Genomic DNA, 144179 nt, shown 5'->3' on the forward strand with positions numbered 1-144179 from the left:
AGAGTGATCTTTAGGAGTCAGCATGTAAGAAGCTTCTTACTCCTATGATTGTCTAACCAAACACTTCTCAAAGTGTCTCGAAAAGATAGGGAGAGATGGTTCTTTTGTTATGAGGATTTTACTAACCATCAGTTAATACTCTTTAAAGACATATTTTGACCACATTTTCTCTTCAAGTGGTTTCCTTCAGAAATATTCTGAAATATGCTGAAACAATTATCCAATGTTACAAGGTGATGAAGAGGAACTTAAAAAATACCCCACTGCAAGTCAGGTAAACAGCTAAATGGTCCTTTGTCTTTTCCAGATAAGTCTCAGTTAAAGACAGCCTTACCTTACCCCTCAGGAATGTTCTGATTGAAGCAGCCCTAGCTAATCCATGAGTCATTGTGGAACAATTTACAGTTTATGCTACACTCATTCCACACCACAGTACGGGACAGATGTGTGTGGATATTTGTTTCTTTCTGATGACTCTTACACAGTCCTAATGATGCAGGTACAAATTAAATCTTCAGCTGCATCACTTAGTGAACAATCGCTTTAGGCTCTCCTGGGGAAAAAAAAAAAAAGTACTCACAAATGTTTTTTTCTCCCAGGGCTGCAAGAAACATAGGACAGAACATCCCGAGCCTTGCGGTTTTCAGTATACTGGTATTTAAATTGAGCCAATTGCTGTGGAACTCACTGCTGTCGGGAACTTTTGCAGTGAGAACTATAGGCTTTTGATTGCATATTGAGTCTATCCTGCCCAGATATTTTCAAAGCTACTATACTTTTTCCAAGATTCAGACATATACATTACAGTCCTTAGTGATGTTTCTGTTGGAATTGAATTTGAAAATCTCTGACTGCTGCACATTAATTTTATTTAATTGAAAACAAGTTTATTTTTCCCCGGGCTGAACTGGAACCGAAAAGATTTGGCCCTTGGTATTTGCTACCAAAATCTTTTACAGGTAGTTTAATGGCAACGTTGTGATAGAGCCAAGCTTTTCTTTAACACTTCTTCCTGCAGTTTCGTAGAGTTAGGGCCAGACTTCCAATTGCAGAATTCTACCGAATCAAAGCGATTAGCAGCAGCTGACGATCTGGCCAGTAGTCAAAAATAAATCCTAGGATTTTTGTGGCTGGTTAGATATCACTTCGCTTAGATCAGTGGAGATCCAAGTCGTTCTTGCTCTTTGAACTACCACTGCACTTAGGACACCTACCAATAGCTTCAGTTCCGTGTGTGCTAAGCAGCGCCTGGTCACAGACTCAAAACACAGCCCCTGCGTGAGGGGGCTTACAGCCACAGGCATACTGTGGATGAGTACAGAGAAGGGGAATATAGATATGTCAAAAATTAATGCCTTAGCATTTTTTAGTGGAATTGGGATTCTGTGGTAGGATAAAATATGTAAATATGCATAAGTGAAACCAGAGGTTCCTGGAAGAGTGAGAAAAGTTGAATACATGGTTTAGAGGAATAATAGGTAGAAATGTTATGTGCCAGGAGGATGTATTCTCTTGTCTGGGTTCTCTTGTCTGAGGGACTTCTGGCTCCAGTGATCTTGTTACAGTGGTGCCAAGTCTAGTGTGGGTTCTGGTATTGAAATACCTCGGAGAAATGTCAGTGCACCTTAGGTTTTCCTGTTAAATGCTCTGAGATGTCTAGATAAAGAGCCATATGAAAGTGAGATTTACAATAATGATAAAAATAACAAAGTTGTCATCGTTTTGAAAAAAAGGAAATTACAGTTAATTATTCACTGTGACAAAGGTGATTGTTAAAACAACCCAGAGTTTGAGGCAGGTAGGCAGCATGGGATTTTTTCCGTTGAGTACTTGTAGCTTTGCAAGGTTGTAAGTTATTGCGAAGAAGGTCTTACAGTGAAGTCTTAGGAAAACTTAAAAACTGTGCCTACCCATAAAATCTTTTTTTCAGTAGGTTTTTTTTGCTCCTCAGTATCTTTGTTGTTGACTTACTGTTGTTGTATGAGTTACACACTAAGGGAAAAATATACTTCTGGATCTAGCTTTTATTTTTGGGGCTACCTTTGTGCCATTACTAGGTTTAAACAGTGTCGGTTCCATTTATGATCACCTGTACTGTTCATCTTGTCAGCATAAAATGTTAAGAGCAGATGAAAGGCAAGAAGCCTGTACGTGAAGAGTAGCCTGGGCCTATGTGTAACTGCCTTGTCATTGTGCTTGAAAATATAAAGGGAGAGTGAAGCTGCTGCAGAAGCAGTTATAGTAAGCGTGCATGGACCACGTGCGTCATATACCTGCCATCCCTGGAATGGTGTTTGCACTTCGCATATGCGAGTGTTCGCAGCAGTGGGTATGAGGAAGATTGCATACAGTTACAATTAGTGTAATATATGAATTGCGGCTTTTGTAGATGATTTCTGGCTGTTCTCCCAGTTCTGGGATTGAAAGTCCTGGTCTAAGTCCCACTGAAATAATTAAAACTTTCATTTACTTCTTCAGGGCGGGGCCACATCTCTCCATTAATTCAACCACACTTCCAGTTAGGACCCAGACTCACTGCTGAAGTAAGCGCCAACCTCTTCCTGCCTTTAGCAACGTATGCCTTGGCATAGTGTTAAGTTATGAGATGTTAAGTGTTTTAACAACTGAAGCGTCTGTGTCCTGTTGAGCTCTGAGATGGCATCCAAAAGGGTCACAAGATACCGCTCTGATTACGTTCCTCACGTTGGTATGACAATGGTCTCTCCACATATTGTTTCCGTCATTATTGCAGTCATATCACCAGAGTGTCTTAATACTCCGCCAATTTATATTCTTGAGACATTTTTGTCACAAGAATAGATTTTTTTTCCACACTTTTAATTAGTTTTCCTGAGTTAATATCCCACTTGGGGCCAAATTTGGAAAATTTAGCTCAAGGACTCTGATTTGTTTTCTCATTTGCATTTATTTATTCTCTAATTCATGCAAGTGAAAGATGCCAAATGAATTTGTGAACAGGATAGTCTAAAACTGTTAATGTACAGGAGCGCTTTTGCTTTGTATTGCCTTTTGTCTTGGGAAAAGTCATCTTCTCTGCTTCAGTCTTCTCTTGCGCTGTAAAATGAGAACAGTAATGCTTTTGTATTTCCCTAACCGAAGTGTTTTCATGATCTCATTGAACCAGACATTCCCACTGATGAGCACTTTCATGCATGAATGCCTTTGTTGCGGTCAGTGAAATTGCTGGTTTGGGTTGGGGTTCAAAATCTCTCCTTGAGTCTCCTCCAGTTTCTGATGAGCAGTGAGGTGAGCACTTACGAGAGGAAATAAGAGAATTTAGGCCACGTGACTCTTCCTCATATCAGTGAAACAAACACCTAAACCCTCACACTTCAGTATTTGGAGTACTTTACCTTTTGACAGCTTGACAACTTTCTAACATTATCATGTTACAGCTATAAGTCCAAATCCCCTAGACCTCCACTCAGTCTTTATGCAGGCAAATCTATTCAGAACAGAGGTTTAATAGAGGAATGTACTTCGGTAAGGTCTGGACCGTTACAGAAAAAGGAAAACAAAGGACTGATTGGCAATTTACTTCATGAAAGGTAAAGTCAAGAGCAGCACAGGTCACAGTTGAGTTTTACTAGAGGCAAATGGATGTTTGTTTTTACAATGAGCATTTTAACCATAAGCAATAAAATTTGATCTGTCAGTGTGAAAATACAAAAGTTGTTGTGTGATTGTTGTTTACTAGTTTTTGACAGGTACTCAAATGAAAGGCCAGGATAACACGGGAGGGGTGATCTTCTGTAACTGCCAGATGAAAGATGGTCTACAGGCGTATCTTCTGTTATTTATTTATAGGTGGATCGTTTGCTGTGAAATTCACTCACGAGACCAGTTTAAGCATCAGGTTACATGCTACAGTTCAGCAATTTCACATTGCAAGTATCTGAAGAACTGTCAAAGTAATACGATCTGGATCTGTAATTTTGCTACTATTTATTCTCTTTTTTCTTTTTTCTTTTTATTTTTTTTTTTTCCCTAGACCTTCTCTTCCTGTCTCCTCTGTTTGTGATAATTCTGGAGATAGCCTCCGAGTTGGGAGGCTCAGCCTGTGTGGTTTGCCCAAGCCCTACCACACACCTGATCTTCACGTGGGACAGCTGAAAATCACGGTAAGTGAAAAACTGCTCTGTGCTCCTTTTCTTGCTGAAGCATGTGAGAGATCATGTCAACACTCCGGAGTACTGTGAGTGATAGATGTAGAGGAATTTCTTTAAAGGACTTGAAGGGTGTTTATTGCCTGTCCTGAAATGTTTTAATGTTTGCAGGCTGTAGCCATTGCTCTGGCATGGCACCACTGGCATCTTTCCCCAAAAATTCCTGTTCCTGCAGTATAATCCTAACTGTGGTGCAAGGTGTTCTGAAAGGTTGCGGTCGTATAAGCTCTGTAGATGAATAATTACACAGGATACCTTTATTTCTGTATGTTTAAGAATAACTTATAGTTTAATTTATGTTAATAATTTTATATGCAGCAAACAGCTTTAATCAGTTCTTTCCATTCCATATAGGTCATATCTGGTTGCTGTAATAGTACTACATTATATGGTGCAAAAGTTGTGCTTTATTTGGTGCTATTGTTTATTAGTATTATTTCATTTATTTATTAAGTGCCGAGAGTGTACTCACCAGGACCAGATTTTCAGTGTTACCTTCTAACATCCGCCTGTTGTCTTTCTGAAAATGATTGATGTTCTTGTAGAGGTATTACTGTGGTTGAGGTAGGTGATGATTGAGAAGTTTTTTTGAGTTAGAGCTTGTAACTGTGACACTGCGTCATTAATAATGCGTAAGTTAACAAGCACTAGATGTAAGGAGTTGGGAGGGGAATCAGAAAGCTAAAGAAACTGTTGTATTTTAATGCAACCTTAGTTCCTACAGCGCCGCTGAGTTTTGTCTGTGTGTGTCTAAACATGAGCATGACTCTGTTAGATACCTGAAAGCGGCCGTACAGCAAGAGACATGTTCAATCACTTTAGTGTTAGCTGCTTTAGCTCCTCTTTCAGATGTGTGCCATCTTTGTTAAAGCTGTAGGTGAGCTTACTTGCAGCCTTACAGCCATTTCTCTGAAAAGCAAAACTGTGGGGCATCCATTTTTATGTGTATTCCATGCTTCTTTAGAGTAAATTGTGCAGGCAAATTCCACCATTAATGGTGTGTAACCTCATTAGTGTTTTAGTCCAGAAGCATCTTAAATTGTGCTTGCATTCTTCAGGATAATTTAAAGCATTCATACAAGTTGTTGCTGTTTGAATATGTCCCTAAAGCGTATGATAAATGCATTAACAGATTTTTGGACCCAAAGACTTAAAATAAAAAGGAGATGGAGGAGAGGGGGTCATGGGGAGAAAACAACTACTTCTAAACCGTGAAGTGATAATGAGAAGTAGACTAGCCAACATATTGATATTTCCTTCAGGAGACTCAGGAAGCTATTTTTTTGGCTTTTGTATTTTACAAAGCCCTACCTCTAATCTGTTTTTTTTTGGTGTGGTTTTTTGTTGTTGTTGTTGTTTTGGTGGTTTTTTTACTGCAATGTAATATTCCAGTTTTATTTCTTCCCACTGCTCTGGGGATCTTTTTTCCTACTAGTATATGTTGTCTAAAGTAAAGACAACTCTCTCCTATAGATGAAATCTGAACTGTCAAAATATATGTGTTAGTTCTCTCTCCTGTAAAAAGAGCCAACACCTGGAAGGCAAGTTTTAAATAGTATTAATTACATCCCTTGATTTTCCCTTTTGTATGAGGAGCCTGAATGTTATGTGAAACTGTATATGTTGTTACTAGAACTAACAATGATGAGGTTAGCTTCTGGTTTTTATCAGGGTTTTTTCCTAGCATTTATATGCCAAATTGTTGCTTGTAATTTCCAGCCATTTCTTTTCTTTGAAAAGGTTAACAGAATAGGCAGCAGAAGAGTAACAGAATCATTCTTCTGCTGGTCAAGGGCCTGATCTTGTCTTTGAACTACGATGATGAGGACAAGTTGCGGAATAAATCCCAAATTATGGAGTATTGAAAGATACAAGTGGATTCTGGATGAATCTAGGGATCTTGTGTCAATATAACATAGATGAGCAGGATCCTTAGGAAATTCCCAGAAGTGATTTGGTTTTAGCCCCTGAAACCAAGACTAGGAAGAAAATCCAGTTTAACTTGCACTTTTCTGTTCTATTTAAAAAAATTTATTAAGCCTTGAAAAACTTCTCAGTCTGACACATAGCAGTGGAAATTCCTTTATGAAAAAAATTTTTTTTTTCTTAGAAAGGGTGTGAAAAATGATGTAAAAAAAGTCACAAGAACTCTTTTCTTTTACAAATAAAGCTCCAAGGCTCCAAAATGTTTGAGCACTTCCATTTCTGTAGGTGCAGGGGAATTCTACCCTATATATAAAAATACATAAGCACATGCTTAACTTTTAGCAGGTATTAAGTTCCATTCATTACATTAGGACTTAAGCATAGACGTACATCTTTGGGAAGTGAGGCCTGCCTCACGTTAACTTCCAAGCTGAAAGCTTCATAAGGTGTTGAAGGTGGTCCAGTGTTCACTGACCAACAGTACCATATGCTTCCAATGCACCAAGCCAGATAAAGACCTGGTTTAATGGGATTCTGAATTACAATAAGTAAATTATAAGAAACCCTGTTGACAGAAGCCTCTGGGCCGGGTCCAGGCCTGAAGCCAGACTGAAATTTCTCATGTAGCAGGTCATCAGTAAGATGAGAAACCAGCTGTAAGGGAAGGGCCTCTTTTATGAAACAAGAAGGGACTCTGAGAGCCAAGTCTTATCCTGGTAACCTTTTCAGTAACACAGAGGCAATTGGTGGTCTTCATTGTCTGGACTTCAAAGGAGTTGAATTAATTGGAGCGAAAGCTGGTTATGTTGTTGGAGTGGGCCACCCCATTGGTCATGTGTGTGAAGAGTGGGTCATTAGATCTACCCGTTACTTTTCTAAACATTTCAGTTGTAAGCAAAGCCCATAAGTAATTTCGAATGAAGGTTAATTGGTTATAGGGGGAAAGGATTACTAGACTGGCATTATCCCCTTCACAGCATTTAAACTGAGCAATGTGATGACATTTCAAAACCATCTGGGACTTTTTCTTTTCATGATAGACTCTAGAATGACCCTTTTTACTTAAAAAAACAATTAAGCTGGTGTTTCCTTTGTGATAATGTTTATAAAGCAGTTGTCTCTAGGGTTTGGTGCCGGTTTTGACAAGTAGCACAGCATACCCAGTCACCGGATTGATTGATGAGCGTAGGTGATTGTATCTGTCCGCCTGGCATTTACCCTTTCTTTTAGGGAGGTCTTTCCCAAATCATACTAGAAGTGTCTGAGTACTTGTAGAAGGTTTAGAACGGTTTGAATGTAACTTGAGTAGATTTTGTAAAATTACACGATGATTTGTGGTGTATATCTGGATTGATGTTTCCAATTAGTTTTCTTGGTGACATAGAGCAAGAGAGTGGAGCTCACGGTGTCTTTTTGTAGAAGGCGACGTTCCCGAGTTCTTGCTCCTCGCCTGACAGCTGTAGCATCCAGTCGTGATGTTGGGACTGAGGTCAGCTGTCATCTTCCTGAAAGATAATGGCTTTCTTAGTAGTAGCTTGTTCACGTGGAAAAGCGGGAGTAACCGTATCAAATCAGGGGAAAAAGCTAATTCAGTGCAGCTTACCATGGCGTGGGTAGTAGCAGTAAAAGGAGCTGGCTTAGCCAGCAGCAAGGTCTGGTGGGATCTGTTGTACCTCCCAGAGTAGCCTGTCGGGCAGGCAACACAGCTGTGGAAACAGCCTGGGAACCTGCAAAGCAGAGCTCCAGAGTGGACTGCCTTCAGTGCAGACCCGCTTCAGAGAGGGTCGACACAGTGTCCCTAACAGAGCTGCTCACAGGCACCAAAGTCCATCAAAGCAAACCTGGCCCAAAGGGGAAAAGGATTATGTGGAGCAGCTAGAGTTCCCCCTTATTCCACAAAACTTAACTTTTTCGAAACATCCTACTATATGTATTTCTCCATTCCAACTCCCTTTCCTTCCCTTGCCTTCCCTCACAGATTAATTTGGGATTCCTACAAAACTGTGGAAATAGGAATCATTTAACTTACTTCAATTTTGAGTCTTAAAGTTTATAATCCAGCCTAAGTCAGTAAGAGAAAGGTACTCCATTGGAGAGCCATTCATCTACCCTGCCTGCATCTTTCATGTTCTTTATACGCTGAACCAAGTGACAAACTTAGATGAGTTCTTGCCTGTTTTTTCATAATCTTAAATTTGCTGAGGTGGATCCTATTTTTGCAGAATCTTCCCCAGTGAATGCAGGAGAAGGTTAATTGTAGAATTTTCAGGATTTGAGGTCTGGATTTTGCAAGTGCAACACTTCTTCTGATGGTGATTTTTAGAACTGAACTTCCTAGCTTTTAGAAAGAATCAAATAATAGTAATTAACAATGTTTGTTTCATAAGCAAACAAACAAAAAAAAAATCCTCTGAAAATTAGCCAAATTCTCTTCTGGTTTGTAGATTTTTTTGCTTTTGGTCTCCATAGTAAATACGATGATTTGGTTATAAACTCTAGTGTGGAGGAGAGGTTGGGGTCCAAAAATGTGGACCCTTCTGTGCAGCAAATAACTGTTGGGAACTGGAAATTCTGGAAAACACATGCTGAAAAGAAGCATGGCAGTCATGGCCATATTAGATACATGAGCTTATCTTACAGTCCTGCTGGTTTCTCCTGAGCAGCCTTTCAAGTGCTTCTGTAATAAAATTGAGTGGCTGCTGTTTATCTATTTCTGGCAAAGGCAAGTAAGTACAGTTGAGTGAAATTGCTTCTTTTATAATGGGTGTGTGAAAGAAAATTGATTTTCGTGACCAAACAGAATTTCCACTGAAAGTCTGCCTTCTGTGAAAATGTTTGATCTTTTTGCTTGAGTTGAGTGCCCCATCACACAACCTTTCCCTTGGGTTTCTAACTGGAAAGTCGTCATTTTCTGGGCTTGCAGCACTGTAGATAAATAATAATAATAATTAGTAAGAATAAAAATACTTGCCAGATCTTTTTATGAGTGCTTCTTCCATAGTACTGAAACTATAATTAGTGGAAAGGGTTGGATTACAGCTCAAGGTCATCTCCAACTCCCAGTTTGATGCACTGGTCTGAGATGAGAGTGAATAGTAGCACCTTCTGCTGTATTTCTTGGTAGGAAGTTGTTGTTCATGCAACTCACAGGCTGTCCAGTGCAGCCCAGTTCCATCCCTGTTTGTTTTGGCATGTCAGGGACTAATGGGAGCTGCAGCTTGTTCTTAGAAAATTGTCCGTGAGAACTTTCTAGTAGCTAGCCCTTAAGAAGCTCTGATGAATATGTCTTAAGCCTGAACTGATGTATTAAAATTTCGGTGGATTTTCAGGCAGGAACTTGAGAGTCCACTACTCATCTTGGCCTATAAATTAAATTTCTTCTTCACAGCATAATAATACTGCATCTCTTCAAAAAGCCGTTGGGGAAGAGAATAACTCTGGACAAGTTATTTCTCAAAAATTTCACTGGTCTATCCTAAACGTCTGAGTCTAAAATAACTGGCATGGAATATATCAGACTGAAATATCCATTTTGAGAGACTCACGAGCAACCGAAAGCATAGCAGATAAAGGGAATTCTTTGGCAGCCATAACTGCAGATATAGCTACCACTTAAAGCACAAATGTTTCCAAACGGTAAGTGCTTATATCACAGAGATTACCATATCATCACAGGCTGTCATTTGTCCTCTTATCAATGCAGCGTGAAATCCCTGTGAATGTAAATACAGATTAATCTTCAAGATAGTTGGCATACCAGCTCTGTAGAGTACTTCTTCAGTACTGTCAGGAAACACACTCGGCTCAGCCACCACATGGCCTCACCGGGGCTTTTAAATGACTGTGGGGTCAGTGTCCAACTCTTGGCCTTCTCCAGTCACAAACATTTCAGCACTCGCTGAGCAATGGATTTGTCTCCGTTATGTTTTGAATAACAACACTCCCTTGTGCAGGAAACAATAATCCAAGAATAATTTTCTACTGCTATTACTAACCTTCCAATAAGAGCTCATACGTGGTAATTAGGCCCCTCAAATATATTTTGGAGAGTGTATTTATTTTTTTTTTCTAGCCAGTTTTCTTTTTTTCTCGTTTGGTAACTCCTGAAAATATTTTGCTGCTTAAAAGAGCAGTTTTTGAAACCAAATCCTTTGTGATTAGTAACGTACAACTAAAGACATTTTGAGCATTAAACACCCCTGTATGTGAAATCCCTGGAGTTTTCTACAGTATGGCTCTAAAATTACAGTGAAATTACAGAGCTGGAAGAAGAATCATGACTGTATAGAAGAAAGCTAATACAGTTCTTTACATGTCTGTTTAATAAAGAATACTTCAGTTCTCAGTTAAAAAAAAAAAAAAGGAAAAGTTCATTAAACTTGTTGCCATAATACATACTACATTTATTGAAGAAAAACACTTAAGTCAATACCCAAGGCTGCAGCATGTTCAGAAAGCAAAATAATTAAATTGATATTGTTTCCTTTTTTGACAGGGTCTCCCATGGGAAGGGATATTACTTGGCTGCACCAGTAGTGGCTCTCTATCTATGCAAAGAACTATTATGTTAAATTAAAACCTCTCTCTATTTATCAAACAGCCAAAACTAATAAACAGAACTGGGGCATTAAGAGTAAACTGCTACTAGACTATTACTTCCTGCATCGGAGCATTATTTATAATTCAATTTAGACAAAGCGTCAGCTCCTCAGGGAATGCTGCGATGTGGTATTGCCACGAGAGCTCTTTAGTGTTTGGACACGGGAATCAAATTATTTTGCAGTGCCTGTGGTTGGAAACAGTTTCTACCAGAAAAACAACCACACCAAAATCCCTTCAGAAGTTTTTAAGAAATCCGTTATTAAAAGGAATGCCTGAAGTATTGTTTGTAACAAGTAATGCTAACTGGAAGTCAGTAATACATCTATAAAATAAAGGAGTTTTAAAAAGAAAAAGAAAATGAAGAAAAATAATAAAAACCAACATAAAAACACCAACAACTTTTGCCCTTGTAATTTTATTTCTTTCTTTTTATAATAATTAAAAGACTAATGTTGGTTTTTTGGCTGCTAGAGTTTTTTTGCATTAGAAACTTGGTATGTTTTTCAGTATGGTATTTTGCTTAGTGCACACGAGATTCTCCAGTTTGGAATTTATAAGTAAATCCCTCAAATCAGTGTACCTGTAGTCTATGGAGGCTACATGGTAGGCAGAGAGAAATACAAGGCTCTGTTCAAAAATCATGCAACAGGTTACGTGATGTGAATACTCTAAAGTAGACCAAAATTTGAATTTGCAACCATTTTGAAACATCAAATAGCGTATTTTAAAAACACCTGTCATTAAGTTAAGGCAAGTTCTCTGGAGCAGACATCCCAGTAATGCCTATGTGTAATACACCCATGCATAAGAAAAACAAGGAGAAGAAAATCTGATCTATCAACCACTGCCAGCCAGTAATGACCAGTGGAATTCAGCTGACGTAGACAATTTAATTTTAATGCCTAGTGGGAATTTGATTAAAGCAATTAGGGAAAATTCTGAACACAGTCCAAATCATGCACGTCTCTATTTCATTTTATTTTCCTTAAGAGCTGTCAGCGTTCTTGGCCTCTGAAAATATACGTAGTAAGTCTCCTGAAAACTTTTAAGCAGTGTTACAACTTTGTTCGCATAATGGGGACATTGATGTGAGTGAGGCTACTTGCAAAAGGGAAATTATATATGTGTTTAAGTGTTTGCAGGGTTTCACGCTAAGTGCTTGGAACAGAAAGCTCTTCCACAGCCTGCCGAAACCCTAACCCTAAACGCAGCGTTTCCCACAAAGCACCTAGTCAAAGGCTGATCAGCCTCAAGAGACAGAGACATTCAGGGGCGCAGTCGCAGGCCCCCGGGTTCAGGGTGGGGTAGGTGGGGGCTGAGAGACTCCAGTCACCAGGGAAGTTCAGTGATTCCTTGGAAACAGGCTGCTTGGAGCATCTGATTGTTATTACGATATAGGTGGAAATTAAGGGGAATAAACCTTTCATAAACGTATATGGAGCTGCAGCCGTGGCTGTGACGTCACTGGCAGCCAATCGGGTAACGAACTCCATTTTGGTCCATCAACTTCTACAGCCATTTAAAAAATTTTATTATTCTACCACATGAATCTGGACTGCAGCCACTCACCATAAGACAGACTGGACTAATAAATCTTTGGCACATGTAACCACCGTGTTTAATATGAAACAACCCATACACTTTTTTTTTAATATGATTTATAAAACAGAACATGAAGCTACCTACATGATCTTTTCTAGCTACGGCAGATACTGTTATTTATCGCACATTTAATTACTAACAGCAATTCAGTCATGCTACCTGACCTTAAGGCCTCGTGATTACCTGATCCAACGTATTTCACATGATAAAAATGTCAAGCTCACAGAAAACCCACCAGTCTGGCTTTCTGTGAAATCTAATTATAAGCAGCAATGTTAAAAAAAAAAAGGTTAACAGTTTAAATAGTCAAGGCAGTTATTCACTCTAAGTGTTTGTTTTGATTGAAACGATAGCCGAAAGGGCACCGTGCAGCCTGGTACGCTATGAATAGTGCAGCTTCATCTTGCCCACCTTCATTTTGGCTGCTCAGCTGGGCCTCTGGGAGCAGCTCTCCACAGCGCCGTGGGATGTGTACGTCCCTCTCCCTCTGCAGCCTCCGTACCCAGCCTGCGTTGGTGCATAATGGGGAAGGGAAGTCAGTGAATCCCTTCATGGGAAAGGGCTCAGCCCTGCCCTAAACGCATGGCTCCAAGATCATGGTGCTTTGAAATGCACTGTTAAGTTGTAGATGCTGAGTTTGAAGTTACCGTGAGCTGTGTTGTAAACTGACAAGGTGGGATCTTGGCCCACTGCAGGTAAAATACTCACTGATACCCCGAGTTTAGGAATTTGTCCCAGACTAGCCATTTCTGAATGCTTTGCTGTGCCTTGCACCTTTGTCTTACTCCGTGTGTGTATTTCACTCAAGGCAGAAAGGCTAATGAGCAGGGGGAATGAAAGGAAGGAGCATCTGCTTTGGGAAACTTTCCTACACTGCCAGTTACAATAATAATGACGGTGGCAACAATAATAATAATAACCAGTGGTGACTAAGAGCTTTAGCTGGAAAGTTAGCTGGATGACACTGTGCCTGTACAAGGCAGGTCTTGGACAAACAAAATTAAAAGATAAGCATTGTCCTCAAGAATGTTGATTCAAGATACGTGATATAGTGCCTTAGAAAGAAGATGAGAAATGCATTTTAGTATATGCATTCTATGACTTTTCCTTAAAAAAAATAAATTGTTTTTGCTGCCTGTTAAGTTGCATAAAATTGGAAAGAATAATCACATAATTTGACGTGTGTTAATTCTATAGTTGTAAGTCAGTACATTACAATTTTTCTTGTGGGAAATGAGTAAATAAGGTTTTTTTATATAGATTATAATATACCACACATTATTTCTCTAAGTATGTTCTACTTACAGTACATTCTGTAGTACACTTAGATCTTCCCATTCCTCCTTTTTTGTGGGATAGCAGATGAACCGAGATGACCTCATGCTACGCCTTTGCTTCTCTGGAAAAATGAAACTGTCAACAAGGAAATAGGAAAAGACTCATAACCACAGGAAACAAAATGTTCACAGGAGCTGGACTAAGACTGTGGAACTTGTTGCCAGACAAAATAAGAATGACCAGCATGGGTGCCACGCTAAGTACTTAGTGCAAGAACCTGGTTATTCAGCCCAGCTTCCCCATGGTAGTCCTTTCAGGCGTCCTTAGACTTTGTTTTAGTACTATGAAAAGCTCAAAAAAGTTCAGAGCTTACAAAAACCAGCAAGCTCATGCATAATTTTCCTGGAAAACGGCAAAATGTTACAGCGACCATCTGATGCAATCCTGGATGAATAGAGTGAGTTACTAAAAAGAATAAAGCAAATAATCTCCTCCTGTCTGTAGGAGTGGCAGCGTTTTGAAACGTATCTAAAACCCTGTAAGATCTCACAAGCCCAGCAGTACAGTCCATTTATACTTATTATTGTTTCGTATCCACTCTGCAAAAAATATCAATCGAATCATTGGGAGCAGCAGTCTCCTGTCTGCAGGGACTTCTAGTGTCACGTGTTCCTCCTGAAAAATGCTATAATGGAGTGTACAAATATAGAGCAAGCACCTGCAGTTGGTGCTCTCCTATGCCTTTAATTTTTTCAGTCTCTTGTGTGGTTCTGTCGAAAACCTCACTGTACCAATTAATGGCGTTTAAACTATAATAACTTAATTGATGTTAGTAACCAAAGCAATATTTTCACGGTATTTTGTGCCTCATGCCAATCTTCAGTAAAATTGACTAAAGCACTGGCTTATGATGAAGACGGTCCCTCAAAAAGTTGCTGAAATAAACCATCAGTTTAAACGATGCTTTTCCGTTTGCCAGACTCTCTTGCGGAAACAGCTACTCAAGGTATTCAGAAAAAGTGTTGTCACTGTCATTGTGTGCTTGAAATGAGAAAGTGGAATGGGGCTAAACCTTCCCAAGAGAATACCAGTGCTTTTGCCTGAAATCATCTGCACACAGAAGTGTCTGATTTCAGTCATTCCATCTAGTGTGAAAGACAGATGCACGTGCTGCAAGACGTGTATGGTATTTGGGTGTTAGCGTGGCATTGGCCGAACTCTTCTTTTTTCTGAGTCTCAGACCAAAACCTTCATGTGACCAAAAGCCGTAGAAGATACTTACCATCTAGGGAGGAGAACGGGAGGTGCTGCAGTGATTCACACACAGTAGCTGACAACAGTTCCCAGAGGACCTGTTAATTTCTGGTGGAGCAGCTCTTGCTCATGCCAACCATGTTCCTGGATCCCTGAGCAGCCCACTGATTTTGGCTTGAGCAGCTGCTGCTGGCTCATTTCCTCCCGTGGCCAGACGTTTGAATTCCTCATCCTTTTTTTTTTTTGCCAGCACAGTCTTCTGACTGGCCATGTGGTTCAGCTGTCAACTTGGGCCAGTGCTTAACCGCTTGCGCAGGGCCCTGCGTTGGTGCGTAAGCGGTTGGAGAACGGTGTAGGCTGCTGCTGTGCAGCTGGTGAACCTGTTGGGAACCCAGGTGGGGTTCTGCAGCCAACAGAATGGTGATGTACTTCAGCCTGCGAGGGGAAAATAAGTATTCCTTTCCTATAAACGAACAAATGGGGCTTTTTGTTTTGGCCTTGCAAGAGCATAACTGGCGTTGCCCAGATCGATTTTCTTAAGACCGAAGGAAGCCATCTCTCATGTTTGCAAAGCTGGACGAGCCCCAGCACCTGAAGTACTTGAAGGTGAATGGTACATAAATCTACAGTAGTCTAGACCTAGGGAGGAAGAAGGAGTTGAAGTAGAAAAAAATGAACTTGTGACAGAAAACAGTGTAAAGGCCTAACGTTAAAATAAGTAATGTCTCAGTTTTTTTGCTTATGTAGAATTTCATACATTTATGTTTATATCTTTGTCTCCATATGAATATACACACGCATATATTCATGTTCATATAAATAGAGACAGAAACCTAAAGTACCTTTGAGGACTGAAAAATTCCTCAGCGGTGGTAGAATTGGACAGGCAGTCCCCACCTGACTCTACTTGAATTAAGAAATCTTCAAAAGCTATATTGAAGCGAGGCAGTACAAAACATCGACAGAAACACAGAAGCAGGTGAGCAGGCGTGATATATTTTCCAGTTTGCTGGACAGCAGCATACCTGAAGACAGATCCCTCGTGAAAGGGTCCTTAAGTGTTTCGCTTGCCTGCTCCTTTCAGAAGCAGTCCAGGTGCCCAGGCTTTCTTCACAAGCAAATGGAGCTTGAAACAGTTCATCTCATCCGCCTCCTGACCTGCATTTTTCCTGCCTTCAGGAACTAACACAGAAGAGTACAAGTGAGCTGGAGCTTGAAATTTGGAGACCCTTAGGCGCTGGATAAGCATGGGACAAATGACTGCTAATGGCACAGTGATCACTCCCAGTCACAGAAGATAATCCTTTCCTCAGCTTTTAAAAGCCGATGCTGCCTGTTGCTCAAAAACAAAAGGAAAAAACCCTCAATCCATCGGTTCAGACCCGTGTTATGAAAACTCTAGTGTGGTTTATTCTTACAGAATAAAGCTAGTGAAGTAAAGAAGACTTATTTAATAGCTGGGGACAAGCTTTCAGCTCATAAGACTCCCTGTGGTAGCAGCCAGCCCAGAGGAGAGTGAGTGGTTTTTGACAACAGCAATTTCTGAAACATCTTGTGCAAACCAGAAGCACATAAAGAGAGCCTACGATAAAGAGAATAGAGACATCACACACAGCTGCACACCAAAAAGAAGTGTTTCTAGCTGTTTCAGATGTGGAAATGAAATACTTTGTCTCTAAAGGTTCAAAACGCACAGTGAAGCAAAAAGGAAATGTGAGGCAAAATTAAAGGAAAGGGAGAAGCTTTCTTGAGCATTAGCAATATACTCTGTGTTCTCTTCAAATCTTTCGTTATTACCAGACTGCAAGCAGCTACTTTTTAGAGTTGATTCAAAGCTGAAATCATTAAAAAAATATAATTAAAATAATAATTTTAAAATAAACACATTTAAGACACTGAATCTCAGTGTTATCTATCAATGTGTGAAGTACAGGCTTTTTGTTTGAATGGCATTTTAGATTAATGGGCCTCTGATAAGTCAATGGCAGAGATCTGTAGAACTCTGATAGCGCTAAGAGTTCTTCTGTAAGAACAAGGTGATGCAGATTTCTAGTCAGATTCAGGAGTGCTAAATTGATGTGACAATTTAACATTCAAAGCTTTTCACTCTGCCTGTTCTAGGTCCTATTTACCCTACTTTGAAAGGTGTAATTGCAGAAAAGAGATGTAAAGAGCCTGTTCTGCCATGGGCATTGTGCCAACAGCAGAGAAGCTGGCACAGATAGCCTCAGTGTCTGAAGTCACACTTTGCCACATAATGGGTTTCGAATGGGCAGGTTTGTCCTGGCTTTACTGTTACTGGCACTCATGCCAGTTGGGTTAAAACTCAGTTATATTGGTTCTGTCCACAGGCGCTAGAATGATGCCTTTGCTTGCAGCGTAGTAGTATATTTGAGATGAGGACAAGCCATTTCTCTCTGCTATGCATACACACATAGGTGGGAATTAGCATCTGTTTCTGTAGTGCACAGCGGGTATAATGTACATGGCACTGTTTCTTCATTAGATGTCAGTTTGTAAATAGATTTCCTTGCATTATACCAATTAAAATAAAAAAACCAAACCAAAACCAACCAAAACCCAAACAAACCATAAAAAAGCAGGATAGTGATTGAAACCGATAGAAGTGGTGAATCTGCTGTTATATGCTTACTATTTAGCCTTCGATTTTTGGGGAGGGCAACCATTATCAGCTACAGTAGAGCTTTATTTAAAGACTTTTAACTCAGATTTCTGGAAAGCGGGTGATATATAAAGCTGATGGTTGGAATCCTTCTCAATGATTTATTGTAACGTTACATTTGCTGTAATAAACTATGCCCTCAATTAGACCCCAGCAACTCCATTAACTTTAATTATATCATCGTTGTAACCGAGAGTATAATTTGGCCCTCTGGGAATAGAATACACAATTAAAACTCCACAGGGTAGCACAGGCAGAATAAATTTGCCCTTCAGCTGGATCTGTCAGAGAAATTACAGGTTGTTTTAGTTATTCTCTCCAACCTTAACAAATCCTATTAATGACGTAGTCGTAGTCTGTTGTTGCCAGTATATGGTAGACAAGTCCTGTTGATGCTTTTGCTCTTGCTATCTTGCAGGTGAACAGAGATCAGCAATTAAAGCTCTTGGGCACTGACTTTTTGCTCAGGAAATAGAAGAGCAGAAGCTGAGTAAACAAGATGAGTGCCTTTGCAGCAGCCGGCTCTGTGCTCTACAGAAATTGGCAGTCGCAGTTCAGGACCAAGCCCAGGCAGAGGATGTGAAGAGCTTGGAATCGAGGAACTAAGGAGTAATATTTGCTTATTTGACATAATACCATAGCAACAAGCTGTTATGTTGCAGAAGGTAAAGCAAACAAAGAGCTGTGGGCAGATCCCTGCGATAAGGATCAACTAGTTTTTCATCTCAACTGCTGTAGTAGAAAGCAAAGTGTTATTAAGCTCTATTGACAGCCCATTTAACTCCTTTAAACATGTGTCTGAGAAAAATTAGATTAGATCATAACAATGAGAAAGAAGAATTTCTTCTTGCATTTTTTATTTGCAAAGAGAGATGTCAGAGGGAACTTTTACCTGGTATGCAGCATTATTTTCATGCTTGCTTTTGGTTCATCTTCCTGAGATAAATGGGTTGGTTTGTCAGTATTCACATCTTGAAGTGCTTGGAATCACTGAAAGACAAACTGTGAGGGCATTGGAAGTTGAAGTTCCCATGGAAAGGCTGCAGGACAGTCAAGGACCATCAGCTAAAACAAGCCACTAAGCACTTGGGCTGTGTTAAACCCCAAAAGGGTATGCCCAGGAGACACCAGAGGCCGTGGTGTTCTTAAGGTTTGGCCCTTGAGTTTCATAATGCCTTCCCTGGCAACCTGAGCTCAGTCTCAGTCCAAGTGCCCCCAAGCTCCAGAGTTTTTTGCATCAGAAAATTCCTCAAGGAAGGATCTTGGTGACGTGTCTGATTTTCGATGCCTGACACTGCCAGCAGGGGCAGGTCCACGCAGTTGCCCTCATTGCTTTATGTGCACACTCCATGCCCAGATCCCACTGCCATGCACGTACAAAGAAGCACGATAAAGAATTCCCCTCTGTCCCCCAACACAACGGTCTGCATACTTTAGGAGCAAAATGTTTTCAGTGTTGGTAACTAACTCCTGTACTGAAAGCTATTAAGTTTCCATACCGGTGCAGTTTGTGTGTACCTATTACCCTGGAGTTTTAGGCTCTCCTCAAATTAGTTCCAAGTTTAGCTGAAGCCCTGCTAAAATGAGTAGCAAAGTTCAGCTCCCCGTGCCATCCGGTTTTCAGTCTTTTCTGGCTCAGGCAAACGTATCGCACCACTTGTATTTAAAACACGGACTTGTGGGTTTCTGAAGGGCCAGATGGGCTCATAAGCATATTTAGATCTGAGTCTAAGACATGAGAGGAAGCCTAAAATGATGAGGAGGCTGAAGAAAGCAATATCTAAGTTAAAGAAAAAAGCTTGCAAAACCATCTAAAACATGAATAACTCCACTATATTGAAAACGTATGTGATATTGGAAGCAATAGGATAAAAGATTTATTTAGGAGCAGAACTTCCACCTGTTGGTTTAAATTACAGGGTGGAAAGGAAACAAAGGGAAAGAGAAAATTTTGATGAGAAAGAGAAAAACTTTTTCAAATTGATGAGTATATGGAAACCTTTCAGTCATTATGTTTAACAGAATTGGCCTGGAAAACTGCAATGAAAAAGACCGTTTGTAAAATTTGAAATGATCTGTGGAAATAGCACTGTGCTAAATAAACACCTAAATAAATCCAAAACACCCAAATAAATCTAAACCACCACAATATACCAGCTACTAGGAAGAAAATTAACTCTATCCCAGCCAAAACCAGGATAGTAATCCAAGGTGGTTTTTGTCAGAATAGGACCCAATTTATTTCTCTTTTCCTTCCATTCTTCCTCCAATTTTTTTAAAAAAACTTAATGCATAAAGAAGAGGTACAAAAGGCATAGTCAACATCTTTGCCTGTTTAACTGAGTGAATTATTCCCTGCAACACATGTGCATTTTTTAGATTCTTACTCGAAATTTTGAACAAGTAACTTGTCATTATCAACTTTCTCGATTTTCTTATAATTTAGTTACTATTAGCTATCTAACTGGAATAGGAAATACATTTGTACTTCTCGTAACTTTGTCCCAGCTGCTTCTTTAGGCCATTTTACTCTTATAAGCAACTTTTGCTTCTGAATTTTTTATGCTTTCATTCTTATACTCCTTTGAGACAATGGCAAATACCCACTCATTTCAGAAGACCGGTTATTTAAACACTTCGCTTTCTCCTATTTTTGGTACTTGGTATCATATTGTGAAATTGTGCTTCCTAATTCTGCAGCTGGTTTCACAAGGATGGTTGTCTGTGTCATTCCCTTAGGTGGGGGACACAGCACTGCAGCCCGTGGTGAGGACTGGCGTAGCGTAGCTGTGCGCTGCTGGAGACCGAGAGAAGTGGAGAATGGTTTGAGTAGGCCTCCTTCTAACGCAGTTGGTACTCTCTAGTTCATGTGTTGAAAGGGACAGGGGCTTCTTTATGCTACTTGTAATTTTGTGAGGTGAGTGACTGCACCAGCCTGAGGTGGAAAACTGAAGAAACCCACAAACCTCACAAACATGCTTAATAGCACTTTGTGGGTGGGGGTCGCCACCATCTTTTACTTGCCGAGTGTGTAAAATGCAGTGAAAACAGAAGGGGTTGTATTCCTTGGTGTAAATGGCTGTCCAAGCTGAAAACATTGGCTATTTGCATCCTGCAACACCACTTGCGTCGTGCTGGGAGCACTGGGGACACAGGAGCCTTTCCCCAACCTTGCAGGAGACAGACGCACCACGGCCAAAATGAGCAAATGCTGGATGCTGCTTGCACAGCGCCGCTTGTGAAAGAATAATGTTTAAGGACAAGAGTAGGCAAGTGGATGTAATATCTGTATTATTTTAAAGATGCTTTCTTACGCTGGACACAGCCTTACAGAGCCAGGTCGAGGAATGTTGGACAGAAGGAACGTCCCCATCAATGTCATGTGGCCTTAGGATTCTTGCTGTCTTTATTGTGACCTTTGCTGATTTTAAAGTCCCTTGCTAGATGTTCAATAGCTACTGCTAGCCTGCTTATCTGTAAATTTTTGGGAAAGAGAATCATTATACAGTTATATATTATATATATATATGTATTTTATATATTTTTATATATACATATGTATGTTTGAGTTTTATATATATACATATATAAACCAACCAGAATCCAGAAAACCAAAACTGAACCCTTTGCTTCCTAAAAATAAAGTGTTGAATGTGATCTTTTCAAACAGCATTAGCAATAGTTTCTCCTGCTAGATGTTCAAAAATGTCACTATTTTAAAATACATATGAGATAAGCTCCCATGAAAGTGAATACTGTTTCTTTTCCTTGGAAAATTATTTTTTTTTTCTTTTTTTTTTGTAATGACATTTTGTCTAGGTTAATGGTATCCTTGCAAGAGAGTAGTGTGCATATTCCTCAACATGGGTGGGGAGTCAGATAGCCAATTATTTAAATGCAACAACGGTTGAATTAGTAGGTTAGATGAAAACCAGATTATCATAATATATAAATTACATGACCACATCAGAGTGCGTGACGCTGAATAGCTGTTTGGATTTGCTATCAGGTTCTGAGACGTTTTTTTTTGTAAAAGGCTGATTTCTGCTTGGCTGCTTACCGCAATGCTTGCGTAAAGGGCAAGGAGAGGAACACCGAGTCCTCCCCTGTTCCGAGCACCACGTTTCTAGTTTTGTGGTCTTTTCTTGGATGTGACACCTAGAGTAGGGCAGATTACGTTACCAGTTAATGATCTGCAGAATGATATGCAGTGCTCTTTTGGCCGCTCTCCTTTCTGATGCTTTAACAACTCTCTCTCCAAAACTGGGACAAGAGTTTAACCTACTCTTTGCCATCCATCAAAACACCGTGCCGTGCATTTGTTGAGGGGAGGAAGATTTGACAAGGGAAAAAAAGGAAGTGGTGGTAATTGTAGACAAGCCAGGTGCAAGCTGGCTGCCTAAATGCGTGCAGCTCATGCCTCAGCGGGCATACGAGCTTCTCCACAGGCATATTGGGTGGTCAGATCCTCACCCCAATTATATGCCTTGGACTCAGAAATACCTCCGCTTTCTTCCCTGAATTTCCTCCAGATTCGTGCAAGTGTAGCTGAGATAAAATAATTAATGGTAGACTGTCAGGATCTTTTTTTTTTCACTGCAGCCAGGAGCCAAGATGTAGATTGGCCCATGTTGGGTAAATGAGACCGTGCTAATAGCCCGTGCTGGTTAATAGCAATGAAAGGGCTCTGTGCTTGTGCAATTAACTGGCTCTTGTCTCAGAGAGCTGTTTCAATGGTGTGGCTGTACCTAGTAACATAGTTTGGTTTCCCCGTGCCTCCTTCAAGCTGCCACTTACGGCATTTTTTTCCTTCTAACAAAAACTTTATTGTTGCATGGCGTATGTGAGTTTGCTGCCTTGCTGCTCGCTGGTATTTAGCCTGTCACAGGAAGGTGGCGTTTGCCAAACTGTTACAGCTTAAAGGCTCTGTCTAGGTGGAGGGACAACTGTGATCTGTATGAAGCCTTGAGACAAGGTTTGCTAATCGTTTTTTCCCTTGGAAATCATGTTGACAGGCAGATGGCATGTGCTCGTCTCTCACCCTGACATGGATCCCGGACACAGCTGAGTCGGGATACATCTGGGACCGGGAGACGGTGAGTGATGCCAGGTCCTGTGCTTCAGACAGTCTTAGACCTTCAGGGACTTCAGATGCTAGCATCTGGCTCGTGATACTGCTTTTGGCCTACAAAGTCTTTTTTTGCCTTTGCCCTGCTCAGCAGTTCTCCACTAGTCCCCTGTCCTCCTTACATGCTATAATTCTTTTGACTTGCTAATTCAGACCAGCTGATAAAGAGGAATTTTTTGAGCATATCCTTGTCACTGTAGGGGTATCAGCTACTATTCGTGTATTCAATTTCATCTCTATGGATACTCATTTGATTTTAATTCTCTTGTAACATGTAAAAGCAGAAGAAAGTCCTTGTTGGATCAGATCGGTGGCCCTCTAGCGCTCTGACAGTGGAGAAAGAGATGCTGTTTGGGAAGGTCATATGAGCCTGATCTCTCTCTGCAGACCGTTCCTCTCCCGTCAGTGTTCACAGTTGTTGGATTAGGAGTGCTAGGGGGTACATCCCTGCCTATTTCTCACAGTATCTGTTTGTGGACCTGTTGTCCCTCAATTTGTTTACTCCCCTTTTGAACGCCCTGGTACTATTTGCCTTCACAACCTTCACTGTCAGCAAATCCTAGAAATTCACTACCCGCTCTATAAAAACTATTTCTTTCGTTTAGTTACGAAATGACCTCTTGCTCGCTTTAGTGGGTGACCACCTACTGCAAGGACTGCAGGATTTGGTTAATAACAATTTTACATCCAATTTATCTCTGGTGAACTTGCAGAAGTCGATCATGTTGCCTTTCAACCCTCTTCTCCCCAAACTGAGACATAGTCTTTCTAGTTTCTCATAAAGTGACTGCTCCATACCCTTCTTCACTTTAGTACCTCTTTTCTGCACTGCCTTTAACTCCACTGTGCCCTTGAGATGCAGTTACTCAAAAGGTGGAGGCAGTGCCCTTTTACATAGCAGCTAAACAGCATATCCATTCCATTGTGCTGATGTTTCTCATTGTATTTGGTAGCATAAGTTACCACGTTACTGTTATTTGCTAACAAAAGTATCTTGTCTTTTTTATTTCTTCCTACGACAGAATATTTTAATTATAGTTTGACTGTAGAGGTGTCACAGTAAGTGCAGATGGTGTTTGAACTATGCCCCTCCAGTCTTAAATTCTATGCAATTTAGCCTCTTGATTTTGTGTAATAACTGCATTTCAACAATTTATTTGGGGTCTGAGCACTCATGAAATATCTCATACTCAGTTATAGTCCACTGTTAGCAAAACTGCAATTGAGCTGCACTGTTGGCACTGTCTAGCAACTGTGCCTTTCCCATCTCGTTTGTAGCAACATAAAGACCTTTCTTTAGTTTTATCAGCTGTATGGTCATTTCTCTTTACAGAATGAGCTGTTGGCTCCCCTGAAAGGTTTGGGAAGAGGGGAAAGAGGTTGTTTGGAAATTCAGGTCCCTGAAATGATGAGTGTCCAGAGCCTGTATAAAGTTCTTCTCTGTGGTGTTTTGCTTGTCTGTTTGTGACAGTTGTGTCTTTCTGCAGAAGCATCTCTAAATGGGCCTCTGCAGTGTGTTTCATACACATCAGGTTTGGTTTGTCTGTAGTACTGGCTCGTCATGTTTCTTTTTAGGAGGGCTGGAAACTTCAGGTAGACTTACTGCCATATGTACACAGTCTGGTTTGTCCAAGCTTCTTTCTTATCCTTCAGGCCTGCGGCTTTGTACTCCTCTCTAAGCAGCGATGTGCTTGATTATTTAGTCAGATGAGGCATTTGCTTTATTATGGTTTCTTCTTTTGGACCAGAGGCAGCCTGAAGCAGCAAGGCAAAACAGCTTGTTACAATTTGACTATGTTATCTCCCAAAGGAAGAAAGTGTGCTTCATCTTTAAAAATAACAGTACTGGGTTTCTTCCAAACCAAAATGTAGCAGTGCTCGTGAATTAATGTTGAGAAAGGGTAACAGAAGGAGTTTTTGTAGGAGCACTTGTAGTGTCACAGGCAAAATTTGGTACCATGGACATGAGAGAGATTAAAACCGGGATGTGCTTCAAAACGGTGTGCAGAGGCATTTAGTGCAGCAGTTGTTAAGACACGTGTAATGAATGGTTCACAGGGCACCAGCCTTGTGAGAAAAGAGAAGAAGCACTAGTGCATTAGACTGTCTCAGGAGGTAAATCTTGATAAAAAGCCTCTAGCTAAGGTACAGGAATAAAGGCTGAGGAATAAAGAACAAAGCCAAATAAAATCCAGAAAGGGGAGAGTGAAGGAAGGAAGGTATAAGAAGGTAGACGGAGTCTGACAGGATTGGAAGACCTGGAATTCAGCACTAAAACTGGCAGTCTGGGTCTAAAGGAGGAAGAAAGAAAAAATACTAAGAGAGAACATTTGTGAAATAGAAGTAAAAACTTGGACTGTTGCAGGAGGGTCAGAGGGAGTGATAAGTATTTGAAAGCATCTGTATGAATGCAAGATGCGTGATGAAGAAAACAAAGAGACTAGAAATACACAGAGAATATTGGCATTGTTAATCTAACTGGAACAGAGAGAGGAAGTAACAATCTGTTTGGGATAAATAGCGTAAGATAATATATAGATCATGTAGAAGGGAACAGATGGGAGAGAAGGTTTGGAAATAAATAAGACTGAGGATTATGGGAAAGCACATAAATTGGTTGGAAAAATGCGTGCATGCTTAGAAACTCCGCTCAACTTCAGCTCCCACCATCTCTAAGAGTGGTTTTCCAGGTCTCAGGTGGGTTTCTGGTACATCTAAGTAGGATAGTCTGGAGAATGCTTTTCTCTGTAAGAAAAGTATCTTGAAAAAGCTATAACCATCCTCACAAGGGCAGTGGTATTTCTAATCTGGCAGTCCTGTCCTTTGTGTCTGCTGAGCTGCCCAGGCAGTTGTGGCACCCCTGGTTTATCAGAGGGCAGGTGAATGTCTCATGAACAGGAGACCACTGACTCTGCTGAAGTTCCTGGTGAGGAACACACACACACAGGAAGAACCTGTGGGCCATCATCATGTGTCATGAGAGCTGAAGTCTAGCTGAGGCGTTTAAAAGGAAAAAAGGGACATGGAGGGTTTTACTGTGGTGCTTCTATGGTGTTTTTTTCAGTATCCTGGTATCATACTTCTGTAATAATATTTCAGAATGAAAGTAGTTTGTTTCTCAAGTAGTTCATTTTTAGAAAATACTGAAGCAAGCATTCAAAAAAGCATTGAAAATTGCTTGGAAAGAAATATGACTCCATCTATGAAAATGCAGTCACATCTAATTGTAAGGAATTTTCTCTTTTTAAAAGGAAGTTTAAAGTTGATTAAATATACCTGAGTGACTGCTGAGCTGCCTTGAAGCCTCCCCATTTCAAGGTAAAGTAACTCGGGTTAAAAATTTTCGTTGAATCAGATATTTAAAGAAGAAAGGGGTGAAAGTTCCAGAAAATGTTTGAAGAGCTGGACCTGCCACTGCAGGACTCATTCGTTTGGGTGGAGTGCAGTGTAAATACATTTCTAGAGACAATTATAAGTCTGAACTCTCCACCTGGTCCGTAGCAATCTGTTCCAACTGTAACGCCCCCTGATCCTGCCCCTTACCCAGACTTGGAGGAATTGCTCCCCTACGCGTTCGTGGTGCAGCCGGGCTCATCCCAGTTGCGCAGGAGGAGTGGGACTAGCAGCATCGCCGCTGGGAGGGCCGTGATGCCGCCTGCCCTGGGGGGCTCCTGCTGGCAGAGCTGGTCCCTTGACCCCTTTCCCATGCCTGGCAGACCTCCCCAGCAGCCCCAGAGGAACGGCAGCGTGAGGCCAAGCGTGGGCTGCAGGTGCCCAGGGTGCAGCAGGAGAAGACTTTAGCATTTGCTGACTGAAAGGTTCAAGCAGAGCCTTAGTACACAGCGCCAGTAGGTCAGCGTGGGTCAGGAAGGGCACGCTGGGGTTGTACTGGTCTCAGAGGGCTTATCTTCGTGGGTCACCACTGTTATACAGACCTTCCCACCCCTTATTCCCCCTCTCCCCACTCCCGTTGTGGCCTTGCTTTGTCTTCCCACCCAGTTTCGTAGTGCTTGCAGTTCTGCTGGTTCTGAATTGTTCCCCCTCACTTGCTTCATCTGATTTAATAACTGAAAGTTGACTTGGTGTTTTTTTTTTTTTTTTTCATTTTCTTCTTTCATGCCTGTGGCTTTGCATCCTTAGGCAGTGCAGTTTTACTCTGGGTCTGCAGTTGTGAATGTTTCTACCAGGCCAGAGGTTAATGCAATGCTTGGTATTTATGTGGTATTTTTCTCAGTGTATTGAGGAATGAGCGTACATAACACAAATCTTTTTAAAAAATCCAACATTCTCTGTATCGCCAAGGCTGCAACAATCCTTGTAGTGCTTACCACTTTTTATTTTTAGTAATGAAATGGGCATGGTTGTGGTAAATGCTGTGTCCTCATGCCAAGATAAATGACAGTGTTCTCATCTTTTTCTCTCTCTCTCTCTTTTTTAACCTTCCGAGAAGCTGTATTTAGCAAATTGTTTGAGTATTACAACTCAAATAAGGTTTTACTTTTTATAGGCTTTAGCTTGTCTAGTTAGGCATACTGTTTTCTGGGGGATTTCAGCTGCTAGAGAATGTTTCAGACTCGAAACATAACAAAAGAAAGACATATTTTCTATATCTTGAGAATACTGTAGCTCTCCAGCAATCTTAAAATAATTGTTACACCTCATATTTTCAAGTAACTGGCAGGAACAGTAATCTTCTACAGCTTAGTACACTCTATTAAAAATGAGTAATATACATATTGATCATAATGCTTCTCTTAGCTGATGAGGCATCTCTTGGGATGAAACCACAGTACCATATGGCTTTAATGTACTCAATATAGTTCTCCAAATAACCACTATAAATTATATTTCAGAATTATGCTGGACAGCAATAGAGTTAGTCTTCCAAAGTGTCAATAATATATCATGACTGTAGGTAAGAAATTGATTATGCACAGGATGCAGTATTTAAATAATTAACAGCTAACCAATCCGTTTTGTAGCTGTGGTTTGTGACACTTTGAATTGCACTAATTTTAGCTTTAACATCCCATGATAAAGTGGGTGAGTAATGCACCCAGCTAATTGAAACTGATACAGGAAGCAGAATGCACCATTTCTCTAGCAATGTAGCTAATGTAATGCAATACAGTTTCCCCAGAAAGAATGAGATCCAGCATCCTATTGCCATTTTGAAAGTAAATTTTAAATGGAAACATTCTTCTGAATATGAAAGAAGTTTACTGCCCAATTCTGGCAAAGGGTAATGTAATAAATAACTGAATTTGAGTTTAAGGCAAAGCTAAAGGCATGGTTTGGTTTGCCAGGATTATATTATATATTTTTCCCTCAAATGTTTATTTGTCAACAAGTTAAATCATTAACACAAATCAATTTCAATCCCAGTCTGGAACAAAACCCACTTCACGGAATGAGCAGTATTACCTGATAAACACCATCAGCAATATTGTTGTTTCTGACATTACCAGCTGGCAGAAATCATGATGGCCTTTTAAAAATCTAAACCTGGAGGGAATAATTCAAGACCTAGTCATCAAGTTTGGAATATGTACAATATCTGGACCCAAAGATCAGTTTCTGGCAACGCTGACTCTGCCCTTCCTCCTTCAAAAGGTAAGGAAACTGCGTAACATGCAAACATCTTCTTTTCTCTGCCTCATGATTAAAGATCCCATGGCATTTTCTTATGGTAGAAGTTCAGCATTTTGATGAACATACCTCTAGCCAAAATCCTCTCTCCTTCCACCTTTTTAACAGTCCTCCTTGTGCAGATTTGCAACGTGGCTGGCGCCGATATTGCATAGATGCATTCCAGGGCTGGCCCGACAACAAAAATTCTGGGTAGGGGATAAAAAAAAAAAACATAAAGAAAAAAGATGGGGCTTATGCAAAAGAATTTTTTTCCACTTCCAGGAATGTCACGGAGACCTTTGCAGTTGTTCACAGGAAGGGAGAGAGCACTGGTTTAGCATCATCACTAGCCCAAATGATGAATACCAGAAAAGGTGCTTGTCGCTGGGTTTTCACAAGGGAGGTAGCTACTGCAGTATGCAGTCAGCTGTGCTCGGCTTTCCTCTTCAGACGCTTTTTTGTTTAAATAACTATTTCAAGGATCAGAGAGAGAAAGTGCAACCAGTAGAGTTATGTTTCAGATGTTCTAATTGTCAGCTTCTTGTAGGTGTAAGAGTCAACTGTGGCTGCTGTCAGGAAGGTGCGCCTCAAAGATTTGCTGAGCTCATCCAAATCACAAGGTGTCCAAGGTCTCAGTACGCTGACGAGGAGATTTAATTACATATAGATTTAAGAAATAGAACAAGACACAATCAATTGACAGGGGGATAATCGCTATGTCTTGACAGGGATTTTATTTGGAGCGGTAGATGATGGACGAGAAGAACTATGAGTCGCTGCCCTAAGTGTTTGAGCAGAAGGTGATTGGGGGTTTTCCTCTCCCGGCCGGTCCCTCCTCTTAGTGGAATTTGCAAAGACGCAAGCCATACCACCAAATGCAGGAATTTAAAGATGAATGTCCTGCTTGTGCTTTTCGGATGTTTTCACAAGTACAGTACACGACTCTTGCGTGAGGCCTTTGTGTTAGCGAAGAACTACAAAGTAATGCCTGACCCTCGCTGAACTCAGGTGTAAAGGGAAAGTTGTCCTCCTCCCTTCTCACTGCCATCCTGTTGCAACTGTGTTTTCTACAGTATGTTCAGTGCCATAGTGGTGAGGAGTACAAGCTGTCTAATGGCACTGTCAGTGACTTCATTGGTTCTTTCTGAAGGCTGTCGATTTCTGGTGTATTGAGACAGAGGTATTGACAGCCCATTAATATTCTGGAATAAATTTTGGAATTGCACCTTGGGGTGGAGAAGAAAACTTGATCCAGTGAATCCATGAAGGGAATACAAGTTTTCCCCACCCCCAATACGTTTTATACTCCTAACATGATGTAAAACAAACATACATCTATTCCTTTTCTGGCTCTTGCTTGTAGCAGCTATTTAAAATATTAGATAATGTTTTAAACATCCATATGTGTGTGTGTTGGGTGGTAGAATTGCATTAGAACAGAAATACAATGCTAAAAATAAATTATCCTCATTCTACACATGGTCACAATCAGTATTCTCCAACTTTGCCCTCTCTAATGTTACAATACTTGTTGTAGCATGGAATTTAAAGTGAGTTTATAGTGTATAAATGTCATGCATTTGATGCTGTGATCTGCGCTAGCTACCCTCATGGATAGTTTACTGCATCTCCCTCCTGATATATCAAACAGATCGTGGAAGATTTGAAGCATTCAAGACTTGCTTGGCAAAACCCTGGGAAATTGCAAGTTTTACTAGTTTAATGGTGTACAGACCTCTGTCTCCTCACCGAAAGAACAATATTTTACAACGTCCAGGATTCATGAGATCACACGTATTTTCCCAAAAGCTGATGAATTACAGGTTACCTCTTTTGAGGTGGAGACCAGAAGCGAAGAACAGAACCGGATCCAAATGGCACAAAAGGTAAGAAGTAGTAAGCGTTGGCAGTCATCGCTGTTTCGTAGGCGTAACGGTCAGCTGTGGCTGCTGTCAGGAAGCTGTGCCTCAAGGATATACTGAGCTCATTCAAGTAACACTTCAAGGTCTCAGCAAGTTGAGATGTAATTGCATAGATGTGAGGAAGCAGAGGAAGAATCAGGTACGTTCCCTTGAGTCAATTTGGATTAAAGCACACTTTTGTTGCTGCTCCGTGTTCTGTGTTAGTGGGAAGTGCCTGGCTACTTGTGTGAGCCATGCTGTTCCCTGCCACATGCTGGGAATATCTTACTCTCACTCATTTCCATTCACTTTCCTTGCTAGGCCACATGATCAGTAAGGTTATCAGAATCCCAGTCCTGACAGAATCTGTGTATGGGCCAGTGCTGTTTGTAGACTGCCATGCTGTCCTTGCCTCCCGTCACCCACAGTCCTTCTGACCTGCAGTTCTCCATTTTCTTTCCACGGCAGCCAGGACAGTGAGGTCAGGGAGATGATGCACCATAAGTTTTCCCCTAGTATGAAGTCAGAAAATACTTTTGGCTAGATATTAATCACCATACGTTTGTCAGAGCCAAGGGAATCATCCTTTTCTCACTCAAAGTACTCCTAAAACGTTGCTTTTGTCCCACAGTAACAGCAATTTGAAGGACTATTAAGCAGCAAACGCATGGCAACCGAGCACAAAACCAGTGTGAACGATCCCATCCTGCAGATTCCTGGTGCGTTCTGGCTCCTCCAAGTCTGACTGATCGAGCTGATAGTCCAGATTGTCTCTGTGCTTTTGCAGCGAGGAGCGCACTTTTAGGACTAATAAAGGATGAGCAGATGAAGAATCCACGTAGTATCCATATAAAGGGCAAATATACTGAGTGTGTCATCTCAATAGTATTTGGTATGCGAATCCAAATTCTCTCCCACCTTTTTCTCTTCATATATCTGGGGGTTTCTTGCCGGAGTTACTGCTCATTGCCTGTTCTATGCAGGACTATCTACTTATCTAATAAAATCTGCTGGTAATGGGCATTGCACTTAGCACCACAAATATGAAGGTACTTAACGCCCATGTTACGGGCAATTACCTGCAGTTTTCAGAAGAATGTCAAAAGGCTCATTTGCTATTCTTGACATTATGACCATGCTACAAAGTTTTGCTGTTTTCTGTGTTTTCTTCACCTCTCGCTCTCCTTAATTTATTTGTACATTTCATCAGATTCATCCAAGTGAACATTCTGAGCTACTGACATTAATGATAATTATTGTTACACTGAGTTAATCTGTGGATACACAAAATCTTTAAAGTGTGAAAAAAACGGGGCAAGGCTCGAATAGGGGTTTGCCGAATGGTATAGCACAGGATTTTTCCAAAAAAAAAGTAAAGACCAAAAGATTTCTCCCTAGCTGTTGTTTTTTTCACAACACGTATCATATTCGGAGTATGGTTTGTGCCTGTAAGTTACAAAGAAGCCCTGGGCACCCAGATGTAACATTGACATCAGCTGTAGCTTGAGCTAGGTTGGACTACGTGAGTTCCTGAGGTCCTTTCCAGTCTAAATTGCTCTGTGAGTATAAGAATCACAAGTTATTCAGTTAGCTTCATGCAGTGCAAAGACAGAGGCCACCGAAGAGATTTGCTCAATAAGCTATTTGTCAGTGAGAAACAAATCAAAGAAAAGTTGTAAAATGGGAATTAAAAAAAAAATGCATTTCAACTTGTGATTCCAGCACAGTATGCTATAATCTGTTCGTAACACTAGAACATGAGTGAAATCACCTCTTGAGTAGAACTTTGCAACTCCTTACAATAATGCTTCTTGAAAGTTGATGGGGAAGTGAAAGAAAACACTCTGTCTGCTTCAAACTGCCAGGATATTTGTTGTATTATAATTATCTGGTATGAAATTTGGCTACGTGAACATCATTACTTTTCCAAAAACTGCTGAGGGATTTTTAATGACCACTAGGAGCTAGGATTCAAAGATTTGAATTTCTTCTACCGTCTCAGTCCTGTGCTGTTGGCATCATGCAAGAGCCTTAGTTCAGTAGTAACTCAGACAGACAAGGGCTACCAATACTATTTCCTTCAGCACATGCACTCAGTTTTCCTTGGAGGTTCTCCTATTTAAATTCAGTCTTGGCTCAGCACTGCTTAACTTGGGAGGTCTGACTGGCTCGTAGCGCAAAATGATGTGGCTACAAGCCACTATACTCATTTGGTCTCCATACATTTGGATTCACCTTCTGTTAATCACATATATTTGATTATGATTCATCAGGCACTTCAAGAACATCGTCTGACAGAGAAGTCATTTGAGAGCTTTCTTTACTAATACGTTGCCTACGAACTCTCTTGTCTTCCTCCACCTCCTCCCAAAAGTCATGAGTGTTCTTGAGTGGGTCCTAAACGATTTCAGAGAGCCAGACTGCCTGCAGGAAGGGTGTTACATGCACACTTTTTGAAGACTGTGGTGGAGCTGTGCCTGCTGAAGTGCTCCCCAAACAATTCCTCTGGTGACATGGCTCCGTATGAGTTCTGACATGCATAAATGTCAGTTTCTTATATTAACCAACGAAGCAGGCAACACGCTGTAAATTGTTGCTCCTTCCTGTCAAGCACACGAGTATGCTGGCTGCTTGAAATGAGATTTTTGCCCAGCAAGAAAAGTATTTAAAATTGGTCCTTCTCTGAGCAGTTTCATGATGCTCCACCTTCTGAAAGTTCCTGCCAAAGAGATGCCTTTTAGGCCGTGGAGCATGTGTGCTCCATTAGCGTCTGCACATGCAGAATAGGTTAAGTACACCTAGAATTACCTGGGTGGGTGTCAAATAAGATTAACGTGATAATAATACGTAGAGATCAGTGTGAATTTAGATTTTACTCACTTGAAAAAAAAAAAAAAAGGTAAAGCATAATCAGAAAGAACCCTTGGACATTTAAACGTAGAAGACCAAAGAGAACCAGGAAGTCTCTAGGATCTTCAGGAGGTTGGTTTGTGATTGTAATTTTTCCCTGATACCCAGGAAAATGATAGCCTGAAGTCCAAAGATGGCAGTGATCCTCTTCATCTCATTTGATGCAAACTTTGGCTGGGGCTTCAGGCGCTTGCTCTGGGGCAGATGCTGCGATGTTGTTGGGAAGTGACGCTTTTCCAGGAAATGCATGAAAAAGTTGACTGGTCTGTCTTAAGGAAAGCTGTTCCGACATATGTTTCCTGAACCTTTAGGAGGAGTTAGCAGGAAAATGCGATAGGAACAATCTTTCTGTTTCTGAAAAGGAGGTTATGGCTGAAGACCGTGCTCACACATGTTACATAATTTCTGGTTGGCTTTTCTTTCCTGTGGTTTTGTGCAAGACTGCTTTGGCTGTAGGAAAAGCCTCTTGCTTCTTAAAATCCACTGTGACATTAATGATGGATAGTAAAGACCACTGCGCTGCACTTTGCACGCTAATCAGTCTTTGTGTTGCTTTATATCTTGTACCATATGTACACTGTGACTTGGCTGGGATGAAAACCCGTAACTGGCAACACTTACTCTGATTGTTCTTATAATGATCAAACGGTAACACAGTTTGACAGAAATGTTATAAACCATCATGTTGTAAAACAAAACCAGCATAAACCAGCTTGAGCGAAGAAGGTGTGTTTAAAACGAAAAAAAGTTAATGAAAAGCACGTGAAACTGCCCATCTGGGCAACTGTTGTACTTTTTCAGTATGTGAAGGCAAATAAATACTGTGAACCTTTTGGACAGTCAATTTAAAGGTATTAAAAGAAGCTTTTTTGAAAGTTAAGCAGCGAACTATAGCAAGTGCGCTATAATTCACACTGTGAATCCAAGTCAGGGAAGGCTTTGTCAGGCGATATTTACCTAGCCCTTTCTTCTTTTGTATTGCTAAGAGCTACCTCTTACATATCCTCAGCCTCTGCCTGTTTGCTTTATGTTTGGAACCTTATACGTCAACACATGTGAGCTACAACATGAAAAAAGAGAGTTTTACAAACTCAGGGGACCAGGTGATGAGATGCTTGTCACCGTTTCGCGCTGAAGACGACGACAGGGTGTCATATTGGAAATGTTTTATTTGTAAAATGAATACAGCAATTTCCCAGTCTCATCCTTAAGAAGTATTTATCCACATCATGAAAAAATATAAATCACCAGAACCAGACAGTCACAAGAGATGCAAGAAAGCGTATTTTAGCAAAACGAGAGTTGCTAACTTAGAGGCCACAGAAGGAAACCAAGGAAAAAAGGAAACTGGGAGAGAGTACAAACATTCTGTCAAACAAGCCTGACCCACAAAAGTGATAGGAAGAACAAGTGATTGTCAATAAATCAGGGTCCTTATAACCTGATAATCCAAAAGGAATCATGAAAAAGTATAAACAAATACAAGACAAGCTTATAGGGGCAAAATCAGAGGTCCTAATATAAGCCATCAATTAGTCAGGAAAACGTACATAAAAGGCATTAAGTAATGGTTCTATTAATATATCAGTAGTTAAAGTAAGAAAAAGAAAAAAGGAAGCTTAATATTTATTGCAGATACTTATTGAAGAAAGTAATATGGGATATGAAGTAGGGTGATAGGTCTTTTTTCTTTATAAAAAAGATTATTGTGACTCTATGGTTATTGCAGTAATATTAATGAGGAACAAGAGGGGAAGAGCCAAAATGTCAGGTTAGAAAAAAGATAATTCAGGTGTGCTGTGTGAGGAAATTGAAAATCATCTGTGAATGCTTACAGTGCACTCTGGGTTATTGGTGGTTGCCTTCTGGAACCCTCTGGGAATAGAGGGGATCCCACATGCTGTAATGTGATGCAATGTAGCTCCCACCTGGATTTCTACCCACTGCACTGCCCCCCTGAAAAAAAAGTTCTGGGGGGAAATAGCAAATATGACACAAAGGGCAGTTGGTATTAGCTTTACCATAGTAAAAGTCTCTGGTTCCAGTAAGTTCAAGGCCACATTGATGTGAAAGTCAAGGTTTTGCTAAGGCTTTCCTAGTCTCAGTGCAATTTAATCCTTCTGGTTATAGCTCGGGGGATAACTTACAGAATATACGTATAAAATGTGCATAAGGCTCATAGATAGGAGAATAAATTTGAAAGTGGACTTGAGAACTGGAGAAATGCTTTGCAGTCAACAACATAAAATTCAATGAAGGGCTCCATGACCCTTTGAAATAGAACAATTAAGGATTGACTTGGTCTCCAGAAAAAGAGCATTAGTTTGGACAACTATACGTATAATTAAGCATTTGAAGAAGCCGTAATGAGAGACTGTAGGATTTCACCCACTGGAGATTTTTTCAAAAGATGAGTATGTGTGAAGGATGACCTAGATACACCTCCCATTATTTCTGAGCTAAGGAAAGGACGGGATGTGTCCTTGACGTTTCTGTGAATCCATGACAATGAAGGATCATTTGGCACTTGCAAGTTTTATGCTTATGGTTGCCAAATTATACGTGCAGTTCATGTTGTGTACATGTTGTTTATTTTTCCTACTAATGTCTACAGCAAATGCAGATTGACCTGTAATCTCAATGACATTTTGACTGCACAGTCACAGATGTATTGGCCTGTAGGTAACCACATTATAAAATACTGTCAGTGCTGTGAGCGAAACAGGCAACCGTAGTTCATCACCGTGTCATAAATTACCGTGCCATGAAAGTCAAACAAAAGCTGCAGGAGGTCTGCTTTGAAAACTGAGATCATACTTACACTTTAAAATGAGTAGAAAATTCATTCTCTCTTGCCTTCATATGGAGTCTTTTGTGCTTGATAATGTGTCAAGTTGTCTTTTAAATTTAGGTAGGTCAGTGGCTACACCTGGTGACATTAATTCACATTTTCCAACTCACATTTTCACTGAGGTCTAAAGTCCCAAATCTTGACTGGACCTCCCTTGGCATATGCTTATCAATTGTTTACACACCTTATTTATGAACGCTTTTCCTGTGTGCAAGTGTTTTATTTGTGTCTTTCCACTGGGCTTGCACACTAGTTTCTTGCTTACATCCGTATAGTGAAATCAATTAATTAATTTCAAGGTTTTTCTCAAATAATTCAAATAAATTTGCCCTCTCAAAACAGTTAAGGAACAACCAAATAGTTGCCATCAATGTAATCTGCTATTTTTTAAATTGATCTGAGTACCTGTTGGTGTTTGTTTTCTCTAGCGTAATTGTTGAAGCTGTATCTGTTATACCATTTATTCTGGCTAAATACATTGACTCAGGGCCTTCAGAATATAGTACTGACATGTAGAAAGCTAAGGGCAAGGTCTAATCTCAAAACTGTAAATAAGCAGAACAGAATAATCCTTAAATAGTTTTATCTGAGGTCTCTTGAGGGAGGAGAAAGAGGCATTGATGTTAGAGAAGGCAGAGTAGGAGGCAGAGATGCTGAAAGGGTCACTGGAAGAAAGTTATTTAAGCCAGTCTTCAAAACTGTGTTATTGAAGATCCTGAGTCATGAGAAGGAGCAGGAAGGACAGCAAAGGATGAGCAGGGAGGGTTATTGTAGAGAAAATACAGATGTTATAAAATATGGTCAGTCTTTTGCTTATCTGGCATTCTTAGCCTTGAATATTATGATTTGGTCACGCGTTACTCCCCAAATTAGTCATTGATATGTGCGTGCGTAATTGAAGAGGTTGGAAAACAATTTTTCACGTTGTATGTTTTGAGCGACAGTCTGTAAACACAAACTCAGTGCAGGGTTGTCGATACAGCAGGGATTTATGGGAACAGGAACGTGTTGAGGCAATGTGGACACAAATGGCAACAGGAAGGTCGTAACTAGTAAAAGCTAAAAGGGTTGAGGGTTAGATAAAGAGAAGAGCAAGTATACTTTGGTTGCCATTATACATATATATATATCCTGCTAGTTTTATAGTTTATTAACTGAAATTTACCTCAGTGCTGCTCATCTTGAGTTCCTGTGCAGAATTTACAAACAGGAACACAGTGTGTTAACTTTGTCACAGTCCTTCCAGCCCGTGGCGGCATAAATGGTCATTGCAATCCTGTATGAGTTTCATGGCTTTTGTTTGTTGCCGCGAGTATTCGATACATACACCACAAAGAGGCATACTGAAACAAAGCAATGCGAAAAAGCCCCGTGGAAATTCATGTGAACTTTGGGGAGAAACACAAATTCGAGCTAAACCAAATGTTTCGGTTTGCTCTGCCTCAAATAAATAAAATAACCCAGTGGGACTTACATCCCTGTAGCGAGACACAAACTTTACCTGCCAGTGATTTGAGGCAGATGTAGACTCAGCTGGCTTGGCTGCAGTACGATGTGAAAGAAACACAAGCTTTTCAGGGTTTTATAGCTGGAGTTTTGCTGAGTGCAGCTGCTCCCTCAGCATATTATTAACTCAAAAACATGCTCATTTAAAAACAAAAAAAAAAAAAAAGAAGAAGAAGAAGAAAAAGATTCCTGGCTCTTCTTTATCATGCAGGGGATCTCTTGGACTATTCTAAGGGGATGTATTTGAAAATTGCTGTGGAGGATGTGATGCACTAAGATAGTACAGACAAAATGAAATCTAAAGAATAGCAGTAAGGGCAAATAGAAGACAAAATGGGAAATATTAGAGTTGTATCCCTCTGGAGCTTTCCTTAATAGGTAGCCAGGACCCTAGCAGGGACTTTCTTTCAGATCAATCACAAGAAACTTATTAAAAACTCATCGCCCCTCTTCTCCCTCTGTTATATTTCTATGGTGGCTGCGTGGTTTCTAAAGAGATGAATAATATTATGATGGCAATAGTTTTGTAGAATCACCGCATAACTGAATTTGAGGCTGGAAAGTGCTCCTGAGATCTTTCCTGCCCCAGTGGGAGAATCAGCTATGCCTGCATCTCTTAACACATTTGCCTTAAGGGCTTCTAGTGATGGAGGGTCCACCGTCTCCCTGGGCCCGCCAGATAACTTTATTAGCTTTCCCCAGTGCGTAACTTATCTTTGCTGTTGAAGTTTAAGCCCATAGCTTCATGGCTGTTTGCTGTCCTAACTCTAAATAGTTTAATAGCGGGTCTCTCTTCACTTTACTTCATTGGTTTGAACACCACTTTCACCTTCGTCCTGTCTTGTCTTGATTAAGTAGCTTCAGTTTCAGCCTTTCCTTTCTCCTTCCTCGCTCTCCCCCTCCCCTGTGTCCTCGTCCCCTTCACCTTGATTCTTCACCCTTTTTCCTTCTTGTCATCCCTTTTCAGACTCACTCTAAATGGTGAACCTCCTTCTCAGTTTGGGGTTTCCAGGGCAAGCCTCCAGATGCTTCCTGGTACAGTCACAGGAAGGGCTCCTTCTTCAGTCTTTCACAGGCAACATCGTAAAATACATCCTGACGTGATGCCTGCCTCTTTCCACAGAGCAAAGCTTTGATTTATGCTCAGCTAGCGATCCCTGGCCCTCCTTAAAATCTCGTCATAGCTGCTGCTTAATCATTCCTCATTCTGGTTTTGTGCATACAAGTTTTCTGATCTAAGCTAAGTATTTTGCATCTGACTTTATTTGATCCCAAGCCACTTCTGTAATTGCCTAAGAGCATCCTGAAGTTTTACCCTGTCCGAACAGGCTATCGCTTCCTCCCAATTTTCTGAATACTGTAAGGTTTCTGGGACAGCGTGCCCTGATTTACTGGAGGTACAGGTATCCTTCCACTGAGGTTATACTAAATGCATTATTGGAAACTAACTGTCATGGACTGGAAAATGTTGGGAAAATGCTATTTGAGGATGATTCTTGGGGGTTAGCTCAAAAGTTTGCTTTCTGGGTGGAGTAGGGACAAATTCTTTTGGAGGAAGGTGCTAATATCGGTGGGCATGGTTTAGGCATTGGCTTTGCCTCAAGAATCATATGCCAGACTGCTTTGTTATAAAGTTTTCTTGGGGAAAAGGAACACACGCGTGCACTCTGTCTTAAGAGATCTGTGATGTGAAAACTAGGTTTGTGTGCCGCCTACTTGTTCTGCGTGTATTTATTTAACGCTGAATACAATGGGCTCTGGCCTTATTCCATGGCAATATGTAAGCATGTAATGAGGTGAGAATTTGAAAAAGTGTGATTTTACTGAGTCAATAACTCTGCTGAGTGAACACTGAGCATTGTGGTACACTACAGCAAATCACAGCACGTAGTGCCTTTCAGGGTTGCATAAATTATTATATGTTGTCAGAGAGCAAACCTGTTTTCTCCACTACTTCTAACATTTTTTGTAAAAAACAGTCTGGCGTATTTTAATAATTTTAAAAAACATTTAAAAAGACTCCAGGGCAGATCTTCTGATAGCTCTTTACATATCACGTGTTTTAATGAAGACGATTGATTGATTGACTTGAGTTGGTGAAGGAATCTTGGTGTAATGTGTGTGTTTTGCAGCATGTCCTGTGGCAGTTTTGTATGCATCTGCTGGTGAACTGTATATGACTTGGAAAAAGCAGTTGTGTCTGGAGTGCCCTTACGCTCCGCCATGCACTGGTCAGGAAAGATGAGGGCTTGGGCTTCACTTTCTATTAATTTTTCTAAGCAAGCTTGTCTTCCTTTTGCCCTGTCCATCATTTTTCTTCTATGGCAGTTCGATTATATATTTTTCTGTCTTAAACCAGAACATATCCTAAACATAAGTACTGAGCTGTCTGTGATGTTTCCTGACAGCACTTGACTAGTCTACTTATATAAACACTTATACATTTATATATTACTGGTGTACTGCATTAAAACATACCAAATATTACACACATGTTGACGCATTTTGCATAAGCTACACGTAGAAGGGTGTTTTACTGAATACTTGCATGAATGGGTGGTGATAGTAAAGGTAGAACAAACGTCATACTGCTTTGGAGATTTACAGGATAAATTCAGCTGATTTCATTCAGTCTGGAATAACCCACACCATTCCCTCACATGAAACACCTGTTTAGTGCTAGAATCCACACACCTACTTTCAAAACCAGCTTCATTCACTGTTTGATTTATTGATCCATTAAGTGAGTTTTCAGACCTAACAAGTAGCCCCAGATAATCATTTCACTCCCACTTTTCCTCTGGGACAGCAAGGGTCAGTTTCTGTTGTAAGCTCTTAACTCCAATTTAGAATTAGCTGGAAGTCATTAACACTCAATATAAATTCAGCAGCAAGCTTGAAATGAGCTGGTAGTCTGACTGCGCTCTCTATCCTTAAAGCGGAGGTAGCTCTTTTTTTTGGTGTCAGAATTATCTAATGATATTGTTGCTGCTGTAACTTAGAGATACACATATAAAATTGAGACTAGTGGTTGCTTTCAGGGCTCAAAAAAAAATGAAGTAGCATTGCCCCATGAAAGGCCCGTGGTGCAGTTTTACAGGTGCAGTACTTTTCAGAGCAGCCTGTTGACGTATTGGGATCCCTTGCAAGCAGTGGTCATGTCGTACTTTGTAAAATAGATCCGTGGTGCCGTTCAACCGAAAGGGCCAAAACAAAAGGAAGATGAAATGGCATGTCTTGTTCACAGATACCTGCACCCAATCTGCATGCGTAAATCAGGTGTTGCGGCATAAACGTGACCTGGTAGGCAGCTAGACGGCCAGGTACCTGTGGGGTTTTATTTACTTTACGTGCCCATATAAACACCAGTTGTGCTTATGCTTTGGAGGTGAATGATGAACTGGGAGCTTTACCTTTCAAGCTATTAGGTGTGTTAGCATAACAATCCACTAAAGCGATGAATAAAGTGTCAGATCCTCAGTAATTTACCATTCATCTTAGTGACTCAGAAAAGGCTCTTGGCTTTTCCTAGTTCCATTCCCTTCCAGTTCTTTTTTTTTTTTTCTTGTTAGCAAGTGATACATATTCATCTAATCTTTCTTCCTGTTGTAGTCCTGTGCTTATTTAATGTAGTCCTGTTTTACGTGGAATACTCGCTTCTTGTTGGTCATCAATGCTTTAAAAAGCATTATTAGAACAAATATCATAAAGATGATGTAAATGTAAAAAAGAATTTTTTTAAAAAAATCTATAGCTGAAACTAAGTTTCCTTAAAACCTGAGGGACCTAGCAGGCCTCTGTAATTTTTGGTCTTAAAGGAAATGAGACTCTGTTTTAAAACTGTAGTAGCTGCCACCCAAAACACAGGAACTCCTCGCAGCACACAGGAAAGGCTCACTCAAGGCCATTGGAAGCAATAACAGTTCTCCCAGCCGCTGGTGGGTTTTTTTTTGGATTGTTTGTACGTCTGTGGGAGAGACGAGAAAAAGATGAAAGAATCTGAGGTAGGAGCTGGTAAGGAGATGGGAGACGCAGCTTAGTCTAACACAGAGAATGTGTCCCCAGGGAAAGGGCTGGTGGGAGAGCATTTTGGCTAGCAGACGTTTGGAAAAGTGAGCGAGGAAGCTGTCTCTTGTTATTTGATTTCCCTTGTGCTCAGGAAGAGAGCACCTTATAAATATCTGTAAATAAATAAGGCAGCATCAGAGAACGCCGAGCTCCCCACCCCATTTCCCTTCATAAAGGAAACAGCCTGCAAGACTTACACTTTTTTGCTCATCGTTCCGGTGAAAAATGGGCAATGCTTTTCGTAGAGTTTTGCATACGGTACACAGTACATTTGCTGTACTTCACTGTTCCTGTAGCGTAAGGGATTGCTATCATAAACTCAGGGTTGCTGTGAAAGTAAATCTTACGCCAGGCAGACGTTTGCTGTTGAAAGGTGAAACCTTACATTATAGCAGTGATTTTACTTTGCTGACCTGAAAATAAGTTGCTCAGAGCATGGCTTAACCTTTTCTGATTAGGGGGAGGGGGAAAGACAGCTCATACGTTATGCTACAGAGGCAAAAACCTTAGGTTTTTCGCTGAAACTTCCGGAGACTTACAGAAGTTTCCACATACCATTCGTGATGCCCAGTGTCACCTTCTATTTTTTGTAAAAGTTCCCTTTTCCTTTGACTAAAGGCGGCTTTTTCAGAATGCCAGCACCTCAAGTGAGGTGTAGCACTAGTAAATGATTATTCGCTGTTTGTCATCATAATATTATTATAAATTTTTTGAGGGTCTTAAGATTTCTTCTTATGCATTTGAAAATGGCTCGTGGAAATCGGAATGGGCAGGGCTTAATTTTAAACTCAGAGGTGGTCTTGGCCTGCAGTTTGTATCAATTTAATTGCAGGATTTCTCTATAGATGATAATCTGCAGCCTATTCCTCAGATGTAATGAAATAAGAATAAGTAAGAATAATCTAATCTTTGAAGGCTCAATGTGAATCTTTTATTTTAGGACAGTGCTATTCTGTTTAATAGGAAAAGGTAAGCTGAATAGGGTTTGTCTTTTTTTTTTTTTTCCAGGACAATGAAAATAAATGTTTCCTCTATAGTGTCTGTTGATTTAGGGGCATTTCAAATACTGAAGAATTTTAGCCGAAATCTCTTGTTTGGCTACAATTTATGAGAGGATTCCTTAAGAGAATTGTTTGTGCCACACATACTGGCATACATGTACTGACCCTTTAATCTGCCATATTTTGGCCTTCAGAGAAGAGTGGCAATACCTTGTGATGGTTCCTAGTAACGTATTTTGTTGTTAGGTAAGAACACAATCCTTGGGAATGCAAACCAACCAACTTAGCTTGCGTGGGACACTAGGAACGGTTCTCTGGAAAGAAAATGATGTTGGGGTATAGGTGGGGTTTGCGGGTTTTTTTAAGCAACCCAACATTTTCTGTGGAAAGACGGCACTGAGCGCTAACATTCTTTTATGTGAGACTTGTGGTTTTATTCATAAATAATGGGAAATATCGTAAATGCTTGGCAATGACAGTCCTTAGAGGTAACTCTATGCAACTTCATAACCTGTTTTGGAGTGTGTGAGTTAGCTGTGAATTAAAAGAGAAATGGTGATAGGAGTAGGAATATAATGTCCAAACAACTGATTTTAATTCCACTTTTTTTTCAATTCCTAATGATAATTTCACAAAGAAAAGCAGCATGAGATGTGTCTTCAGAGCGATCCTTCTTCAAAGGATCTCCAGTTTCACAGATACATCCTCAGTTCAGAAACTCTGCTCATTTTACAGGACATAACAAATACCTAGTGATTTAAACCAGTAATATATTTGTATATGTATACGACAGTCATGGGAACTGGTTAATTGGTTAAACGAGGAGTGTGCTCGTACATGAAAACAATGTTTTCTTCCTGTAAAGATTCAGCAAATATGATGAAGTTTCCATACTGCCTGTCTGGTAAGAAAGAATATGAAAGGGAGATTGTTTTGCTGGCTTAGGTCCTACACATGAACAATTTCTTTGTAATCCTCCTTGAGAAACAACATGGGCCCAGACTATTTATTTCATCATAGATGAGCATGAACCTGAAAGCAGTGCAGTCCAAAAAAGCGTAGTCCTCTAAAGTCTGTTCTCTCACAATTGAATGAGAGCACTGAGCTTTCATGAATCCTGAGAAGCGTAACTGGGAGTAGAATAAAGTAAAATGTAATGAAGTTCTCTTTTGTGTGTGGGAAAGTTTGCGAAACAGGGAACATAACCCAAAAGAGATCCTTAAAAAATGAGTGGAATTTATGTATGGTTTGCAATATTCTGTAGAAAGGAATCAGATGGGGAAAAAGCTTGAGACAATGCCTGTAAGTATTATTGATCGAAGATATACTTTAGATCTGTTTAACTTGAATTATATTAAAATCATTCTTAGATATCATGTCTCATTAAGATAACTGATTTTTGAAATTTAATCATTGTGAAACTTGGAAGCAGAAAATATAGCAAGACTACTTGATTACAACTCTGATAATGTATTTTAAGTTTCACGTATATAGATATATTTCGTAGCGTCTCAGAAATGTGTCCTGCAAATGTTCAAGATGCTGAGATTACTGTAATTTTACGAACTTCACATCAGAAGGGTCCTTCAGTATTAATTAACCCAACTTGTCATAATTATATGGATAAACACTTCAAAAACACTTTGTGAGAGTGGCAAAAAAAAGTCTTCCCCTCTATCACTGCTTATTGGACATGCCAAAATATTAGTGTGACACTTGAACAGTCCCCCAGTCTGCTTGGTCAAGTTGCTGATATGTAAAAGAAATAACCTGAGGGGGATTTAATGAAAGCAAATGGAATGATTAGTGTTCCCATCTGTTTATTTGATTTACTCGGCATGTAAATCATTCAGACCCAGCTGCTCAGATTTAATATTGAGCAACAGTAGCAACTCTACAGGTTTTTTTCTTTTTTTTTTTTCACTTAAGCAAATGTTGCCGAACACATATTCTGAGTTTACATTCCTCCTTCACTCAGTGATTCTTTAGCAATACTTTAAATTGTAAATACAAATTAGATTACTTATTACTATGCATAGTCATGATTTAAAATGTGATTGTATTCCAGAGGCTAACCTTTGGAATAACAGATAGGAAAGGCATGTATTTTTGAGCTTGTTTTAATTTTGTTTTATCTTTTATAGGTAAAAGGAGTGTTTTAAGAAATTTTTTAGCAGCTCTCAGAAAGGTCCATCTGCTTTCCCACTTCCCTCCGCCCCTTTCTCTCTTTGCCCCTTCCCTTCCCTTTTCCCCTTCCTCCTTATGCTTATCCCTGTAGTTTTGGTTTGTTGGTTGGTTCATGTGCTGGGCTGACCCTGGCTGGATGCCGGGTGCCCACCAAAGCCGCTCTGTCACTCCCCTCCTCAGCTGGACAGGGGAGAGAAAATACAATGACAGGCTGGTGGGTCGAGATAAGGACAAGGAGATCACCCAGCAATTACCATCATGGGCAAGACAGACCCAACTTGTGGAAATCAGTTTAATTTATGACCGATCAAAATCAGAGTAGGATAATGAGAAAATAAAATGAAATCTTCACACCTTCCCCCCCCCCCACCCCTCCCTTCTTGCCTGTCTTAACTTTGCTCCCGATTTCTCTGCCTTCTCCCATCCAGCGGCACAGGAGGACAGGGAATGGGTGCTGTGGTCAGTTCATCACCCATTGTCTCTGCCGCTCCTTCCTCCTCGGGGGGAGGACTCCTCACCCTTCCCCTGCACCAGTGGGGTCCCTTCCAAGTGAGACAGTTCTCCATGAACTTCTCCAAAGTAAGTCCTTCACATGGGCTGCAGTCCTTAATGAAGTGCTCCAGCTGGCACCCACTGCCCCTTGTCCTGTCGCTGGCCGTCACCGAGAAGAGCCCGGCTCCATCCTCCTGACACTCGCCCTTTATGTGTTTGTAACCATCAGTGAGGTCACCCCTCAGTCTCCTCCAAGCTCAAGAGACCCAGCTCCCTCAGCCTTTCATCCTGAGGGAGATGTTCCACCCCCTTAACCGTCTTTGTGGCTCTGAGCTGGGCTCTTTCCAGCAGTTCCCTGTCCTTCTGGAACTGAGGGGCCCAGAACTGGACACACTATTCCATATGAGGTCTCACCAGGGCAGAGCAGAGAGGGAGGAGAACCTCTCTCGACCTACTGACCACCCCCCTTCTGATACACCCCAGAATGCCACTGGTGTCTGCAGAGTTGTTTCTCTCACATATTCTCACTCCTCTCTCCAGCTGCAGTTGTGCAGTTTTCTCTTTCCCCTTCTTAAATACGTTATTACGAAGCCACAACCACTGTCACTGATGGGCTCAGCCTTGGCCAGCGGTGGGTCTGTCTTGGAGCCGGCTGACATTGGCTCTGTCGGAGTAGGGGAAGCTTCTAGCAGCTTCTCACAGAAGCCACCCCTGTAGCCTCCCCGCTATCAAACCCTTGCCACACAAACCCAATGCAGTTGGTTTCTATTATCTGCGTTTGGGAAAGGAGGGAAGGAGAGGACATTGCTTTTGTGTTCTAGTTTTGGTTTGGTTTTTTTTTTTTTCTCTAGGGTGATTCAGACTAGGGTGTTTTTTTTTCTGATCCTATGTGCTGGGACTTTTCTTTTAGATAAGGTATGTTGTAACTGTATCTGCAAAATGACAAAAGTTATGTGTTCTTCAGTTGCACCTTAATTAGGCTTTAAAAATGCTACAGTTGCTCTGTGATGAACTCTCAGGAAAGGTAGTTTCCAGACTGAGCTGAAAGAAAGAAAAAGGTTTTAAGTAGAAAAATTGTGTATAGCTGAGTAGGAGAAACACAAAGAACTGGTGGATTCTACTTTTTTAGACAGAGAAGATCTATGCTTTGAATAGAAGGTCACTAATTTTTACAGTTTATCAAGCAGTATCTGCAATCAAACCTGGAATTTTGTGACATTTTCCTTAGGTGTCATGACATACATGCTAGAGTGGCGGTGCGGAGAAGCACTATGTATGGAAATGGGACTCAATCGTATGTGAAGATGTACAAATGAAACTTGCATCAGGTTTTCTAACATTCCAAGAGGTCGCAGAGCAAGGCTGTTTCCTAAAAGCCTGTCTTGCTTCCTGAAAACATTACCGTGCCTTGGACAAATCCATTCAGTTGTATTTGTATCGTTAAGCACGAACCAGAGAGGAGCTGCTAGTCCCAGAGTCAAGGAGCAGCGACTCCTTGCGTCCACATTGCTTTCGGTTTAAAATCCTCTCTTCCACGTTTGTCTTGAAGAGAGGTGGCTGTCAGGGTCCAAACTGGAGCCAGGGAGTGAACTAGAAATTATCATGGACAATCAGAAGGTTCGATACTCAAATGAGACTTCTGGTACTCTTTTCTGAAGCAGTAAGGGTAAGATAGTGATTTGTTAAGCAGCAAAGGTACGTGTTTGATTCCTAGGCAAAGATGTCAGAGGAGACTGGGATGAAGAAGTGCATTGCTGTGACGTGAAGTGATCTGTCTGGCACGAAGCGCCGTCCCAAGCAGCCAAGGAAAAGGTGGATCCCTCTAAACGTACAGTTGACACTCCCTGCAAAGTGAGGCTCAAATTTAACTTTCTCTGTGTGTACTGTTTTTAGCTTGAATGAAATTAGTCCGTCCATTTACTAGGATTTTTAAAAAGAGCCTTTCTAAAAAAAAAAAAAGTACTGTTTTCTGTTTTATTTGAGTGTACATTCATCCAGTCTTCATTTTTTCTCATTTTAAACTAAAACTAATTACATATTTTTCCAATATATAAAAGAAACATGTGCATTTTATTATATTTTCATATGGATGAGGTGTTCTTTCTTCACAATATACTAAGGGGTGAAAGAAGAGAACAGTGGATGCTCTTTAGAGCCATAGCCATCTTTATGAATCCCTATTTATTAATTTCCTTCTCTTCTTTTCTCCAGAGAACCTTGAAGGTGGCCAGGGTCATCGCAGCAGACTGAAGACTGATTTGAAGCCTCAGAGGAATTAATAATACTTTCTCATTCCTCCCTTGTTTAATCTTGACAAACTAGCTATAACTCTCTGCAGATTAGTAACGTGCAATCTGGCATGGTAGGACAAACGAGGTTTACAGTGTATCCTTAAACTTCATTAAGGGTCTGCCTTGTGATTAGAAAGATTTTTGTTTGGATCTGAGCAGCAGTAAAATCTGGGTCATTGGGTTAATGGACAATAAGAAACAATTAATCTATAACTCTATTAAGTGATGATAATGATGCGGAATAGATTTTTAAGTCTGTAAGGATTTAGAGGATGCTCTTTTCCCTTTTTGTCTCTTGTTAAGGTAGAATACGCTTTGTTCGTGCCAGTTTAGGAGACATTTTAACTCTCTAAATAACCAGCGATGCTTTCATGTGCCCATGTTACGTATTTTATTCTTAGTTAATTGTGTAAATCCTCTAGCTTCATGGTGAGTATTTGTGAGCATAAGCAGTAAACCTCCCTCTGAAAGCGAGCGACCGATTTTATGAGTGTTGAACGGGTAACCAAAACAATAATGTTTCTTTTCCACTTCACAAGAGCGAACAGAGGTTTCGCGTTCAAGACGTTTTAATCATATCACTATCATACTGCGCCCTTCATCTAGAACTAAATATCAGCCAAAGTTTACTTGAAAATGAGCCTAGGTTTTGCTCAAGCTAATGAACCTCTGTGAACTTTCAAGACTGGGCTGGATTTCAGCTTTGGAACAATACTGGAAGCCAGGTGAGTTTTACTGTAAATATTTCCAGCGTGGTTCCAGCAACAGTCTGATCTTGTTTAACTAGTTTAACTAAATGCTTGTGTAACATTGAGGTCTGGATGACAGACTTTTTTACCAAAAAAAATAAAAATTGAGAAGTAAAAACCGTGATAATATGCTACTGTTGAAACTGTGTGCTAAATTTCTAAATATGCAGACTGAGATAGGGTTACATATAAATATTCTGTTTCTTCGTCTATACATGTTCATATATAGATACCAAAAGGAAGCAAATGCCCTAAAAATTTAAAGGACTCCTCAAATTTAGTGGTATACTAACAAAAATACTCAGTGGGCTTTCTATGTGTATACAGATCTGTAAAATCTAAGACAAAATGAACGTTACTCGTTACACCTTCTGACTCAAGAATTGCTAATCTCAGCGGTTATAAAACTCTTTTTAAAGGGTTTGAACTTAAACTTAGCTCCTTAAAAAAGGGAAAGAGAATACATGGGGAAATTCAGCGAGAGAACTAGAGGTTCAAGAGACTAAATAGCACCTCATAACCAATAGCAAATTGCATGCTTCTGGGAAATAGACAGGAGGATAGAAATCTGTGCCTGTCCATAAATCCCCTTTTGCCTCTTCCACCGACCCCAAAACCCAGTCCAAAACACTGCTTGGTCTTATAAGCAGATGGAGCTAGCATAGAGATGCCTTCACATAGAAATGCAATTGCTTCAAGATGGACCACAGTGGTTGATAAAAACAAATGAAGAATAAATAATAGTATACGCTGTGCTCTTGACTAGCCTAAGACATAGGGATTTATAGAGATCACCCACCATTTTTCTGAAGAGTATTTGAAATCTGTTCCAAATAGCGAAAATGTAGTAAATACACATAACCAATTCCCTAATTGAAGGTTTGCAGTTCCATAGGCAAAGGACCAGATCGGTGTGCACGCTGTGAGTGGGTGTAATCCAGGTAAGCACACTTACACTGAGGCAAAAGAGGTGCGACTAGATGAAGAGGCAGGCAGTTGAGCAGAGTAAGGCAAGCGTCCACCTGAAGCTTCTATTACGTGGTGGTATTGTAGTGTTCTAAGAGTTAATGTTTTGTAAGCTTCTTTTAATTGGAAGTAAAGATTGTGTAAAAGTTTTCTTTTTATAGCATTAATCTGTAGATTAATGTTTCCTGTGTTTTAATGACATGTTCCCCAGCAGCAGATGAGTAGTATAAAAATGTTTAATTGAGTCAGTCATAGCCTGCTGGCAAGCAGTGACCTTACCTTCAACTCAACATACTGGCTAAAGAACTTGCAGTCTTTTTTTGTTCTTTAACGTAAGTTTTAAGCCTAAAAGGCATAAAGTGTATTTTTTTTGCATACCCCACTGAATGTTGACCGTAATAACAATACAGCAATATCTGTTTCTTTAAGGCATTTTCTTTATGTCTTGGTTGGAATTTACTGAGGGGGGGTGTGTGCGAAAAGGGAGACACAGACACAGAGGGCTGAAAGTTCAGCAAATTTTTCTGAGTTTTCAACTGCAGCTTCTGTTTTGTTGCCTGTACCTAAAAGAGAACATTAGCGAGTCTAGGCTGATTTTAATGTAACCACTGCACTTAAGCAAGGCTTCCACTCACCACCAACTATTCCCTAAGGCATTTATTAGTTCAGGCTTGTATTCTATAAATTATACAGAGGGCATGACACTATGTTTCAGTGATCATCTAGATGTGTGTGCGCTGTAATTTATTCTGTTGTACAATGGAAGTTAGATTTTTTGCTCCCTTTACCTTGTGTTCTCGTTTCTCCTATGAAAGATTCCTCTCATGCTGCAGCACAGAAGGGAAGAAAAATCTGTCTACCATTATATGCTGATGGATTTGAATGCACGAGCTGGCTAGCATTTACATGGCTTGGCTGCAAGTCAGGAAGGTACCCATAAAAAAAAATTGAAAAAAAAAAAATATCTGTGTGCATGCATTCATGTATGCCTATGTATAAAATATAACTGGGACCTGCCAATTATTTTTCTCCTGGTTTTAAAATGGATTCCACTCTCTTATCACTGCCAAAATAAAATAAAATAAACCAAGTGTTTCTTTCAATACATCTTGCAGTCTTTATCAGCTCCATAAACATACCCTGGAAAACCAAAGAGAAACTATTGGTGTTCTTTAGCGGGGAGAGTGAAACAAAACCAGACATTCTGAGAGTTTATGAGAGCATGTAAAAAGATCATTTCCTGAAAAAGTCCCTAGCTATAACTGGAAGATCAAAATGCCCTGATTGGGAGATTGTGTTAGTCACAAAATATGATATACACGTTGCGTTTTGGAACTATCGTCTACTTAACACTTACTGTTGCTGGACTGGGAAAAAATAACACATATGTTGCTACCTTATTGAGTGTAGCAATAGTAATGAAAAGCGTAGAGGAGGTGGAGGGGAGAAGAAAGTAGATGCTAGAAGGAGCCAGCATTGTGCTGAGAGGACACGCTGCAGTGTGAGTGAGATTCCCTTCCAGTAACCTCTGGATCGACTTAGCCCCGCTACCTATGAACTTCTGGCTCCCTGACAGAAGAATAAGCCCTGCAACATTCTACTTACATAAAAAATAAAACCAGCTCAGCCCCTGTCAGTACATACTGTTTCACTCTGCTGCCCTGATGCATCAAATGCTTTTATTTTCCAGTTACTAAACTTGGACACGAAGCCTGGCCCAGCTCCCCAGTTCTTTGCCAGGGCTGTCAGAACTATCTTGCAGATGCTCAAGATGCAGTTATGTATTTCGGTGTATATATGATGAACCCAGGTATAATATCACCTCCTCAGCACACATGGAAATACTAAGTGCATAATACTGAGTAGGACAGGTTGAAAATTATATATCAAAGCTGGTTGGGGTTTTTTTGACATAAAACTGTCCAAATCACGTTTTACTTGGAAATTCAATTAGCAATGGAAAGGTACCGTAATGAAAGTCCGTCTGAAAGTGTGTGGTGACTGGTGAAAACTCCATTAGATGTTTCATACACCCCCATTCCTCCGTGGGCAGGGCCCAGCCATCTCTTGTGAAGCACCACAGGGTTCAACTAGAGAAAGTATTGTAAGGCATCGACAGAGAGGTTGCTTGGTCAAGGATCCTGATCTAGAGAGGATAATATAGTGATAAGGCATCTGTTCCACAACTGTGGTAATACTTTTTCGGTTCAATTTTTTTTCAACAAATTTAATGCTTTTAATTTTGAATGAAATCAAAAGTTTCACTAAGAAACGTGGATGGAAACATCTTACTTTTATAAAAAAAATCCCAGAAAAAAATATTTCCTGACATAATAGTAGCCAACAAAGCAGAACTTGATTTGTGTAACAGTTTTAACTGGAAATACTGTTGTTTCTGCTCTGGTGCATATGAATGTGATGGATTCATACTGTGAGGAAGAGGGAAACTAGAGAGAATATAGGAGCTGCCACAATAAATCAGACCCAAAGTCTGTCATCTACAGCTGCTGGTGTTTGGTGGTAGTCCACAAAGAAATGTATAATACTGAGTAAGCAAAAGAATCATGAGCTACATCAAGTGTGATGCTGATAAAAGCCAAACATTTTTAACGTTGATTTCAACTGTATATTTTTGATGTTCATGTTTCTTGCATGACTTTTGATTTTCAGTTTTTTCCTCCACTGCTTCCTGTGGCATTAAGGTCTACAGTTACATCTTGAAGGTGGAAATCTTTTTGAGTTTGGTTTTCCCTAATATTTTTTATTTCAATTGCTGTCTCAAATTTTTCATACTTGTATTGTTGCTGTTTCATATAATCCATCACTCTTTCTTATGACAGTTTCTCAGGGGCCATCACGACCTTGGATGATATTTCCTAAATCTTTCTATGCATCAATTTGTGATAAAATCTTCCTTTCTTTATAAAGAAGAGAGCGGGGGGGGGGGTGAGAGTGGGAGGGTGAGAAGAGAGTGCAACTCAGCCAAATGCACTCTGTCATCTTAGGACATAAAGGGCAACATATAAGATTGCCAGCACTAAAGGAAGCTGCGACTGGCTGGCAAAGGCTGTGGCAGTTTTCCTCGGCCAGCCCTGGTAGAAGCATCCTTGTCCCATCTTGTTCTGCCTTTAGGCTGGGTTTGCCTTCCCATTTTTACGTGGAAGGCAGAAATCTACTGAATTACAGGAGCCATGAAAATTATTTTGTCAGAGATGCATCCATATATACTGCTTCCTTGCTTGTAATTTTGAGAGGACAGCAGAAGTGCTGATGTTTTATCCTTGTGTGATCTCAATCTGACCTTTAAGGAGGACGTCAGCATTAAGGAGCAGAACAGAGGTTACAAAAAGGTTGGTTTTAACGTAAAAAACATCTTGGGAAATGTTCTTAGCGATCTATTGCTCACTCAGTTACTCAAAGTGCAATTCTAAATAGCAGAGTATATCTTCTTTTCTTTACTTGTGTTCGGTACATTTTCACTTTCATGCCTTGTTTCCATTAATTCGACTGAGATGCTCATTAATCTGGTATTCCTATTATCAGTATACTTTGAAAGAGACCAGATTTCCACCAGAAATCCTGACATATGTGTAAATCTTCTCCCAGTTAGGAAAAGAAAAAAACCTAAAACACTTTGGTGTCTATAGGTCAACTGCGCGTTCTTAAAACAAGGTTTTGTGTAGTCGAGACGAAAGAAAAAGAGATTTTCGTTAATCCATTTAAAAGATTGTGGGTGTTTTAATCAACATCCTTTTGAATCAGATCTATGGCTTAATGCCTTTCTTGAAGTTTTAGCACTAAGGCAGGCAGTATATCTCTGTGCTCACCAAGGAGTGGCTGCAGGCTGCTTCAGAGGTGACTTGTCTTCATCACCGAATGTCCACGTCTGCTTGCAGCATCGTACCCTTGGTGGGAGGAGGGCAGAAAAAGCTGCTTAATACTGGATCTTCTGCTCCTATATTATTTCAGAATTTCTTCATTGTAGAAAGTACAGAATAAGAGTTAGGTTTGTGGGGCTCCGGGATGATATTACAGATCTACCCGTCACTTCCCAGTTGTCCTCCAGAGCCCGTTCTGCTCCCTCTCTGCCAGCGCCTGTGGGACCCTGGGGTCAGGGTGGCTGTGGTGATGGCATTGTCACAGAGACCTGTGTATTTGCTCCTGAGCATCAGCTGCTCCCCAAGTCCTGGTGGTAGAGTCTGGGGTACTGGTGCTGGATTTGCTCCAGTTTACTGCCAGAGGTGCAGATGCAATCAGCAAAGATGGGTTTTGATGTGCTTCCTTGGGAGTAATGTTGTGAAAACGTTGTAATGGTTTAAATTTAGTAGAGATTTTTTAAAGCTGCCTAACGTGGGGCTAAACTCAACGCAGTGTCTTCACATCTCTGTGTGGGACATTGTTTTCCATGCCACGTAAAAATGCTAGTAATTGACAAAAAAGAAGTCCCGTTCTCCATAAAGCCTGACCCATAAACTTGCAAGGTGGCTTTCTAGTAGAGGAAGAGTGCCCTCCGCTCAGCGGGATGTTGCTGAGATGTTGCAATAACGTTGGTGTCTGGCAGTTTTGGCATTGGTTGGTAGAGTGCATCTTTAGAATTACAGTCCAGGGGGGAAATAATAACTCCACATGCTCCATGGCGCCTGTGCACAGTGCTTATAGTGTCAGTTGCTCTTAAGCAAAGTGCCTGCGCCTTTGCTCTGTCCACACAATGAAGAAGAAAGTTAAAGGCAAGACGTAGCTTTCTCTGTGCTCTGTCCCTTAATTCTGAGGAGACTTTACCAACTTAGTTGGTAAATATATATTCTAATATTTTCTAATATTAGAATATATTCTAATATTTTCTTATATATTCTAATATTTTATCTGTAGCTGCACATTTAAGGGCCTTGAGTGTGGCTGATAAGGGGCTTGTAGGAACCTTTGCATGCTGGAACACATAGAGGGCCTGCAATATTGAGCTACTGTAAAAGAATAATGTTGTCATACTTTGAAAACCAGACAGTATTTTCTGCAAATATTGAATTCCTTTATGTTTTCAAATGTCAAAAGTCATTTTTTAAATATATCATGGTAGTCGATATTTTTGTAGAGGTTTTCCACGTAATTATGCATTTCTTATTTTAAAATCCAGGAGTTTTGTAAAACAAGTCCTATTGAACCTTATTTTTTACTCTGCTTACTTCTGTCTTTGTTCAGAGCGTAGCGCACTGACAACATTTGGCACCTGCACAGCGTATACACCCGTATGATTATACCTTTGGTACACTTGTCATACACATCCACAGTGTTAGTGTTCAAAATGTCTTGCGCACTTCCCGGTGGGTAATGCCAAAAGAAAATTATACCATCATCATACTAGAAGGGTATTAAAATACTGTCGTTCACTATCAACAAAGAATGTGTTCAATCCAGGTGCTTTTACTGGAGGAAGGTCTTTTAAAATGGAAATATTTGAGATGAAGTTGTTTCTTTTGGGGGGAAACGTTTTGTTTTCCATAAAGTGATTGGAAACTAAGGACTAGTATTATTATTGCTTTTATTTTGCTCCCTTGCGATGCCTGGGAGTCAGGAACCTCGCCTGCAGCGATGTAAGTGTTGAAATTGCAAGCGCTGTTTACCGTCAGAGCTTCCTTCGTTAGAGCCCTCCAACCTGACGGGGCAGCCAGTCTGATTGGCTGACATGCTGAAAACTGAGCATCCTCAAAACTGTTAAAATTCCTCTTCAGTCAGCCAAGTGGATGTATATTCCCCGCTTCCTCCACACCCCAAATTTCCCTCTCTTTTTCCGGGACATCAGAAACTGGTCTGTCAGCAGCACAGCCCAGCCACATCTGCACAGAAAAACTATTCAAATTAATAATAAAACACACCTCAGCTGAGGTTTTCTCCCTAGTACAGCATTTTCTAGCACAGTGTTTCTCTTTAGCAGCTCATTTGACACTGGACGCCTGACCTCTGCTACCATAATAGCTGTTAATGGAAACTTCACCTCATGCAACGATAAGATGGATTTTTGGCAGCTGGGAGAGATTATGAAGAGTAAGAACAATCTTAGCTGGAATCAGAAGAAAAGAAAGCATCTGTACCTTGAGAAACACTCAGCTGGTTTTCATTACACACCAAGCTTATATTTATTACAAAGACTAGCCAAGAGACAGAAATTGATAGGTCTCTGCACTCGGAGCAAGGAGGCTAGTGTCGGCTTGATAAATTTTTCCTTTCTTCTCAGTTGTATGAGCACAAGTGACCAGAGCTGTTCAGACTACTGGGGGTCTGTCTCGCAGACCATCTTCCAAGAGTGCTCTTCATCATGGTTTTCTTTGAGTGTTGCTCCCTTGTCTCTAGCTGTCTTTCCCTTCTAAAATGGAAAGCAAAGGAGGCGAGGCGAGGCGAAATGAGAGGGAAAAAAGTTTCTTGTTTCTTTTTACAGCAGTTTTACTACATCAGACATAAATAAATTACTCATTTCTTTAAAGTCTTTATCACTAGAAACCTTTTTCCTAAGTACGTGTAAATGATGAGAAACATCTCAGGCCACGGAGAAGAGCAATTAAAATTCAGAGTTTGAAAACTCAGTCAGTAAAAGTGAAAACCAGAAAACCTCTTTTGAAAAGAGCCTTCCGTAAAAAAATGAGGAAAAAAGTCAATGTGAATGAGGAAAAAAAAGTTATTTTCTGTCTTCTGTCCAAGCGTGGAAAATGCCAGAGATGGAGCTGAGCTGTCACTGAAGATTAGGAGACAACAGCTACCAACCACAAAACGTTTGGATGTGTCACTAAAGGCACTGTAAAGGGAGCCAAGTGAGTCAAGTAAACAGAATGCTGTGGCAGAAAACTTTGATTTAGTTATAACTGAGTAAACATGGGAATATACTGCTGTAAACAAGCGTGGAGTTTGGCCATAAGTCCTTTACATCTGAAGTGAAAATTAAATTACACAAAGACAGATGGGAAGGCCCTTCAGAATCCTTTTCTCCATGAAATTAACTTGTAAATTTGAAGGGTGGGAGACAGGAGTTGTCTTTTTAGCCCTTCCAAAAAGGATGGGGCTTGGGAGAGTGTTTGAGAGGCTTGTGCTGTACTTGTTTGGTCTGTTGCAGCTGCTCCTGGAGAGGCTCATCCCCTTGGGACAGTGGGAGACACTCTAGTAGTCGTTTCTACGCTCCTCTTCAATAACCTGTAAAGAAAGCCTGGCACACAACGTGCCTGCCACCATACGGCCCTCTAATTGTTTGACTGTCTGCTGAGGTTTTTGAACTGTATGCTGTAGTAGGGTGGGATTTAAATTGTTTAGAAATCAGTAGCGCAATCGCTGCTGGAGGTGCCAAAATTCGATTCAAAACTTCAGTGGGGATTTAAGACGAGCGTGCTCTTCAAGTGCTGTGATGGTGAGTTAGATATAGAACCTTGTCCGCAGGAAACAACGCAGTGTGTGTGAGCGGGATATAAGGCAGGGGCAGGCTGGGGCAGAATTTTCTCTGCTACAACAGTTGAGTTCCTCTCTCCTTTCTAGGCCTATTTATATACAGGGAGTATTAACTCCTGAGCTGAATTAATTCCACCTGCCTCCTACCTGCTTAATGCTGTGAGCAGCTACCAAAGTTGAGAAATTTAGCCTTGTGTTCATATACAAGAATCTAAACCTGAAAACTTTATTTGGTGAATGGATCCATGCTAAAAACATCGCAAATCACTGAACCAGATTTAATAGGTTATTTTAGTCGTGCTCCACAAAGGTTTTTGCATAACATGAGCACTGAGTGTGGTAAAAGGTGACTCCAAATAGGCAGTTTTCAAATCATTGTGATGGTTTTCCTTTAATTTTTTTTTGACTTTTTCACAGGCAGTGGTTACTATAAATGATAAACAATTTAGACACAGATCTGCAAAAGCACCCAATTTCTATTAAGATGTCTTACTCCCTCTGATCCATCTTTGAGGATCTGGACCCTTGGCTCCTGAGGTTTTCTGGCAGCAGCCTCATCAGACTTTTTAGGCAGAGATATATGGAGGAAGTTACATCTACTGGAACTGGAGCTACTTCAGAGAAGTAGCTGTACAAGGGATGACTGCTGGCACTGCGTTTAAAATCTCTAAAAAGAAGGAAATTCTTCACAGACTTCAAAGATACGTGTTTTTTTTAAACGGGACTCCGTTTTGCTCTTTTGCACCCTTCTAAATTGTGGTTGGAATTTGAAGGGAGTACTTTTGTTTTCCGGTCTGTGAAAGCAGTCGCTGTATTTTTAGCATACAAGATAAAAAGCTTTACTGGGGTTTTTAAAGAAGTGTGTCCCGCTGGATCAGCTGTGGAGTAAAACTGTTGCACTGCAATTGGACTGAAATAATTTATGGAATAGTCATTATTCCATCGGTAAAAGGAACCTTACGTTTTATGTCAAAAAGCATCTCTCCATTCTATAAATTCTGCTGGAAAACTTTGTTGAGCAGTTATTTGTATACCACAATGTAAGAAGTGGTGTAGTGTGGGGTTGTAGCATAAGAAAAAATTACCACCCAGGAAATGCAGCCCTTACTAAATCCTCAAACGTTAAGGTGTAAATGGGATTTAAGAGCTGTATTTGCTTCGTAATGATGAATCTTATCCTGCAAGTAGAAAGCCATAGTATTGCTTTGGTTTGTGGTGTATTTCACATATTTTTAATCACCTAAACTGGGATATTTTGTCTAAGATATTTATTTACTCTTTACAAACAGGCGCCTTTTAGAGGCTGTATTGTCTTCGCTTTGAAAACATTTTTGAAAAGGGATGAACTGCCATTGGAGGTTCCTCTTCCCATCTTGCCTTCCCCCAACCTTCCCCAAAAAGTCCAGACCTAGAAGCAGTCAAAAAGATAAACCCATCCTGAAATACAGAGGTAGGGGGCCTCGTTTCTGTGCTTTCTCACGTGTGCAAGAATGTATCGGGCAAAAAACCCAAACTGACTCATCTCTTTGCATGATGAGTTCTTTATCTCTGGATAAATCTTTATGAACCTTTTATGTATGCTTAAGAATCCCTGATGGCCTATGGGTCTAATTTTTAGTCTGATTTGAATTGTCAGGGTCTGAGATCAAGTGTAACGAAAGCCACAGAGTGGTCCATTATTTGTTATTTTCGTCTGCTAGTGATGAAGATTTCTCTAAGCAGGTCTGTGTCATGGTATGGCAATCCGTGTGTCAATGTCTTGAAGAGAATCTAGGAACAAGACCAAACACCTCTGTACTGCAATTATTTCGGTATAGATTGGCTTTTACTTTTTCTTTCTTTCTTTCTTTCAAATGCAGCTGCAAGTTTTTGTCCCAGCTAAGATCTGGTGAAACCTAGAGACATTAAATTAAAAAAACCCAACAGGATACTTTCCAAGGAACAGAAGCAGTTGGGTTATACAAATGAGACATTCCACTAAATGAAAGCAGGAGATGTCTAAAATCAAACTTTCTATTTAGCAAGAGCAGTGTAATTGTAGACATGATTAAAAAAAAAAAAAAAAATCCATTAAGTAGCTTTGGAAATGGCTGTAAAGAGCTTTTGGAAAGGGGAGGGGTGTCATTTGGCAGGGAGGATGCTCTTAATAAGGGGATTGCTACAATACTGTATACATTCTCCTGCTCCTGTCTTCCCATTTCCTGTTGTACTGCAGTTCAAGCTTGGGCAATAGAGCTCGCAAGCAGAGTGTTGTTTTTCTTGAGCTTGAAGCTTTTATTTAACTACAGCTGAAGCTTATCAATGGAAGCAAAGGGTGCCAGGAAAGGTGAGAAGTCATGGAAGTCGGCGTAAATGAGCTCTCAATAATGCCTTCTGTGTGTTATGAACATTATATTTGGGGGTGTCTCTACTGGGGCCAGTGTAGTATCTTCTGAAGTAACAGCCCTGTGCATTGTTCTAAAGAGGTAATGTCTAACCCATGTCTTTCCTTCATCTTTTGTTCATTAATGAAAAGCTCAGCAGAGACCAAGGCTGTTGGTGCATATCCTGGACCTGGGTCACAATAAGACCACCCCCAGCCCTTCACGGCACCCTTCACAACCGTCCTGAGGAGAAAACCCGGGGGAGGGAGCTGTGGCGAGGTTGCACAAGGTCCCTGACCCGAGTAATCGTTGGTCCAAGGTGGCAGGGACCAGCTGAACATGGCGCATTGCCTCCCAGAGCCTTGTCCCGCCACAGGAATTCCGTAAAGGAGATGGTGGGTGTAGCTCTTCGTGTGATAGAGCGCCGCGCTCTGAGCGCCCCACCAACTCTTGCCAGCTGGCTTCCTGCTCTCCCCTTATTTACCCGTGGTCCGCGTTATCGTGTCTCGTTCCGTTTCAGAGGCACAGTTCTCGCACCGCTGTGGGCATCCTTCTACTGCCCTGCTTCAGCAAGTCACCTGGCGTGCCAGCGTGACGGTCCTGTGAGTTACCCCCTGCAAATCGCAATGCAGACAAGGGGAGAATTGCACCATGTGTGTTTACTGGTGCTGTGTGCTGGTGTAAAAGTACCGACAAGAAAAGTTGCAGGTCTCACGTGCTAGGCTATGTTATATACAAGTATGTGGTATCCATAAGAAACCACTGTGTTCCAGTAGTGAAGAAGCAGTGACAGCGACTGTGGCGTTCCTTGTGGAAATATGCTTGTGTCCTGTGTTATTACTGGCTATACAAATGGAGGAATTTGTAAAAAAAGTGTCTAGATCATTCTCCTTAGATATCTAATCTATAGTAACTATTTGTAGCTGCAAGTTTGCGTTCTTTGAATATGCAGCATGCTCCTTATTGTGAATATTAGATGCTAAGAGCTTTGTAAAAGAATGTAACTTTGTATTTAAAGCCTTCTCAACTAGGAACAAGCATACTTCACCTTATGTATGATTTCCAAGATTTCTTGCACGTCAAATGAGTTCTTTGCACTCAGGTTTTTAATCCATTCTTTTGATGTAACACGAGCCCATTATTTAATGCTAAATAACATAAATCACCATTCACTTTGTAAAAGAGTTACATTCTAAACCAGCTGTTCAGCAGTAAAAGGAGCTTTAGTTGAATTTATAAAGTGGTAATAGTTGTGGTGGGGCAAAGGGGAACTAATTGTTTGAAGAGCTTGTTATCAACCAGCACTGACTTCGATAAGCTGGGTATTGTAAGGATAAAACCCCTACAACTTTTTTCCCAAGAATGCCTCTGTATTTAAACAGCAGAAGTAAGTGTATATAGAACGGAAATAAAACAAACCTAGATTAGATTACTAGTTTAGTAATCTTCCTAAACAAAAATACAGAATTAGAAGAATATTTAAGAAGGATCACAGTAACAGATGCAAGAAACAAATAGGACATGAATTAACGATGCAGAGTCAGCTGCTCACAGATAATAAATATCTGTTTAGGAAACAGAAAACCACACAGATTTCTGATAACGAATGCCTTTTGTAATATCCGCCAAAATATCTGTCTGGCAAGGTTGTCTCAAGGCAATGTACTAATTGAGCTAGATCTTGAGCATCATTCGAATGGGCTAAGTAAAAACATGATGTCTTTTTATGAGACTTGAAATACTTTCACAATTCGAGTGACAGAGAGTGTGTCGGGAAAACGAGAGGAGCCATGAAGAAGGCACGTCTTCGGCTGTGTAAGTAGATGTGGCTTCCTGACGCTTCAGTAGATCTGCTTTCAATCATACTTGCTGAAAATCTGACCCCTAGCCCGTTCAAGTTTTCTTGCAGAGAGTTATTTGCGTAGAAAGCGGAGTTAATGATTGTGAAGTGTTTGAAGAGATCGAGGGGAAAAAAATTGTGTGGCTAATAAATCTCACGCGCAATGCAGGCTTAGAGCAGCACTGTCACAACAGGGCTGCACATCAAGGATGATTCCCCCAGCCTCAGTGGGACTGAGTTACCTCAGGGTAAAAGAAAAAAGAGATACTGATATGTTATGGATGTGAATTTTATTAAGCTATGTAAACAACACTAGCCCACTGGGCCATGGTATGCTGATTGCTTTTGGTTTCTATTTTCTTTCTTCTTAAATAGAATAAGAAAATCCTTCTCCAAGTTGAGTAACTAATTGCTTTGTGGAAGACAGAGATCCTTACAGTTGCCTCCACCACATCATTGCTGTCAAGAGGATTACTGAGGATTAAAAACTTGCAAGCAGCTTTCAAAAAGAAATACAAATAGTGATTTAGAACAGTGGCAACCAAGTAAAAGTTTGAAGTAGTATCTCTGAATGTGCATTACTTATTAGAACAAATGCAAGATGAAGAAAAAAAAAAATCTTCCATTTTAAAAACCCCACGAACCTAATATACCGAGTGTTCTATTTGCAATACCTATAATATCTGCATTTTTGAAAGAAATTCGTTTTGATAATGGTGAAGGTGAAAATAGATTACAATATGATGAGCGTAGAGTAGTGGGAAAGATAATCTGAGATTTTATATACATGTTTGCTTTCACAAAAGGGCTTGTACAGTATTATTTCTAGCAGATAAGTCTCTAATTTTTGTGCTTTGGTGAACTACTGGAGCGAGCACTACAGAGAGAGTGCTGCCTGTGTGTGACCGAATGTAGCCATGGGTTTTTTTTAAAAGGGTAGTGTGGATTTAACTGAATAATAAAGCTGTGTTTTGTCTGCTTTGGGGCCATAATAGTGCAATTACCTGAGCCTTGCAGCTGGCAGACATTTCCCATGCAAATTTGAAGAACTCTTATGGTGCTTAATGAAGATTTTGTGCTCTGATCAATTATCTTCAGGAAAGAGCCACGCTGGAATTGGCAGCCTAAAAGGGAGGTAATTAGGAAGATCTTTGTGGGACAGCAAGCCTCCTTGGTGGGCGAAGTTGAGGCAGTGGCGTATTTTCTTTGAAGAGCACCGTTACAAATTTGCTCGCACCTTATACCATTTTTAACATGAGAAATAACATGAAAATACACATATGAAAAAGAATAAATTACATGTGACCACGTTTTTAGCCTGGAAAATGTGTAATTATTCCGTTATGTGAGGAGCAGGCAGAATCCTCTCAAATCCATGATGCTGGACATGGCAGTTGGAGAGATTTAAAAAATAAGATCAAAAAGGGAGTGATGCATTTCCAGTAGATTTTAATTTCATTATAGTTTATTGGCTGCTGGAGTTTCTCCCATGCAATTCTTCACCGAATGCAGTGTTTTACAAGGAAGTTTGATTTGTCTCAGTATTAAAAGCCGCTGTTCAAAACCTTCAGCAATCTGTCTTTGACCATTTCATAGTTTTGGATGATTAATTGTGACGTATGTGATGAAACGAAACAAAATAGAAAAATAGTGCCAAAATGCAGCCTGTATTTAGCTTCAACAAGTTACATTGAAAAATAAATAGGATTTAGTATTAAAAAGTTGATGTGAGTGTAATTTGCAGATTTCATGAGGAGTAAGTATTTGCACAAGTCCTTTTTCTTTTATAATGAAGTATCAAATTGGCAGTATTCCAGGCCACTTTGCATAATACATGAGGTTGATTGTGCTGCTAAAGCACTTACTCTAATTTCTAGAAAAGAGGAGCAATAAAAACTCCACCTAAAAAACAGGATGGGGATGGGGGGGAAGGCACTCAAAATATAATTAAAGTAACAAGCTATTTTTTGCCTTTTCATTTTGGATGATGAAAAGGCACCCACTTTCTGGAAGACCACCAGGAAATGTTGAATTACTTTTTTTAAAATTTACTTCTGAGAAGTAAAATGAAAATTGGGGCGTGTGTGTTTACTTAGAGTAAAATATAACACTGATCTTTAAAAGTAAATAGATAAAGAGTCAGCTAAAGCATCTGGATAGCTACTGCTTGTTATGTTACATTCCTAACTCAGTTAAATTAATGCAACAGCATCAAGTAGAAAGAAGTTTAATCGCTAAACCATAATCCTGCAAAAGGATATGCCTCACTGAAATTGTCAGAAAGCCCCATGTAAGCAGTTATCCCAGGGGATGTGTGAGAGAGTTGGTCCTCAGGGGCAGCCAGGTAACTGCACTAGTAGTAGAGTAAATAAGAAACATTTTGCCTATGACGTGAAACGCAGTTCTGACACATTCTAGGTAACTAACATGGGATTTCTTTTAAAGAAAGGTTTTATGTTGATAAAATCATAGAACAGTTTGGGTTGGAAGGGACCTCTAAAGGTCACCTTGTCCAACCCCGCTGCAGTGAGCAGGGACACCTTTAGCTGCATCAGGTTACTCAGAGCCCCGTCCAACCTGACCTGGGATGTTTCCAGGGATGGGGCATCCACCACCTCTCTGGGCAGCCTGTGCCAGTGTTTCACCAAACCCTCATTGTAAAAAATTTCTTTATAATTTTATAAATTCTTATAAGTCTAAATTCTATAATTCTACATTCTTCTAAGTCTAAATCTATCCTTCTTTAGTTTGAAACCGTTACTCCTTGTCCTATTGCAACAGGTCCCGCTAAAAAGGTTGCCCCCACCTTCCCTGCAGACCCCTCAGGTACTGGGAGGCTGCTCTAAGGTCTCCCTGGACCCTTCTCTTCTCTAGGCTGAACAACGCCAGCTCTCTCAGCCTGTCCTCACAGGGGAGGTGCTCCAGCCCCCGATCATTTTTGTGTCACTTTTGCTTTTAAAAGTAGCTTGGATCTTACTGGATGGCAGAAAGTACCTTATTTATTTCTTTCCCAGATGTATGATGGAGTTAGTGACCAGAGAGAAAGCAAAGATGGCTGGGGATTCATAAGCCCACTTCACCTAGTCACCAGCCAAAGCAACTGGCCGTGAGCCCCCAGCACGTTAATTAAAATCTGACTCTGACAAAGGACTTTGGAGCTCTGTAAGGGGGTGCTTGGTGCGCAGGGTGTCATTGCCGGGGGGGAGCGCTCGGTGCAGTGATCAGCCAGGGCAGGGGCCTGAGATTGGGCTCGAGAGAGAGCATGCCAGGACCTGAGAGCTGTATCACTCCATCCGCTTGCTGGGGTGCTGCATAGTCAGCATTACATCCCTGCAGTTTCTTCTTTGGTTCCTGGGCTGCGTGAAGGTACTGCAGTTCGCTTAGAAAGACCCTGAATCTTTCCCTTAAGGTTCAGATGCCTAGAACGCTGTCAAAAGTTAGAATTCTGTCAAATGTGGGTTTATGTATTTATTTAAGTTTTGAAGAATGGACTCCCTATCGGTCCCCTTTTTTATTTGAGCATAGAAGGGTATGCATCTGTGTGCAAGTGCATACGACAGGGAGCGTAGCTCTGCGGCCTGATGGTTGTGGTATCCACTTTGGGATGGGAAGTTTGTGTTGCTGTTCTTGTCCTGAAGCCGGTTTCTGAGTGTTGCATCCAGCTGGTTTTAGACAGGATATAAAAATAGGCTTTGAGTTGATGCCAGCTCTTCCCCATCCCAGCTGTATGCTTTCCTTTTCTCAGTGATTTGTCACAACAGAGTAAATCAGCAACGAGAGTACCCAGAGATACCCCTTTGCATCCTTCACCCTCACCCACTCGCTCCCTCCTTTCTCCACTGAGGCTCCGATTGCTCTGAAATGGAAAGCTGAGACATCTACCTTCCTAAGCCATGGCATAACACTTGAGATGTAGCAGCAGCAGCCAGAAATTTTATTTGTGGATGGTTGTATCCTGTCATTATACCCTGAAAAGTGTCTTTTGAATATCTATTGGGTATCGAGTGGATAAAGGTCAGCCCGCAGAGGTTGGGCAGATGTCAGGCTTTTACAGCGCTTTCTGGTTAAACGTAGCTGGGAGTGGTGAGTTGAGACGTTTTCAGTGCTAGATGGCAGCCAAATGTGGATGGGGATTTTTTTGTTTTGTTTTTTAATCTCAGTGTTTGTAGGCAGGTGGCCCAATTCTGCTTTAATGACCCGATTATTTTGCTGTGTGTAACTGTAAGTAATCCAGTCCCTCTTCCCATAAAAGGGGGGAAGGAGCAAGAAATTGCTATCTCTTACTGTGGGCTATAATTAAAGACAATTGAACTGTAGATGAGCAATCTCTTTTGAAAATCCTTCTTTTTAGAATTCTAGAAGATTATTTTAGTTGTCAGCTCACTTGCAATTTGGATGCAAGGATAAAAAATGTTTAAGAAATCTACTGGAAGTAATACAAAGATATAGTTATCCAAAATTCCTGATAATTTTTAGACGTTTTGGAAAAAAATTATGAATGTTTCCTGTTTTCATCTTTTTTCTTTGTCCTCCCCTGAAAAGTAAGATGTGGGAAAATAAATGCATTCCCTTTAACCTCGGAAGATTCTATTTCATGCTTCAAAATAGCTAAAATAGCTTAAAAATTAAGAAAAGCCTGTATTTAGTAAATAGCCTTTTTTCTGTAAAAATCTGACTTGAAAGTTTTTCTGTAACTCTCCCATTTTATGTAATGAAGCGGTCTTCCCCGAAAGCAGATAATTGAAAGTGACAGATCCATCTACCACTAAAATATTTTCTTAAGAGAAGCTACATCCTAAAGTAAGAGATAAGCATTTGCAGCCTAAGGAAGCCTTGGAACTGTAAGGATTTCAAATGGGCAGGACTTTTTTTTTATTCCTCAAAGCAGCACAAAAACCTTGTGTGCACTGCTCTATCCAACAATATTTTGGCTGTCACTGCCAAAGGCTGAGAGAAGAAAATGTCATTTGCTTGGTAACCATTGCCACCAAAGAGAAGTCCGTTGGTTTATGGAGTAACAACCAACTGCAAGAAAGGCAATAATATGCCCCGTTATATCAGCCCAAGGTCAGGTCTGTAGTAATCTAACAGTAGTTTGTTAATTAATAAGCTGAATAGTGTTACTGACAGTATATTGGGGAGCTGGAAATAACACAGTGAATGACTTTCAACGTCAAAGACTAACCAGATTTGTTTCCTCATACAGTGGCTAATGTAGCTAATTTTCAGTAGCTATAACATTTACAAATCTCTTCCTAAATTTTAATTTTGCTGATTCAGTTGCCAAAATCAGACTTAATTTTTTGTATCTATTCCTACCTCTTGCTTTTATAAAGAATAATATATCCTGCAGAAGAATATTTTGTGGTATGCATACATACCCTTTTCTAATGCAATTAGTCCCGTTTCATCAGATCTAAACTTTAGTCATACAAGGAGTCATATCCTGCAGCTGTAATATAACTTCAGGAATAGGCTTTGGTACTGTATCAAATAAGGATGAGCTAAATCAAAATAAAGAACAAAGCACATGCCAAAATGTTGGGTTTTTTTTCCTGACTTGGAAGGCTGATATGGGTTGTAAAGGTTAAGAAAAAGAAAAAACAAAAGGAAACCCAGAAAAAGGCAGTGCCTTTGCATTAGGCAAACACTGAGAGCTAGGGGAAACAAAGCCTATGTTAGCATGCTGTTGGGCTCTCTGTCGTCATCTGTCTATGACCTGTTTGGCAGTTTCAAGAACATTTTAAAGCGGCAGAAAGTTCTCAGAAAAAAAAATTTGCTTTTACAAGCAGGTAAAAATTGGTGGGTTGGTAAAGGAGAGAGCTTCAAGTTAGTGTCCCCTGCCTTTTCTGCTTCCTCCTTCCTAAAGTCTGAGTTCAGCAGCTGTCATGTCTGACTTGGCTTATGGGCTGATCAGTTGAAATGCTATATTGGCCAGCCAACTAATGTAGATTAACTCTGGTCCAGTTCTTAATTAATAAAGAGAACAATCTGTGGGTATGGAAAGGATAAAATTGGAAAACGGGGGAAAAACTAGAAGTGCTGTGGAAAAAATGAGCTGAGAGAGAATGGGTTCAAGTGCTGAAGACTATTACACACAAAAGCACAGTAAATCAGGGCTCATTCTGAAATGCCTTCCTTTATTATGGAAACGTGAACTTTTGACATTTTATGCGAAATTCCAATATTTATAGACATCTGCTTAAATAAACTTGGTCACACATACCTTTGTGTTTAGCATGCTTAGGAATTACTCTGCAGCACAGGTTATTATGTACATGACAATAACATCCTCTCCTCCCTCTTTCTGTGCCCTCAGCTTCCTCGTGCCTCCAGCAGCGAGCGCAGCACTCTACACTGAACTGGTTTATCGACCTGTAAGTGTCAGGAGTGAAGGGCTAAGGGAGGAGCGTGTGGGAGATGGGGTGGTGGGATGGAGAAGAGGGCTGAGAGGGAGAGAATCTGCCATAGCTCTTGCCTACTGTCTGGAGGCAGATGCTTTCTGCATTAACTTGGACGTTATCTGAGGGTTATCTGCATACTGTTCTTCCAGGGGATGCTGGTTTATCTGAGGGTGGATGATATATGGAAAACAGGTTATTTCTCTTTTATCAGTTATGGAAAACAGGGTAATTCATCTTTTATCGGTTACAACCAGTCCAAATACTTACTGCAGAAGATCAGACTAGAAGGTAATCATAGTTTAGGTCCTTCCAATGTTAAAATCTATTATGTGTTGGGTTCAGTGCCTTTTTAGCTGGAAGATGATAATTTGTAACATTTAGAAACTCTCTTATGTTTTGCCATTGGCTGCCTGTGACCTTTAGCATATGTCAAGCATATGGTGAATTTCTGAACGCTTAAATTGCAGCAGCAAGGTGTTATATTCCTATTATTTAGTTGTTTTTAACTCCCAGTTTTGGCATGAGACCGTTGTAGACGGGTCGTTTTCTGTTCATTTAACTTATTAAGAAAAATAAATCTTTCCTTGTTGATTTGTTGATATATTCACTTTGTTTCTGCAGCAGCAGCAATAGATCTGGAAACAATGAGACAGTTGAAAGCAGGAAACATTACTTTCTACTTAAAGGAAGGACAAATCTCTCACATTTCTAAATAATCTGAAATAACAAGGCTTGTAAAATACTTACTTGACACGTACAGTCATTGCAAGGTAAAAATTCCGTATTTTCTGTCACACAGGGTGCTGTGCTAGGCCATTATTTCCAAGTGTTTCCACTAGTGTTGGGTGACATGCTTTGGGTGATCGTTTGAGCTATATCAAACCTGACTGTGAGACTGTGCTTTAGCACTTTATTTGGAACTGTAAATATTCAGCTCTGAGAGCAGGCTCTGGGAAACCCAAGGCAGGCACTCAGCGATGAGACACTGAAAGTTAGGAGATGTAGACAAAAAAAAAACCACCCAAGAATCAGCAATTTGACTGAATAATTTCAGGGGAATCAAAAAACAGTGACCCTCTTGTCTTTTATATATATAACTTATCCATTGTTTCGCCTAACCTCATCGTTTTTCTCCTTATGTTCTATGGCTGCAAAGATGTTGATGACCTGCTAATTTGTTCCTTGTGTTCTTTATGAATTTCATCTGTTGCCAAAAATTGCCCTCAAATGAGGGTAGTCAAATGAGAGCATTTTCACATCTCTCTTAAGCACCCTACATGTGTTCTGCCTGGGAAAAAAAAAAAAAAAAAGTTTTATTTTATGAGAGTTTTTTTTGAAACCCACAGAGCTGTGAAGCTTACCATAATTTACAGAAAGCTTTATGACTGGGAGTGGGTGGGAGGAGAAAGAAGGAAAAAAAGTAAGCCAAGGGAAGGTGAGGAGGTCTTTGAATGAAATAAATAATATGAGACTATGCCAACTCTTCTCTAATAATGCTAGGAGAAGAAGACAGAGAAGTGCTGACAACATACTTCCCAGGTTTCACCAATGTAAAATTAGAAATAATCTTGGCAGTAGGTGACCAGAGAAATTGTCAGTTCCCTTCAGTTTCTTGTCTATAAATGGATTTAACACCTTCAATTTCATTAAGACATTAAAGTCAAGAATCAGTTTTTGTCACACATCATCTGATAAAATATTGAATAGAAAAGATTAAAAGGATATTTATTAGGCCAAGAAATATGTCCTGTGCAGAGAATGACTGTTTTCTAGAAACACATCTAAATAAATGTGAATAAATGGCGGTGTATTATTGGCCTTTAGTTTGAGGTGGCCGTATGATGAGTTGTACTGGTTGTGCTTGATTTGTGCCAGTAAGATACCAGACTGTGATGCCTTTTTAATTTTAGTGCTATTTTTACTGAGAGAGAATGTATCCCATCATCTATCCTCCCAAATGAAAGTGGCAATCACTTTTGAAAGTAGTGGAAATCCAGACAATCAGGGCTAACACAGAATTACAGAAAATTGCTTTTTCTTCTAGGGAAGTTTTAGGGACCTTTGGAAAAGACATACTTTGCAGTAATTTTTGCCACACTGCGCTTATAGTTTCAAGTTGTCCTCATTGCTATGGGACCGAAACATATTGTCTGAGCAGGAAGGTAAAAATATGAGTTACTTTCAGTAGCTTTTCGTGCATAATAAAGCTTCGCATTGATATTGAGCACCTTATGACTAGAAGCAAGAGCTAAAAACTTCAGCAACTTTGTACTTTGCAATCAACCCATGAGGCATCTAAAAATGAAACGGTCTGAATTTCACTGGAGTGAAATAGGGATCTCTACCAACTCCAAAAGCTAGTGCCCCGCTCCAGTAGGCAGAAGTCTAATGTGTCGGACATGGGTTTGCATGTTTTAGCCAAATGTGCCCCTAGAAAAGCAGATTTCCTACCACCCTTTCTGGTGGCTAACCGTTTTTGAGGTAGTTGCAGCCTGTTGTTCTGGAGGCACAAGAAAGGGGTTTTAGTGACTCCAGTGGAATCATTCCAGATGTGGTGGAAATGAGATCACGTTCTGAGCCTCCTTTTATAGCTCTGGTGAGATACAGGATTGCAAAACTTCCACAAGAGACTGTGCCAGCTCGAGAAAGCTGCTGCTTGCTTCCCCGAGAAGTTGTCTGCTTGGAGGTTGATAATACTGGGCCGTAGACCTTCATCTTTTGCAGGGAAACCTGTGCTTCCCTCGTAACTCCCAGTGACACCCTCTCATCCCCCAGTTCACTCCAGGAGATGCCTTTCCAGCTCCACCAGGGCTGACCTAGTATGCTCAGAAGTCAAGTGGGATCGTTTTGGCTAAACGTACAGCAATGCAGCCTCCAGAGATAGAGCAAAAGGAAAAAACACTGGATTTCTTTGGAGGAACCAAGAATAGCTTGATTGACTCACTGCTGGTTCACCATCAGTCTACGAACAGCTGTGGCTCTTTTCTTTCCCAGCACGACACAATTGTCTTTGGAGGTCTATGTGGAGTTTTCTTTTTATGATTGGTAGAACATACTTTAAATTCATTTAGCACATTTTTAGCCTAAAATGATATTTTAAAGGTATGTAATAAAACTGATGTGGGCTGGAGCTTTAGTTTATGGGGAAAGGATTTGCTCCGTGGCATTGAAAAAGGTGAAAACCTATGGGATTTAAGTTCTGAAGCCACAAGCAAGGACATTATTATTCATTGGAGGTCATTTTTTTTCAACCCAGAAAGCACTAGTTTTCTTTATGGACTGAAAACTACAGTCCATGTATATTTTATTATAGCCTAAAAAACGTTTTTAAGAAAAGTGCAACACCTCTACTTCTCCATTGTGAGAGCTTTTTTCTTAGAGCATAAGGGCCTGATTCTGCCCCATAGCTGTGTTGGAAGGGTAGGGAATGAAATCAGCGGGACTACTCACGGGGTAAGTTACTCGTGGCGTAAAGACAGACCTGGGCTCTGAGGTATGTGGCCACCAATAGCAGCCGTCATGGGACAGTTCCAAGAATAATAGTGGCAGCCATTTAAATAAGTGTAAGTGGAAAATTGTCCTCGGTTTTTGCAATTTCTGTCCTTCAGATGTCTGCATTTAATAATCACATTCTAGTATTCTCATTATTACTCATGAAAATAGTACAACTTTCTGGTCTGCTGAGAATGCAAGTGGGGCAATTACTTAGATAAAGACATCTTGACGTTTTGCTGGGACAAACTGCCTTTTGACAGAACAGAAAATGCAGGAAATCCTGACTTCTGACAAACCCAAGAAAAATGTGAGATTTCACCAGTTTCTCTAAAAAAAAATAGATATAAAATTTTAAATATATATATATTATTTTTAAAAAATATTATTTTTTTTTCTCCAGCCCTGCTGTAATTGACACCAAATGTTCTTGGCAGCAACTGCCTTCCAATTGGTTACCGCATCTTTACCATGCAAATTGGAGACTACACTTCTCTCAAACTGTGTTTTAGTATGAAGGGAAGCAGTTTCGAAAACAGCTTTATTTTCATTCTTAAAGGCTGCTGATGCATGTAATTTTGACTTGCAACCACTTTATGAAGAAAAGATATAGTTGCAAAACAGAATAAGTTTTCAAAGACATCCAAAGAAAAGGACTATTTTTAATAAATTACAAATTACTAGAGCTCTTAACAATGCTGATTACAAGAAAGAGTAAACCACACCGAAAAACCTTATAAACACATAATTCCACCTTAAAAATACATTTCCCCCTGGTAATTAAAACCTTGACCTCTGCAATGAAACCACAGGGAATGTACCTTGGTGAAAATTTGAGGACCTTGACATTTGTCTAGTGTATAACCACATAATCTCCCAGAAGTACTGAACAGGCATGCCAATGTCTGATTGCATCTATCACAGTAAGGCATTTCAACAAGAGCTAGTCTAGGCCTTGGAAAGAAAGAAATCAATCAATCAAAGATGAGCAATTTCAGTTATCTTTTTTCTTTGTTTTGTTCCTTACAGTTGTTTTTAAAAGTTGAAGTAACGTATTTAAATATTTTAAAAAAGGAAAGAAGTATTTCTTAAGCCTGAATAACATCTTAATTTAGTGTATAAAGGAAGCAATTCTCGCCCGCTGAGAGACAAGTTGGTGTCTTATCTACTGTGTAAAGGAGGGAAAGTAGGTGTACTATCTTGTCTACACTTACTGATGGCTCGATTTGGATAATTTTGTTATTTTAAGTTTGTTTCTCTTTGTGTGAGAAAAAATGGATACAATATTGATAAGCTTTAAGTCTCTTGTGTTGATTACTATATACATAGCTGGAATTAAAGTATAAGGTAGCTGGCGTGCTTATGGGATTCTTGTGTTAGCTTCTTAGATGAACCTGTTCCTAGCCATACCTTCATTTCAAATAAGTCATCCTGAGCTATATCTGAACTGTGGGACTCTGGGTATGTAGGCTTACAGCTGGGGAACAAGCCAATGTTAGCTTTCTTCCTCCTTCTCATATATTGTTTCTGTGCAAAGCAGAACAGTCCTGAAGGAAGTAGTGTAGGCTTGGAGCGTGTTGGAAATCTGTGAGATCAGGACCTTAATACCCTTTTTGTGCAGATTAGGTGGATTAGGCATAGCCTTTGCTTTGAATTTTCCTTAGGAAGTATGAATATATCCTTTTGGATAGATTCTTGCTCTTCATCATGAGAATATTTTGCAGCATCAGAGGTTGTCAGCAACATGGTACTTTCGTGGTGTATTAAAGTACTGTGATTGACAGAAAACAGCTGGAAGACATTTCAAATAATAAGGACTTCCGTGATCTGGATTTTCTTAAATTTGCTTAGCGTGCATACTGAATTCATTGCCAGAGGGAGCTCCTCTGCTAATTGCCAAGACTTCCATACCAGGCTTAGGAAGTGTGTTGGAGGATATGCCCAACAAATGGGCACGGGGCACACATAGCAAACCCAGTCTTACCTGAAGGGTCGTCAGAGCCAAGAGAGTGACCCCGATATCCTTCCTGCCTACCTGCTGCACTGAGCCCTGCTCAGCAGATGAAAGCATCTAGTCTTTCATTTATGAGTGAATTTCTCTTTTCTCTAAACACTCTATGAGACAGGTCTCTGGATTTTTTGCTCCCTACCGGTTTGATTGAAACAGATACCTGACATACTGCAGGAATTTTAGAGTTACTGGATTAGAGGCTAGACTGCGTGTTGGCTAATTTTCTGCTTGACTGAATCCGTTGTTGAACTAGATACATCCCAGGTTTTATTCATGTCCTGTGATAATATGGAAAGTTGTTTTCCACAAGGAACGCTGTAGTCTCTCTACTAATTGTGGATAATGTGACCTAGTTATTGGATATTAATGTCATTACTGAACTAGACAACTAGGCTGGCTTTGGTTTCTAAACTAATTCCTAGTTAAGCTAATTAATTTATCTAATTAGTTTATCTAATAGTTTATCTTGTCACTATATAGCTGGTGATGAGCAAAAATATAAAAAAAATACTAGAAGAGGTCTTCAGGTGAAGGCACCATATTCCTCAATCTCCTTTTGGTCTCGCCTGCCACTAGCAAAGCATTCAAACACAGCCCAGCCTTCTGCTGTGAACTGGAAAGCTCCCGGCTGTGGATACGGCTTTTACATTAAATAATTCTTCCATCGTGGCATTGAACTCTAAAGTGACGTTAGGACAGAAAGAATGCATGGATTATTTGTGTCTAATCAGATGGTTAGATATTAGATATACATTTTTCCTTTTTATTTTTTTTAAACCCTGAAACTTCATTTACTTTTTCAACCACGCACATCACAAACTTGGGTTGTTTACACATATTACTTTACCTTCCTTTAGAAAATGTTAATCCTTCTGTTTCCCAGCACCTCTGGGCAAAACCACAACAGTAGTCCTTTAAAATATCTTTGTGAAACAACAAAATTTCCTTCTAAGTCACTATCTCAGTTGTGGCAAGCTAAGGAGGCAGTGCAAAGCAGAAGCCTTAAAGTCCTCAGGCATTTCTGCCTTGAAAGACAGACCGGACAAGATGCTTTTGCAGCTCCGCTTGGTTGCAGGTCTTTCCCTGGTAGGGGAGCTTATGGTGGCCTTGGTGCATCTGAGTCATTATGACTCAAGGTTCATGAGGCAAATAATTGTATGAACAGCTCTTTACCTTTAAGTTCTTGTAGCTTCTCTGCCCATACTGTTGACAGAAAAGACAAGTCAGCATATCAAATCTGTGAGATGTTGTAGCAAAAGATTTCAGAGGGAGGCCGGATTGTGTTGGAACAAATCTTGGCCATCAGTTTCAGTCAACAGTTGTATTTTGTTCTTCTTAGTTTTGAATCCCCAAAGCAATAAAAATTTCCACTGTGAATAAAAAGGACCTGCAGCACTGCCATCTCACCTACATAGCTTGCCAAAGGAAAACTATGCCTTTTGTTGAATACTTATTTTTTAAAAAATAGGGAATTAACAATTAGCTCTGTTTTCTAAGGAATTAGTTTACAGACATTTCTGTCACTGAAAAGTTACTAGGGGTAGCTGCGTTCCATCCAGTCATATTTGAAACTGAGCTATGGAAGTGAAAGATTCAGCAATCCGATGAAACATCTAACCATAATACATTCGACACACTGTGCTGTAATACGGGTACAAATTGGTTGGCTCATCTCCATCAAGACTATTATAATAAAAACTTTCAAGTTCCATACTTACAAAATTGTAATTTCCACAAGCTCATCTCAAAGTTAGACACCCATTTTATCTTGAAAATTAGTCTGAAAATCCCAGCTCTAACTGAGAAGTTAACATAAGTGCAGGATTTGTAATGCTCTGAACGCACCTGATTTTCAAATTATATGTCCCGTCATTTGTATAATGCATCATAAGGATATTTTAAAATTTCTTCTGTTTCACAACATTCAAATTGTTTCTATAATGTTCATTAAACTGTAATGCAGATGAAACAAAATTCTAGAACAAATTTTTATTGGAATAAGGAATCTCATAGAAATTAAAAATGCCACAGGAAGGTATTAATTTTAACATTTTCAATACAAGGAAATTGAAATTACTTGTTTTCTTGATTTGTTTTAATGATAAAAAAGTCTTATGATGTTAAATGATTCATTTTAATTTTGTTTTATTTTAAGTTTAGGTTTAGGACTAAATCATTATGAACTCTTTTATTTGAATAAGTTGTTATTTTTTTGTAATGATATGTTTTAATTGTTCTGATGTAAACTTTCACAGTTTGTATTCTGTGGAGAATTTTTAAATTTTGACAACGTTCCATGCAATATCAGAGCTAGTTTGAGCATTAACTTCCCATTAACTCTGTATCTTAAATCGTTAGAAATACTGAATTTATTCAAACATTCAATTCAGAGTTTTTGGATCTTCAGGTATGAGTTTTCATGGGTTAGAGAATCATTTTTCAGTTTGTACTCCTTGACCCTGTTTGGACTTCAAAACTTACATTTATAAGTCCCATCTTCAGTTTTATAGTTTCTGTAACACAGGATCAAACAAACTTTGTGCTTAACTTTCTGTTGTAAATTTTAATACACACTCTGTACCCGGACCCAGTGAGGCTGTGTACAGCAGGGTGACTGTCAGGAGTTAACAAGGACATGTCTAAAGGGTTAAGTGAGTACAAATATTGAGTTCGGTTCTGTAACTCTCCCATAGTTACTGAATGGTTTTATTCCTTCAAGAAGCATTTCTAAATTCATCGTTTAGAAAAAATTATGCTGACTTTTTTCCCCACACAGCACATAAAGTTGTCTTTATCAGGTTTCCTCAAAAAACAGAGCAGACTGCCCATTTATCAAGTTTCCCAGTGAGCCCTTTCGTGCTTTCATTCTTAACAGCTCTCTTGAACACGATGAGCTTCTCAAATGATTAAAACTTCTCATCATAGTTTTCCCATTTCTTTTGCCATGATAGCTACAAAAAAAAAACCCAGCGTGAGTAAAAAGCAATGGTTTTACGGCTGTAATTACTACCTACCAGGCTGTTCATAATAATTTTGTTGCTTTTATTGCTCTCTTCTTAGGCTTATTGAAGCCACTTTTTTCCCCACTGTAAGTTCACTTTCTGGCAGATGACAGAGGCTTTCCTGGCACGCATTCAGGAGGCCAGAACTTTCTGTTTGTTTCTAATTTCTATGGAAAAAGTAAATATTTTTTAGGGATTTCTGGGGGTAGAGATTTGGGATTAATTTCTTAAAGTTTGGGTGTTTTTGAGGGGTTTTTGCTTGTTTGTTTCATTTTTTTTTAAGGTAGGGATTATTACTATTTCTATTCAGTTTTGCTCTTGGGTATTTCAGTTGATATCAAGACGTTAACTTGGAAGATTAAAATTAAGTTGGATTAGGAGCCTCAGTCAACTGCAAGAAGTGTATTCTTCTGGCTTCGTTAGAAAAATTAGTAGAACATGTAAAACCACAATTGTTTAGGTTGAAAATTATGTAAGTATGTTAACAAGCACAGTTTGGTTCTTTTATTTCTGTTGTAATATTGTTAAGGGCTGGAGAGAGGGAGAAATGGTCAAATTCACAATCGGGACGCTAATGCCTTTTAAATACAATAGCTGAACCCTCCAAACTCCAGGCTGATTTTATTAAAGGACTGTAGCAGGATGTAAAAATCAACACATTACACTCTTCTAGTTTCTGGTGGAAAAAATTATATTTTGTGGATATACAGCCAGAGTTTTATTCTGGTTTGCATTATACTATTTTGGTGAAAGCAAGAGCATATGATTAGATCCAGGTAATACTTTCTTAGTTACTCTGTAGGCAGAGCTCTTGTTAACTTGTTAACTGCCTACCTATGAAAAATGCAGAGCAGCGCTTCAGTATTATTTCTCGGTAAGTATACACTGTCATATTCTCCAACTGCACGGAGATTCTCCTGAACAGCCTGCTTATAAATAGCACAAAATGCCTCTTATCCTGTTTGGAGTTACACAGATCAAAAAAAGAGACTAAGAAGTTCAAGAAGGCAGAGATATTTCAGCATATTTATTCATGTTGTTTGGTATATTATTTTTGCTAGGTTTATTAATTTTTTTTTAAGTCTTAAGGTGATCAAAGTCAACTCACCTACTAAATGGTTTGAGTACAAATTAAGTGTTGGCATATCTTGTCAAAGTTGGTATTCCCAAACATAAAACAGCAGCAATCTTTCAAGGGCAACTATTAGGGCCAATTACTGCAAGCATTTCAATTCTCTAGTAAGAGCATAGTGATAGACTGAAAGAGCAAGTTCAAAATTACAACGAGTGGGACTAAGTAAGCAGGAATTCTAGCAAGGAGAAAACCTGAGGTTCGCATCCTAAGCGCTATTCAGAGAGAGGAGTTGGTTGTGCACAGACTGGATGGAGGAAACCACAAGGAAAAGTCAGGAGAGCGAACCAGAAAGTCAGGAGAGTAAATGTGCGGGTTGCAGTGTCCCACAGTCAGCCAAGTCATTGCTCAGTGGCAGCTGCTGGTCCGCAGAGACTGCAGGACGTTTCCTCCCCGTCTAGCAGAAAGCATGGTGCTGGGCATCACTTACTCCTTTTTGGTTACAGAGAAAGCTGAGGTAGATGGATGTAGCTGCCTGTAAAGAGTGATGATTCAAAAGCCTTTATTTTAAAAAGAAGTTTTCTCTCTGAAACTGGTGCCATCCACCTAAAAAGAGCCATTGCAGCTCCCCTTGTTCATCATGTCTTTATGACAGTCTGTTTAGGAAGCGGCATCCATTTGCACAGCGGGGGTTAGGGTCATTAAACATTTTCACGACAGGTTTTGGGAGCTGGAGGGGAAGGGAGGCAGAGCGGTGGATTTCCTGGTTACTTGTTCTACAAACTGAACTCGAGTATGTACTTTTGTGCTTTATGGCTTCAGTGTTAGTAAGGGTTGCAAGGATTCGATAAAAGGAACTGAGTTAATAAGTGAGCAATCCTGATGTTGGTCCTGACCGACAAATGGTACTGCTGAGGCTGAAATTAAAGGTGGGTAAGTGGAATTTACCCACCTCTGCTGTTCGGCTCCTTTTCCAATAGAAAGGAAAAGGAATTGCTTTTGGTTTTGCTTCTCAGCACTTCCAAGAGTGAGAGAAAAAAAATGGTAGAATTGTAAATTTGAAGCCTTCTTTTCATAAAAGGTCATTTTTCTTGAATGAAAAATTTCAGCTGTTTTCACTTTACGCCTTAAAAATCTGATCTGACTTGTCCCATGCTTCCTTTGGAATAGATGTAATACGTAATTTTTAGAGAAAACTCAAAACTGGCATCTCAAAGCATTTAAAACTATTTGAGAGGTCGGAACGGGTGTGTTTAATCAAGAAGTTTATTAGACAATGAGAATAACTTTATTCAGATGCAATTTTCTTTAACTATGTTGGCACTAAGGAAGAAAATGTTTAGAGTTATGATGATCTGCTCATGACTAATACTAAAAGTCAATTTTAGTCAAAGTGTATCTGAATACATACTCAGCTGAGCCTGTTCAGCTAATAATGTTACAAGAATCTTCAGGGAAAAACCCAAGCCTGTATAGCTGACTATTTCTGACATGTGCTTTGGGTCATCCAAAGATGTCTCTTTGGGCCAATCTGTTACTGGGGCAAATGAAACTGAAATACTGCAAAGTGTGTGGATTGGCCACAAGCAGTTCTTGAGCAGCAAAATCCAGGGGTGATGCCTATTTGCCGAATGCTGCAGTGGTGCATGAAGGAAATGATTATTCAGCGACATCTGGTAAGGTTCCAGGCAGGGGGAATGCGAATGTTTTGTGTTGGAAAATTTGGTTAGGACTTGTAATTGGGAATTCGGCAACGCCGTGTTACACCTGTGTGAGCCAACGACGGGTCAAGGTGTTCGAGTGAATCGATTCACACATAAAGTAGGAACTTGTTTGAACTTCCACCAAAATAGACCTTTTTCTAACCTTAATGCTGCATAAAAGTAGTTTTGTTTTGTTTTTTTTTTTTTCAGGGATCTGTTATTTCTGTTTCTAAAATAGATCAGAAATAGACATGCTACTGTAGCATGAGAAATACATATTTCTATCACACAGACACACAGACAAAGAACATAGTGGAAAGCTTGCAAGGAGGGTCGCTCTCGTGATTCAGTCCAGTTTTGCATTCTCAGGATGATTACGTACTTTGGACAAGGTTAACATAAACATCCAGTCATTGGGGTTGTTATTCAAGCCGAAACTCTGACCGTTTGTGTTTTTTTCATCAGCAGATCTGTTCTTCTTGAAGTTTCCAACCTCATTAATTACAACCAGACATTTGTTTTTTGCATAGCACTTGATATAACGAGATATAATCCCCATCTGGGCACTTGTGAAGAGTAATTGCACATTTGCAAGATACTGCAAGATTTATAGTAGCATCTCCTAATATCTCGCAATAGGATTAACTCTGTCTTACTGCCAGAGGTAAATTGGCACAACCACATGATGGGGCAAAATTTTGCAAAATATCTTATGTTATCTCTCATGCAAACTATGAAATTATTGCCTGCCATTTTTGAGTGTTTATTACTGATTATTCTCCGCAAGGCTGTATTTCACATCTCCTGCTTGTGAACTTGAACAAATCCAGACTAAACAGGATACAGTTAGAGATGAAATACTGTGTTTGCTGAGATATCAGCATAGAGACCTCAGCAATTTTTTAAACGGGAAACTTGAATTATGAGTGCCAAGGGCTGAGAAGTCAGAAGTAAATGTAGTAATCTAACCTACATTTCAAGAGGAGAAATGGTTGTGCTGCAGATAATGATCCTTCAGAATTTGAAAATTATGCCTATTTCTGCGAATATGAGAAGAGTTTTCCTCTCCATTCCCATTTATGTCTTTGCCAGAAGTTGAGGCTTCATGTAGCTTCCAGGAATCAAATATGTCCATAAATGTCTTTCGCTCTGTTAGAGCAGACTGCTACCGTCTGCTTCCGAAGTCCTTTAGCAAACCTAGGCCTAAGTAGTCTCCAGCACGTACTCCCACCATCACCACAGCCTCTACCTTGCATCCGTTGGATTTAAAAGAACCTGTTGGCTGTTTCATACCTTCTCAAACTTCTTATTAGCGGAGAATGAATTGCATTCGTTGACACTTAAACCCTGTGAGGTACCCAGTGAGCCCAGAAAATGAGTGCAACAGCTCTACAGAATCTGGCTACACCACAAACAGCAATGGGGGCAGCCAGCTGTCTATAGATGGTAGCAGAGACAGAAAGTATATATACTGCTCTGATTTGCAGGGACAAGAGTACCTCTCTGGTTATCCACAATACTCCACAGCCAAAAAAACCCACAGATAGCTTATGCAGGAGAAGGTTATACAGTTTTATCTGCACGTAGTATGCATCTGGTGGTTTTTTTCTGCTATTGCTATTCCATGGCAAAGGGATACCCCATCTTCATATTCAGTAGTTGGGTGCCAGTCTTGTATCTTTGTTTAATATTGCACTTGTCTTGTTTGCGTCAGAAAGCCTGGCAGGAGAAAGAAAGGTTAGTCGCATCACACACCTAGTCCCCTCCTGTATGTGAGTCACAGCTCTTCTTCCAGCACCTCTCATGCCACCTGGCTGGGCGCACACGTCAAGGGTGCACGCTTGAGCTGCACCTTTAGGAGGATCTGCTGCCCTTTTCCCACCACTTCCACTCAGAGATGCCATTGTACTTGAGAGGAATTCTGAAGTATTCGCGGCTTGCTAATTAGGGAAAAGAAGTCATCTGGTAGAATGAGGCAACTCATGTGCTCTGCGATATGACTGTAAATAACTGCACTTAAAATGAAATCAAAGCCCGTATCTTGGGACAAGTATGCCAGCTTCCAGGAGAAGATGAAATTTTTTCATGGCAGACTTATCACTTGTTTCCTAAATGAACCAAGATAAACAGAATAAGCTCTTTCATGTGGTTGCTGTGATTAAAGCAAGGTCCTCTAGTTGGCAGCCTATCGTGGAGGGGTTCAAAGTGGAAATGGGAGCTGGCTTGTTTCTTTCTTTCAGAGAATCCCTCTGCCATTTGTACATAGTCTGTCTTGGTGACTGGCATATTCTGGAATACATGCCGTCTGTGGGCTTGGAAATCTCATAGCAGTAATCAGGAGTGCAGTGGTCCTTATGGCAGGCATCAAATGGGCTACTGCCAGGTCTTTGAACTACAAAAATAAATAGAGAATAGAACTGCATTGTATTGGCGAAGCCAGAGACCCAGTCGTCTGTTTTGGAGCATGCTCTGGTGAGAGTGTTTGACTTGGATTCTGTCCATCGCATGTGGTAGCTGCAAGAGTAGAAGAACAGAACAATGTTAGACGGTACATTTAATAGCCTGTTGGCTTAGCAGTCCTCAGGAAACTGTTACTCCCATTTTCTCTCCTAGGACTCTGAGCTCTGCCCTCTTTGCAGTAAGCTTCTGTGTAAGCGGGTGTGTATATCAGTGCACTTTTCTCCCTGGTCCTGCAAGGAACCCGTACGTGCGCGCACCCCCTGAAGAAAGAGCTCCGCGCACAGATTGGTAACACGTGCTTACGGCTGGGACAGGACTCGTGTGCAGGTTCATTGGCAGTTTTGACAGCTCTGACTTACCAGGATGCCCTGGGTGAACAGCTCTGCCCCAGAGGACTTGGGAGGCAGAGACGAGGAGCAGCGTGTTAGTTGGTTTTGGCAGAAGCACGTTGTTTTCCTCTGCCTGCTGCGGGCAGTCTGTGGAACAAACCACAGCCTCCTCTTTCCTTTCTTAGTTAAAGTTTTTGCATCAAAAGGGAGTGTCCTGCTGGTCCCTCAGCGTGCCCTATACCTGCCTACCTGGTCGCGAAAACCCTGAGTGCGTGTGTGTGTGTGTGTGTGTGTGCGCACACAGGGTGTATTCCTGGAAAGGTGCACCACAGTTTCCACGCACTAAGCATGTTTTCATGGCTGAATGAATTTGTTATGGATCATCCCACAGGGTGTCCAAAGAAAGAAAAAATAAGTATGAATTTTTTTTCCAGTGAAGCAATATTGCAAATTTTAAGGCACAACTTCCTTATTTCTTCAGTAGAAGGTTTTTGGGTTTTCGATGCATTAGTTATTTGATATAATGTTGGTGAAAGGAGGGAGAAGAGAACTTAAGAAAGGCTGAATTCCCTAGTACAATCCATTTGTTTTGTGTCACTTTGGGAATGCAAAGCAGCCATGAACTTAGTTCCCAACTATTCCAAGTTATCAGAATGGCACAAATCACTGGAAATGCCGCTTTGCATTCTGAATTACTGGAAAGTAATTCAGAGTAGCTGTGTTCAAATTTGAGGTACGTCTCCGGTGTTTTTTTAAATGATCAGACTACCTTCTGAAAGGGAAGGATGTTGGAGTGAAAATTTCGCGAGTTCTCAAGTGAACACTTTATCAAACTAAAACGATTTTATTTCGCTTTAAAGCAGTGACATTTCATTTATCATAAGAAATAGTTTGTTAAGAACTTGCTGGCTCTGTTACTGGCCAGAAGCAGTATGGGAAATACACTGTGTAGTACGTGAATATGAGACGAAGCGCTCCGTTTTGCCTGGTCTGCAGTAGTGGCCAGGCCAGTTGCCAGCCATGGAATCAGGACAGAGGCAGCGGCTGCTCCTGCCAAGGTCTTCCCCAGCTTCCTCCCGCGGAAGGACACAGCAGCATGCACGTGCTTTCAGAAATGCTGATTAAAAAAATAGAGAGGAGGATACTGTAGGCTTTGTTGAAACAAATTAGGGAGGAGAGGGATATCTTTTGATGGTGCTTGCTTGGCATAGCGTCTGAGTGCCCTGAACAATAAGTGATCCATGGGGCGGTAAAAACATTTAATTAACTTAGCAAAATGTGAGTTGTTTCTTTCTGGTGAATGCCAGAGATTGTGTCGTTGCACTTATTATTTGTATCAGAGAGCTCTAAGTAGAAGCTGTAACTGTCTTTGCTCGGCTCCATGGCATTAGAGATTATTTTCATCTGACATAGGTGATGCTTTCTGTTTCAGGTTTGCAATAGCCGTTCACCGGGCTAGGTTTTTGCATTTACCTTAAAGGCATGTCCATCACTTCCGATTAAAGTAGCGTTTACCTCAGTACTCATCTGAATGGAAGAGGTAACTCACCCTTGTTTATGGTCCAGATGCTTTATTATCCTGCCGTGCTTTGCTTCTCTGCTGTGGTTTCCTTCTAAGGTACAATGGCAATAGAAATACATAGAAAAATACTTAAGAAAAGCTATCTTTTTGTCATTTCTCTCCTAAATGAAACCAGGAATTACTGAAAATATCACATGTATGAGGTGGTGGTGGAAAGCCTGATCCCTAGAAAAAGTCACTGTAGATGTATGTGGCTGGACAAGGTAACTTTTGGGATTTCATCTGCAATGCAATTTGAATCTTTGGTTATTTGCCTTTTATAGAAATAGAAAAACTACATAAAGACTGTGGGCTAGCAGGCAGAATACTCATTCCCTGAACTTCTGTTACTGACAGGGGGTACCATTCTGTTTTCTGGATTTCTTTGAACACAAGAGTAACAAAAGTCATCTCCTTGTTTAAGTACATGAGGAGAATGAACAGAATACTTGACATGAGCCTTCAAAATCAGGCTCGCAAACAGATCTTGAATGATAGAGCTCTTTCAGTCCTTCCTCAGGTGGGTAAACTTTTGTGGGTGTTATGATGCATAGCTTCATTTCTAGTCATTTCCTCTGAGATTTAAATGGTGAAACTCAGTCTGTGTGGTAGCAGGCTGGTGGCTTGCTGCTGAAATGCTCTGACACGCTTCCTTCTTTTTTCTGAGACGGATCACAAGTACTGCCTCAGAGCCTTCTGGTGGAAAGGATCTTGGTTTGGAAAGGCCTTGTAACAGAAACATCCCAGGGCTGCCAGTGTTTCTAATTTTTCAAGAAATGTTTTTCAAAAACCTTTTTTTTTTTCCCCTCAAACTCCCTCGAATACTTGGTTTCTTATAAAATCCAGAAAAATATGTGAACTGAAAAATTTTTAACTCCTTCTAAAGTTTATAATCTACAGATGCAATATCCATCTCCATTGTTTTGACTTGCACACTATGTTTTTTTTAAAAAACTCTTTACCCTCAAAAACTTAAAACGGTGAGGTTTTTGGTATTATTCATACCCAGTGTGTCTTTCATGTATGTAAGTGTTTAAAGGAGGCTAAGCCTTTTTTTCTTTTTTCTTTTTTTTTGCTTGTAGCTATTTCAAGTGCTCCGTAAACAATATATATATATATATATATATACACACACATATATATATATATTTTTTTTACCACCTGTATATTCATTTTGCTGGTCATTCCACTATGTCAGCTAGTCCAGAGATTTCTTCTGTCCTTTAAGTTTCCAGGTCACCACTTGGATTAGTTAATTGTGCTCAGCTTCACAGAAAGAGTAATTCTAGAGTAATCTCTGTGCCTAACTGGGAGGAAATCCTGTGGCACATGAACCCTTGCACACGAGAGTACAATGTCACTGCATAGCGTCTTTGGTAAATACAGATAGGCTGCATAACGTAATCCATGTAAGAAAGGATGAGGTTCCATTATTTTCTTTTTAAGCAGCAAGCTCTTGTGTGTAATCATAAGATGATCCGACTTGGCTGATGTTTTACGTTTAATTCTCATCAGTACAATAGATAGTGAAAAAAAGGCTGAACTGGAAGAGCACCCACCCTGCTCTTACTCCAGGGCGAAGGCATTTTTAGAGTAAACTTGAAGAGGAAATATAATTGAACACCTCAAAACTTACCTGTTTTTTCACAAAACCTTAAAAACACTTATATTATTTGCTACAATACTAATCACAAATCTATTCCTCCCAGACTCTGCCTATGTTTTCTTAAGAATACATGTACTATATAATTTAATAACCCAGAATATACATCCTGGAACTCATAGGAGACTTGTTAGTTCAAAGACCAGTACAGAGCCAGCAGAGCACGCTTTGTTGTTTCATGTTTTTCAATTTTATGCCATGAAAATTAATAACTGAGAATAAATTGAGTTACTAATAAATCTTCAAAGCATCTTTGCTCTTCTGATTTTAATTATCTAATTGATAATTGTGCAGATCAAAGATTCCCCTGGTACTGATCTAGTTTCAACAAATTAATGCTAGAGCCGGATAAGCATTTGTGTATGGAAGAACTAAAGACTTGTTTAAAAATGGGTGCAAAAAGGATTTACATTACATTTGTAATCTTTTTTCTAAATCACTTTATTAACAGTGTAGTGAAAATATTTATAATTAAACGTAATCTATTCTGCCAGCTACCTGCTGATTTTTTTATTCTTGAAGAGCGAGTTTTGTCATTTTCTGATACACTGTAATTAGATAATTTAGGTGAGGAATTATATCTCATTACCTCAAATTTGGATTAGGAAATGTCACATTTATGAAACTTTACTAGGGTGTTAAAACTTGGCTAACTCAAAAAGGAGATACAGGTAGTGAGGTTGAAATAATTGTTTGTTGGTTTTAGGAAGATCAAACAGATGAAGGATTTAAAAGTCCTGTTAGTCTTCAGGGATTGCAGATGTTGAGACTGAAGGAGTTGAGTTACATGCAAACCTTTCTAATAGCACATACAAGCCATAAACCATGTTGCAGTTTGAACGTTTGACTTAATGTGCTGTAGAAGATATCACTTAGACGTGCACATATTCCTACTTGGACGCATCAGCTTCCTCTGCAAAAGCATTATTTGTACTGCTCAAGCTGAAAACATTTCTGGGTCCAGGGAAGATGGCAGACAAGGTGTTTGGGTGAGGCCAAGGCTCCTCCCTGCTTTCCCTGGTGGGGACTAAGCTGCTTTTGCCCTGTTACACCATGCCAGGCCACCTACTCCAGCAGCAAAAGCCAGATAGGGCGATAGTGCTAAGGCCCCTGCTGTGGAGTTTCCACATCCTATTCTTCCATGAAACAGGGATCGATTTCACCCTGTTCATGACAGGAAGCTGAAGATGATCTTCCACCTTTTCACAGGTCTCTTTGTAGTCCAGCTATTCATCTTCCCCCACGATGAAGGCTTCCCTTTGGTGCAGATACCCACAAGCCTGTTATGGCTCCAGCAAGACTGGTATTTTCTCCTGGGGCTATCTCTGTCCTTTTCCATTTCAGAGCTGGTAGGAAAAATTCTGGCAAATTCACACATGAGGGAATGCCAAAGGATAAATAATAATGTTCCAGTCTGTTGAGGATGGTACCTGTTTTATTTCTTTGTCTGTGTCTGACCATGTGTTGTGTTCCCTAGAAAGGCTGGCTCTTTGCCTTGTCTCATCTGCAGCCCATCACCGGACAAGACCCCCAGAAGATGGGGCGGGGGTAGGTCCTGCCCTGCGAGTGACAGAACATGCACAGCTGGGAGAAGTTTCTGAAACGGAGGTGGAGAGAAGCCCCTGCTGAAGAAAGGTGCAGTGCTGGGAGTGACTGTGACAGGCGCAGGCAGGATCCCGCAGCCAGAGGCGAAGGGAGGAAAGCCACACCTCTTAGGATGTCTGGGAAGTCTAAAGATTGCTGAACTAAAGGCAATTCTGGAGGAAAGGCCCTGCTCTTTAAAAGGACGATTCATACAGCCAGATATGTTTTGTATCTTACGTCTTTTTTCGCTTCGCTCAGTTTTCACTGTTTAAGAAATATCATGGTTCTAGACTGCCCCCTCCCCAGATTGCAGAAGCTAGCCATTGGGATTCGTAGCTCTTACTATTTTTGGGATGCTTTGAGATTGACGCGGGGGTCTGGGAGATCCCATTAAAAGTGTGCCCATTATAGCGTGTTATCTTGCAGCCAAAAAAAAGAAGTAGTGTTGGTTGGAAACTGGGAGCAGAAATTATGTAACGCCGAGCATATATAAACCCCTGAAGCTCGGTGTACTTAGGATTGCTAATGGTGTATCTAAAGGGAGGGGAAAGAAAATGTAAGAGATAGGAAGGAGAATGATGTGAATTGCTAGAGCACAAAGCAGACTTGGAACATGAAAGAGCGAAACACCATGCCAAAGTAATTAGATGATATAAGCATAAGGCAGGAAAGTTAGCCAACGCTTATCTTCCTTTATAAATAACACTTCTGGACACTTCTTCCCATCCCCATTTAGAGATGAATATTCTGCTGTAAACCAGACCTGCTCTAAACATCAGGGTCTCACTTACCCTGGATTAACCTAGTGGTTCTCTGCAGGATGTGACAGAGTTAGAGCAAGGCAGTATATCACCCTGTTTGGGGTACATCAGGTGTCAGTGCTCCTTTTTGACAAAGGTTGTACAGAGAACAATAAGAAGACATGAATCCTGGTTAGTCCCCTCTCATGAAAGAGACTAATCCTGCTGAAGTGAATTCAAAGTCTGGTTTTGCTCAGCTGTAGCAGAATCGGCCCTCCAAACGTGAAATAGGAATTTGAACAAATATCCCTCATCGACTGAAATTTTCAAAGCTGACATGGGCTCTGGATGCCTTACAGCCAATTAAGGATAATGGTAAGGGGTTATCTGTGGTCCTTATGAGGCTTTGTCAGCTGCAGTGTTTAACTTGCCAGAAATTGCTTGTATTTGATGCAGCTCTTCAGCATGGTTCAGTACTTTGCAAAGTAGTTATTTTTTCCTAACGAATGAATATGACGGATATGATTTCATTCAGAGATTCCCATATTGTGTTGAGATGCGTGCTTGCCAGGGACTTAACCAGTTAACCTATGAACAAACTGTCCAGAGGAGCAGTACTTCTAGGTTTAAGAAGTGATTATGTCTTCAGACTTTAGAATGTAGCTCCTTCTTCAAAGTATTTGTGACATGTCTGCTCACAGTTAACATATATCCTCAAGCCAGGCTTCCCAGGGCTTCTGACTAGGGTCAGTGTGCTGGTGGTCACCCTCACTGAAGGTTTGTTAGTGGTTCATGGGAACCCATCTGGTTGTCTATAATGCTGCTTTCCCTTCTTATTGCCAGTTGCTAAGTCATATAAAGGGCATATTAAAGGAATAACATTAAATAATACGTAATCTTAGCTTCCCAAGCAAATGATTCCTTATGTCTGCCATAGAAATGCTGAAGGCAAACACGAGGGGGAGAGGTCAGCTGTGGTAGCGGCTAAAGAACAGGTAGAGTCACTTCAGCAGTCTGCACCATTGCAAGCAAAAGGGAATTTTAGGAAGTTTTTTCTAATAAAATGTACTTTGGGCTATGAAAGTGTGAGGCCTCCTTCGCATTAATTTAATAAGGAAATTAATGGATAAATCAGAAAAAATTCAAAGTCCTACAAATTGGCGTCCATTTTGTAGGCTCAGCAGCATGCACATAATATTACTTTGCTTGACCCGTAATAGTATTTCTAGCTGCCATCAGAGCTGTAAGGAGACATGCAGAATAGTGCAAAAAAGGAGTGTTCTTTAAGTTTTCCCGCATCACCAAATCCAAATATAAATGCTTAATATTCCTCTGATTATGTTAGGAAACAAACTTCTGTGTCTGGGCCTTTTGCTTTTTGGTTTAGTTTTTTTTACTCCCTCCAATCTGGGAAGACTTCTGTATTCAGACTGTGCGCTAAGTACTGTAGCAGGGCAAAGTATTTTAACGGAAGAAGAAATTCACACAAATTCATTTTCATTTGTGTCTTGCTTTTGATCTTCAAACTTGCTCCAAATTCTGTGAAGTGCTTAAACTGCAAACAGGACATTTCACACAATGAACTGAATTTCACAGAAAATGACAACTGATAAGATGCTTAACATATTCCTGTCTACCTGCTTGCTTACCGAAATATATGGTTTTAAGTCACTAAAGAAGTTATACCAAATACTACTTCTGTTAGCTAGAGAAGAATTATCATCTTCTAAATTAAGGAGGAATAAATGAGAAAGAGATAGAATCTTAATATTAAGCTACTTTTGAAAGAAATGCAGGACTTCTTTTGAAGTCCACTCCAAAGTCTGCCCTCTTGACCTGTTTCATTCCACCTGAATTTAGCCAGAGATTCACCTGGGATGTAATAGCTGGGAGTCTATGAAGTGGAAAGATGCAGGAGTCTCTGAAAGACCCTGAAATGTAAGTTGCCTGAATCACCACGGGAAGGTACTTGGAGTGACTTGTCTTCCAATATAAGTGCTTCGACTGAGGTGGGAGGAATGAGGAATAAAGTCTGTGCAAACCTTGCCTGACAATATCCTGACTGAGTTTCAATTTAAAGTAATGCTGATCTTCAAAACCACAATGAACTCTGCTTGTAACCAAATAATTAGAAGATTAAGCTGAGAATCTCAGCAGCATTTCATTAAGAAAGGCCTCATGCAAAGAATTGGGTTTTTAGAATGGCTGTGATAAAACCATATTATATACGTAAATATTCGGCTTGATTTCAAGGGTGAAAAGAACCCAGTAGTGTTGAATGTTTGTAAAATAATAAAGTTTATTTAGGATGTGACTTTTGAAGCAGATACTCCCAAAAATCTTATTTGCAAATGTTGTCCTTTATTCTGGAAAGGACAAGCTAGAAGCTGTTGCTTTTTTACGTTAACCTTTAGATGTTACCTTAATTGTCGTCATTTCACATGTTATTTAAAGAGAAGAGTAAATTATAATGGTAAAGATGTAGGATTTATTCTGTAACTCCTTTTAAAGGAAACATACAACTTGAATTGTGTACCTCGGGCTTTTTTTTTTCCTTATTTTTCTTCGCTGCCAATGTTCTTTTTGATTGCTTGGATGCCATATGGTATTATGGCCCTTTTATCTTTTATATAACTATCACCTGCAGGCAGTTGCATCTGAGCTCCTGATCCCTGACCGCAGCTTCTCCTAAACCACTGTGAAGCATCAAAAAGATTTAACAAAAGGCCAAAGAAATGAATGATTTTTTTTGTTGTTGTTAAAGGATCTTAGTTGACGGTCGAGGTTATCACTGTACTCATAAATGAAAAATGTATTTATTGAGTTTTGTCTAGTCTCTTGGGCTGGTGCTCCTTATACAGTAATATATGTCCTCTGGATCAGACCACCATGGTAGGCTTTCAATTGGAGATCATTGATTCCAGCAACTCTCTCAGGTTTGATAATCTCAGTTTAGCTATAGTCATTTTCTTTTTTTTTTTTTTTTTTTTTTTTTTTTTGTAATATCCAGCAGCACATACTGTTCCATTGTGCTTTTCAAGTTGAACTCAACGTGAACTCGTGGGTGATATCCTGCTTCTTCAGGGTGGAATTCCATTTGAAATAGTGAAATTCTAGTAAATGGGGATTATTAACCACGTTAGGAGTTTCAAAGCTAACGTTCATTTTTTTTTAACTTTCCTGCAAAGAGGATGCAAGTGCTGTCAATGTTACGATTTATCACGACACTATAACGTTGAGCATTTTTGGTTGACCCCTGACATCTTGGTGCCACTGAGCATGTTCAGGTTGAAGTAGTGTCTTACCAATGCTTGTTTTACTACAAATATCTGAGAACAGTGTAACCACAACAGTGTTTAATTCTCTCATGCCAGGTATATCCAGTTCTCAGCTCAGAATTCTTGCTGCATAGCTTAGCTTCAAGTGCAATTCAGCAATGGCTCGGTGTGATCAGAGATGTCCTCTCCTCCCTGGGGCTGTTCTCTGACATCCCTCCTCTGCTGTCTTAGTGGTCAAACGATCCAAGTCCGTACAACTGCGACTTTTTGTATCTCCTGGACATGGGCATATATATGGGCCCATCTTTTACCAAAATCACCCCCATGAGAGATGGTTTGAAATGTTTTGAAAAACTACTAACAAGTGCAGGCAGCTTGGGATGACTGTCGACAGTATTAGCTAGACCTGCCTGTCCTGCTCATGGGTTATACCTGTTTGAGCTGCTTTTCTGTTCCTTCTGTAAGGTATGGCGTGCTGGTGTGAGGTGCACCATCATCCAGTTTGCTTTGCCTCAAAATGTTTGTCTTAAAATGCACTACGAACAGCAGCAGTTCACAATCTGCACATCCAGCAGCTCGGACGGGGGTCAGGACGGAGTTGGTGTTAGTTGGGTCCCCACTTGGGCACTTGGTCCCAAGGTTGCTGACTTGTCTCCTTGCCACCCAAGCCTACTTTGAAAATCATCATTTTTAGAAGTTTGGACGTCCCAGAGATGGTTGCACTGAAGGGAAAATTTGATGTTAATGAAAAATATGCTTTTAAAATAGTATCCCATTGTATTTAACGTTAGAACATGCAGTGCTGGAGAAAAAATGAAAATAGATGTATTATTCTTACCCTAATCCTTCAATATATTACAAGGATTCTGTTGCTTTTTCAACTTGTTCTTGGATTGTATTTATAAAAGTGTCTTAGCAAGGTACCACGATAAAACAGCTGACAATAATCTCTTCCTCAGTATTATTTGAGATTTTCTCTGATATGCTGAAGTTTGACAAGAATATAACTGGATAATGCTGGTGACATTTCATTCTTCGTTTACTAAAAGAAATAGAAGAGAAAGGGAGCCAAATAATTATTTTATCTTACATATTGAAAAAGTATTTCTTTTTAAACGAGAGGCTCTCTTGTCTGGCTTTCTGCTTTGTATTATCAGAAGCATTGAAGCATTTCCCTGCCTTTTCCTTTACAAAGCATTTTTGTTTTCTTGTTTAGATCATTCTCAGAAGGGCTGATCTGAGATTCATCTTGGCTGGTATTATTCCAGTTTTAATGCTATGTGTCAAAACAAGTGTCTCGGCTTGCATGTTATAAACGCTTGAGCGTGTCCTTGGCAAACCAGGTATTTCAAGAAATCAAAACACTTTCACATTGAGCAGTTTTGTTTAGTTAATGACGATTCCTTCTTTGCTTCCTCTTCTGAACCTTCACCAGACGCCAAATATAAATAAGGCTCTTAACTCAAGTTTATAATGTGGTGGTGACCAAAGACAAGAGAGGCATATTTTTGAGTCCATCCTGTGTGTGCCTGGTAATCTGAATGCAATGTGGAGTGCATGCTTAAATGGAAGAGACATCACAAAACTTGTGTTACTTATTCCACAAAATGATTGAAAAAGGCCCCTGAGGTTTTTCTTTGCCTGATTTAATGGGATAGTATCATGATGATTTCTCTCATATTCCTGATATTGTACTTTTTTTTTTTTCCTGGAGAAAACAATAATTCCTACTGGTATTTTCTTTTTCAAAGATTGCCTACTACAATGGATGAAAACCTACTCCCTAATGCAATCATTATCATAACTTTAGGTAGTTTCGTTCCAAAGATTGTGGGGGAAAACATCTTTTTCCAACCTAAAATTTATAAAATTTGATTTTGTAAAATGGCTGGCGTCTTTATTTTAATGTCAGCAATAAACAGCCTTCATGAACTTCAGCCCACAGTAATTCTTCCAGAAAACAAAGGGAAATGTACAACAAAACGTACTATACTGTAATTGTCTACAGTCATTAAGGAAAATCAAATCAAAATTGAACTACGCCTTTTGTAACAGCGTCGCTGAATTGAAACTAGTGGTTTAGAGTATTCACAGCACATAGCCAGGACAGCGTTAATGTGTCTGTGTGAGCAGTACCGTACATCTATCTGTCTGGATATATGATCATGAGCTGAAGATTGTTTATTGTCAAAGGCTGAGTGGCTAATAAATGCTGGCAATGGCTTGGATTCAGTGGAATGCTGCACAGCTGCAGCATTAGTCAGACTTTCCCTTTTCTGAATTCTGTAATCCCTTCAATATTGCATTAAATATGTTTTCAATATTTATCTGGGTAAAAATGTGCTGAATATTGCAACTGTTTAATTCTGATGTTTGTCACGTAGGAAATCTGTGTAAGGCAGAAGGTAACAACGTTTTTATTGCGAAAACCTAATGCAGCAGCTTTTTGTGTCGCTTGCTCTTTGGGAGGCTTGCGCTTGGATTTTTTACAGCGCTTGGTAAGCCTTTGCGATCGCTCAGAGGTGGAGGCATGTCAGAATTTCCGAAGCCAAATTTCAGGCCTTAGTGCTTGGCTGAACTCACTGAACTGACCTGTAACCCTACGCAAGAATCAGAGTTCCTACAGATTTTGGAGTCAGTAGAATTTAGTGGACGGATTTTGGATTTGTTATACTTCATAGTCCAAATACTTGACAAGCCAGGAGTCGGAATGGTTTATTAATATGTCACTATTTTTTTATTAGTTTTCCTAAACAATCAGCCGGTCCGTTGTTATCCGATCTATTGTCTCTCTCCCGACTTTCTTAAAAGCAATTTTTTATCTATGAACCAGATTATTTGGATAAGAGTGATTGCAATTAATGATGTGGGAGCAGGGAAATATGCTCCCCTTATGTTGTGGGTTCAGAATTAAGACAGGGAATCCAAACACATGCAGTTCAAGTTAACCACATGGTCTAATGCAGTTCTGGCGATGCTGAAGCTCACTGTGTCCATGTGTTTCCACCAGCAATTACTTTCCCAGCTGCTGTTGAAAAAAAGAAAAGAAAGCACACCAAGTGGAATGGATTGTAGGCACCAAAGATAACCCATTGCTGCTTGGGATGATTGCTTTAGACATTAGCCTGACCTGGAAACAAGTGGGCTGTAGGCATTAGGAACAGAGAAGCTCGTTAAAAAATCATATTCAAATTCAAAGCGTTTTTCATACTTTTTTTCCCCATCTGTATTAGTAATAGCTTGATCAGACTTAAGCAAAAAGCCTTCTGAATCCATTAGCTGTAGGTCACTGATTCAAGCAGATTAACAGTAGCAGAAATATGCATTAAGTGAAGGATGAATTATTGGTGTCTGTCTAACTACTTCTCGTGTTCGCCTTGCAGTTGAAGCTAATTTCAGTCACTTATTGGCAGTCACAGTGGCAACAACAAGTGAGTGGGTCATGGAGACTAAACCATGCATTCATCCTGAAGTGGTCCCTTAAGGAAAAGGTGGGAGAGTGTTGGGGAAGCTTGAATGAATGTTGCTCCCATTCTGTGGAAATGTAGAAAGCTTTAGGAGCCAGAACTGTTGACACCTTCTGGGGCTTAGAAAACCCCACGTTTGACTGTACTGTTGCAAGCATACATTGAAAATGAGGATCCTAGCATTAAGTTGAAATGACTAGATAATAATCTGGAACATAAACTTGCATTGCTTTGTCACATTATCTCTTTATGATAAAGTCTTTTCATCTAGGCGCTTGACAGTGACTCATTGGCAAAACATTTTAAGTGATTCAAATAAATAGAAAAATTGAATACTGGTTTCTTTGTTCAAGAAGAAACTCACCAAAAAAAAAAAATGAAAAGGACATAAACCTTGCTTTCTCTCTCAGTGTTTGAATTTTGGCTTTCCAATACTTTCAAATACACAAAGCAGTTTCTCCTCCCATGCCACTTTTCAAAACATTGATAGCCAGTGTATCTCACCCATCCAGCCTGTGATAACAACATGTCATATTTGGGTTTTATACCCAGAACAATGATTTATCTTGTAGTAATAGCTCAAAAAAGACATGAACCCCATTACTGACACTGCATATCCTTTCAAAGGAGAAAGAAGAATGACAGCTATAGAAGATCTTCTGCTCTTGATAGTATAAATGTGTAAATATTTTATTATGTTCTTTTTGAGTTGAAAGTCACAGCACAGTCAATCTAACACTTTTCTTGTCTGGCAGAAGACATTGCATATAATTTTTTTTGTGTTATATGGATTGTTTCTTTGTTTTTTTCAAGGTTGGTGTCAAGAAATGCAAAGAGAAGTCCAGGGAATGGAGAATATGAGGTAACGCCAAGTGAGCAGGGCGATGTGTGCTGGTAACTTATCTTCACCATAGTGCGGGATTCATCTGATCAACTGGAAAGCTGAGAGAAGTACAATAATTATAAAAGTAAGATACGTAGAAACATTGAGTAACACTCATATTCCACCACCCTATTCTTGGCAGGTCACCGATGCTGTCGTCACAGTTACAGCTTAGCGAGCAACTTTTACATCACTGTCCCCTTTAGTAACGTCACAGACCCTAATCCCCATGGCCTGTTTTGCTGCCATGTCACATTTCTTTAATTGGTTTTCCACTGTCACACCACAGCTGCTTTTGATATTGCCCAATCAACATTTTTCTCACTCAGCAAACATGTTTCGCATTATGTTTTCCCCAGATCAACAGGCATTCATTTTTCTATCTGATGAAACTTTCAGCCCTTAGCCTCAAGTGCTGTAGGCTCCTTTCTCTCAGTTCTTCTCGCATAATGTTTTTCCAATCAAATACTGCTTCCGGCCTTTTTTTTTCAGGAGCTGCCACTTGCAAATCACTGTGAGATAAGTGAAATGAAGTTTAGGGTATTACTAAGCATTGTAGCTTTCCTTAAGGCATCCCTTCCCTTCCCCATACGCAAATTTATGTGTTAATATTAATCATTATCATTTGTTTATGGCCAAGGAGACACTGACCTCCGCTGGGATTTGCAGTCCTTGCTCCAAACAGTCTGTTTGGTTTGGCACAATTTGTGGCGTTTCCCTCTGCGCTGCTATTGTATGGCTCTGTCAGCATGGACCGACTGCGTGGGAGTGTGGCAATAGGCAGGGGACGGGCGGGGAGCTCACTTGTCCCCTCCCAGTGCTCAGCTCTCCGGCTGCCCGTGACACGGTGCCAGCAGAAGTGCAGCCCCTGGGACGGTCTGTGGGCCAGGGGAGGAGTGGGCTGCACCCGCTGGCACCTCAGCGTGGCCGTGAGACCACCCTTTGGAGACGATCGAACGTGTTTGGGCAGATGGTGTCGCGCGGCTTTGACCTTAGCTGGGGAGCCCACCAATTACTTAGTGATGGAAAAACGTTGCACAAGAACAACATTGTATGACACACAAATGCTATTATTCAAAGATAGTATCTGCAATTTTTTTTTGTTCAGTGCGGGGCCACTTTTGCAGATACAGAAAGCAGCTGGTCTGCACCTGGTTTGTGTCTAAAAAGACCTTTGCTCATGAATAAGTATGTTCTTAAAATAACATTGCAGGTCTAATCTACTTACGGTCATAAAACCTCAGTTTCAATACGGGTGCCCTGGAATAAGGGATGAAGCAGTTTTGTCAAGTTTTAATGCAGAATCATTTGATATTACGTTGTTAAGGCCGAGACTGTGTATAGGCAGACGTTGTTTGGGGGTTTGAAAACACAATTTCATGTTTATTTTTCTGTCTGGAAGGTGGTTGATAATCTCGACAATCAACTCGTAGTCTGGCTGTTGTGCTTTCAACAGTACCTGTTCTAATTGCCAATCCGGATCTTCAATAACTAGATTCAAGTTACAATTAAGAAAAAACAGAAGATATCTGATAGCAAAAAGAAGGCTCCATGAAAATAACCCCATTAGAGTTAGGTACTTCCTCATAGAGTCGCTTTTGTGTTGTCTTATTTTTGTGATTGGATGTCTTCTGTTCTTTTGGAAAGACAGAAGCAACAGGTTTGCCTTTTGCGGTCACTGATCAATAATATAGTCCTTCAACTGTTCTGTTTTTTGTGAGCACAGTCGGAAACGAAAAGGCTTTCTGTTGCAGTCCACCTGCTTTCTTTAAAACACAGATTGTAGTTTTGCTCTTTACCACTGCTGCACAATCCTCAAAACCATCTCTTCCAGCCTGGGTACGAGAAGGAAATCATGGCTACTTGCTGCTGGGCTTAAGCAGAGCTCTTTAACAGGAAAACTACATTTTAGTTAGGAGAATAACATCATGTGGCAGGGCTATGGCAACAATAACACCTCTACTGCCAGAAAACACTTACCCTGGGTGGCTCAGATGGCCCCAAATATTTAAGAGCATTTTTCTTATACTGTAAATTCCCCATGGTACATTATTTTCTACTGAGAGCTAATAACTACCCTGTCTGCAAAGCAACTGGTCTTAAGTTTATTAGCTTGCAAGACAGAAAAACAAGACACATATCACTGACATTTAACAAAGATATCGTTCATGGTTTTCTGTATTTTTTCATATGCACCACACATTCCTTTTTAGTTAGAAAAACACATTTTGAACCACATTCTGAGTAACTTCTTAGGAAGCAAAGCATATTTTCCAAAAAGTCCTTAATACTTCACCAAATACTGAGTCCCTTTTCAGAAAGTTCTGAAGGTTTTTGCAAAAGAAATAACGTGTCAGCTTCCCCAGTGAAAACCGTTTCACCTTTGCTGCAGCAGCCACGCTCTTTTCCTTGGCATCATGGGAGAACATCATCCTATTGCTGCACTGAAGTGGAAGTGGTTGCACAAACAATTTTCACGTGAAAGTAACTTCTTCAGGCAGTGTAAATCCCTATTCACACTTCTTTAAAAGTGTAGTATCAGTCTGTTCCTTTTGAGTGGAGGTGTGGGTCACAAGAAGATGGTGCACGTGGTCACTCTAGAGCAAAGGTGTAGTGCCAGTACATTCTGGTGAATAAACAGAAGAGCTTTCCTCTAGCTGGATACCTCTCGTGCGTAGGTGATGCGCATGGAAGGCAGTCCGGTCAGACATGAATATTCTTGTTCTGGGAGGAGTCCACTTTCCGATAACAATTTTAGCCAGTCTATAGTGAGACTGTGAGGAGATAAAAGCTGCCCTCAACTCCTGTATTTCTGGTGGGCAAATCTGTACAAATTAACTGGTGCTCAGTGACACAGAGCCCATTATTGCTGGCTTGCGCTTACGGTGACCGCGTCCTCTTGAAATATCAGCAAGTCACGTGTGAACTTGCCAAGGTCACAGTAAAGAGCAGGTACTATGGAAAAAACGGACAAAAAAGGGTGGCGTTTTTGGTAAAACTATTTCTAATTTGAACCGGCCTCTACAATTTTTGGAATGTGAGTTTTGGTGTGCAAAGAAGAATTTGAAAAATTGCTCCTCCCAAGTGACTCAACTTTTGAGTTGAACCATGTGGAACTTCAAAAGCTGAAGCTGAATGTTGTGAAAGTCCTCCTCGAGGGCCCGGGACTCTACTGAAGTCGTGGCAAAACTTTTGTTAGCTTAAACAGCAACAGGAACAAGCCTGTGATTATTCTTTTATAACGTCCGTGAAGAAGTCCAAATACCAGTTGCCTTGACTCGTAATAAGAAAAATTCAAAGGAGAACAATAGTTGTACGTCCTGGAATGTCGATATTGGCGGCCTGCACTGCAGTCCCAAACTCTCAATAACATGAAAAGCGGAGGGACTAATTTTCTTTTTCTGTGACCCAAAGGCACACAAGGTCTGCCCAAAAGCCTGCCTGGTGGGTTAGAGGGCAAGGAACTGAGATTAAAAAATTCAGAAATGATCCAAGCTTCACACTGAAGAGAAGGGATTATGTCTAGGGCTAAAGAGGGGGAATGCTGGTGTTTTATAGTCAAACAGTTTCATATGACTTACAAGGAACGTGTATATTTCTGTCTTTATTGGCTCACCTACTTAAAGGTGCACAAAGGGGCAATGTTTTATCATCACGGTGCCAGCGGAGCTTCAGCTGTGAGCTGATGAAATCAGTGTCTCTGCATGACCCACAAGAAGAGTAGGAATTTGACAGAAAGCTCTCTATCTTCCTCACCCTCTTCTCCAAAACTTTGAGATGTCAAAATGTTAACTTTTTTTCCTGGATGAATGGCTGTTGCTAATTTGGATAGAAATTATTTGGCTACAATACTTGTGGAAAAAGGCATAGAACATTGGGAAACGTTTGCAAAATGTGGATAGTACAACCCTGGGTTTTATTTGGACAGTTTCCCAGGCACTGCAGAAATGGAAGCATAATGCTTTTACATTTTGAATTTGAAATGAAATGGCCCTCTTTTAGAGGTATTTCGAAGTATACCACATCTAGAATCTAGCATTCAGGGTGCTTAGAAAAATTTGCTTGTCCCTTTCAGTCTGCCACTAGGACAAAAGTTGGCAAACAGCAAAAAAGGCTCCCTAAGATGTAGTGAATATTGGTGTGAGAAATGCAAACTAGGATTCCACGTAGGATTAACACACTGAAGGTGTTCCAGGAAGCCTTATGGGGGGCAGCCCTGTAGGTTATACAAGCTATTTACACATTCTTTAATTGCTGTCAGATAACACAGCAGATATCCAGTATTTTCCTTGTTTTGGATTGTTTTATGACTACACCAAATTCGGACTTTAGAACGTCTAAAGTCGCAGATTCTGTTTTATCTTAAAATCAGCAAGAACTGTGGTGACGTAACCTTTTTTAATGAATAAACACTGCTGCTATTTACAGTATTTTACCTCTGGATATGACCCTTAGATTTGTAGGAATTGCTGAGAAAACCCAAGGATGAACATTTATATATTTACAAATTCCATAGAAGGGCAGGCTGAACGCTGAAAGCTTTTGCATTCGTTTTCCATGGAGGACAGTAACAGCGACAGAACGATGGTGCCTGCAAACCAGGGTGGAGATGTGTTCTCAGGTCCATGTGTAGCTTGTCCCCATCACCTTACAGGAGTTATTTCAGTCAGTGGAAGGTTTCTTCCTCCACCACTGTAGATGCACTTCCACTCAGCTCCTGACTCTACTGCAGATGCTGACAGGAGGAGAAACGGGATATTTGGGTGTATTATGCCTTTGCCCACCTTTTTTTTCCAGTTTCCTAAATATTTCTCTTTTTGTGGGTTTTTTTATGTGCTTTCAACAATAATTTTGAAGGTCTGTTGATTTAGAATAAAATGTAACTGGTGCTATTTCCAGAGTGCTTGAAAATTATGGCCCTGAGTTTCTTCTGCTTTATGTAGTCGCTGAAGGAAAACGAAAAGACTCGCATCCTCTGGGCCACTCAAGCAGCAGTAAGGCCAACAAAGCTGTGGCAGCTGGGGAGGAGAAGGTGGCGAAAATAGCTTTAAATCTGAGTAGCTCCTTTCAAAAGCTGGGGTGTTTAATGTTCAGAGTCGCTCTGTCCTTCCATCTCCTTGTGCTTGGAGGAAACGTGTGTGTGGTTGACTGGAGACAATTTACAGATCGTGGAGGTAAACTTGGGGCTTGCAATCAGCCCCTCATTTGTCTACACATACCGCTCACACATGATTAATATGTGCTATGTTAATCACGGGTAAACAGTCCTGTATGTGTGGTTGACCAAATAGTTCTGCTTTGACTAGTACACATCCTAGGCTAATGAAAAAAATAATGTAACACTGCCACCAAATACAATGGTTTTCTGTAATAGCTAGAGAGTGCAGTTTGTAATTTGAAACTGTTATACAAATGCAGAGACATATTTGTTGAAGGGTCTGAAAGACCCATCTGAAAGAGGAAAAAACCCCATATTTTCAGATGTTTACCTATTTATTTTTTGAAATTGTAGCACAGTCTTAAAGTTCAGTTTTAAAACTCTGAACTTTAACAAAACATTCAGAGTTCATAAATATTTTTTTCCTTTTTTTTTTTCCCATTTGCTTCATCCCTTTTCAAAAGTAAATTGATTTCTGATAAAATGCAACTAATGCTACATGTAGTCTATAAACACATGGGCTTGAGTTTCAACATTCTGGAGTTTTAAATACTTATTCAGGTGAGTCCCTTTAGCAGAATATATTGTTAATTCTTTTCTTTGCAGTGCTAAGATACAACAAAATCTACCCCTTGGAGTTCACCAACCTACTGCTATTCCTTTTCCACCCTCTGAAAGAACTAAATGGAAGTTAGGTGTCTGTAGTTGTTGCACAGTGGTGACTTGCTGGTATTACTTCTGGCTACAAATAATGCAGTCTGGGCAAAAGACATTTAAAGGCAAACTGTTAGTTATGTACATTTATAATGTCCCCAGCCCTAAAATGGGCCAAAATTCATGCTGTGCTGAGTGAGTAAACAATATGCGCCATGGAAAAGGGCTTTACGTTTGGGAAAGGCAAAAAGAAGACCTAAAAAATTTTTTAGGTTTTCCATCTTTCTTTTTACTCAGTGTCATTAAACAATAAGAATTTATACGTAAAATCCTGCTGTCTACTTGTGAGTAATCTATTTTAAACTGTTAGCAGGACAAGGAGAATGGCGTGTGCTATAGTAACATAACATTTACTTTAGAGGAACAGACAGCACGTGGTCTGTTGTGGCACTGGAGGCACTTTAAACATGTATTTATAGTCGACTGGTTATCAAGGTGCACTCTGAGTTTCCACAGTTTTGTCATTACAGCAAAATAATTTTCTTTCCTAAAGTTGTGCAACTTCAATATCCAGAGACTCCTGCCTTGACTGTTAAAGATGCACAGGCATGTCAATAACTCAGCTGCAGTAGAAAGGTTAGTAAAAATACGTGGCCTGGTTACAATGAAGTTAATTTTTTTTTTTCCACAGAACTGCGCATTATCGCTATACCTGGAATTGCAATTTGCACGTTATATAGGACAATTTGGGACATTTATTTCCCCTCACTATAGTAGTCTGTAAATGGAGTGACACCATTAGTGGAAGAGTCTATAAATGAGTGCTAATTATGTGACCAGATCGAGTCAAATGGGATGAGTTCTCATTTTACTTTAATTGATAAATTCAGTTCTTACCTGACAGCACAAAATAATAATGATAGTGACAATTAATAATTGGGAAATACACATTGTAAATGATACTTCCAGGGCTTTAGATGTGTGAAAGGAATTTATAGCATGATAAGTTATCTAGGGGAAATTGGTTTTAAGTTTTTATTACATTTTTGCTTCATAGATTTCAGGAACAGTAAAAATAAATGTGTTATAGCAATAATGCTGCTGACAGTGGACTTAATAACTTATGAATAACCTCTTTAGCCTGTAGTTAAATTGGACTGGTTTTCAGTTTAATTACATTCATACATGAATATTAAAATTTGTTATTAAAATTGTATTTTTACAACTAAAGATAAACACTTCATAACCTGTACTTAAGCTGAAAAGTCATCTATAAACATTGTTCAATACAGTTCAGTTTTATTATTGATGTAAAAAACGAGTTGTTAATTTAAAAATAAGAAAAAGAATTGCGTATTTTGGGGTTTCATAGGCTTTTTAGGTTTCTTAATGATTTGTATTTTGTCTGATGACAAACTAAATATGAAGCATGATAAAACTTGTGTTTTCCATACAATAAACTTTATTTAGAGCTCTAGTACAGGTTGTACCAAGATGAACTCATGGCTGAGCATTTTATGACGATCAGTAAGATGCAATTTTTGAAAGGCTTAGTACAAAAGCAGCAGACAAGAGCAAAACAAACCTAATAAACCCCTTAACTCCAAGGTTCTCTGTCTCCTGCTTCACCAGATCTGTCTGTTCTCATTTAGGTGGGCTTCACCCCAGGAAAACAGTCTGTCTCACCAGGGATTATAAGACTAAGACTTTAACAAGAGCTATCATTAGCAGTGCATGCAGGCCTCTCCAACACAAAATAACTGCGGTAAGAGAAATAAATTGCAAAAACTGATAGTCGTTTTTATGTCAGTAATAAAGTCAGATTTTTTAGGAACATTTTAATACAGATATTTACAGTGTAAAGCTATTATAAATGTTAATGAATTATTGGTAAAAGCTGTTTATATCTTTTCTCATGGAAAGGATTCTCAAGGTAAATATATATAAAAATATGTGTATGCAAAGACATTTCAGAGGAATCATAAACTGGGTAAAGTCTGTGCTAAAGAAATTAGATTCTTCTTCCTGTCTGATAATAAAAGATCAAATCCCTGGAAGCTTTGTTTGAACAAATTCATCTACTCTAACGACTTTGAGAGCGAAAGCTCTTGAAATACAAGAACCACGCTATAGACAACGTTGAGCTCTTTAGTCCCTTTGCTGTTAGACCTTTCCTGATTTACTGCTGGACTAAACTCATTAACTACCGGCTCTGTAATAGTCCCAAATAGACCACATTTTACAACTTCCACTTCGACTTCCGTCTTCAGCTCAGCCTTTGACCTGCTGTCCTTGTTAAATCCTTACATGTGAGGGCTAGCTTAATTTCGGGAGGGAATACGGGGAATTTTGGTCTGTGGGAGATGGAGTGAGTTTTGCATTATTGTATCGTCGTTACATCATCCGCATGTTTTGATGCAAAACCTTAGAAACAACAGATTCATCTGCAAATAACAGTAATGCTCTTCTGTCAAAAATCTAATTCATAGCTACCATTTAAATAACCTAATTTCTGGCATGAGTCCTCTTTTAAAACACTGTAGCACCAGATTCCTCGGCAATCTGCCTTTCTCCCACAAACCAATTTTTTTCATGCTTTCATCCGCCTACACTGCCACATCAGTATAAATTAGCAGGGTGATATTCTGTAAATCACATCTCAGAATGGCATTAGTACACGAGGAAATGGAGACCTAGTGGGAAAATGTTTATGGCATATTTATATGAAAATGGTCTGCAAAAATAACTATAAGCAAAGTCTTTGAGTGTGGGTGACAATGATTTAGAGTCTAATTAAATCCATATATTATTTTGTAAAGGCATACATTGATATTTCTGCTTAACTGAAAATGTGCTTATTTCGAAAGTTGTGAGCAGGTTGGCCTAATAAGTGTAGCTTCAGGACTAAAATGTAGAAGTGTTTTGTTATTTGTATTTAAAATTTCATTGACAGTACTGAATACCACCACTTTGGGAATGAATTTGGCTTGTAGAGGAAGATCATAACTTCTGCTACAGAAAACATGAATCGAGATTACTTTGACCTGAATCGTTGTTTCACAACATCATTCCTACCCATTGTTAGAAAATTAAGATATGCTATTTTATCATTATTAATTTGGCCACATGGTACAACTCCAAGGTAAGAACTTCAACAGTCTCTTGACGGTTTGTGACCTGAAGTTTCTGCTTTCCCCCTGGAAGCGCTGTACAAACAGAGGGGATGGAAGTAAGGGGAAAGGAAAACACTGCTTCGTGTTAGACGTTAACAGATTTCAGTATTAGCTGCTGGTAGATAGATCTGAGGAATAGAGTTGAAAATTGCCAGAGAGAGTGAGAGTAAAAAGCAAGAACTGTCTTTGTAACCTGGGTCTCTATCTGCATAAAAGATAATTCAGCATGATTTAGAGGAAAAATTAAACTTCATACTTCTGTGCAGTTACGGCACATGCTGAATCCCAGCTCTCTGCTGCTCGTGTGCCGGCCCGTCGGCCACAGGCACGCTTTGTGTTAGAAAAGCCTTTCTTCCCCGTGGGAACAGTCAAGCTCTAATCACATTTTCATTACAAGATTGCAGGGTTTATGTCATTTGAGTCCTGGTCCTAAGAATTTTGTGCAACTGATGCTGAGAGAACTATTGTTACTGCTTTACGGATTTATTCTTTTTCCCAAAAATGATAGAACTATTTCCCCGTGCAAGTGTATTAAATGAACTGGTAATTTGCGATCGTAGTTATACCATACTTAATGATACCTAATTCTCTGATGTCTAAGATATTGTAAAGGCTGAGAGAAAATGAGAACACAAATAAAAATATTTTTATCAACCTCACCTCAGCTATTCAGAAACAACTTTCAAGCAGAAGTCGATTTATTAACTTACCAATTTTGAGGAGCTTGGTCACAGGTTGGTCATAATAATCCTTAGCAATAGATTTTTTGGTTATCATAGAATCATTTTGATTGGAAAAGACCTTTAAGATCATCAAGTCCAACCATTATCCTAACACTGCCAAGCCCACCACTAAACCACGTCCCTAAGCACCCCATCTGTACGTCTTTTGAACACTTCCAGGGATGGTGACTCCACCACCTCCCTGGGCAGCCTGTCCCAATGTCTAACCACTCTTTCCGTAAAGAAGTTTTTCCTGATATCCAAACTAAATCTTCCCTGGCGCAGCTTGAGGCCATTACCTCTTGTCCTGTCATTAGTTACTTGGGAGATGAGACCAACACTGGCCTCACCACAACTTCCATTTAGGTAGTTGTAGAGGGCAATAAGGTCTCCTCTCAGCCACCTCTTCTCTAGACTAAACAATCCCAGTTCCCTCAGTCAAGAAGTAGTGAGGCTTTCAGGGGACTATTACAGAAGCGAGGGTACTAACTGTGTTTTAGTGCTTCTCCACATCGGTTTGTGGCATTAATTTTGATGTATTTTGATTGTTTTGTGGTTCAACAGGTTTGAACTTTTGATCGCTCAAATTAGGGTGTTCTCTGTAAAAAAGTTTTTGGCGAATCGTGCTGCTTGGCTGATTTAGCCCTTTGGTGGCTTTGCTGGAGACACAAATAGAAAAAGAAAAGATCACCAAAAAAAGTGCACCAGCTAAAAAGTCACTATCCGTTGTCGCAAAGCTCCCTCTTTTGAGAAGTAGGAAATAGAGATAGCTCCGAAACTGGAAGAGTACATCAAATGTTGTTTTTTTGAGAATGTCCACTCACCAGCAGTAGCTTAGGCAACAGAGTCCTGTGATACTTTCCAAACAGCACTTTGCATGTTGTCCACCCCAATCTTACTCAAACAGCTGGCGGCGGGGTGGTTGTACAATCAATTTAAATAACACTTATTAAGATACATGTCTATTAAGTTATCACATTTTCAAAGGACCAAAGCAAGTCTGCCCTGAAACATATGAAAGCTATTTTGGCCAAAAATAGTTATTCTCAAGTCATTAATTGTAAAATGCAACAATGAACTTTGTATATGAAATAATGTCTTGTCCAAGGTAGAAAATATATGTGGAGCCGGATTTGGATATATTTTTTGTTCCAGTTCTATACTGTCTCTATACCTACCACATCTCTCCTACCTGTCAGATAGTAGAATACATTTACCGTGTGTCCCACAACAACAGAACAACCCAAACTTCTGTGGTTGTTCAAAAAAAAAAAAGCGTGGTTCCTCAAGGAATTTACACTCCAAATGAAGCCACCATAGAACATGAAAATAACAAACAAATGGGAGGGTAGGAAATTAAGAACAGGAGGTAAAGTAAATAAAAATAAAGAACCAGAACTCCAGCTGCTGGAAATTAGTGTACTTCTATTGAAGCCTATGCAATTACACTAACTGAGCGATTGGTTCATTATTTTTATTTAGTTTAGCCTTTGTTCCTTCCCTTCGTTGGAGCTTTGAATTAACTGAGCTGAATGAACATCGGCTGAAGAGCAGCTCTAATGTACATCCTGTTATGTAGCAAACTCTGTAAGGAGAGGGAAGGGGCAGAATGGGTAGCTTCTGAGGAGGCCTTTGGGGGAAGAGAGTCACTGTCTACCTCGACCATAGCTGTGTTCGAGTGCATAGTCTCATTTTTGTTTTGTTTTGTTTTTTTTTCTTCTTTTTGCCTTTTTTTCCCCAGCACAGGTCACCCCAGCAGAGAGTCTCACTGTTGGTGTGGGTACGGAGGGCTGCACAAGGGCAGCAGACCTTCAGGGTAAGCAAGCGAGCCATCAAATGAGGTAGCAGCAGGTATGGTGGGGTCAGATCCACACTACGTAAAACCCCAGAAACTGAGTGTTCCTCCCTTCCCCACGTGTTTTCCAGCCTGTCCTCATCCCTGCCTGCAGCGAGCCTGACAGCAGGACTCAGATGTGCAGCACCGTGTTAGCCGTGCGGGTAATAGGTGGACCAGGTCTGAACTGGGCCATCGGGGGATCACCAAGAGGGTAGGGGAGGTGCAGCCAGAGGGAACACATGGCGTGGCGTGGCAGCTGAGTAGATCATCACGATAGTGGCCAGATAAAGATAGGAGTATGACCGCAAATTTACAGTTTGTAATAAATGCAGGTTTTGACTGGGTTGGTTAAAAATGGGTTTAAGATAATGGTGTGGTGGTTTTTTATGATTACTGTTTTAATTTTAACTTGGAAAGCAAAATCTATCCTTTTTGTTAGAGCTTCATGAATAAATTGATGACTTTTGAAATTAATTTTCAGTACAAAAGACATTTCTTATCCAGATTTTACTACCTATAGTAGTTATGCAGTAAATCTCTCCCAAATCAAAGACTTGATCCATTTCTCATTCAATGCTGAAATATGTATATATATATATAGGCTTATACATCATTACTTGGAAATATATTAAAAGAACATTAATCTGTGAAGTTCTCTGAAGCAAGGAGTGCTAACAGTAAGTGGATTTGCAGTTCTAATTCATCTGCCTTTTGCATTAAGGTAGTCTTTAATTACATGTTCACACATACTCCGGGCAGTTTCCTACTATTTCTTCTTTCTTTTCAGTATTCACTGCAGAACCCTTTCACTTCTTTAAGGCTTGAATTAAGTGTGTAATTATACATTTGCTTTTGGTCTCATTTAGGATATTCATCAATGTACCAGCTAGGTACCTGGAGCATATTAAGGTATTTATCTCCTTTTGACATACAGGGCTACTCTTTCCATTTTACAGAGAGAGAAATTTAAGAGAGGAAGAGAGCTGTTTAAAAGTATATCAAGGCGGATTTAACGTGGTAAAAAAACCCCAGAGGGTCAGACGGCAGGGTATCCTAAATTCAGGGCTGATCTTCATTCCCTAGGGTGAAACATCATCTCTTTCTTTGGAGGTGCCTATTTTTTAATGGAAAAAAAGCAACCCAGCGTGAACAAAATGCCATCGTGTGCAACTACGGCAGTCTCACTGTGCGTTGCCGTTAGGGATTTGGCTATGAAGAGTTTTTACATCGAAGTTAACCATCTGAGCTGCAAAGCTGCCCTTCCTAAACCTCAGTCTCGAGGGACGTGGCTGTTTCTGAGGCTGGTCGTGAGACGGAGGAGCTCGTCGCCCTCCTGCCGATGAACACTAGAAATTACGGACTTCCTGACTGAGGTCACCGCCCCATGAGCTCAGAGCTTTCTTCAAACCCCAATGACATTTCACAGTACAAGGGAAAAGTCACTTTTGTGACCTGTTGGCTCTTTCCATGCTGAATATTAAAAGGATTACTGCGAACAATGGAGGTGTTGAACTTGAAATAATTTTGTGTGACATAAATTACAAGGCAACCCAGACTTAAAGCTGTATTTTATCTACTAAAATAGAAAACATGTTACCACCAAATACGTCTTCAGCCATGTGCACATGTTGTAATAGCCTTTGCTTGATATCAGATGCCTAATTCAAAATGCACTTCACTATCAGGACAAAACCCAGCAAAATTGGTTATAATGAAGAATTATACCAAAGTAAAGCGAGATCATTTTCATCACTACTTTCACTGCATGGTCTAATGGTTCTTTTTGACTTTTCAGATATTTGATTAAATAGGTAACAAACAGGTATTTATTTTAAGCACCAAACTTTGAAATTTGAAGAAGAAAACTGGATACCCTGTTATATTAATGAATGGTATTTTGTGACATTTCTACTCAGGTTGAAATATAAATTGTAAACATCCCTCTTTATTAGTTCTCAAGATTTTCTGCTCCTAATGGTCTTTTCATGTTACTTAACCTACCATGTTTCTGTGAAGAGATTAATTTTGAAAATCATATCACTGCTAAAGGATTCAGTTTTTTCATTATTCACTCTGAATTCATTAGTAATACAGGTAGAATTATAGTCAGGTGCTTTTATTTCCTCCATGAAAAAGCAAAGAGATTTTTTTAATACACATTCTTTTCCTGTGATGTGTATCTCTTGCAGAGAAAACCTCCAACTTGATTACATATGTGATAATTTAATTTTATATAGCAACAAATAGTAGCTATCATGCGTGATGATTATCAAGATAACCTACCAGCAGCTAAGGAAAAAAAGAGTGCCTTAATTCATGAGATATGTAAACAAAACACTGAGCTTTATTTTGAACATATGGATCCCATTCATGTTATTTTCTGTACTGCTGAAAACTGGAATTATATCTGATATGGGCTAACGAGAAAGAAGCGCATACTCTAGCTGTAAAGCAGGTGGAGCCATAGGTTTTTTACACGTGTGGCATAAATTAGAGGGGAGAGGGGTGCAGTTGTCAAAACGTGAGGCTTCGGTGAGGAATGGAGTGAGAGACAGAGGAAAAAGATGAGGGAAATGTCCCGGGAGAGAGCTCAGGAAAGGAAAGTGAAAGCTATTATCCGATTATTATTGGTATATGTGCCCTTTTACTTCAAAGCCCTTTTTGAAGTTGGCGGTGATTTTTCATGAAGGACTGGTGACTGCGATCAGTGACAGTCTCCTGCTTCTGTAGAAGATTTTCTTTCTTAGCCATGCAGGATGACAAAATACCCAGTGGGAAAATGTTTGTGGAGAGCCAAGCGTCAGCTACAATAGCGATCCGTTTCCATCCGCTGCGAAGATCGGCGACTCTTATTTCCCGCAGACAAATCACGGACTTCCCTAATTGCTAACACGCTTCAGTAGCTGTGCGTGGCGTGCCAGGAGTGAAACCCTACCTGCGCTCTGAAAGAGATAAAGTGTGAGCGAGCAAACGTATGAAGTGAAACGTTAGGAATTCTAGTAAAACCAGGTGAAAACTAAGAAAAGGTGAAATAAGAACGGATGTGAAATTGTGCCCGAACCTCAAACAGAACCTGAAAATGTGGGGTTTTTCTCTCTCAAAAACAGGGGTGTGCAGAAAAACGCTGTGTGGCTCCCCTCTTTTTAGCGCCGTTACTTTCTCATCGAAATTACAAGTAACTGGCAGTCTTCCTGACTCAACCTAGGAACTGGGAGGGTCGAACTTCAGTTCTTGGTGCAGGGTTATTTTAAAATCCTGGGAGGCTCTGGGTAAGGGATATGCGGCAAATCTGGTGAGCAGGATTTACCGGGCGGCGACAGAAAACGCCACGCTGCAGGCTCGGTGGGGCTGGTTTCTCCAGCGCGCACGGAATGCAGACCTCGCATCAGCTGTGTGGTACCTGGAGCATCGATCCGGCCGGGATCACATACTGCCCGTTGCCTTGTGTCAGTGGGCCAAAAAAGGTTCTGTAAAACTCAGTGTTAACTCTCGTGCGAGGTTAAGATTTCCCTGACTTGGTACAGGTCAGATTGTGTTCTGAGACTTATAGTTTTCTTTTATAGCTGTAGCAAAATATGTTTTTCCCATTCAATATGATGGTGACTCTCCTTGATGTCTTATAACTGTCCAGTCTTTCCTTGAATGCTAATAAATTCTTAGCTTTGGTGCTGTCTTGCTGCAAAGAAAGGCTGGTTGTGCACTACATTAAGAAGCGTTTACTTTTGTGGCAAAGCTACATAATAAGGTCAGGCTAATAGAGCTTTCTCTCAAAAATAGCTTGGTATTTTTTTTTTAAAAAAGTTGTTCTTGGGGTTTTGGTTGATTTTGCACTTTACAACTTGTAAAAAAATGGATAAGAAGAAAGTTACAGAAACACATAGGGGAATTGCTTAGGAAATTCTGTACCGTGAACCGTATTTTTAATGTATCAATCTCAAGGCAAGGGAGAAAGTGGGTTTATCAGTAGGTCTTGATATTTGAGTCTCTAATTCCAGTTTGTGTCTTTGCCTGTCTCCTCCCGGGGCCTGGGCTGCCTCAGTAACTTCATTTGTGAACCATGTAACTACCCGGGACAGGGATTAGAAGAGCAATGGTGTATTAGCTTTGATTATCTCCCCCCAGCTTATGGGGAACAATTTAGTTAAACTTTTTGCTATTTCATCTCAGAGCAGATCAGTACAGGAGAAAAATCAGCTCTTCTTATCCTCTTCCTTACCTTTACTGTCAACATAGTGAAATGTAGCTCTCTCTGTAAGGAAACAGCAGTTACACAGGAATGGGAGACGTCGTTTGTACGCAATATAAAGTTCAAATTATTGAAACTATGTTCTCTCCTTCAAAAAAAGTGAGTTATTGAATAGTTTTCCTATATTTTTAGGAATTAAACCTCTCATAATTGTCCTTGATAATTTTAAACTGGAGCATTATTCTTATAATTAAGTGGTAAAATACACTTTCAATATGATTTTTATTATCTGCTTTTTAACTTAGAGCTCTGATATGAGGATGCTTGCCTAGCTTACAGTTAGTTAATATAATAAATGTATATTAAAGTGCAAAATTAAAATTATTTTTCATTTCATAATGAAGAATTATATGTCTTTCTCCAACTGATACAGTTACATAAATAAATTCTTGAGAATAAGAGAGGGAAGAGCACGCTTCCTAACGTCTACCTGTATTGTACTCTAAATTCCCTTATGTGCTCAAATACAGTTATCACAGTGTAGGTTTCATATGCTAATACAATTGTTATCATCATCAGATTAATGAGAAAACTGCAGAATGAGTTGAGTCCTGAGGGAAACTGCCTGTGTGACAGATATCATAGGTTTTTTTCCGTGCTGCAAAGATAGTTGCATATTAAAATGTAGCGTTGTATATTAAAATACAAGGCTTCTACTACTGTAGCTGGTTGCATGAAGCAACAAAAAGTTTGTGTAATTTCAGGGTTGTATTTTTGGTATTATTGGCGTTTGGCAACAAGACGTGCTCCAAAAAATTTTATACAAGGTAAAGTTTGGCTGGTGGGTTCTGCCTTTCTGCCTAATGTAAACGTATTTATCCAATGGATTAATTATTTATGGTCTGGGCTTTCTATAAAACTACTGTTGTATTTCTGTTTACTGGTTTTAAAACAGTGTCTATGTGGGTGGGCAAAATGATATTGCAGTGCTTACCTCCCATGCCAGCTGGCCACCTAAACGTCTGACTGTGTGTGTTCAACTTTGTTCAGTTGCCACATGACATGAAGCAGGGCTGTGACCCCGGTGATACTCCTGCTTGTAAATGTAAGCTCGGCTATAAAGATTGCTGCGATTCCGTCAACAGTAGGTTCCTCTGTGATGTTTTCTGAACTCCTCTGTTTGCCGAACCGAGCAGAAATAAAACTTTTCACATCTAGAAAAGTGAAGCGAGTTTGGAATGCGACCAAAAATTGTCGTGGTTAGACCTGAACCTAAAGAGTATTAAAATGTGTTTTGCTTCTAGCCTACCAAAAGAGATCACAACTACTGTAAAGTCGTGTTCTCTTTCAAAACCCCAGGTCTCCTTTCAGGTTTCGAATGCTTTGGTTAGAGGTACACAGCACTACCGAGTTTCGGGGGGTTACTCGTGCTTAATGTGATATTCCACATTAGGCTTTTGCTGAAATTCTGCCAGCTGGGGAAGGCGAACACTACAACGAATGAAAGCACATCATTACATTGAGCGCTAGAGCGGTGTTTCAAAGAATTGCCTTTGCTGGTGTTAGGTCTCTGTCTCTATGAACATTTGGAGGTCACCGTTATGCATTATGTCTTGTCTTCAGCAGCGACGTCCCTCTCTGTGGAATACAGCAGGTATGAGAGCTGGAGGACGGAAAATGGAACTGGGTTTCTGAGGAGCTGTTGCTGCATGCTTGAATTTCTGGATACTCCTTCTTAAGCATTTGGTATTAAGCACTGTCAGGGGCTAGCTGGGCTTTTCATTCAACCCTGAACAAATATATTTTATGAAAAGTAATGTTGACTGGTGGAAGTACAACATTTTGTCACCAGATGTTAATAAGAACTGTGCAGAGAGAGAGATGCACAACGTTTTGGCAAGTGTTTTCAAGTACTGATATTCAGATATACTGACAGAAACAACGTACTAGTAATGCCTATGAACAGATTGTCAGGAATCTACTTTTGTTTCTTGCAGGGAACATAAACTCGATGCTAACCACTTGTCAGAGCCTTCAGGATGGTTCCCAGCAACAGGGAAAGTGAGGACCTCAGTGCTACCACCCTTGCTCCCACCACTTTGGCCTCCTGGAGAAGGTCTCCAGCAGCAGCACTGGGAGAGCAGCAGAAAGCGTGGACAGGAGGAGCTAGAGGAAGCGTGGGGTGAAATTAGAAGAGGTACCTGCCAGCAAAACCTGGGACTTGCACAGGATGAGACCTCCAAAAGGACTTCATGATATCCTGCTGAAACCAAAGCTGAGTTCACCTAGTGTGCTTTTGAAAATTTAACGTTTTTAATGTGACTACAGGCTATAAGAATTGGTTCACAAAACTATTCCTTGTTTTATTCCTTCCTTCCTTCCTTTCCCTTCTTCCCTTTCTTTCTTTCAAACCACCCAGGGGTGGATGGTGTGGCAGAAAACCCAAGCTGCCTTGCTGTGAAGGTAGCCTTTGACTTCAGCTCCGCTTTTGGCTGCAGGCAGCTCCTGATAAACTGACTGCACGCCAGGACCTGGCCTCTCATGTGGGCGATGGGATCACAGGATAGCTGGTTTGGAACCAGTAATAGTGTTTACAAAACTTCTCACTTATCTCTGCTAGTTTTGTGAGGCAACTATACTTAAATGGTTACTCCAGCCCCAAAGTATTTCTGGCTATTTTATTCCAACTAAAATAGGCAGCAGGCATAATGCACTTTTCTGTGAAAATAATGCTAAATTTAAAAAAAAAAAAAAAGGCTGAAAAACCCAGAAATAAAATCTTAATTTTGAACTGTGTTGAAGATTCACAAAATGATCTGGAAAGGAGTCAGGAAAGATGTACTGAAGTTAAAAACAAGAATAATCCAGTATTTTAAGACTAGTCTCAGGGTTCCTTGAGTGTAAAATAATGGTATTTACTGAAGAGACATTTCACATTATTTTGGATGTGGTTTTGATTCTCTGGCTTCGCTGTAATACGTAAAAGTTAGCTTTCTGTTCCGTTCACAAAGGCCACGAGATGTGACTGGAGGCAGTAGAGCTAGTTCCATTGATCTCAGGGGACTGAGTCAAGGGATTTGATCCGCTCCTTAAAGGTGATCAGGAGTAGGTTATGCTAATTCCTAAGGTTGTGCTAATTCCTGCTTGGTGCACCGAAGAAGGAATACTTATTTTCATGTACTTTTCCTCACTTAGATGCAAGTCACACAATATTTATACACAGAATTACTGATCTTTCTCATTAAACATAGTTTTTACTTACATCACTGTAGAATTTCTGTTCTTGTTAGAAATTTTTTTAATACATTTTTTTTTCCTTTTTTTTTTTTTCCCCCTAGAATCAGTGGAAAAGCTTTCCTTCTGTATTGGTTTCTAAGAAGTAAGGAATGTACAGTGCACTGCATAACAGGTATTCCTAGATTTTATGCATGGAAATGATATGGCGAATCATCAGTGGTGAAAGAATGTTTCTGGGGAAGCCTTGATATTAGGGAGCCACTAAATCTTATCCCCTTCATTATGTCTGAGTCTGCTGGTTGCTCTATAAACATATAAAAGAGCATTATCCTATGCATCTGTGTACTGATTTCTTTGCACAGTTGTATACAAATTCTACCAGGACTTGTAAAAAAGTGTATGGTATTTGGAAAGAAACAAAATTCCCATCCCGAGGGGGTCCATTACTGTTTGATTTTTGCAGGAGTAACAGCAGAGAAGACTCCAGGTCTTTCTCTGAAGTTGTATGCATTGTCTCGGGGTCACGTAGGAAATATTTTGAGGTTGACTCAACCAGTTTTTCCTCCCTTTTGCACATGTTCTGGTCTTTGCTTCATTTTAACTGTGTTTTCTGTTTCCCTTTTTTTTTTGGGTAGAACACAAGACACACCTTGACTAGGCGAGATGACTCCTCATCCCTACTCTGTGTCCCCCTTTCTCCCGCCCTGTCCTTCCCAGTCCACCTTGCATCGCAGCACAGACTGCCGCGTGTTCAGCCCACGGGCAATTTGGTTTGTGTCAGTTCAGTGTCAGATTTGGGTAATCAGCATGTGGCGTTACGGCGGTGTTTGTGGATTGATGGTGACTGGCTAGCGCTGTCATAATGTGTTTCTCATCTGTTGGTCCTTTCAGGCCATCCTTCAGAGTTTAGGTCCCAATCTCAATTAGTCACGGTGATTCTAAACATTCGAAGCTGGCTGGTGATTGTTGCGGTATCAGAGATAGGGGCAGCTCCTGGGTGAGAGCCAGAGCCTCGTGGGGCTGCTGTGCACATATTTAAACTCCTGTTTGACGTTAGACATGGAACAGTGGGTGAATGCAATGCAGCAAATAATAAAAAAAAACCCATTATTTTAACCGTTATTTTATTTCAAATTATTTCAAGTTTCCAGTGAAGGTCACTGAATTAAATATGGGTGCGCATAAGAGAAGCAAATCCACTTAATCTGGTATTAACACACTTTAAAGTGTGTTTTTAAATACCTACAACTAAATTGTGCTTCACTGAAATTTTGCCATTGACTTGCAGAGCTAAAGCTCTGTTCAGCTTCAATGGGTTCGGAGTCTCCTCCGTGTTAAGAGGGTCATCCTATACCCCTTTGTAGACATAGCTCCTTTCCCTGCTCGAAGCCTGGCTATATGCTGTCCCTCTGAGTTTGACGTGAGTTAATTACTGTTACCTCACTACTGAGACATTTAAATACAGAAAATAGATCCATTTAAGTGCATTAACTGATGTGGCCGCTGGGCTGTTACTCCATTTTTGATTTCTGGTACGCAAAGGTGTGACTGCCTGATCAGACCCCTGGGGAAACAAAAATCCGCTGATCAAACATGGATTTTAGGGAAGCCTCTACTTGTATTTCTTGACATGAACTGTTCCACAGTGTTTAGTTTTACTGCGTACTGCCACTGAGCGATGATAAATCTTTTGTGGCTAGTAAACTGAGTCTTTTGTATATGACGTTTGAAAACACCTTTGAAATCTTTTGAGGCAAAGAGAGCAGCAGCTAAGTATGAATATATTCAGGCATTCAAAAAAGAAACATGACATGAAGCAGAGTTTCACTACTGATTCCATGTACTTGCAAGAATAAAATGGCTGATTTGGTAACTTTTTAAGAATATAGCAGAAATGATAATGAAAGGGAAAAGGATAGTTACTGTCTTCTTAGATTATAAATATAGCACTTGGTGTTGGACTGAAGGAGGTATGTTCTTAAAGAGATTGAGGAAATATATGTCCCACTGGAGATCGCAGAGAATCAGGCATTTCATGCTGGACCTCACAAGTTTTGCAAAATTACAGATTTAATAAACAAACCATTTTACGTCTCTGTAAGGAACTTAGAGGGGATTTCGAAAGTCAAACACTGAGGACCCTTGCTTTGACTGTGGTGGTAAAAGTAACATCTGCCTCAGACATTTTAACAACAGACTGTTCAGATCATTCTTTTCAGCTGTGTAGGAGACCTGACAGACATAAGCCATCCTACCCCTCATTTTTACACTTATATCTCTCAGCTGAACCAAACCTTACTTCAAAGCACTCCTATCAAGGACATTCAGATTTAATTTTACCTTTCTCTCTCAAATGTTCAGTTTGTCACAATAACTTTTGCGGTTTCCTAATTTCCTAATTAAAACAATAGCACAGAGATAAAAGAAAAAAAAATTGTTGGTCGCAGCCCTGGGATGCCACAAAATCTTTTTTTTTTTTTTTTCTTCTCCAAATCTGAGACAAAAGACCTGGCTGAAATTTCTGCCGCCTACATTTACCAGTACAGACTCAGGACCCTGTGGTATGTGACTCAGGCTGCTACCCACAAGTAATTTATCCCAGTGATGCCAATGGGTGTGCTGCCTCTTCTGAAGTCCCCAAATCATCAAGTACAAGAGTATTTAGCCCCGGGGTGGGGAGTAGACCTGACGTTTTAGGCTAATCTCTTTCTTTTAAAAACACATTATTGTGTCCATGATAACATTAGCTTGGGGTAAATGCAAATAAAGAGAAAAAGAAAAGGAGCCAATGATCTTCATTGCTGCTGCGTCAGTGAGGCTCCTTCCTCTTCCATTGCTCTGTTTCTTTGTCTCCTCTTGGGCATACAGCTCTGCCCAGTGTTATCCCACCAGATAATCAGAGACCTGTTAATTCTTTCAGGTTTATCCTTGGTACCAGGCACTTTTTTTAGTGATTGTATGATTCTTATGGTCCATAAAATGTCACAGGAACATTAGCTTCATTTCATTTCAGTTTAAAATTTCATGTGGTTAAGGATTTAGAGTTCACAGTTGCAAGAGTTTTGTGAAAGCTCTACTCTACGAGATTTATTTCCCTGAGGAAAGTTAAAAGGCAGGTCTCCTACGACATTCTCAAAAAACAAAGCCAAACAAGGAAAACATAGAAACAGCTTGAGGAGCATTGAAAACTTTGTTTTGGTATGGAGAGAAAATAAACAATAGCTTTCAGGGTCTTATCATGATGTATTGTCTGTATTTATTTCAACACATGGTCTTTGTAAAGCGGACAAAACTGGTTTTATGAAAACATCAATGACCACGAAAAATGCATTTCCCCAAATCATCTCTTATCCTGGTCAGAATTTATTTTGCCTGGCAGGTTGTAGCCCATTTACTGCAACAAAAGGTGAGAGGTTTGATGTTGCGATTGTGGAATCTCAGGGAGACAACGCTCAGCCGAGCGCTCTAGTCTTCTTCTGTGAAAATTTGCGGAAGTTTTCCTTGCAGTCCAACAGTTTCCCAGATTTCCTACCACACCAGCAACTTTATTTAGCATTATGGTGGCTCGTGACCCTTTCTTGTGCGGAAAATATCTACTCCATCCCAAAAGAGGTGATGTGAAGAGTTTCTTTGGTGACTGTGAGGTCAGTTGTAGTTTCAATAGTTGGACTATGTGCTTACAAAATTTTAAAACCTGCTTTTGATCCAGAGAGACACGCGCCTATGCATTGTGTCCATTTTGATTTATTAGCGAGGCAGGCAAATACTCTGAAAAGGTCTCTAATCTTTGATGTAGTTGATGAAATATTTATCTCAGTGCCCAAAGTTATTAGTGATATTGTTTCCAAGTTCCAGGGCATATATTTAGCAAAACATCAAGAATTTGGTCCAAGAAAGTGATTAATTATGGCCCTGAAGTAGTGCATAAAATCCACCATAGGAGATAATTTAAACTGGGATCACAAAAATCCCCTCACAGCCAGCAAGAGATTGCCTACAGATGCATAGGATAAAAGGCCAATGAGGGTGATACTTTTTTAATATGATTCCTCTCTAGAACTGAAGTTCCCTGTACTGGATCCCCAAACCCTTTTCTGATGTTAAACTCCCCGTTAAAAACCCTCTGCAGCATATACACTCTTCCTTCTTGAGAGCTGGAACCGAGCGACTCTGTGCTGGATAACCTAGCAAATGGTTAGTGCCTTCACCCAGGAGGTAGAAATGCGGTTCAGCGTTGGACTGCTGCCCTCCACCCGAGGAGCTCCCAAGCTGGCGCTTGTCCCTGCGCTCCTGGACTCTTGCTCCTCACAAAGAGCTTCACAGCTCCCTGCTTTGCTGACCCAGTAGCTGCCCCTGTGAGAGCTGTACCTTCTGTGTCCTCTTCCTCTTCCCATCTCTTAGCTGAAATCGGAAGTACAGGCAGCTGCGGTATTTTATTTCCGTTCCATGCTTTCAGCTGGTGTAATTCATGTCACTTGTAGTCAGTCCCCTCCGGTTTCTTGGACTGACATCACGCTTAGTACGCTGGAACTGTTCCTCTCGTTTTCTCATCAGGCTCATGTCCAGCCCTCATAACAAAAGGCAGGTGATTTGTGTGCCAATAGTTTACCTCATTCAGGCTCCCTAGTTCCCTCTAACTCCAAACTTCTCAAGGATAACTGGAGTACAAGCCATCATTTTTCAGTTCTGCCCGTGAGCCTATAAACCTCTGTTGGTCTGTATGTCAGAGGAATTTGAAAACTTCTTTGAAAAACAAAGTGATAGCTTATTTACATCAAAATCATTGAAAGAGATTATACCAGGTTGTCTTGCAGAGCGTAGTTCCTGTAATTAGCTGGCGAATTCTGAAATACTACCTTTTTGAGAAAATAGTCAGTGGTTTGGTTGAAATGCCTACAGCTGAGTAGCCACAGGATCACTTATTCCCTACACATATGAATCCTTCCTCTCCATTATCATCTTTTTAACTGGAACCTACTATTCTTCTGCTGTTTATTCCCATTGATTTCCTGAATGTGTCAAAAGTCATTTTCCTATCCTTCCCATAGCCCCTTCACCAAACTGATTTTACATTTGCTGCATTCATTCCAAAGTGCTTTCTGCATGCACGTGAGCAAATGATTGTACAGGAAAGATGTACGTATGAAACAGCAAGCCTAGAAGAAATTGGTAAAAGTATTCAAAGCTGGATGCTTACTTCAGCATCTGGGTAAAATGGCTTGTCTACTGGGACCATTGAGCATGCCTGCCTGTGGTTCACTTTAAAATGCTTCTCTTTTTGCTCATCGGTCAGCCTCACCGGTCCGCTTACAGTTCAGAGGGGAGTGAAATGCACTCGTACAGTTTACTCATTCTTGTGGTATCTCAGAATCACTGACTCTGGAGAAAACTAGGTATTATTTCAGACATCTCCCAGGTTATTCTACACAGCTGATGCAAAGCCACAAGGAAAAAAAAAAAAAATTAGTGACTGAAGAAGGTTTGACAGCGATCTGACAAGACCTCAATAATTTTCTCCTACTGTATTGCCAGTAAGGAAGCTCAGGGCTGGCCTGCTTTCTTGGTAGTCTTTCCTGAGGACCCCTTCAAGGACGGCTTTCTGGGCAGATTCAGAGGCCTTTGTCCTTGCTGTACCGCTACTTCCAAAGGTGCTGACTAAAGTGGTGAAAGATGAGCCAGGCGTAAGCCTGCTGGGGGCTTTGTGCTGGCCCCGCAGACAGCGGTTTCACTTGATACCGCGGCTCCTCACTCCTGTGCTCAGTGCTGGGGGCGTCAGGACCAAATGACTCATGCAGCAGAGAGGAGAGTTCAGCCTGGGAAGGGTAAGGAGCTGTCTCTGAAGAATGCTGATGTGGCATTTTGTGCTCTTAGTTCTTAATTTCATGCTTTCACACTTTTTTTTATTGCTGGAGCTGGAGAGAAGTATCCAGTGATCTTGGGACAATATTTTCTTTATGCAAATTTCCTTCAGTACAGTATATTAATCTCTGCCATTGACATTGACAGACAAGAGTTAAAGTTTCATTTTAAATATAAAGCTCTGACAGAGCATACACCATGCTCTGCAGTGTTTATAAGGTAATTGTACTTAATGACATTTAACTGCAAAAGTTACAAACTCCAGGCATGCTAGTCCCTTCCATAGTGTTTGCTTAGGACCAACTGCGTAGGAGCAGTTAGCTTTCTTCACAAGATACTGCGGTGACAGGTATTTTGGTTGTTTTACCTTATTGGATTTCAGCTTGAAGCGAGTGTTTGTTATTGCCTTAAAAGAAATGTAGTTATTTGTTACCATAACCAAAATGAATCCCCTACAAACAGTAGCTGCCAGCTGGTACTGGGTTTTAAAACTCTTATAAATCGAGATTTCCAATGATTTTGGCAAAAGCCCAGGAGAGTCTTATTTTAGTTATGCGCTACGCTGTTTGCGGGAATTCACATGGATGCATTCCATCTCCAGTAAAAAGTTATATTATGCCGCAGGTGTACGGCACACACAACCAATAAAACAAAAATCAAAGCCTCACAGGTTTCAGCCATTGTCCATTTTTCATAGCTTAGGGTGTTGGCAGGGAGTTTATGCTCTAAACTAGCGCTGGGCAAGACACCCCGTTCACTTGCTGGGGAAGACGCGGTCCGTTTTGGCTGAGGAGGCACAGAATATCCCTTCTCCGCCACTACCTGTCTCCCTCCTCTCCCTGCTGCCGCCAGGGAGGGAGGTGCTGCATCGCTGCGCGCGTGAGAGGGCCGTGGGAGCCAAACCAACAGCCTCATCTCCAGCCCCATCCACCCGGGTGCCACGGAGAAATAAATCTCTGCACAATAAGCGGTTCCTCACCATCAGCCCTGGAGTTCCCTGATTGCAGCTTGCCTCACCCTGGGAAAGGTCTGAGCTTGGTTTCTGTGGAAAATTACAGCTATCTGAATACTTCCCAGCTCCCGAGTTAAGATAGTGAGGAAGGGCTTTCCACTGGCGTTTTGTCTTGAGAGGAAGGGCGTTGCATGGGTGAAGTTTTATTTTCTGTGCTCATTTCACCGCTCCTCCCTCTTCTCAGTTTCCACACCGAACACCAAAAGAGATGCAGGTGTTAGCTTTTGACACCTTTAGAAAAATAATTCAGCATCTATTAATTAGAAAATGTTCAGTCAGAAACAGTAAATCAGCCAGAATTTTGAAAAGGAGATTGACAGGCTACGTAGGTTTGGTTTTTGACTAAGTGCACAAAATTGGAATTAAAACTACCTGTGAGTATAAAAGAAACTTAGAGCCTTTACTTGACTGCCAGCTAATTCATATTCAATGTTTGCTTTTTCCAAATTTCTTGTTTTCTTTAAGTTTCCATTTATTGCTTCATTAACATGATCCACTTTCAGTGAAATAATTTAGGTCAAGAATGCCCCAGCAAAGGGTTTTCAGGTATTTGCAGGGTTTTCTTTTTTAACATATTTCATATTGTTTAGCAAATTGCATGGGGCAGAAGTACGGCTGCTTTCTCTGGGGACCGATCAGTGCCAGAAGAGGGAAAGCACGGGCTGTAAAAGGAGCTGCACTCTGGAAAAGGGTATTTCCATCGCCCTTCACTGAAGACCCCAGGCCTCAGCTCCGAGGAGACACAGCCTGTGAGCCATGGGGAGCTGCAGGGGAATTTTCCTATTGAAAAGGTTCTCTAAGAAAAGTGTCCCTCCATCTCAGCAGGGCAGAGGCCGGGAACTGATAAGGGCAGCAAGGGAAAAACAGCCTCTGGAGTCTGGGGAGGAAAAGGGAAAGGAGGGGCAGGACTGATGATTTTCACTTTCCAAAAAACCGGCGTGTTGAGATTGCCTTGGATCAGGAAAAGAGAAAAGCAGAAATCCCATCTCCTAGGCTTATCAGTGGGGCCAGTAAGGGATAGTGGGGTCTCTCTCCGTTCGGGAAGGAGGCCTTTGATACACCCCGTGCCTGGCATGTAAAGCTGCTGCCCGTCCCCCCCAGAGCCCTGCAGTGGCGTCCTCGGCTGACCTGTTGATTCCCAGCGCTCTGGGTACAGACGCTGTCCCAGGCAGGGCACTGCGAGGCCAGCTTTTCCCTTTAGGTGAGGGGGTTCAGTAGGTTTTTCCATACTCAGCACGGCATGTTCCTCCTGGTTTTAGATGCCTGAGAAATAAAAGCATGGTTTCAAAGCCTGAAACTGATAATTTTGTCAGAGCTTCTGGCTGGTATTGGGTGCATGGGGCTCCCCCACCTCCTCACCAAAAGACTAGCGTGAAAGAAGGGAGAGCAGCGGTTGAGCGGTCATCGCTCCTCTTTCAGCACAGAGCCAAGAGCATTGGGGGTGGGCCAGACTGCAGGTTTGGAGTGAAGGGCGTTCTCACACACGGAAAGTACTTAATGCAGCAGGGGACTTGTTTGCTAAAGAGTATGAGACGTACCATTTAGAGTCACAGCTCTGAAGTTTTTGAGATCTACAGTGGAAAACAACTGAAATAGTGAACATTGGAAATATATTTAAGCCCGTGTGTTCACCTGAAGCGCTTAAGCCGTATTATGTATTCTCATTTAAACAGCTTGATTTTGGTGAAAATGCAGGAGCATAAAGCAACCTACCTCAAATAAAAGAGTTGGGGCTGTATATAGAAGTTAAGACACAAAAAGAGACAACTTCTTTGTATCTTGTTAAAACCAAGTATAACCCCAGTCTGGCTAAACCTAGGTGTGTTTTAATGAAACTCATGTTGTCGTTTCTCTCTTTCTTTTCCCTCCTTTTGCAAACCCACACGCAAGACCTTTGTTCCCTACTCTGAATTTTGCCCTTATTCATTAGCATGGCAATGTGATCATTGTTCAATCTGACGGGGACACAGAGCCAAATCTGACCTTAAACGTCTGATAGAGGTCTTGTAAAAGATACAGCTTACCAACAGCTGCAGTGGTTCTACAACAAATACGTTAGTGTATCAGAGGATTGGGACACAAGTTTGTTTAAACAAATCCAATAAAGTTATCATGGGAAGCTGAAGGAAGTGGGTCACCAGTTTCCTGATAATATTTATGACGGTCCATAGATAAGAGAACTGGAAAGGAGGCCCCTCTGTCCTCCATAGTTTATGCACATCGTAATGCAGAAAGATGAATTGCTGTAGGATAAACTCTGATGTCACACACTAGCTTTGTCACTCAGACCATCTGGGCAAAACCCATATATAATAGTGTGGAATTTGGGGCAAACACATGATGTTTAAGATTAAGATTCTGAAGGAAAGAAGGAGGGAGGATGATGGATTTCTGTAAGGCCCTTATTCTGAAGGCAAAAGAAGACCTGTGAGCAAAGAGCTGTGTGCTCTAAGGCCTAAGAAGTGTTTGACCGTAGTTCCTCTGGCTCAAATGCGCAGAAGCATGAGGCAGTTATCGCTCATTGTTTTCAAGGTCCGAAAGGAAGAGAAAGTTGGCCTGATGGCTCTGGATTCTGAGATGCTGTGGCAGACCAGTAGTATAGATACCTTCAGCAGACAATTGTTAACTTTGAGGAGAAGTAGTTCTGGTGCCAACAGCAAAATGTTAGTCTCAAACATTAACAGTGGTGACTTTCTCCTCCCTCTCACATGCCGAGCCATGTGCAGAAGTGAACAGCATGCACAGCCCACGGCTGGGAAGTCTAGGAAAAATTTTAATGAAATGACAATAGTGTCTAAGCTCCTAGAAACACTCCTGGCAGCAAATCCGTGCTTTCCGGGTAGAAATGAGCCATGGACTGGTAAGTGGATGGCTCTAATTTCTTCTGAGCCATCCATGGAAAGATGACATAAGTGTCCACACGTCTTCTTTTTGAAAAGCTAAGTAATCAGGCATGGGTACTGCTTAACTTCAGTGGGTATGTATTACAAGAACAATCTCAGAAGCTTCTAATTTAATGATAGCAAGGGTTAATTAGGGGATAGAAAGGCCCTGCTGAAACTTAATCTACCTATTATGCTTTGGTGTTTCAGTAATGCTAATTTAATTAGCTGGAGTTAGAGAGAAAGCTAATATGAGGAGTGCCCCATGGTGAGGGTAAAGGGTTTTGAACTGCAAGAACAGCATTTTTCACTCCTCCAAATCGTGGTCCCCATAGCATGCCCAGCTGGGTCATGCTGAGGCGTGGCTCTTCTGGTGACTCTTCCCTTACCACTCACAGAAGGCACCAGGTTAAGCAGGCGGGCAGTAATATCCCTCTTTCACTGAGTTTGGAAGGGTTTTATGGTCCCACAGACCTTACAGGGGAGGTATACCAGAGGCCAAGGCAGCCAGCAGCAGAGCAAAATTCCTCCCTTCCCCTCCCATCCGCAAAACCTGAGGCCTTTCAGCCATCACTAAGTTGGGTAGTCACCTTTAAGGAGGCAGTCCCTTGGGGCTCCACCTGAGCGTCATACCACTTACATTTCTTGGGAAACTTGTGTCAGCATTAGCAGCAGAGGGCCCCCTCGCTGGCTGCTCAGATTTTTCAGCTGCTGCCTCTAATTTTTGCAAATTCCAGACCTATGGAGACTAGCAGTGGCCTTTCCACAGGGAGGGACACCGTTTCATTTGTGAGGAATAAAGAGCGAAAAAGGATGACATGAACCTCGCTCAGGTTTCTTCTTCGTTAACCCCTGTCTGCTGTGTTTTTCCACAAGTCTCCACATGGTTTTGATTTCAGATCTTCAAAATATATTTTATGTTCCTTCCCTGGCCTCCCTTGCAGGACTTTGTTTTGCAAAACAGAAAATATTTCCTGAGTTTATATCTTTGTCAGTAGCTTGAAGTAGGGAAAGTCCTTTTTAAAAAGCCCAATGCTCATAGGAAGAGGAGCTCGTTTCTGCTTGTTTTCCACTGCAGGGCAGCTCTTCTTTCTGCTGGTGGCCCAGAAAGTCTTACGCTTTTTTTCCGTGTTAATTGTTTTCTGCATCGCTATATTTCTTCATTTAAACCTTCAAACTATGTTGAAAGTGTGGCTCATTAGCAGTGGCTGTACATGACAGAAGACGGTGCGGACGTGGTCAGTGGTGTCGCACACCTCAGGGATGAGGAAGACCCACTCCTGACGGAGAGCAAGCCGCCTTCTGGCCGCTGGAAACCTCCCGGCTGCAGAGCCGAGCAGCACCCGCCCAGTCTAGCAGGAAATTTGCCTGACAGAGGAAAACTGTGTCATAAACCCGGTTTTATTTCGCTCGGCTGTCTCAGCCTTTGCGTGGTGGAGCAGGGAATGTAGTGGGAAACCAGAAATCGCCTAGGGCTGCTCCGTACGAGCTATTCTTGGCTGTCAGAGATGTCCCTGAGGCTGCCCTTGGTCAGGCTGAAGCATAAAGTAGTTCTTCAGTCATCGGGGGTTTAGGCAACAACAAAGTTTGTGCAAAGCCCGCCATTTCCCTTCTTGTTCCACACCAAAAGCGGCTGGAGTGGACCAGAAATAACAGTGCCCCGTCGATTTTCAGTGTCTCGCCTTTAGGTCTCCAAGCGAGCGCTCCCTGAGTCAGAGATCCTAAATTTATTGCTTTAGCGCTCGTGTGCGACAGTACATTTGAGGTAATTTTGTGGCTCCATTTCTGTGGTGAAGAAAGTCTGAAGAAGTCTATGGTAACCTGAAAACTGTCCGTGGATGTGCTGCAGGGAGGAGAGGGGAAGCCGAGGTTTTGTTTGGAAGAGGGAAAAAAAAAATGATGAAAGCAAACATGAGCCAAGACATAAAGTCTCATTTTGCTCCCATGTGCTAGTGCTTGAGCAGACTATTGTTCTGGACTCAGAGATTGGTTCTTAATTATGTTGAGCAGTGAATGGTTTGAATTACAGCCACATAGTTTGGTGAGCACAAGCCTGTTAAGAATTTTGGCTGGAGAGCAGCTGCGGGGCTGCTCTGAGATCACAGAAGGTGGCTGTTGCTGGAGGTGTTTTCAAGAGTTAAGAGGCGTGCACGCTGCCACCTGAAGTCCCATGCTTGAATGCTTTATCTAAATCTGCCCTTGTCTTTATTCTGCTATTTCAATCTAAAATAAAACATCTTGTATTTATTGTATCATCACATTTAGACACTACCATTTTGGAATCTCCTGTGGACATCATCAGATCCAGATGTTTCCAAATGTCATCATCCATACACTGAAATGATTACAAATGGAGATATATTTCTGTAGGCTGTTGCTACTCGGTGAAGATTGCCAGTTTCCACTGGCTTGGAGGAGACTTTTGTTTTTAATGGGGTAGGGATGGCCCCAAGTTCTATACTGCAAATTTTTAAATTACACATATTATTGCATGAAGCACAAGTGGTTGCAGTCTCCGTTCACTCATAAATTTGGACTGATTTCCTAAGAGGTTACTAATTTTAACACGTGTAGGATGATTTTAATATTGGGATTACACAATCTGATTACCTGTCTTTATCTGTAAAGAGTGCGATGCGAGTTCATTATGCACTCTGATCAAGGTACTAAAAATACAATTAATTTCCAAGCAAGAACTATTTTTCCTTCATCTCACTCGGTTTACCTAAGTTGTCTGACAACTACACTGGTATTTTTATATGTATACTGTACGCAGTTCTGCCTCGCTTGTGAATGAATACTACTGCCCTCTACTGCAATGAATATCTAATTCCTGCTCAAAGTTGTGTACTCTCCATTCTAAATGTGCACAAAATATGGGGAAATGAGTTCTACGGCTGTCCAGACACAAGCAGGGATACAGCCAACAGCTCAGAAGTGGCAAGGGTTTATGCTGACCTCTTTGGCGTTGTTCGGGATGTCAGGGCAAGATTAGAGTTTCTACAGCAGGGAAAAGAAAACATGCACCGTAACTTGCAATTATTCACAGAATCACAGAATTTATTGTGCCCTAATTAGTAAAGTCAGGCTACGTGTTAGATTTTCCCGTGTATTTACTGGTTTGGACGCAGTAATAGCAGGTCAGGGATTCTAAATTGTTGGGTTTGGCCATCAGAATGATGAGTATGCCTGTGCTGAAATTTTAGGGACTCTTCTTTCTCCTGAAAATGGCAACTCTGTGTTAGGTATTGTAGCTTTCAGGCATAATTAAAAAGTTAGTTATGGACTCAAGACTGAGACCGTTTAGCCAGCGTTGTGGGTGAAAAGATGACCTGTTGTGAGTCTTGGGAACACAAAGGAGATGATAGAGGATCTCTGTCTTTCTTAAAGCTTTGCACTATGTGCACATTGCACTATGGGAAAGCACTTTTTTTTGCTAGGGAATTATAGTCCAGTAGCTTCACCTGGATGAAACCTGAAAACAGATTTCTCTGTTAAAAAAATAATAAATTATTTCAGGAAATAGAACCAGGCTCTCTCTTGAATGATCATCTTGTGACAGGGTACTACAAAAGACACCTCACTATCTTTCTCTCCTTTCTCTGGTGGATGATCTTGTGCAAAATAATATCAAATGAAATAAAGAAAAATACAGACTGTATTTAATTTCAATCTAGGTTTGCAATGATGGAAAGAAAATCACCTTTACTGCTTCTCAGCTTTTCATAATGTACATTAGACTTTATTTTGGAATTTCGAAAATGGTGCTTCAGTTTTATGGTGTGAAACGGAAGTTTAATTTAGTATTTCAGTTGCCAATTTCAGTAACTCAGTGTTTGAAATTTTAAAAATAGCTGAATATTGAAAGTCAAAGTACATTCAGATAAAGTTAGTACATAGTTAGAATTTTTTTTTTCTTTTGAGTTAGCACATATTTTATACTTTCTCTGGTGTGTTTTGTTGTTGACCTGGTGATGAATCTATGGCAAACTTGCACAATGTCAATAACTGAAAAAATCAGCAACATGAGAAGCTGCCAGATTCCAAAAGCAACTGATACTACTAAACTTGAAGAAATTGGTAACAGGGGGTAATTGTTATCACAAATACACGTGACATAAGGAAATTGTTTTCATGAAGACTTACTGCCAGCTTGGCTAAACTATGCTCAATGAACTCTAGACACCGGGGACTCATCAAAGTATTCTTCAAGAGAGGTCTTCATGTTGTTATTGGACAAGGCATAAAAAGCTCTTGGGGAGGAGGGCTTGTTGATACTGAGAAGAATATTTCATTCAGCATCATATGTGTGTATCATATGGTGCTGTGAGACAAGAGTCTTTGTCAATATATTATGGAAGTAATACTGTTAATACTGCTGAGGATCGTATGCAAGCATACTTGACGTTAGGAGGATAAGAAACAACGCTTGCTGAATCTGAGAATTAAAAAACCTCAGAGGTCCTGTGTCTCCTGTATAATTGATTAAGTGATCTTCTAATTCTTAAGTCTTTGGGGAGGATTCCTCATGAGACAAAAAGGAATTACCCCTCCTGTCTTTGCTGGAGACTTGATTTCTCTCGATTGGTCTTGGGTAGCAACGAAGAAAAAGACAAAAACTCAGCTGAATGTCTTTATAAACTCTCAAGCTAGAACTTGACATGGGTTTTCTGTTAATCCAGCACATGATTTATTTACTGTACACAGTTCTGAAGCATGGGAAATGGTTTCCAGAGGACTGAACACGAGTTTTCTGGGCAAATTGAAAAATCTTTTTTGTAATGAAAGAATTGAAATTGTTAAAAGAGATTTTGTTTCCAATTTAGGTATCTGGCTTGACGGGATCAGCTGGCCTTCTCCTCAATCCATTCCAGAAACATGAAGCACTGAGCATATATACATGAATCAAGGCTGATGTGTTTAGTGGCTCATAAGGCTGTGAAAGGAACTTTTCTTTCCTTTTTGGACACTAAATCACAAAAAACAGGCAAAGGGTGGTTTCCTCTCACCAGCCAATAGCTTTCTGGGTTCAAATAATAGCGATGGTGAGTTTGGTTTAGCCAAAATTGGTAGCCTCATTCTGCCTGTACAGGTCAGGTGTCTACAGAGGTAAGACGTGTTGCTTTATCATATTGTTTTCGAAGAAAGCATAGAGAACAGCTTTCATTTAGCTGTAAAATTTGGCAGGTGATTAAGGAAAATTGGTTTCAAATATCTTCGATTGCCCGCTTTCTTTGAAAATGTCATCTGAACAAAGGACATAAAGGATTACCTAAAATAGTCAAGTATAACTTTATTTACAATTATGCCCCTAAATTGTGTAACTGGAGAAGTAATGAATTTAACCAGTGGGCTAAATAACTAAATCAAGCAAATGAACATGGACATTTCGAAAAAGATCCGCTCAGTGACAGGTAGATTAAGAACGAGGCATCGCTTCCTGTGGCACTAAAACTTGTAGTAAAATCTTTTTTCCACAAGATTCTAGGATCACAGTCAGGAAGATGGTACAGTTGATTGTAAACATCGCTCATCAGAGAATGAAACATTTATTATTAGTCTATGCTGATGAAAGTAAGATAAAGCAATTTACAATTTATTATGTTGAGGTTTTTTCTTAGTAAAAAGAAAAGATCTGAATTGAGCAAGACATTTTTTAAATGAGAACTATTAGTAAGAGGTCTGATAGTCAATCTAAATGCCCACTGTAAGAAGGCAGCCGTGGTGGTTTCTGAAACAGTTCATAAAAAATTTTAATGTCTCTTCCATCAATACGATAGTCTCCTTTCTACATAGCTGTAGTTATAATGGCTGAAATGTGGCCGAATATATTTCAACATAAATCAGCTGTTTATTGTCATTATTGGGTAATGTAGAATTTTTATTCTTCCCCTCTTCTTTCTCTCTCCTTTAGGTGCTGCCCTCCCCAATTATTTTGCATTACGCCTTGCGCACAAAAACATCAACAGAAAAAATGCCCAGAGACATGTACTAGTACACGATCTCTTCAGTGGAATCAAAATTCTCTTCCTGCGATTTCTCATCCTGAATTGCTTCGTTTCTTCAGGGAAGTTTGTTGCCTAGCTCTAAAGAAGGGCTAGGAATGCATATAGAAAGTGACTTTGATGCTTGGACCTTTCTGCTTTGTCTTTAACTACTCCCTTAGAATTTTGAAAAGGTTGCAATGGCAATTTAGTGGAAGACCTGCAACTTAGAGAGGGATTACTAACTGGTCTGTGAAATCCATGAACAGCACAGGCCAAAACTAAGTGATTGGCAGGTAATTCCAACTCTCCTTCCCAGAGAACTATTTAATGTGTGAGACTTTGAGCTGGGGACAAAGCACCAGAACTCGGTGATGTACTTGTCTGGTTCAGCTTCCTTTGTGTGTCACGTACAAGGTGTTCGGGACTTCAGGTGGCTTTTGGACTACTCTAGGAAAAATGTCTTGTAAAATGTATGCTGGTAGATGGATGGAGCTCTAAAAAAGTACCCAAACCTAAATTAAGTAGAAGAGCTTGAGCTGTTCCGACAGTGGAGCAGAAAAGTCACGTATGTCCTACCGTTTTGGACTTCCTAAGACATGTTGATGCGCACTGAAGATCAGTTCTGACCTCAGCTCCTTCTGTGATGTCAACTGTTGCACAAATGCTAAATCCCTGTGTTGAGTACGGGGCAAAAAAGTAATAGATTCAGTTTTGAATTAAAGCTGTAAGGGGATTTCGGATGCATATTTAAGATGAAGTCAAGTATTTGTAGAGGAAGCTGGCCATCTACCTTCCCGTGTTTATCCTTCATTACTGCCTGGTTGTATGCAGCAGACATTGAGTTGGCAAACTGTAGTTTTTCAGAAATTTTAAGTGAACTTACTTTGGCACTAAAATACCATATTGCTTCATTTTGCATGCTTGAGTTGTACAATTCCTGGCGGTAAAAATTGCACTTTGGGGTTTTTGTATTGATTCTACTTAAATCATAAGTGGTTATGTCTCTCCTGACAGACTGTAAGCCGAGTGCCTGATTTCCCCTTTCTCATACACCAACAGAAGGTTTCTACTGACCTCTGGTTAACAAGATTCCTTCGATGTCAAAGCGGTGCGAGAGTGAATTGAATCTCAAATTTATTTGCAAGTTTAACTGAGGTTCATCAGACTTGGTCTAATGAAGTACAATAATTATGTATATGTTTGGCAACATTTGTTTCCTGGTTAATATTTTTATGTTCAGCTGTTATATTACTTACAGATGTTTTCTTTCTGCTTATTTAGCAGATTTCCACTTTTAAGCAATTTCATGTAATTTTGCAAATATTTAGTAAACACTACAATGCTGGGTTTTTTCAAATGGTGCAAAGCTGAACTGGCTCACTGGAGATGAATTGTTATTGCACTGTAAAGTCTGTTCTTTCTTGTTGTTTTTAATTAGTGCAGCATTCTTCAATTTAATGCAATTCTGTATTTTCTTGTAGATACATAACACAGAAAAAGTACCACTAAGTTCTTTGCTTACATTACAGTTTACAAAAACATTCCTCATACCAGAGGGTAAGTGTTTTAGCTTTGTCTTAGGAAAAATGAAATAATAATCAGTAAATCTTATCCAAACATTTGGATTTGTCCATTGTAGTACCCTACAAAGTTTTACTAATGTCAGTGCATAACAGCAGGTCGCTAATTTATTAAGAACTGTGTCAGGCAGGTTGTTTAGGTGGTGCTTTCTGGTAAGGAGACTTATATTCTGTGTATTTGAATGATTAAACTGGCACTAAACTTTCTCTATCAAGCCTTTCATGTTGATTGCATTTGGGATTCGTTCCCAACTCCACCATGTTTTTTCACTTGAACATTAAAATGTCAGACAGAAAGAAAATAATTCACAGGTGTCCTGGGGCTTGATTCACCTGCCTCTGACATCAATTTTATGCCAGCATAACTCCACCAAAACCCATGATATTACTCGGGTGCTGTGCTGGTTTAATAGAGTAGCAAATCGGGCCTTAGGGGGGTTTCTTGGTTACTTCTAATTTTCTGATTAAAGCAGAGTTATTGAAACTCATAAAATCCACGTAACATTGTTGCTCCACTGTGGGCTATCTGCATCAGAAACCTCACTTCATTCTAGGGCTTAAGGAAATTCCCAGCCGGCCTCAGCTCAGTGAAGGTACATTCAGTCAAACGCTTCAGCAGGACTTTTATTTTTTAATTTGCCTATTATTTTAACCACGATCCAGAGCCTTGCAAGCACAGATGTTCCAAGTATTCCATAGATTTCAGATTCTTGGGCAGATGTGAGGCACCATCTCAAAATTCAGGCTTCTCCTTCCCGCCTCATCCGTCCTCTCCCTGCAGCCAACAAACCAGCAGATTACTACCCAGAATATTTTTAGGATCGAGCCTTTGGGCAGGAGGATTCGTTGCTCACTGTCTATGGCCTGTTGCTGGCAGTGTGGTTGTGCTGCCAACGCCTAAGGGCATCCCCAGAGGTGTACTGGCGTTCATTGGCCCAAACGGATGCAGCTGGAAGAAGAGGCAAAGGATTTTTTAAAATTTTTTATTTTTTTCCTTTTATGGCACTGCTGCCGTTTGGATTCTGCCCCTGAGATAAAATAAAATAAAATGAAATAAAATATAGAATAAAATAAAAATTAACACCCTAATCCCTGCCTCCCTAAGCAGAACTTCCCTCTGTTAATGCATCATCTGGAGGGGTAGGTTAGGGAGCCATGAGGCAGGAGCAGAGGACTGCGGGGAGGCGTCTCGCTCGCCCCCAGCCTGGCTGAGCACCCGCATGGCGCTTGCCGTATCTGGGGGAACTGGTGTAGCCCGCACCTTGCCACCGCTAAGTAGCTCAAGATTGTGAGTCAGAAACTCCTTCGTAAGTTATGCTGTTTGAGAATTGTAATGAAGAATGGCTAACTATCTTTTAGAAAACTGGCTTTTCGGAAAGAACTGCCGACCAGCCTTTAGAGAGGGGGAGGGAGGCCAATTTGTACTGACCCTTATGCCTATATCCATTGTGGACTGACTAGCAGACACTTTCAAGACAAGAATGAAGCAGAATCCGCCAAGCGAAGGACAGCCGGTGGAATCCTCCAGTCAGACTGTGGGGCTCAAGGAACATGAAGGACTGAGCAGGAGAGATAGGGAGGGCAGCGAGCAAGAGCTGGTTCTGCGAATTGGGAAAGCCCCAGGATGGTACAGGGCATGCGCCACAGGACAAGTTCAACAGTTCCACCAGGAGGAAGACTCGGACCTTCGTCCCCAATGACCAACAAGGACCCCCGACGAGGGGCATAACTTGGGTGGACTGAGGCGGGACTATGGGAGGAACTTATGTTAATGAATTCCTGGAAATAATTAGAATAACCCAACCTTTTCTTAGAAATGTAATGAATAAACACGAAAGCTGTAAATATAAGGCAAGAATCCTAACGCTTGGGCACGCAGGTATGGAAGGAGCCATCCCCCGTGCTGCCCGGCACCGCAATGAAGAATCCCTGCTTAATAACACGTAGATGTTACTGAGTTTTCTCGGCTTCAGAATCATGCAGCCCTTTAAGAATTGGGGGGAGGGGGATTTTGTTTCCCCTTTTGCTGTGCTATTCTAGTCCTTGTTTTATCTTTTTTTTTTTCTCCACAGTCCCAAGGGTTAGAAGCAAATTATTTATAAATAAATGAAAACTGAGTTTCCCACATCATACACAACTCCAAGAGCCGGACCTTAACACCACCACCGCGATACCGGGGGGCTGTAGGTTGGATGAGCAGAACTGGCAGCTCTCTGACACGTTCATCCCGATTGTTTATGTTTCCTCCTCTGGGAGCAAGAGCGATCTTTGAAAGCATTGCATCACTCCTCTCTGGGAGGAACGCTTTGTGATGGGCAGCTCCTCGCAAAACTAGCCAGGGAGTTTTCAACAACACATAGCAGGGCTAAGCTTTCCCACACAGCATCCAAACCTCCTGCACAGCAAGGAGAGAAAAGAGTGGATGTAAAGAGAAGTGGAAAAACAAAGAGGGGAACGATTGCACGAGCTCTTTTCATGTCTCGGAGGGTCCAGTCAGGTCTGGTCTGACTCGTTATTATGGTTTGTGATCGTGTGCCTGCCGTTTGACAGAGGGAAAGTGGCTGAGGGCTCTGGTCTGTACGCAGGCAGTCTGAGAAATGCTAACGGCCTCAAGTTCTATGGGTTAGCATAGCAGGAACAGAAATTGTGCCACCGCCTTTGCCTGCAGGGACGTAGAGGTTGTCCACTGCAGGAAAGTGAGCCCAAAGTAGCTCTTGAAGCGTGTGGTGTTTTTTAGGAGCAACCTCATGCATAACTAAGGTGGGTTTTCATTTGATTCTGCTTTGTTCAATACATACACTCCAGAGGATAATCAGGGAGGTCTTTTATTTCCTAACGGGCTAAAATCTAGAAGTGCAGAGACCTCGGAGAGATGGAAAAAAATGCTTAAGGGGGAAAAAAAGAAGAAAGCTAAAAAAAGCTTATTTAATTTCAGCATAGCTCCTGGTATGCTTAAAGCCCTGAATGAAGATTTGTCTTGGTCCCACTTGATCCAAACGGGTTGCGTCTCCTTAATAACAAAGTTTTCTTTGAGAATGTTTAATGCATGTTGCTGCTGCCAGATACAACCTCCTACTTTTTCTAGGTTTTGAAATAGACTGGGCAATTCCTAAGCTTTCTTTGGCATGTGAAGGTAATTCATGTGTTGGACTGTAAACCGACTGCTCACCCAAAAACGCAGGAGGCCCGGATGATGTAGATTAGGAATAAACAAAAGGAACAAAAGTAACTTCTTAATAACTTTGCTTCTGCATTATATGGTGGAAAATATCTTGTGGAAAGTGAATAGTCTGTGGAGGGTTCTGTGCCCTTGGCTATAAAAAGGTTGGTTTTCTTGTTCCTTTACACGTGTATGCAGCAGATAACATAGAAAATGCTAATCCTAGTCATAGCCTGTTGGGAGGGAAAGAAAAAAAGCGAGATTTCAGTAATAAATCTGGATAATATAGTCAAAGAGCATTGGCACAGCAATGGCAGCGAACGCACAGGAGAGAGTGGTCAAGTTGCGTTGTGTCAGACAGAAACACGTTCAGAAAATAACACACTCAGTCGATTTGTTCCAAAATTTAGCATTCCTGCTGGAGTGGCAGGGGCTGCAGCGTCCCAGAAATACACTTTAAAAGCCCCAGGCGTAATTGTTGGCCCTTGAAGCTTCATGCCAGCACTGATGTGAATGGAGGAGATTCCAGCCACACGCCTGTTTCCATGGAGTACGTCGAAGAACAATGGAGCAGAAGACAAAACTTGGATGAAGCTACCCCCAGGAAAGGTTTGGTTTTGTTTGAAAACTGAGACAAAATGTACATAAATGAATAAGCTGAAACGGCTGTAAATAACCTATGAAAACATGCTACAATAAAATTGTTTAGAATTCTTCTTCATTTTCCCATTTTGCATTTGAGAGGATGACTGGAAAAGAAGATCCTGTATTTTTTTAAGAAATCCGCAGGCATTACAGCAAATGAGTATGTTTTCCAGTTTAAATATTTTGAGTATTCTTTAGTGTTTGCACAGGCTCAGGATTTCTGAGCCCATGTAATAATCTGCAAAAAATCCCACCGTTTCTTGCTTTGCTGAGTCTCACCACATGGCATCCAGTTGAAAACACTTTGCTGTGGCATGTTTAATCGGTTGCAGAGTAGGCAGTACTTCTAGCCATATGTGGTTCCTTATAGCAACTGGGATGAGAGCAGATAAAACACGTCCTGCTTCCCCAAAGCAAATTGTATGGCTCTGTGGCTACCTGAAAGGAAAGACCGCTTCCAGTTCAGCCACACAAACGTCATCTGTGTGTGTTCTTGAATTTATGAGTGGCTCCATTACTGTGCAATTAGCCTGGATTACCAAAATGTTGGATAAGAAGGGGAAAAAAGGGTTTGCTTCTCATTATTTTTTCCTCTGAGCATACATCTGCTTTACTCGGAGTTTCCTATACCTGATTCTTTGGTGTCTGTGACCACCAACAGAGTTTCCCTCGGCCCTAGCAGTCTGGTTTAAATGTACGCGCTGTATATTCTCGTTGTCCGGAGGGTTCTGGTAAAGGCATTTATCTGTTGAATGACGTGCAGACTGCCAGATTCAACAGATGACAGCTTAAGCACAGCGCTAGTGACCGCCAACGGTGCGGGGTTTATTTTGGGATCCTGCTCTTTCTTTTAAAAAAATCGTTGTCATTATTGACTTTTTTTCCACACCCCCCCCCACCCCCCCATTTTGCAAGCTATTTCTTCTGAGTTCGTGAATCCTTCTGCTCTGTCCCATATTAAGGACTGATCTTGATTTCACGTGCGCTAATTTCGTGCCGCTCCTCCTCTAGCCTTCAGCAGTTGCTTGTGGTTTGTGCTCAAATGAAATCAAAAGCAGGAGCTTGGGAACAGATGTGAATAAACAGGCATGGGCACAAACACATGCCTGTTTGCTCCCTCCCTCCCTCTCTCTCACCTGTTGCCCATTTGCTAACCTCTGTTACATTTAAGACATAGGGCAGTTTAGAGAACACACTGATCGTGACTCCCCGTTGTTTTTCTTGGCCTTTTTACAGGTGGAGATTTGAGGAAAGGGAAGACAGATGCCACACGGGGACATAAAGGAGGACAGTCCTGAGTCGTCCAGCCCAGACCTTTGGTATCAGCAGCAACCCTGTCACATAGGTCCTGTTCATGGGGGTGTCAAGCTGGCAACTGCTTGGTCGCGTTGTTGGCAGAAGAATACTGTCCTGTCCTGATGAGGCTGAATGTTGTTCAAGTTAATCCCTTTAGGGGTGGCACACTGTTCACGCAGGATGGTTTTAGAGACCCAGGAAATTAAAAAGTCAGAGGGATGCACGTGTGTACCGTGCAAACGCATCCTTCCCCAGCTCTGCATATCGCCACAACGGTTCTTAACAGGGATTTTCTTAGTGGACAACGTATGCAAAGGTAGTAACCACCCTGCTGATACGGGCAGATACCCTCCTTTGATGGACTCTGTTTCATTCACATGCACAACGGGGGGGGGGGAAGGGATTTTTTTAGCATGCTGCTTTTCTTTCCTGGTTCACACCGTTCACTGGCTGGGTACAAATAGGAAGGATGCCAAATTGTTTACAAGAAGGTCAGAGATGGTTTGAGCCAAAACTATCAGTCCAAGTGCCCTCAAACGTTAGAGATTTTCTGATGTGGCTGTGGCTCCCAAAGCAGTGATTCAGCCCCATCTCTGCACTGGAGTGAATGTCCAAATGAATATTATGGACAAAAGCCCCATCCTAAGATGTACTATGAGCTCCCACTGAGTGCTAGGCATGAGAAATCGCCCTGACTCTGTCAGCGTAAAACTTGTAGGACACAGGTAATGTGCATCATAAATTTGAGCTGAAAATTTAGCTTTTAAGTGTTTTTCCTTTCAAAATCTTACTAAGCTCCTATCTCCTTCCCCTTCCAGACCACCTTCCGTTACCACCCACAAGCCAGTCACCCAGTGGTCTTTAGAGGTCATCTGTCATTCTCAGTATTATTCTAAGAGCATAGGTGCTAAGCCAAAAAAAATCACTTTAAACAGGTGCTTAATGTCATACAATTCATATAATTAGAATTAATATTGACACCTTTGTGCTTCCTACTAAATGCCTGAATTTTGGCTATATATGTAATAACGAAGGGATGACTCCATAGAGAGATGGAGATCAGACATGTAAGGGAAGGAATTCTGCCATAGAAGAATTAACGGGAGGTACATCTTCGGCTCTGACACATCAGCATGTGTGCGTACCTTATGTGAAACACCCAAGCCAGCATCATCATCCAAAATGAAGCTGTAGATCAGGGAATATTGTAATGACATTTCCAGTACTCCTCGTTTCCCTTTTTGTTTGTTTGTTGGTTTTTTTTCTTCAGATTATATGTTATATGTAGATTGAAACTGCTGAGTAGACGAGTGGCAAGGAAGAACTTTCCAGTCAAAGTAAAAGAAAAGGTTTTGGTTATTTCTTACTGTATTCATCCTCAGTCATATACTCCTGTATCTTTTAAAGTATTCTTGAGACTGATGCTTTCCTGCTCAGAGAACTGAGACCTTCACCTATGCCCCTGTCATCTCTGGCTTTCACAATGGTCACCTTCTCTTCTCACTTATCGAGTGCTCATTCAGATACAGCTGCCATAGATGATCTTCCTTACCACTACTGTTGGGGTCACCCCTTCACTGAATCCTCCCACTGACTCATCGTTTGCAGCACTAGAGAAGGTTGCTTCTTGCCCTCAGTTTCAAAAGACAAATTCAAGTTCACCTTTTCTTGTTTTTTTTTTGTCATCTCGCAACCAATTGCTCTTTGCATTCGTAACATCTTCACTACAGAGATACATATTCTAAAATTTTGAGGGTTTTTTTTCTATATTGTGTAGTGAGCCTGCTATTTGAAACACTGTCTTTCAAAAGCCTGAAAACTTGCTTTCTCCTCATTTGGCTCAGTTCTTAGGACTTAGCTCCTATGCCTCTAGCTATCTCCCTTTAAGAAGAAAAAATGATTTGTGATTGGGAATTTGGTTTTACATTTATTTTTTAAACTTGAAATACGGCGTGATGATGGTCATGATATACATGTGTCTTAGGTTGACTGCACAATATTATTACTGTTTATTGCTTCTGTCATCTTTGATTTCCCCTTCTGTTGCAGCTTCCACTTGTTGAAGCTTGTCTTAATTTCAGACACAGATCCTACGACTTACACATCTGCTTACCTTTAGTCATCTGTGTATTCCCGTTGATTCCAGTGAGAATACACACATACTTTAAATTAAGCACATATGCAAGATTTTTTGGAATTAAATCAGGGGAAATAAAGTCCCTTTGTTGTTATTTTTCTCAGCTTCAACAGCTAGCACCTTCTGCAGGTGGTCTAACCTGAAGAGATTTAAAAACCCATTGTTAGTAAAGAAAAGACAGTCGGCCTGGAATCAGTAAGGTTTGAGGAAAAAGTCTTGACAGTATTAAGAAGAGAACTTTTTATAGCAATAGTAGTGGTGTGAGCTTTCATAGCAAGGGTTGTTCCAAGACAGTAGGGCTGGCAATGACTCAACATTTTATTCTCCTTCCTCGAGGCAGTACTCAGATCAGATACAGTTTTCCTCCCGTATGTAAATCGGTGTTGTCAAAAGTATGGGCCAAAAGTTTGTAATTTTTGATGGGGAAACAGCCTTGGTATAACTGGCGCTGGGTTGTTTGGTAATTGGAAAGGAATTTTCCTGAAAAACGAACACCAAAAGGACATCAGAAGCTTCTGAGAAAGAAATCAGATGGAAAACGAGGTTGAAGAGCCATCTGTACTGTGGAGATTGACTACATTATCGTGATTTGTTTTTCTCAGTTCTGTGTGTTTTCTTCATATTTAGACTGTTACAACAAGGGCTGGAAACAACTCGAATTTCAGTCTGCATTAAGTAGCATTGCAACTGCACTTCGATTAAGTGCTTTCTTCTACCCCCCCAGCACTGATCTATGTCTGGTATCAGGGGAACGCGATTACTTGACTACGTACAGGGATATTAGTTGGTAGCTGAAAGCATTCACCTGGTTTGGGTGGTGTCTGGAGTCTACCTCTTCGTAAAACTCATCTTTATCAAGGCCCAAGGACCTTCTTTAGTAGATTATCCGAAAACTGTTCACGAGCCAAAAAGTTCAGAACAACCAAGAGTTTGAAAATGCAGTTAAAAGTGCACGTGATACGTATAGAGGCTGTACGGGAAACAGTCACGGGGATTGTAAGGTTTGACAGGAAAAAAAAGCATCTTGGCCCAAGTTAAGGGTACTTGGGAGGCTTATTTAACCTTCACTGTAGCCATTTGCACACAATTTTATGTAATTATTTACAACATGATTGAATTGAAATGTGAATTTGCCATAGCAACCCAGGCTTCAAGTGGGGCGTACGTTGCTTTCCAAAATTACAGCGCCTCCTTAAAAAGGAGTAAAGAATAGTGCTCTGTGTAAGCTGAATGCTTGCAAAATGTTATTAGCAAAACATGGCTTTAATAAACAACATGTTTTCCCCGATTCTTAGAGTACATTTAATAAGGAAAGGTTGCAGTTACAAAAAAAATCGTATGTATTTATGAATATATATATATATATAAAATGAGCTATTTCAGCTTAATCCATTTTTGAGGGAAAAAATTAATATGGGGGACATACAGCTGGCAATGGTAAGACCAAGGCCCTGTGGGACATTCCCGTGATGTGGGTGAGGGTTTCGGTGCCACTGCCTTGTTGTTTCACTGTAAGAAAAACAAAGCAGTGACAGGTCATACATTCATTCATGCATTTTACGCTTTCCATTTAATCAGTCCTTTGCCAGAAAAATAACAGAGCATCCAGCAGATGACATAATTGTACATAAACAAATATTTATTCAAATCCCCTACTTGCAGTCCCTTCCCACTAAAAAAATACCAGAGTCAGATGGATTTCTGGAAAGCACAATGTGTCCAGAAGTTTTGCTAGGTTATGCAGAACTGGGCTTGTTTAACTGAGTCTTCGAAAGTCTCATATGGTTGTAAATAATCTGTTTGGGGGTGTGTGCGTGCATGTATGCGTACCTGTGTGTCTGTATCTAGTCATATGTGATACAAAACACTTGGACTTACACATCCATTTGGCTTTTTTTCGTGTTATTCTCAGGTAGATGTTACTAACAAGATTCATCCTAAGGTTTTCTCTCGTGGACATCAATTTTACATAGCTGATGTACATCCTTTTTTTTTTTTTTTTTAGAAGCAGAGTTGGAAGAGATGCAGCCGTGTGTATGTTTGCGTGAGAAAAGAGCTATACAGAAAGGAGCAACCTTCTCACCCTCTTTACAAATTATTTCTTGTGATTAAATAAGGCGAATCACAGCGATTTCTTACCATTTTTAAAAGCAAGACAAGTACCCAAGCCTTGTCCCAAGTACTGCAACAGGTGAGATAACCCATGTCTCTCCAAACACTTCTAGAGATGTTTAGGAATTTGTTTTCGCCAAGTGATAAATGATAAATGGGAGCTGCTTCTGCACCTAACAGGGCAGAAGCAGCCCCAAGCATCTGAATTTTTGAATTGCTACGCTACCATAAGCTCTCCTTTGCAACGCAGGGCAGCGTAAAGGATAGAGGAAACTTGTGGCACAGTCGCTGCCTGATTTGCCTCTGTGCATCTCCAGTACCCGAGCTAGTAGTCTAGACTCAGGAGAAATGCAACTTCAGAGGTTAAAAGGCCAGTGATGGGACTTGTTTTGGACCTGCTTTTTGATGTGATGCGAATTGCACCAGTTGCACCATGTACTGGCAACGGGAGATGCCGGAGTGCGGGGCTCAGAGGAGCTGACTCCTATTCCTTGTCCACCCCGGCACAGCTAACATGTGGTGGGCACACCAGCCCTGCTGGGTATCTACGGAGTCTCAGTCTGGCTGGTTCAGCTCATCCACTTTCAGACTTTCTGTTCATTGAAAACAGAGACCAGGGAATCTGGACGCAGCATTTTTGCACATATTCTTGTCTTTTCCACTTTATTGCTAGTTCTCTCTTTTGGGATGTTACAAGATACTGTTAGAAACTGCATCAGCCTAAAATATCAGCATCCCATTTGCAATTCATGATCTTAACTGAAAATTTCACAGGACAAAAACGCATCCTATGGATTGGCTTAATTCCTCTATCCTTATTTTAGATTCTTGTAAGTTAATGAAAACGACAGCAGGTCTGAATTTTGTTTTCCCTTTTAATCTAGAGGTATTATTTGTTTTGGCTTAAAGGGAATTGTGAGAAATACTTCTATACTTACAGAGAACATATTTAAGTGCTTTCTGAGGACAGCAAATGAACCTTAGCAGAGAGATCGTGCTGTATGTGAGGCTCTAAAATTGCAATGTACAAGTGCTTTACTGGAATGTAAGTATAGGGGGTATCAAATTAGTTACATATCCAAATGAGTGTAATCCAAGATGATACCCAGTCAAAAATGGGTAATACATAAGGAAAAAATTATTCTCAAAATTTAAAGGAATGAATTTATACTGCCATTCAAGATTTCTAGTGACATCACACACTATGAAACAACAAAATCTAACAAAGCTTGTTCACTTCAACAGAAGTTTTAAAGTATGTTTAGAAAGACCTTCCCTCATTACTGCTGTCTGACTTCATCCTTGAAATCCTAAATCTGACAGTCGTTCCCTTCTTTTTTTACTTCTCTTTCTACCACACAGACGAGCATCTTTGCTTTTCCTTCCTAGCCTGCACCCACAATATGCATCAGCCATACCAACACTCTGAGCTATTTTATGTAGAGAGTTCCTCATATTCACTGGGAAATACCAGAAACTGATGTAAATCCTGATGTAAGTTTTCAATAAAGTAATGAAATTAGATCCTAGCTAGCTAAGAACAGCGCACATCTGATTTCAGAGCTCCATAACGCCACAGCTACAGGCAGTATAATTTCATAGTTCTCAGAATATGTGAAATTCAGGAACTACTCAGGAGCATAAACTGCAATTCCTGGAGGTAAAGTGAAATATCTGTTAGTTGTACGTATGAAAGTCTGTCTTCTCTAAAAGAATAGACGTTACAGAGAGAGACTCCTGATACCTGACATATGGTCTTCTTTTGGGGAATCAGTGCTGTGTAAGTATTAAAAGTACTGTTCCATTCTCAACCTTATGCAATGGCCCTGTTCTTCACAGAGTAAATTCATTAGTTTGAATTGTGTTTTTATTAATGCTTTATAAAAGTCAGGAAAAAAACCTGGGATGGAACCCCATAATGCCTTGCTTTAAAATTTGCTTGTGTATACTTTAAGGTCGCTGGGACAAAGTCTGTCTTTCCAGTGGTTTCAGACTGTGTACAAGACAATAGAAACAATGCTGGAATGTAATAAATGCTTAACAATATTAACAGTGCCAGTGGTTTCAGTTCTGGTCCTTGTAATTGCAAAGTATGACCAGACGCTGCAATGATGCCTACCTTGTAAATGTAAATATAACGATGAACAGATCATAAAGGGTGAATTACACAAGTCAATGGTTTTGGCCTTGTTGCTGACTGGCAGTAAGGGAGCGTGTGTGAAATGAACCATCACCACAATTAGCACTGATTGGCACGCTACCATCTCCAAGGAGATCCGAGAGGTTGACTCTTAGTTCTGGGAATGGTCCCTTTGGGGCAGCATTCAAAACGTTGACAGGTCGGTGCAGTAATGCCTTAATGTGTAATGCCCAAACTTTTGATGATTTCCCAATTAATTTTAACTTTGGGAGCTATCAGTTCATCCCTTTTTCTAGAATGTAAAGGAGACGTGCTTTTTAAATGGTTTTCTCACAAAAATTTTTGCAGAAGCGTGGCCAGTTCCAGCACAAAACCCAGGTGCAGCTTTATTAGGAAATACAGACCTTCCTCCTAATTTATCATCATGTTTGTTTATCTCGTGCCGTCCCACATCTCAGGCACTGCACAGACCATCCTCTGAGATCAGCGGTACATCCACCCTGTAAAAAGCTATTTAACTATTCAGTTATACAAGACTGTTCAATCTAAACCAGCGGCAATGCAGGGTAACAGTAGGCTAGCCTGGGTAAGAATTATCTTGGCTGTGCCAAAAGTTTTCCTGTCTTGTTTCTTAACTCTCCATATTTCAGGTCTCCCCTGTAAGAACATTTGTCTGCTGCTAATTCTGAACCTATAGGTGACAGGGTTGTCACAAAGTTGTATCAATACCTACTTGATGCTGAAGATGAGCACAGGTGCTTCATGAAAATGGGATGCTCTTGACAATAGACTATTGATGCTTCTCTGGAGGTCAGAAGACTGTGTGATGGAAGGTGTAATGACAATTCAAGGTATCAGTGATAATCACTTGGTGGTATTACGCGTTTTCCTGGTTTCTCCGAGTTGCAGCACATGCAGGCCTTTTTGAAATAAGGAGTAAGGAAATTCCTGATACAGGAATGTGCCCTTCTACTAGGACAGGGCACTGATGGGTAGGAGTCTGTTACAATAAAGGGAGCTAGAAGACAGCCGAATGGAACCTGAGACGAAAAGGGAGTTCTTTGTGCTAAACGATTGAAACTAAGGCACTCTGCCAAAGCATGAACGCGTCATAGCACGCTACTTTTTTGGGTGAAGAAATCCCCCAAGTTCCACTTCTTGCACACTGACAGATCAGCTCTGAGCCATCAAGCATCCCCCAGCAACATGCCCAGGACAGCTGCTGTCCGACGCGCCGTAAAGCCTGCTGCCCACCAAGGCCCGTTTGAGGATCTGGACTCTGGTTTCTCCCAGAATTACATTTTTGAATGCGTGTGACACAACAGGCTGCATTATAATGAGCGCAGAGTTAAAACCTTGGCACCGGTGCCTGCTCTTTTCCCAAAGTCAAGTGTAAAGTCTTAGGGCCCTATTAATGAAAAATCCATCCCATGGCTGGATCACAGAAGAAGGGGGGCCTCAAAGTATGAGCAGGATCTGTTATAAAAGCCATGTGTTCGTGTAAAAATATGATGGAATATGAGCACAGAAAGTTACATGTGGATTTCACTAGATGCATAGGGATTCCTGGTATGCACATAAATTTATATGTTGTACTTAGAGACACAATGCAAAGGGTCAGGAGGCTGTAAATGTGTTTCCTTGCTGCATACAATAGGGTGATAAACAATGACATGTCAAAACCCGTGAAGATCAAGGTGGGGGCCAAACTACAGCTCGAAGCAGGGCAGCCAAACACAACTGTCCGTGCATGGACAGCAGAGCTAAAGAACTCAGCAAATTATGAAAGAGAAAACACGAGGTATCTATCAAGTCTTATTTTTCTTTGCCCTTGCCTAATGTTCTTTTTTTTTTCTAAAGAGCAAAACCAATTACTCTTGTTTGATATATCAACCATGCTCCCTGAACAAGC

Source organism: Leptosomus discolor, chromosome 4 (genome assembly GCF_034619465.1).
Source record: "Leptosomus discolor isolate bLepDis1 chromosome 4, bLepDis1.hap2, whole genome shotgun sequence".
NCBI classification, from domain to species: Eukaryota; Metazoa; Chordata; class Aves; order Leptosomiformes; family Leptosomidae; genus Leptosomus; species Leptosomus discolor.